Raw genomic sequence first — 144,179 nt, forward strand, 5'->3', positions numbered from 1 at the left:
CTCTGTCTCTCAGCTCTATCTCTCTCTTGTGGGCCTCCTCTTTGGCTTTTTCTTCTTTGGTAGTCATTTTCCTGTTTTCTTGTTCTGGGTCTGCAGTTGACTGAAACTGGGAAGCTCTCAGCTCTGGTTGCTGCTGAGTTAACAGACTTTCTAACTAGCTACTCCCGAGGATGTAAAAAGAAAAAAAAAACACAATTCAGCTTGTAAATACCTTTTACCAGTCATTTGCTAATTTGAACACTTCTCTTATCAAAGGACCTGTTAAAAAAACTTAACACCTCTGCCTTCAGGCAAGGAGAGATAAGATATGCATCTATCTACCTCCAGCTCGGCTTCCAAGCAGCTAGAAGGAAAAAAAATTCTCACTGGCTTTTGGGTTTAAAATGATCCCACCGCTATCCACCATGTCAGGGCTGGATCCCCACTTTGAACTTTAGGGTACAAATGTAGGGGCCTGCATGAAAACTTCTAAGTTTAACTACCAGCTTAGCTCTGGTTCGGCTGCCACCATTTCAATGGATTCCCTCCCTGGGAAGCCTTGAAAAACCTTCACCCATTCCCTGGTGAAAACAAATCCAAACCCCTTGGATTTAAAACAAGGGGAAATTAACCATTCCCCTCCTTCCTCCCACCAACTCCTGGTAAATCAGTTCCAACACCCCCTGGGATCTACAACAGGGAGAAATTAACCATCCCCCCTCCTTCCTCCCACCAACTCCTGGTGAATCAGGATCCACCCCTTGGATCTTGAACAAGGAAAAATCAATCAGGTTCTTAAAAAGAAGGCTTTTAATTAAAGAAAAAGGTAAAAATCATCTCTGTAAAATCAGTATGGAAATTAACCTTACAGGGTAATCAAACTTAAAGAGCTCAGAGGACTCCCCTCTAGTCTCAGGTTCAAAGTACAGCAAACAAAGATAAACACTCTAGTAAAAGGTACATTTACAAGTTGAGAAAACAAAGGAAAACTAACACGCCTTGCCTGGCTATTTACTTACAAGTTTGAAATAGGAGAGACTTGTTTAGAAAGATGTGGAGAACCTGGATTGATGTCTGGTCCCTCTCAGTCCCGAGAACGAACACACTCCCAAACAAAGAACACAAACAACAGCCTTCCCCCCCCCCCAAGATTTGAAAGTATCTTGTCCCCTTATTGGTCCTTTAGGTCAGATGCCAGCCAGGTTACCTGAGCTTCTTAACCCTTTACAGGGAAAAGGATTTTGGAGTCTCTGGCCAGGAGGGATTTTTATAGTACTGTACACAGGACAGCTATTACCCTTCCCTTTATAGTTATGACAGTGTGGTTTTGGTCTGTCCTGATATTTTAACCTTCGAGTGTATGTGTGACAGTTACAGTGTTGCCCACTCTCCCAAACGTGCAGGGTCAGGTGATTCTGGCCTGAATGCATCTCTTGCTGCTGTCTGATGGCACAGCGCTTCCAGCTGCTCCCCAAACCCCACCACTCTAATTCATTAATTCTGTGACCCCCACGGAGAGACTGAGGTAAACATCCAGGAACCCGTGTGCTCAGACTTCCCTGAGTGGTGCGAATCCTGCTCACGCAGGGCTGGGAGAGAAAGTCAAGGGGGGCAGGCACTGGGGTGAAGTGAATCGGGGCAGGGACTTAGATCCTTTCGTCACTCAGCTGGGGTACTGTGTACGTAGAAAAATCCCCCTACTACAGTGGGACAAATCTCCCACTTACACCAGCAAGCGGGTAAAGCAGCCAATCAGAGGGGGTTCCTCCCTTTCCACTCCCCCTGCAGGGTTGAAAATTTGGGAGAGGGTTGGAGCTTCTGGTCTCACCAGAGACTGGCTCCAGACCCAACCAAAATGGGTACTCAGGATTTTGATAGTTGGCAACTTTGCACAGTCTCCCAGGTGGGTTGCTTCTGAGTAGTGGCCTCGCAGAGTTTATACTTTTCTGCTTTTTGGGGTCACTGTGTTAGCTCCCCAAAACTATACAGTCTCTGGAGACTTGGGTTGTAGTGCCTCTTGCATGGAGGCCCTGTGCACAGGGCTTCTGAGTCCTTGTGGCAGAATAGCTCCAACATGATCAATCTTATCATAGTGTTTCCTTCTACGCTCCTGTCAGTCTGTCTTTATCCATATGTTGTCTCTTGTCTTATACTTAGATTGTAAGCTACTTGGGGCAGGGACTGTCTTTTTGTTCAGTGTTTGTACAGAACCTAGCACAATGAAGTCCATGACTGGGGCCGCTGGGCACTATAACAATGGCGATGAGCTGTCTTGTCATGGTGTGTGATGGCTGCTACCTCCCACCATCCCCATTACAGACAGGGCTGGCCTTACCATGAGGCGAACTGAGGTGGCTGCGAGCAGCGGCAGCCAACAGGGCGGCTAACAGGGGAGTTTGAGAGGGAGTTCTCATTGGAGGAGAAGGTACCTGTATTTGCATCTGTCCTGGGTGTTCCTGGGTGTTCTTGTGTGTTTGTTTGTTTTGGTTTGTAGGGGCCGGCAGGGGCTGGGTGCTGGGACGGACGCCGAGGCCTGAGCAGGGGGCGGGGCTTGGCTGATCAAGGGGCCCATAAAAGCGGCCGCCCAGCCAGGCAGCGGTACAGCTGCGAGCAGCGGCAGCCAACAGGGCGGCTAACAGGGGAGTTTGAGAGGGAGTTCTCATTGGAGGAGAAGGTACCTGTATTTGCATCTGTCCTGGGTGTTCCTGGGTGTTCTTGTGTGTTTGTTTGTTTTGGTTTGTAGGGGCCGGCAGGGGCTGGGTGCTGGGACGGACGCCGAGGCTTGATCAGGGGGCGGGGCTTGGCTGATCAAGGGGCCCATAAAAGCGGCCGCCCAGCCAGGCAGCGGTACAGCTGCGAGCAGCGGCAGCCAACAGGGGAGTTTGAGAGGGAGTTTGCAGGGGGAGGCAGGAGGGCGGGGCGTGTCGTGTCGTGTGCTCCGTGGCCCCAGGTGCTGTGGGCAGAAACTGCAGCAGCCATGAGCCAAGCAGCAGCAGCAGACAGAATGCAGATGGCTGCATGTGGAAGCTGTGGTATGTATATAGTCCTAGCAGGAGACCCGGAACAAAGGTATGTGTGTATGAAGTGTCGCCTTATAGTGTTACTGGAGGAAAAGATTAAGGGGCTGGAGATGCAGGTAGAGACCCTGGTGGAGTTTAGGCGGGGGTTTGAGCAGCTGATGGAGGATGGGCAAGGCGGGGCTGAAGAGGAAGGCTCTAGGGTGCAGGAGGAGGCAGTAGTAGATGACAGCGAGAGGGGAATGGAAGGAGGAGATCCAGGGAAGTGGAGGCATGTGACTGTGAGAAGTAGGCCAAGGAAAAGGAGGGCCAGTGAGGGGGGAATAGAACTCAGGAATAGGTTTGAGTGTTTGGAGAACGAGGTAGAGGGGCAGCAGGTGATGACTGAAGGTGGGAGGGTGAGGAAGAAGAGAAGAGCAGCTAGTCCGAGAGAGAGGGGGGAGGAGTTGATGGAGACAGCACCAATTATGGGCCACCAGAGGATACAGGAAGGCATAAGGGGGAGCATAAGGGAAGATAGGAGCAGACACAGGTCAGGACTAGAGGGATCGGAGACTAGATTACTAGATCGCACTGTTGCCAGGCGACGGCAGGTGTATGTAATTGGAGACTCTTTACTGAGGAGATTGGACAGGCCTGTGATCAGGGCGGACCCGGAGAACAGAAGGGTGTGCTGTCTACCGGGTGCAAAGATACGCGATGTGGACCTGCGGTTGAAAAGGATCCTGAAAGGAGCAGGTAAGAACCCCTTGATAATCCTTCATGTGGGAACGAATGACACGGCTAGGTTCTCGTTAGAGAGAATCAAGGGAGATTATGCCAGGCTGGGGAAGACTCTCAAGGAGATAGAGGCTCAGGTTATCTTTAGTGGGATTCTGCCTGTTCCGAGGGAAGGGCACCAAAGGGCTGATAGGATTGCGAGGATAAATAGTTGGCTAAGGGAGTGGTGCTATAAGGAGGGCTTTGGGATGTATGGCCACTGGGAGGCTTTCGGGGACAGACACCTGTTCTCGTGGGATGGGCTTCACCTGAGTAGGGAAGGAAATAGACTTCTGGGAGGGAGGCTGGCTCATCTTATCAAAAGAGCTTTAAACTAGGAAGTTTGGGGAGATGGTTGGGAGATGCACAGTTAATCTCCACGCCAGTTTCCGGTATTGAAAAGCTGAGTGTAATAAGAGGAGACATAGCCGGGGAAATGAGATTGGACATAGGAGGGACAGGGGGGACGAACACAAAGAGGAGCGCAACATACAGTGCTAGTAATGGGAGACAGGCTAAACGACATATATTAGGCTGTTTGTACACCAATGCGAGAAGCCTAGGTAATAAAATGGAGGAATTGGAGCTCTTGGTCCGAGAATTGAAACCGGATATCGTAGGAATAACTGAAACATGGTGGAATGGCAGTCACGACTGGAACACAGGTATGGAGGGGTATGCGCTGTTTAGGAAAGACCGGGATAAAGGTAAAGGGGGGGGGTGGCATTGTATGTCAATAGTGAAATAAGCTGTAAAGAAATAATAGTGGATGGAATAGATAATACAGAGTCCGTCTGGGCAATACTCAAGCTGGGTAAAAGTACTACTAGAGCCTCTCCGGGGATAGTGCTTGGGGTGTGCTATAGACCGCCGGGATCGACCCAAGATATGGATAAGGAATTGTTTAATGTATTAAGGGAGGTAAATACTAATAGAAACTGTGTAATTATGGGGGACTTTAACTTCCCGGATATAGATTGGGGAACAAACGCTAGTAGCAATAATAGGGCTCAGATGTTCCTAGATGTGCTTGCGGATCAACTCCTTTATCAAGTGGTAGCTGAGCCGACGAGGGGGGAGGCCATTTTAGATTTGATTCTGGTAAGTAGTGAGGACCTTGTTGAGGAAGTGGTAGTGGGGGACAACTTGGGCTCCAGTGATCATGAGCTAATTCGCTTTAAACTAAATGGAAAGAGTACCAGAATTAAGTCAAAGACTAGGGTTTATAATTTTAAAAAGGCCAATTTTAACAAATTAAGGGGACTGGTAAGGGAAGTGGATTGGGCAAACGTATTAAGGGACCTAAAGGCAGAAGAAGCCTGGGATTACTTTAAGTTAAAGATGCAAGAGCTGTCAGAGGCCTGTATCCCCAAAAAGGGAAAAAGATTACTAAGCAAGAGACTTAGACCGAGCTGGATGAGCGACCGGCTGAAAGGGGCGATTAGGAAAAAACAGAAAGCGTACAAAGAGTGGAAGAGGGGAGGGATCAGTAAGGAAACTTACCTTAGCGAAGTCAGAGAATGTAGAGATAGAGTGAGAAAGGCCAAAGGCCGGGAAGAGTTGGACTTAGCGAGGGGAATTAAAAGTAATAGTAAGAGGTTTTACAGCCATATAAATAGGAAGAAAGCAAAGAAAGAAGAAGTGGGACCGCTGAAGACTATAGCCGGAGAGGAGATTAAAGATAATCTAGGCATGGCGCAATATCTCAATGAATATTTTGCATCGGTGTTTAATGAGGCCAATGAAGGTATTAGGGATACTAGCACCGTTACAGAGGGGCATACGGGATGGGGGATTACCGCATCTGAGGTAGAAACAAAACTAGAACGCCTTAATGGGACTAAGTCGGGTGGACCAGACGATCTTCATCCGAGAATATTGAAGGAATTGGCGCGGGAAATAGCAGGCCCATTAGCGACTATATTTAATGAATCTGTAAACTCGGGGGTAGTCCCGTTAGACTGGAGAATAGCCAATGTGGTTCCTATTTTCAAGAAAGGGAAAAAAAGTGACCCGGGTAACTATAGGCCTGTTAGTTTAACATCAGTAGTGTGCAAGGTGCTGGAGAAGATTCTGAAAGAGAAACTAGTTGAGGACCTTGAGGTTAATGGCAAATGCGATAAATTACAGCATGGTTTTACGAAGGGCAGATCGTGCCAAACGAATCTGATCTCCTTCTTTGAGAAAGTAACGGACTTATTAGATAAGGGAAATGCGGTGGACCTAATTTACCTGGATTTCAGTAAAGCGTTTGATACAGTACCCCATGAGGAACTATTGGTTAAAATGAAAAACATGGGGATCGATATGAAAATCCAGAGGTGGATAGGGAATTGGTTAATGGGGAGAATGCAGCGGGTCGTATTAAAGGGTGAATTGTCGGGTTGGAGGGAGGTTACTAGTGGAGTGCCTCAAGGTTCGGTTTTGGGACCCATCTTATTTAATCTATTTATAACTGACCTCGGGACAGATTGCAAGAGTGGGCTGATAAAGTTTGCGGATGATACGAAGGTGGGAGGAGTTGCAAACTCGGAGGAGGATAGGGATACTCTGCAGGGAGACTTGAATGAGCTTGTGAATTGGAGTATTAGAAATAGGATGAAATTTAATAGTAAAAAGTGTAAGGTTATGCACTTGGGGACGAATAATAACAATTTTAGTTACAAGATGGGGACACATTGGTTAGAAGTAACGGAAGAGGAGAAGGACCTAGGGGTCCTTGTGGACCGCAGGATGACTATGAGTCGGCAATGTGACGTGGCGGTGAAAAAAGCCAATGCGGTCTTGGGATGTATTAGGCGAGGTATATCTAGTAGAGATAGGGAGGTCCTGCTTCCGTTGTATAAGGCACTGGTGAGACCTCATTTGGAGTACTGTGTGCAGTTCTGGTCTCCAATGTTTAAAAAAGATGAACTCAAACTGGAACGGGTGCAGAGAAGGGCGACTAAGATGATCAGAGGAATGGAAAACCTGTCGTATGAAAAGAGATTAGAGGAGCTTGGGTTGTTTAGTCTGACAAAGCGAAGGCTGAGGGGGGATATGATTGCTATCTTTAAATATATCAGAGGGGTTAATACAAGGGAGGGAGAGGAATTATTCCAGTTTAGTACTAATGTGGACACGAGAACGAATGGATACAAACTGGCCGGGGGGAAGTTTAGGCTAGAAATTAGACGAAGGTTTCTGACCGTCAGAGGGGTGAAATATTGGAACGGCCTTCCGAGGGAAACGGTGGGGGCGACGGACCTGTCTGGTTTTAAGATTAAGTTGGATAAGTTTATGGAGGGAATGGTTTAATGATAAAACATAGTAGTCAAGGAAAACCAAGCAATGGTACATGAACAACATAATGGCCAACAAGGGTCAGGCTAGAGACTCTTGCCTATATGCTCGGGGTATTACTGATCGCCATATTTGGGGTCGGGAAGGAATTTTCCTCCAGGGTAGATTGGCCGAGCCTCTGGAGGTTTTTCGCCTTCCTCCGCAGCATGGGGCAGGGATCACTAGCAGGAGGGTCTCAGCCGATTGAAGTCACTAAAACACAGGACTGGGGACTTCAACGGTAGAGTACAGGGAAGGGTCTAGCGGCCTGCGGCATGCAGGGGGTCAGACCAGATGATCATAATGGTCCCTTCTGACCTTAATGTCTATGAGTCTATGAGGTGCCAGACTGTGTGTGGGGGGGCACCACTAGGACCCAGAGTATAGAAAATTTTGTCTGCTGGTGGTGCATATGTATTCTCTCTGCTCTAGATGCACAGCGATGGTGGAGTGCAGTGCTGGAGGAAGGAGGGCACAAGAGACATAACAGGCAGGCAGGAGAAAAGGTGAGAGGGAATAACAGAAAGCAGCAGGAGCTACAGGGAGAGAGAAGAAGAGGAGCCTCTTATGTATCTCTCTAGCACCCCCAGGAGCCAGCTTCTCAGGGAGCTTCCTGTTTCCTGCTACTTCCCTGAACCCACTTGAGGAGAATAGGCAGTCAACTGAAGTAGTAGGAGCCAGTTAGGCCCTTAAGATGCTGATATCTTCCCTCACTCAGGCCCTGCTACCAGCCTGCTTATTTGTCCCCTTCAAGTGAGTGTTGAGAGCCACTATAGCTGGCACAGAACAGCAGTCATGAGTGAAAGAAGAAAACACCCCTCGGGGGCAGCATTCAGAAAAAGAAAGAAAGCAAAGGAAGCTTTTCTATCTAAACAGGAAGGAGCTCTCCTGAGACACATAGACACAAATGTTCACGGTGAGATTTCTGGTCCCAGTGAGGATGTGAGTGGTGAGGAGATGCCTGATCTTCCAGTTAGTAAGAGTGCAAGTGACCTGGCAGCTACTGCGGCATCCATATCTCCATCTCAAATGGATTTAACCATGCACATTCCTGAAGAAAAGTGTAGATCAGAAAAGAGTGTGGTGGAGGTACAAGAAACAGCTGCTGCTGAGTTTAGTCTTAAGTCTAGATGATCCAGGACTGTGGACCCACTTGAGCAGTAGCCTGAGGGACTTCCTTGTACTGCATGGGCCACAGCAAGTGAAAAACTTCATGTTCCCCAAAGACAATGAAAACAGATGTTTCCATCCAACACATTACTGGCGTGAAATCCCCAATGGTGACAAAGTGGAGAGGCCATGGCTTATGTACTCAAAAACCCAGAATGCTGAATACTGTTTTTGTTGCAAACTCTTCCAGTCTAATGTTCCAGCCACATTGGGTTCTACAGGAACAAAGGACTGGAAAAATCTGGCTAGAAATCTGGCATGCCATGAGAAGGCAGCAAATCACCAGAGAGCATTCCATAGGTGGAAAGAGTTTGAGATGAGACTAAGGTTAAAGGCCACCATAGATGATCAGCATCAAGAGAAGATCGCATCAGAGTCTCTTTACTGGCAAAATGTTCTGAAAAGGCTCATTGCCATTGTGAGAATGCTTGCTACCCCAAACCTAGCACTGCGTGGCACTTCAGCTGTATGTGTCAAACAATGGAAACTTCCTTAAAATTGTGGAGTTGATGGCTGAGTTTGATGCTGTACTCCAGAATCTTCTAAGAAGAGTCACCACCCAAGAAACATACACACACCACTATCTTGGAAAAACAATTCAAAATGAGATCATACTGGCAACAAAAGTCAAACAGAAGATTGTGGCAGATCTGAAGTCAGCAAGATATTATTCTGTTATTCTGGACTGCACACCTGACATCAGCCATATGGAACAAATGACTTTAATGGTGCATTTTGTAACAACAACAGAACCTAGTGAAAATGTCCCTGCAATGGTGACTGTCAGACAGCATTTTCTAGAATTTATTGACATTGATGATACTACAGGAGCTGGTATGACAAATGTGCTTCTTAAAAAGCTGGAAGATACGGGAATTGTGATAGCTGACATGAGAGGTCAGGGCTACGATAATGGTGCCAACATGAGAGGAAAGAACAGAGGAGTGCAGACATGGATCCGAGAGTTAAACCCTCCAGCTTTTTTTGTCCTATGCAGTTCTCACTCATTGAACTTGGAGGTCAGTGATGCAGCATCAGCTTCTAGTGAGGCTGCTGGATTTTTTAATGTAATTCAAAGCGTCTATGTATTTTGTCTGCATCAACTCATCGATCGCAAATTTTGAAGCAACATCTGGGAACATCCTCTCTGATACTGAAACCACTGAGTGCCACACAATGGGAAAGTCGAGTGGAGGCGATAAAGCCTATCAAACACCAAATTGGGAAGATAGATGATGCCATAGTTGCCATTATGGAGGATAATGCTATGACAGGAACTGTTTGTGGGAGAACAGTGGCAGAGGGAAATGGAATCACCAGAAACATACATAATTTCAAATTTCTGTGTGGCTTAGTGTTGTGGCATGACATACTGTTTGAAATAAATGTTGTAAGCAAGAGACTCCAAGGTGTTGACCTTGATATATCTGGAGCAATGGAACAACTGGACAAAGCAAAGTCATACCTACAGTCTTACCAGTCAGATGAGGGATTTCAAAATGTCCCGAAGAGTGCAAAGAAGTTGCAAGATATTGGAAATGATGGGTGTTTGATAGTAATAGATGTTGAGCTGTGATTTAACATAGGGCCTGCTTTATTCCAGTTTCACACTGATATAACTCCATTGAAAACAATGGAGTTACTGGCATGAAACTGGAGTAGTGCAATTGTAAGCCCCAAGCTAAAAGGCCTAAAGGGATGGAGCTCTCTGGAGCTGTCTGCTAGTGAGAAGGGGAAAAGGCAACTCTGTCAACTTCACTTCCATAATTATTTACCCACAATTCCATCTAACAGGTGTGGTGGTTTTGGCTGATTTTGTTTCAGTTCACAATTATCTTGACAGTACTCCAAAAATGGCAAAGAAATTGTCAATATGCCCCGAGTGAACTCTGAAACCCAACTTGGACTGACATCCTTGGTATTAATCCCCACCTGGAACTTGACTACAAACTCTTCTGCTACTTTCAGCCTCAGGTTTGACCCTACTCTGACCATTAGTACTGACTGCCCTTGTTAGGATCCTGACAATTTTCACTAAATTGTTCATTGAGATTATTCTTTACTCATGGTATAGTGATTAGTTACCTAACTCACATGATGTTTCTACTCTGCAATTGAATAACTGAAACTTTTCAAATGTAACCCCTTTGGCTTTTAGAGAGTATGGCCCCTTTAAATCTTTTTCCTGAGGGGGGAAGTGCTGATTGTTCCAGAAGGAGGAAGTTCTGCTGGTGGGAGGGAGAGAGGGAGAAACAACAGACGTGTGTCTGGATCTCCAGACAGAAGGGCTGCAGCAAGGAGGCCTTCACAGAGTGAAGCAGCCAAGAACCTGCCTAAAGCCTGGGAGGGACAGAGCAGCCGATTGGGGACACCCCAGGATAGGAGCCAGGAGGAGCCCTGTGCCAGGGAGGACTCGCCCGAGAAGGACAGGCCGGAGCTGCACCCAGTATCACGGCTGCCCAGAGGTGCATGAGGCCGTGAGTACTGGGGCTTGTGACTTTGCATTGGGAATAAGGAGGGAGGCTGTTAGCTAGTTAAGTGAGGAGGTTGTCACTTTGCGTGGCTTTGCAGAGAGCGGCAAAAGAGGGCACCGGAGCAGTTTGTTGGGAAAACCTTACTGGTGCCGAAGAAGACCAGGAGCACCCAGGACTCAGCACCAGACCTGGAACTCTGCCCAGAACTCCTGAGCTCTGTGTGCAGACACATTGCTTGGTGTCTGCCCTTTCAGACTGTGGTACCACTGGGCCTGTGGGGCCTTGAGTTGAATGCAACCCTGTTTTACCGCACCCTCTATATTTCCCCCTGTTGTTTTTCTCCTTTCATCCCTCTGTAAATAAATATTTCCCTTTCCTATATTCATTTTACTTTTCCAGTGTGTGTGTGTTCACGCTGCGGGGTTTGGAACAGGTGCCCCTGGGGTGGAAGGGACTTTCCCTGCTGCGTTCCAGTGCCTGCAGAGCAGACTCCATTTTGGCCACAAGAGCGCTAAAGTGACACAAATATTAGAATAGTGACTCTTTCACCCATGAATTCTGTTGTTTGATAGGAATATTTGTGTAAAGAACAGCCAGGTCTCAAACATTTGCATGAACAAAAGATTGTTTCCAAAAATGTTTACAAATGGATTCTGAAGTGTTGACTAGTATGTGCTGCTCGCTCTGACCAACATGTCACGAGTGGCAGTGGAGTTATTCCTTAAACTACAGAGGCAAAAGGAGTGTGACATTGATGCTGACCACAGTGGAACACCGCTTTTGGGCTTGAGAAACGAGCACTGAGTGGTGGGAGCACATTGTGATGCATGTCTGGGATGACGAGGAAAGCCACATTCATGGGACTGTGTGATGAGCTCGCCCCAACTCTGCGGCACAAGGACACGAGACTGAGAGCTGCCCTGCCATTGGAGAAGCGTGTGGCGATTGCACTGTGGAAGCTGGCTACTCCAAACTGCTACCAATTGGTCACTAATCAGTTTGCAGTGGGAAAGTCTACTGGTGGACTCATGTTGATGGAAGTGTGCAGGGCCATTAATTGCATCCTGTTCTGAAAGCCTGTGACTCTGGGCAACGTGCATGACATTGTGGATGGCTTTGTACAAATGGGCTTCCCTAACTGTGGAGGGGCGATAGATGGCACGCACATTCCAATTCTGGCACCAGACCACCTTGCCACTGAGTACATTAATTGCAAGGGGTATTTCTCAATGGTTCTCCAGGTGCTTGTGGATCACTGTGGGTGTTTCACAGACATTAACGTAGGCTGGTCCGGAAAAGTGCATGACGCATGCATCTTTTGGAACATTGGCCTGTTCAGGAAGCTGCAAGCAGGGACTTTCTTCATGGACCAGAAGATCACCGTAGGGGAAGTTAAAATGCCCATTGTGATCCTGGGAGACCCCGCCTACCCCTTAATGCCGTGGCTTATGAAGCCATACAAGGGGCAACTTGACAGAAGCAAGGAGCGGTTCAAAAACAGGGTGAGCAAGTGCAGAATGACTGTGGAGTGTGCTTTTGGCCGTTTAAAAGCCCACTGGCGAAGCTTCACTCAGGGCTGGACCGCAGAGGCTCGGCATCTGGAGGCTGAGTTCAAACAGCCAGAGACTAGGGCTATTAGAGGGGCACAGCATGTGGCCATAAGGATCAGGGATGCCTTGAGGCAGCAATTTGAAGCTGAAAGCCACTAATATTTGTTGATATGCTTGGGAGTGCAGTGCTTGTAATGCTAAGAGGTGATTGGTGCACATGATGCAATATGTGGGTTTAACATAATTGTATGTTGCTTTGCAGGGCTCTTTTTACTTTCAATTAATAGAATAAAGATTGCTTTCAAACCAACACAATTCTTTTATTAAAAGACAACGACCGGAGGAGAGAGTCAAACCAAAAAAAACATCAGCAGTGAGGAGGATGGGGGAAGGGAAGGTCCAGGAGGAGGAAAGGTCCCAGGACGGCTAAAGATTTCTGTATGTCCAGGGATCATATCCAACCTTCTCCTCTGGAGTACAATGCAGAGGGTACTGTACTTCAGCAGGGCCAAACTGCAGAGGGATGGGTGTGGAGTGCAATGGGTAGTGCGAGTCTGCAGTGCTGGACTGTGAGGGGGGAGGAGTGGAAAGCCACGGGTATAGACTGGAGCCAGAAGGTTGATAAAAGTGTGTTGGCGGTGTGTGTGGGGTGCATGGGAAAGAGTTTTGTGATAGCAGCTGCAGGAGAGGGCGGGTGCAGAGCTGCTTGGTTTGAAGACCTAGTATCACCTGGAGTGTGTCTGCTTGGAGCTCCATAACCTTTAACAGCCGCTCCATGGCTTCATTCTGGCATTCTGTGTTCTCCTTCAGTTCCTCTTCTCACTGTCCTGCCACTCCTTCAATTCCTGTTTCTCGGCAGCGGAGTGCATCATAACAGCATGCAGAAAGTCCTCCTTAGTTCTTCTTGGCCACTTTCTAATTTTACGCAACCGGTCAGCCGCTGATAACAAAGAGCGAGGCTGGGCTCCCAAGGTCATCTCTGTGAAGGTTAAATGCAACATTTTACAGAAGCAGTATTGTTTGCAACACAGACAACACTGATTCAATGATTTAAAATACAACCAGTACTCAGAGACCTGTCACTAATTGGCTGAACCCAGGCAAGCACACATGAGCCACAAGATCCCCAAAATGGTGAGTAGCTGCAGGGGCAGGGTAAATCACTCTGCCTGGACCCTGCTGTACAATGGGCACGTGGCTCTTGTGGAGAGTCAGCACTGTAGGGGGGGCCTGATAATCATTCCTGTCCCCACACTTTCCACAGGGTGTAATCATTATGGAAGATATCTCAGGGCATGTCTACACTATGATATTAGGTCGATTTTATAAAAGTCGATCTTTAGTAACCGATTTTATACAGTTGATTGTGCGTGTCCCCACTAAGCGCATTAGGTCATTGGAGTGCGTCCTCAATACCATGTCTAGCATCGACTCACGGAGTGGTGCACTGTGGGTAACTATTCCACAGTCCCTGCTGCCCATTGGAATTCTGGGTTAAGCTCCCAATGCCTGACGGAGCAAAAACATTGTCGCAGGTGGTTTTGGGTTCATGTCGTCCTTCTCCCCTCCCTCCCTCTCTCCTTGAAAGCAACGACAAACAACCATTTTGCGCCTTTTTTCCTGGGTTATCCATGCAGACGCCATAGCATGGCAAGCATGGAGCCCGCTCAGCCACACACTGCTTTTGTGAGCATTGTAAACACCTTGCGCATTATCCTGCAGTTTGTGCGGAGCCTAGCTAGGAGCTGCGAGCACAAGGAAGATTGTGAGGAGGACATGGACACAGACGTTTCTGAAAGCACGGGATATGGCAATTGGGATATCATGGTGACATTGGGGCATGTTGATACAGTAGAACACCGATTCTGGGCCCGGCAAACAAGCACAGACTGGTGGACCACATAGTGTTGCAGGTATGGGATGATTCCCAGTGGCTGTGAAACTTTCGCATGCGTAAGGCCACTTTCATGGAACTTTGTGAGTTGCTTTCCTCCGCCCTGAAGTGCAGAAATACCAAGATGAGACCTGCCCTGACAGTTGAGAAACGAATGGCGATAGCCCTTTGGAAGCCTGCAACGCCTGACTGCTACCAATCAATTCGGAGTGGGCAAATCTACTGTGAGGGCTGCTGTGATCCAAGTAGTCAGGGCAATCAATACCCTTCTGCTAAGAAGGGTAGTGACTCTGGGAAATGTGCAGGTCATAGTGGATGTCTTTGCTGCAATGGGGTTCCCTAACTGTGGTGGGGCGACAGACAGAATGCATATCCCTATCTTGGCACTGGACCACCTTGCCACAGAGTACATAAACCGCAAGGGGTACTTCTCAATAGTGTTGCAAGAACTGGTGGATCACAAGGGCCATTTCATCGACATCAACGTGGGATGGTCGGGAAAGGTTCATGACGCTCACATCTTTTGGAACTCCGGGCTGTTCGGAAAGCTGCAAGAACGAACTTTCTTCCCAGACCAGAAAATTACTGTTGGGTATGTTGAAACGCCAATAGTTATCCTTGGGGACCCAGCCTATCCGTTGCTCCCATGGCTCATGAAGCCGTACACAGGCAGCCTGGACAGCAATGGACAGTTCAACTATAGGCTGAGCAAGTGCAGAATGGTGGTAGAATGTACCTTTGGACATTTAAAGGGGCGCTGGCGCAGTTTGCTGAGTAGGTTAGACCTCAGTGAAAGGAATATTCCCAATGTTATTGCTGCTTGCTGTGTGCGCCATAATATCTGTGAGAGTAAGGGGGAGATGTTTATGGCGGGGTGGGAGGTTGAGGCAGATGCCTGGTGGCCAATTTTGAACAGCAAGACACCAGGGCAATTAGAAGAGCACACCGAGGCGCACTGTGCATCAGAGATGCTTTGAAAAACAGTTTCATGACTGACCAGGATACGGTGTGACAGTTGTGTGTGTTTGTCCTTGATTCAAACCCACCCCCTTTGGTGAATGTACTTCCCTGTAAGCCAATCCCTTTCCCCCCTTTGACTACAGCTGGCACAGGAAATAAAGTCCCTATTGTTCTGAATCCATTCATTCTTTATTTATTAAAAAATACTTGAGATCACTGACAATGCTGACTAGTAAAAGGAAGCCCGGGTGTACAAAGGGTTTGATAACAGGGTTGGGTGGCTGAGGATGGAAGGACAAGCCACATTGCTTATTGTAGCCACACTACAAATCAAAGCTGTTTGAATGACAGCCTTCTGTTGCTTGGCTCATCCCCTGGAGTTGAGTGGCAGGGTTCCTGGACCTCCCCTTCGTGTTCTTGGGCATCTGGGTGAGGAGGATATGGAACTTGGTGAGGAGGGCAGGCGGTTACACAATGTCTGCAGCAGGGGTCTGTACTCTAGTTGCCTTTCCTGCTGCTCCACCAGACTCCTCATCATGTCTGTTTGCTCCCTCATTAGCCTCAGTATCTCCTCCTGCGTGTTCCGATCACGCTCACTGTATGGTTTCCTGGCCTCTGCCATGGAATGCCTCCATGCATTCAGCTGTGCCCTATCAGTGCGGGAGGATTCCATGAGCTCGGAAAACATGTCATCGTGAGTGCATTTTTTTCGTCTTCTAATCTGTGATAACCTCAGGGATGGAGTTGATGCAGGGAGCATAGAAGCATTTGCAGCTGCAGGGGGGGAAAAAGGGAGAGTAGACTTTTAAGAAGATACGTTTCTGAGAACAAAAGGGAGACTCTTTCACAGTGAATCAAGCAATTCACAGCAGACAGCACATGTGTTTTAGGTACAAGCTCACATTTTGCCTTTTATATTGAGCACCTGCCGGTATGGTGACACATCACACATGGCTGGGCAACAGAATTCGGTTTGCAGGCAGCCATCGTAAGCCAAAGGATACGTGGGGTTGGCTTCTTCTGCGTTCATAACATGTGGGAATGGTTTCAAACTGCAGCACCCTCCTTTCCCATAGCAACCAATGCCAGTTGTGTTTGCTGTTTAAAAGGAGGTGCTGCAGTTGCCGTTTAAAAGGAGGGGCTGTGGTTTTGGGGTGGATGTGCAGCACTGCCCTCCCCCCCCCACCCCGCGCATGGCTATTCTCTGGGATGATCCTTTTAGCCAAGCACAAACAGCCCAGCATGCCGGGGATCTAATGTGTCGGGGATCACTAAACAGAGGGGATTACTGTTCCCTTACAAAACTTCCCGTTTCAACCAGGTAACCATGAATGATATCACTTTCCTGAGGCTGACACAGAAAGATAAAGACCGAATGTTGCATGAATGCGACCAAAATCCAGGACCATTCGCTGCCATGCTTTGTGCAGCAATGATTCCAGACCACTTGCTACTGGCTTGGCATGGTAAAGAGTCCTACCATGGAGAATGAAATAAGGCAGCCCTCTCCAGAAACCTTCTGAAAAGGCTTTCAGAGTACCTCCAGGAGAGCGTCAGGGAGATGTCCCTGGAGGATTCCTGCTCCATACCCAGACACATTAACAGACTTTTCCATTAGCTGTACTGGCCGGGAATGCATCCCAATTGCTCAGGGCAAATAAAACATTAAACACAATTGCTTTTAACCCCTGCAGTGTTGTTACAAATGTGCACTCAACAGAGGTGCCTTCTCCGCCTTCAGGGTCTGGGAACAATAGGCCCTGGGTGAGGAAAAGGTCATGGCTGCTGGGGAGAACAGATTCTCTGCTTGCCTGCTGCGCGTTCTCCTCCTCTTCCTCATCTACAGAATCCTTATCCATGTTGCGTGAGGCTGCCACCTTGCAGGTGTCCACGGAGAGTTTTGGGGTACTGGTAGGGTCCCTCCCTAGAATGCCATGCAGCTGATCATAGAAGCGGCATGTCTGGAGCTCTGACCCGGAGCGACCATTTGCCTCCTTTGTCCTTTGGTAGGCTTGCCTGAGCTCCTTAATTTTCATGTGGCACTGCTGTGTGTCCCTGTTGTAGCCTCTCTCCACCATCCCCCATGCAATTTTGGCATATATATCAGCATTTTTTCTGCCGGATCGGAGTTCTGCCTTCACAGATTCTTCTTCACATACTGCAATCAGATCTAGTGTATCCTGTTCGCTCCATTTCTGGAGCTCATTTGCGATTCTGGGACTGCATGGTCACCTATTCTGCTGAGCTTGCCACGCTGACCAAACAGAAAACGAAATTCAAAAGTTCCTGGTGCTCTTCCTGTGTACCTGGCTAGTGCATCAGAGTTTAAAGTGCTGTCCAGAGTGGTCACATTGGAGCACTCTGGGATAGCTCCCAGAAGCCAATACCATCGAATTGCACAGCGCTGCGTCTACACTATCCAAAATTAGACCCAGGAAGGTTGATTTTAGCGCTACTCCCCTCGTCGGGGAGGAGTACAGCAGTTGATTTTAAGAGCCCTTTAGGTCAGCAGAACGGGGTTGGTTGTGTAGACGCATTCATTATAAAATTGACCTAATGCAGCTAAATTCGACATAACCTCGTATTGTAGACCAGGCCTCACTGCTGAGGGTGAGCAGGAAATTAAGGGAGGGTCTTCTCCAAGCCTGTGGCTTCTGCCCTGGCCCTTGTGTGGCTCGCCTGTTTACAGCAATGATCCTCCGCTCCGCGTGACAGCACAATGGCGCGGGAAAGTTACTCCTAATGGGGCAAGAAACAAAGCAGCTCTGCCGAAGAACCTGCGGCAGCAGATTGCCAGTATCTCCACGAAAGTTTCCTGGAGATCTCTAAGGGAGATTTCCATGAAGTGAGGGAGTCAATCAACAGCCTGTTCCACCTCTCAGACTAGGCATGTCATGGGAGACAAGCCAGCTTTCTGCAACCCTCCTGCCCCCAACAACTCGCTTCAGCGATTCCCAAAATCAGATCCACTTACCAGGGGCCTCCTCTCCTGTTTGTGCTTCGCCAACATCCAACAGCGATGACTGGCTAGCCTCCTCTGGGGTAGAAAAGAGCTCTTGGCTGCATGCATCTCTGACCCAAGTCATCCTCTGCCTCTGGGTCCCCCTCCCCCTCCTTGTCCAAGATTTCCTCTTCTTGGCTCGGTCCACCCTTGACTGGCATGCAAGCCACCGAAGTATCCACAGTGGTCTTCAGAGTGGAGGTGGGGTCACTGCCAAGTATCGCTTCCAGCTCTTTGAAGAACCGGCACTCATGGGCGCAGCACTGGAGTAGTGGTTTGCCTCCCATGTCTTGTGGTAGGCGTTATGCAATTCCTTCACTTTGACCTTGCACTGCAATGTGTCCCAGTCATGGCCCCTTTCTGTCATGCATCATGAAATCTGTCCGTAGGTATCATAATTCCTATGGCTGGAGTTCAGCTGGGACTGGACAGCCTCCTCTCCCCAAATGCTGATGAGGTCCAGCCGCTCGGCATTGCTCCAAGCAGGGGATCATCCGGTGTGTGGAGCAGGCATGGCTACCGGGAAAGATGCGCTGAGACCACTGCACGAATCACTGAGCAAACAGGAAGGGGACTGTCAAAATTCCAAAGGAATTTACAGGGTGGGTGGGGCTGACGGTTGGTCATCTGAGGGCAGGGCAGTAGAGTTCAAACCGATGACCAGAGAGGTGAGACATCTCCCAGAGGCCAATCGCAGCGCTGTAATTGACCCCGGTGTCTACACTGGCACCGCAACGCTTTAACCCCAGCGCAGAAAGCTGTATGCCTCTGTTGGGATTTTTTTTTAAAGTGCTACAACTGCACAGTTTCTGCGCACTAAGTGTCTTGGCAGTGTGTACACCTCGGGAGTTACAGGGCAGAAAGTTGCTTTACTGCTCAGAAACTTGCCAGTGTAGACAGAGCCTAAACTTTAGGTGTGGATCATGCCTAAGTCCTAGTGTGTATTGATGAACTAAACTCCATTTTTGAACTATGCCATAATTTCATGAAATGGCTGTTGACCACACTTTATGTAACCACATGGCTAGAAGAAACTGCTAAGCTGTCTAGACTTGTAAATTCAAGTAAAAAAAATGCTGCTTGCATTGGAGAGTGACAGGGACTTTGGCTGAGAGACTCTTCAAGAAGAGGTCACTGAGAGTAAACCCGAAGAAATGTTCCATCATCCAAGCTGTAACGATACTGGTTCTGGCGGGACCCAACTGAGAGTGCCAATTCAGGACAAATTGCTTAAAACAGGGCAGTTACAGCCCAAGGCTGGGGTTTTTCCACCTCTAAGGCAAACCAAACCAGTCAGACAAAGAGGACTTTGGTCTCATCCCACTGGCTAACCACAAGTCACAGAAGCAATTCCCTTAGACACTCCAGTTTCCCAGTATCACCACCAGTGCCGCTCGTTATGGGGACAAATGGTTATGAAAACCAATACCCCAGTAAAAGGAAAAAAAATTCTCTTGATCCCAAAGAACTAAGCTCCAGACCCAGGTCAATATACAGATCAGATCTTACCCACAAATCATGCTGTTGCCAGTGCTTCAGAATCTAAAATCTAAAGGTTTATTCATAAAAGGAAAAAGATATAGATGAGAGTTAGAATTGATTAAATGGAATCAATTACATACAGTAATGGCAAAGTTCTTGGTTCAGGCTTGCAGCAGCGATAGAATAAACTGCAGGTTCAAATCAAGTCTCTGGAACATCCCCAGCTGGGATGGGTCATCAGTCCTTTGTGCAGAGCTTCAGTTTGTAGCAAAGTCCCTCCAGAGGTAAGAAGCAGGATTGAAGACAAGATGGAGATGAGGCATCAGCCTTTTATAGTCTTTTCCAGGATAAGAACACCTCTTTGTTCTTACTGTGGAAAATTACAGCAAAATGGAGTCTTGGGTCACATGGGTAAGTTCCTGCATACTTTGCTGAGTTACAAGGCCTTTCTGCCTTCTCTCAATGGGTCAGTTGTATAGCTGATGGTCCTTAATGGGCCATCAAGCAGGCTAGGCAGAGCTAACACCAACTTGTCTGGGATGTTTCCCAGAAGCATAGCATAAGTTTGAAACACAGACAGTATAGAGCCAATATACATAATTTCAACTACAAAATTGATACACACATATAGACAGCATAATCATAACCAGCAAACCATAACCTTGTCTTAGACATCTCATTTGACCCCATTTATACAAGATTTGGTGCCACTACAGGACCTTGGTTGCAATCATGTTCTATATGGTCCCAGTTCAAGTCAATAACGTGACACAAGCTAGCCAGCTAAAAGGGTTTCACTTCTATTCACCTCAACTGCATGGAGGAGGAACCTGTTACTGAGAGCTGAGGATTTTCCCAGTGTTCTGATTTTCCCAGAAGAGGGAAGGAGGATGACAAAAGCAGACAGGCTGTAAGAGTCTATTACTAGGAGGGGTTCCAGCATCTAGTCAGTGAAAAAGCCTAAAAATAATTGATATAGGTTCTCCAGCTCAATGGTGTAAGAAGTTCCTTCATTTTAATAAGTTATTGAAGTTCAGTTGAGAATCTTTTATTGAATGAGCAGTTGCTTAAGATGATCCCTGTGGGTCAACTAAAAAGTAGCCTTAGAATTATCTTTCTATCTAGCCAAGAAAAATTAAGAGAACAGTTTTGAAAGCATTCTTATATATTCTGATTACAAAGGGATGCTGTGATTTTTACCTGATTTACTCTGCTTACTATTGAAAGGCATGCTGAATCCCTCTCTCAAGGCTGAATTGTCTTGCAGTATGAAAGCTTACAGAAAAAGAGTAATGAATGATTTGCATAAGTGAATGTTGTTTGTTCAATGGTGGTTGATTGCTACACCCTTTCCCTTTGCTACAGTTTTAGTTTTTTCAGTAACCCTAGAGGTATAGACAGAAGGTGAAATCCTGGCCTCATTGTAGACAATGGAAATGTTGCCATTAACAATGGTGCTAGGGTTTCACCCAGAATTTCTAAGGCCTTATCTAAACACAGTTGTACCAGCTTAGTTAAATTGATGCAATGGCCTTTAATGGAATCTCTAAATCTCAGGGTATATCTACACTGGAAACTTCAAAGCGCTGTCGCGGGAATGCTCCGGTGGCAGCACTTTGAAGTGCGAGTGTGGTCACGCGCGAGTGCTGGGAGAGAGCTCTCCCAGCGCTCCTGGTAATCCACCTCCACGAGGGGATTAGCTCCAAGCGCTGGGAGCGCGGCTCCCAGCACTTGGAGCCAATCTACACTAGCGCTTTAAAGCGCTCAGACTTGCTGTGCTCAGGAGGGGGATTTTTCACACCCCTGACCCAGCAAGTTAGAGCGCTATAAAATGTAAGTGTAGACAAACCCTCAGTTTAAGAGTGTCTTAGGTTGATTTAGCTTAAGCTGATAACAACTTAAACTAAACTGATATAATAATAAAACCTAAATAAGGCACTCTCAAACCAATCTAAGAGTGTCCTCACACCAAAAACTAATTTAATCAATGAGTGCAAGTTTTGTGTGTAGTCACGCATATAAGTCTGTGTGACCTTACATCTGAAACCTAGCATAGTGGATACCAGTAACTAACTCTGATCCATCCAAAATAAATCTAATATTATCCATAGACATTTGATCATTAGTTCACTGAATCCCATATGTCCTCTTCAGACCCAGTGGGGGTGAAAGGATGTTGGAGAAGACATGGGTCTTGATTAATTCCTGCTGCTGTGGCGTATGCAATTTGAAGGACTGTTGTGTTCGAACAGACTTTGAAATGGTCTACATTTAAACAAGAGGCAGAGTATCAGAATTCCACCCTGCCCTGAAAATGTATAACATGAGTTGTATTGGTGGCATGTAAATCAATAAAGAAACCTTACAACAAATATCTTGCTCATGTCAAGAAAATAGCTACAGAAAGTGTTGCCCAAATATCCACAAAATACACATCACTCACAAATTATTGAATGAGATTGATTTTTCAAGAATGTAAGATGAGATGACATTGCAAATCATGCTGTATATCTGAAAGGCTGGCGGGAACAATGGTCAGTGTAACAGAGTAATATCTGTTCTTGATTATACAATGGAAGCATTATCTGTTTTTGCCATACAGATTCTGCCAGTTATGAAATTAGTAAAGCCAGTAACAATCCTGCAGCTAAATACTCAATAGAAACTTAAAATGTTCCACTGGAAGAACTACAGTCACAGTAGGAAGTTCTTTATCCTATGAGAAACAAACGTTCTGAAACATTGAACCCCAAATGAGTTATCTGATAGCCTACACGTTGAGGGATACGGAGAATAAGACTAAGCAATGACATGACAGACAACAACCAAATTTAATGAACTGGGCATCTGGACTGTGTATCAACACATCTGAAACTATGAATGCTTAGGGTATGCAAAAGTAAATCTGCTTCTCTTCCCCCTGTGGGCATATTAGACATAGAACAGTTTTTATCACTTTACAGGAAGTTTGGAGATTTTCTATACAAGTTTCAGTGATGGATGAGACCAGTTTCCTTGTAAATTTCATGAACACCCAAATCTGTCAGATCTCTAAGAGACTATTCAAATAATGGTTATGGACATCTATCACAAGTCTAGATCTGTCAGCAACCAGTAGGCTTTATTCAGCAAGTGCAACCCCATCTCCATCTTTAGAATTTGTCTGCTGTATCTTTTGCCATCAGTGGTAGTTTCTGCCCAAACCTGAAGGTGGAACTCTTGTTACTTACATGGCCTTACCATGAGTGACAGCACTTGGCATTGGACCCAGGAAAATTTGACCACCTGGAGATAGGTGACAACATTTGGAGTACTCTGAAATAATTGTTTATATCATCTCCCTTACCAATGGTAGAAAAGTTGAATGTCAGGTATGAAATTTATGTGCTCACTCTAAAATAGTTCAGGTGATCTTCAAATTTGCCCGGCAGCACTCACAAAAACCCCTTGTTGTCTTTGGTACAGTGGCTGTTGCAACTTTTCTATCATTGTTGCAAACTTTGGATCCCTCTCTCTCTTTTCCTGCTAGCTAGCTAGCCTTCTGGGTCTTTTGCCTTATGCTAGATTCATAAATTTTAAGGCCAGAAGAGACCATTATGCTAATCTAGTCTGACTTCCTGTGTAACATGGGCCACAGTAGCTTGCCCAGTCAATTCTGCATCAGGCCCATAACTTCTATTTGAGCTATAGAATGTCCTTTTAGAAACGCTTCCAATCTTGATTTAAAGACTTCAAATGAGCACCACATCCTCGGGAAAGTTATTTCCACGGTTAATTATCCTCACTGGTAAAAATTGTGCTTTATTTCTAGCCTGAATTTGTCTAGTTTCAGCTTCCAAACACTGGATTTTCTTATGCCTTTTTCTGGCATATGCATACACCATGAACAAGCCATCTCATAAACCTCTGTTGGATAAACTAAGTAATTGCAATTTCTAAGCTTCTCACTATAAGGCATGATTTTTAGACTTTAAATCATGCTTGTAGATTTTTTCTGAACTCTTTCCAATTTATCAACATCATTTTGAAGTGTGGACAACAGATTAGCACACAATATTCCAGTAACAGTTCTCATTAAATCTGTATACAGAGGTAATACCTCCTCTCTACTTGTACTTGATACTCCCCTGTTTATGCATGCAAGGAGCATGTTCACCTTCTCATCTCCACAGCATGGCTATGGGAGCCCACATCCATTTGGTTATCTACAATTATAGTCATAGAATCCTAGAAATATAGGGATGGAAGGGATCTCGAGAAGTCATCAAGTCCAGCTCCCTGCACTGTGGCAGGACCAAGTAAACCTAGACTATCCCTGATAGGTGTTTGTCCAACCTGTTCTTAAAAACCTCCAATGATGGGGATTCCACAACCTGCCTTGGAAGCCTATTCCAGAACTTAACTACCCGTAAAGTTAGAGTTTTTCCTAATATGTAACCTAAATCTCCCTTGCTACAGATTAAGCCCATTACAACTTGTCCTACCTTCAGCAGACATGGAGAAGAACTGTTTACCAGCCCTTAGCATATTTGAAGACTGTTGTCAGGTTCCCCCTCAGTCTTGTTGTTTCAAAACTAAACATGCCCAGTCTTTTTAACCCTTCCTGATAGGTCAGGTTTTCTAAATCTTTTATCAATTTTGTTGCTCTCCTTTGGACTCCCTCCAATATGTTAACATCTTTCCTAAAGTGTGGCATCCAGAATTGGACACAGTACTCCAGCTGAGGCCTCATCAGGGCCAAGTAGAGTAAGATCATTAGTATATTCTGTCAACCACATCTATAATCTTATTTTTTTTTTAAATCCCATTTTCCATAAAAACATGTTGCTCTGGTATCATTATGCTACTATTCTGTGGAGAGGTATACCAGGGCCTTTGAGGCCCCCTAGTGGAGGCCTCATGGTCCTACTACATCATACACCAGGAAAGGAGCAGTGAAGGTGGGTCCTCCAGACCTGCCTAGAAAGGCTGCAGGGAAGCAGCTAATCAGAGTGCAGCAGGCTCAGATAAAAGGAGCTGCAGGACCCTGACTAGGTCAGTTGCTGGCTGGGAGGAGAAATGTGAGGAAGGCCTGAGAAACTCTCCAGGCAAGAGAGGCCTGGGAAAGACCCTGCTCAAGCAGGGATAAGACAAAGAGAACCCAAGGTCTATAACCCTAAGGTAAAAGGTGAAGGTGATAGGACTGTGAGAAAAAGCCCAGGGAAAACCATAGCAGCTAACTGATGTGGTTAAAGGGACCAGTGTGTGACTGCTGTTCATAGGGTCCCTGGGTTGGGACCTGGAGTAGTAGGTGGGCTCAAGTCCCTCCACAAGCCACTGGGGAAGTGTCCTAAGCCCTGAGAAGGGGATAAGGCTTATTTAAAAGCCAGGGAAAGGGGTTGGAGTTTAAATAGGCTGAAGACCCTGAAAAGGCCAAACCATTTGTTGAACTTTCCCCTCATTGTTGATGGTGTTACTTAGCTGGAAGGCTGAGCCACTGAAGACCCACCTGACAAGCTCAACACCATATAGGGGGTTCCAGGAGGGAAAAAAATTGCAGCACCACACCCAGCGGACAGGAGGCACTCGAAAGTTGAGTGCACTCTTATCACATTTCTTCTAATTCTTTACTGATTGTAACCCGTATTAACCTATCATGATTTTGTCCAGGAATGATGTCAGGCTGACTAGCCTGTAGCTACCTGTGTCATCCTGATTACCCTTTTGAAATACTGGCACAAAATGAGCTTTACTTCAATCCTCTGGAACCTCCCCAGTGTTCCAAGAATTGTTTAAAAATCAATATTAATAGTTCAGAGAACTACTTGGCCATTATTTAATCCTCTTTGGTGTTTATCATCTGGTCCTACTAACTTAAATGCTTAACTCTAAGGCCTGGTCCCCACTAAGCCCCCACTTTGGACTAAGGTACGCAAATTCAGCTACGTTAATAACATAGCTGAATTCGAAGTACCTTAGTCCGAACTTACCGTGGGTCCAGACGCGGCACGGAGGCTCCCCCGTCGATGCCGCGTACTCCTCTCAGCGAGCTGGAGTACCGGTGTCGACGGCGAGCACTTCCGGGATCGATTTATCGTGTCTTAACCAGATGCGATAAATCGATCCCAGAACATTGATTGCCTGCCGCCGGACCCTCCGGTAAGTGAAGACGTACCCTAACAGTTTAACATCCTCCACAGTTTCTGTTGAAATAGAAAATATTTCATTATCACTGTAAGATATGAACCTATCCTACTTCTTTCTAAATACAGAACAAATATTTATTTAATACTTCTGCCTTTTCAGCATTATGATTGACAACTCTACTATCTGTATCTAGAAACAGACCTGTGCCATTATGACGATTTAATTTTTTTTCCTGATATATTTAAAGAATTTCTTTTTATAGTCCTTAAACTTACTAGCCATAGAATTTTGTTTTCATTTATACTTTTAGCTCCCCTTATCAATTGTCTGTATTTCCTAACTGCTCATTTGAACTCATTGCTATCAATTTACCCATTTTTTCCATTTGTTGTACATTATTTTAATTGCTATTTTCACTTCTTAACCATCTCTTCACCAAGATGGTTTTTAAATCAAAGAAGCTTTCTTGTGACTGTGGAATTGTAGGTTTTGAGGGGGCATCTAATAAAGCATTCTTGAATAAATACCAATTATCATTTACATTTTAATACTTAAAATTTTCCTCCCACTCAGCTTTGCTCATGATTTTCTCCCCCTTCTCTCCCCCCCAGCTTTGAGAGATTGGCTATTTTAAAACACCAAGTTTATACATTACAGGTCAGGACTATATTCAGTTCATGCATAACCAATTGAATTAGATAATGGTTACTTGCACCTAGGTAACCAACCATTTTTTAAAATCTTTCTCAGTCAGAATGAGGTCTAAGATAGAATTACCCCAAGATGGTTTCCATTCTTTTCTGTTGGAAAGTTATTTATGATTTTCTGAAACTTCAAAGATGTTTCCCTAGTGTCAAGATATCTCCAGTGTATGCCCTCAAGATTGAAATCTTCCATCATAACACAATTTTCTTTCTAAACATTATAGATAGATGTTTAAGAGCAGCTCATCTTGTTCTCCTGTCCCCCACTAGTTGGTGGTTTATAACTGTCCCGCACCAGTACTCCATCTTCTAATTTGTCAGTTAGACCAGCCTAACTATATTGTTCTTTGCATGAGTTAGGGGATACTTTTAAGCATAATTAATTTTGGTGCCAAGGAGTTCACTTCAGAAAACCTCTTAAGTTGATGCAGGAATTGGAATCTCTTATTTTTAGAAATGGAAGCTTTAATTTTTCTCACTTGAAGAACTCTTCTGTTTTCTTCTAGCAGAGCTTCTACTCCCAATATACTTAGTGACAGTTGTTAAACAGCTCTTCAACCACACAGAGGAAGCAGAACCAGAAATGCTCATCAGGAATGAGCGCTGCCAAGGATGATAGCACCACTGGTGGTCGATTTCTGATGTAGTTTCTCACTCCTAAGGAGTGGAACCCAATAGAGCCAGTTTACCAAATGGCTAATATAAAAATGATTGAAGGTTTCTAATCTAGCTATTAATAAATTCAAAAGTAGTTTAAACAAGAGCTCTTCTTTTTATACAGAAGCCTATTTTTTAGACCCTGCAAAAAAGTTAAAGGAGTGGTGGAGCAGTATTAGGCCAAGAAGGCCCTGCCTCTCAGCAGCTCCTGGGCATGCTCCCTATAGAGGACCTGCTTAAAAGGGAGATCTGGTAGTCAGGCATGGGGAAGAGTGAAGGAGAGACTGGCTGCAAGAAGGCATACAGGCTGTAGCCACTGAGTTAGAGCACTCTACAGGGAAAGGATTGTAACTGAGAGTAAGACTCAGCCAGGAGGCTGGGGTCTACTCCTGCCTCCCTTCCTTAGCAGCAGATAGGCCACTTGTCCAGTATTAAACTGGACAATCCTACTTTCCTAGGGTTTGTCCCTCATCCAGTACTGAGACTAAACCAGATATGGTTTAGTATCTGCATCTACTGGATGATGCCATTTTGAAGAGCATGCAAGGTCACTTCCAGCTGTTCAGCCCACATCTCCAGTGTCACCCAATCATAGAATATCAGGGTTGGAAGGGACCTCAGGAGGTCATCTAGTCCAATCCCTGCTCAAAGCAGGCCCAATCCCCAGACAGATTTTTGCTCCAGATCCCTAAATGGCCCCGTCAACGATTGAACTCACAACCCTAGGTTTAGCAGGCCAATGCTCAAACCACTGAGCTATCCCTCCCTGATAATGGCAGGCAACAGCTGTGATTGACAGGTAATAGCACAGAAACTTGCCCAGGAGAACAGTCATGGTCACCAAAGAAGACATCTGGGCCAATGGGGTCTTTCAAAGAAACAGGTGGAGAAGAAACATTGACCAATGGAACTAGGGAGGGGGCAGTGGTTAGCAACCGCTGTGGCCAATGGCTGTGAGGCAGGATGGAACTTGGGAGGATATCAGGGGTGATACCTGATGACAGCAGTGGCCAATAGGTGATGGGTGTGTGACACCTGCACAGCAGCTGGGTGTGCAGTGTGGGAGAGCCATTGGCTGGAGGCAGAGGAAGACATGAATCAAGGATACAGAGATGGGGAAAGGGTGCACTCTGAAAAATGGCATCGCTTGTGTAGCATGACCTTGCACACACCATGCATGTGAGGGCACACACCAGCAGAAGTGGGGGCAGGCCCATGCCATTCCCAGATGCTCCAGAATGTCTGGTATTCTGGGAACGCCTGAGTAGCTACCCTACATGGAGGAACAACTACACTCTGAGAGTGACCTGGGAAGCCCCCCACTATCCCTCAGCTGAGGCTCTGAACTACTGAGGTTGTGCTAGCAGAAAGATGTGGCTAGGCTCAAACTGAAGGGAACATAGGGAAGGTAGGAAGTGGTCCAGGGGAGACTGATCTGGAGTGGCAGTCAGAAGGGACTGAGCCACCCTTTCTCCCCAGGGGCCCTGGGCTAGGACTCAGTGGAGAGAGAGAAGGCCTGGGTCCGCCTACTCTTCACTCCTGCCCTGGCTGCCTGAGAGATCCTATCAGACTCCAGTTGGGACAACAAAATGTGACTTGACTGCCTGGCAGAGTCATCCCAAGACTCGGACTGTCTGGCTGCGGCCTGACCCCTAGGCCTACTGCCCCACCAAGCGAAGCTCACTACAAAGTGGGGGGAATGTGAGCAACCTAGAAAAGAATGGGAGTGACAGAAAGATGCACTTGGACAAACTATTGAAGGGGTTAGGGACCAACTTCAGCAGCAGACTGCTGCCCAGCAACAGCAGCAAGTCTTGCAGCAGTAACATTTTAGCAGGGAATTGCTTACAAATATTTCCCTTGATAATAGCAATATACAACTAGGCAAAGTAAGAAAAACACTGTTTGGGGACTTTATAGAGTGAGTTTGTTTTAAAGATGTTTACTGTGTATATTTTGACATATGTGGGGTTGACGATTTGCATTTTGAGGGTTATACAAGTAACTTTTTGAATCTCAAATCTACGGTTATTAAACCACCACTGTCTAATCCCTCCCCACATAGTTTCCCTGCAACTGTGAAAATATAGATCAATAAAAAGTTTAAACTCCATAATCTTGCACAATTGTGCACATTTTAACTAGAAAAAATGCTGACCTGTAATCCACGCTAGGAGGAGGCGAGATTATAACAATTGAATTGGGCCCAGCCTCTCCCAAGTACAGGCAGCAAAGTGACGCCTAGCAGGGAGACTAGGGGCTGGGCGCTGCAGGCCGGGGGCGGCAGCCTGGGCAGTGCCGCTCTGTGTGTGCGGGGGCCGGGGCGCGCTGCGGGAAGCAGGCCGGGCGGTCGGTGTCTGGCGGGGAGGACGTGCTGGGCGCTCCTGGTTTAGGGAAACACCCGGCACGTGGTGGGGCCGGGCCGGGGGCGGGCGCTCGTCGCTCTCTCGGTCCCGCCGCCGCTTCGTTCCTTCCCGCAGCGCCTGTTCCGGCCCCTCCCCGGGCTGCCCCCAGCTCGGGTCCCAGCGGCAGCGCCTCCTGCCCGGCTGTGAGGTGAGAGCGGCAGATCGGTGTCTCCCCTCCCAGTCCCCCCGGCCACGGTTTCGGTTTCGTTTCTGCCCCGGGCGGCCCGATCCCGCGGAGTCTGCGGGCCCGGGCTGCGTGTGAGGCTCCGGTTGGGGGCCCTGGACGCGCCCCCCAGCGCCGGGGAGCGACCGACCCCAGGAACGGCGGGGGGTGGCGCGGGGGTGAGACGGGGGGCGTGATGTGTTGGGGGGGACGAGGCGGGGGGGGGGGTGTGTGTGGGGGAGGGACATGTTTCTCCGCCTCCCCTTCCTAGTCTCAGAGCTGTGGGCTGCTGCAGTACGTGTCTGCCCCAGTGTCTCCTGTGTAGCAGGGACTTGGGGCTGGAGGCTTTTGGAGTGGTGACTTATCCCCCTGTGCAGGTAGGGCACGTCCTCGCCTGGGTCTCTACAGCTTGGCCGCACGGCACCACAACAGTGATTGTTGTGAGGAGTTAGAGGTACAGTCATCCGATTTGGGTATCAGTCAGACAGTTCAGTTTGTGTCTGCCCTGCAACATTTCCAACATCACACCCGTATCGGGATATCCGCCTCTGCCGTGCCACGTACCCATGTCTGTATCGCTGTAGTCTGGGAAAGTCCATAGGCCCTCAGCAGCGAATATTGCTTGGGGGACACACAGCAACAGCCAAGGAGCAATGTGGTCTGAGCTGTGCTGTCCCCCAGAGAGTTGAGCTGAAGGATCTCCGAATGTACTTCCAAAGAAATAGTTGGGAGTCCCGCCCAGTGCAATGAGTGGGTTACAGCAGTGCTTCCTCAAGTCTAGAAGCTGAGCCTCACTTCAGGAAAATGAAACCAATTGTGTCCCTTCAGAGCCTTGGCATGTGGTGTTAAAGGCCTTCACCTCTTCATTTATTGCCTGTGCCCCTCAGGGTAGTGCCCAGTGCCCCCACTTTTGAAATGCTGGGTTACAAGAAGATATCACTCTGTAAGGGTTGAAACACTGTTAGCTGTCACACTTACTATGTTTTAACCATGTGGTACGTGGACACAAACCGCTGGTTAGGGTGACCAGACAGTAAATGTGAAAAATCTGGATGGGGGTGGGGGGTAATAGGAGCTTATATAAGAAAAAGACCCAAAAATCAGGACTGTCCCTATAAAATCGGGGCATCTGGTCACCCTACCGCTGGTCAACTTCTTTGCTGACATAGCTGAATGGAGTTATGCCAGCAGAGAATATGACCCCCATGTTTAGAGCCCTTCATGCCACTAACTGGTTACACGCTCAGTTTGAAGTTGTAATGTGGACACCTTGTGGTTAAAATTTTTGGACCTATACCTCTCTGAGGAAGATCCCTGTTGTGTGACATGGGTTGTATTATAGCATTGCTGTATAGCAACACTATTAGTAACATGTAAACAGTATTTTAATTTGATTGTTGATGCAGATATAGAAATATAGTTTGAGGCCGCTTCAAAAATATGGCCCTATAAAACTAAATAAAAATAGTAAGTACATACATTTATACTCATTTACTTGGTGACATAATACAGTTGATAAGAGATACGTGTGAATGTACAACATGAAAACAGTACTGTATACACAGCTCTTCAAGTTTATTACACATTGTAACTTCAGTCTATGAGTGGAAAGGAGTCCTGATAGACTTCTGCAGAAGTACATGAGTATGAAACTTTGCAGGTGCATATTAATAGCAATCACCAAAATGTACATTACAGATAAACTGCCTCAATTTTTACAAAGTTTAGAATAGAATTAACAGGTACAAACATTGGCAAAATTGGAGTCCAATCCTGTAAAATTCCTAGTGCCCTCAACTTCCACCATGTGTCATAGAATATCAGGGTTAGAAGGGACCTCAGGAGGTCATCTAGTCCAACCCCCTGCTCAAAGCAAGCCCAATCACTAGACAGATTTTTGCCCCTGATCCCTAAATGGCCCCCTCAAGGATTGAATTTACAACCGTAGGTTTAGCAGGCCAATGCTCAAACCACTGAGCTATCCCTCCCTCCTAATCAATAGGAGCTGAGAGAGTTCTCTGAAGAGACTGTAGCTTAGCGGAAGATGCACTTGATTTGAAAACATACCTCTGTTTTATTTTCAGTAACAACAATAAGTTAAAATGACTTCTAAAAATGTTGTTTTTAATCTGACAGTTTCAACCTTACAAATTTGTCACCTGTGCTATGTCTTATATAGTACTACCTTAAGTCTAATCATACAGTAAACTTCAATTATCTGCTGAACAAACTTATTAATTAATAACATACTATGTTCTGTATTCTTCATATGTGAAGTTCCAGAACAATAAAGTTTCAGTAAAGGCATTACTCAAATGAATGGGAAACATTGACAGTCCACCTGTGAAGTGGAAGATGGACACAATATGTCTTGCATTTTTTTTCTAAAAGCTCTCAGATAATTGTTGCTTGATGCTAATGATAACATTTATGCCAGTGACCACTGGAAGCAATGTATATTTTATTTTAATGCAGATTAACTGGCTAATGATATTTCAGTCTTGTTTCAATTAATATTTTTCAGTGAGAGAAAATGGGCAAATGAACTCTGTTAATGTCTAGTATATATATCTAAATCATCATTTATCTCCTGTTTCAAGGCCTGAGAAAAAACATGAGAAGGAAAAATAAGGGACAAAATAAACTACTTACCTATTCATAGGTTGATCTCGAAAAAGGTTATGACCAAGTTTGACTTTACTAAGACTCTCTTTGGGAGTAACTAGCTGACCTTCCTCTTTGCAGTTCAGGCCCTCAGACCATTAAAAATATTTACATTTGTGTGGATGATATTGTATACAGGCTCTTAGTCATATAGATTCTTATATAACATTAAATATAATAAACCTATGTAGTCCAACTGACTTCTAAGAATCATTATCATAAGAAGACACATTTTCTTAGATACTCATGATCAAATCCCAATTCCGTATGCACGACAAATTTGAATATATTTTAAAAAGTATAAACCTGTGAGTTCATATGTGACTAAATCTCTGAGGCATGGAACATATTTTCCAGATTTCAGGTCAAGTTATCATCAGAGCTAGATTTCAGAAATTGGTCCCTTTCTAACTCACTAGGAACAGACAGGGTCTTCAAGTTGCATCTGATTTGACTACTCTCTCTAATACTGCTACTAACTGATCAATAAACTTTGCCTCCAAAAATAGCCTTTTTCTCTTGGAATTTAATCTGGCATTTACAGAGATTATGTAAATGTTAAAAAACAGTGGAAACCTAATATACATATTTCTGTTGTTTTTATATGTCAGTTAAACAGTACTATACTTGTAAGTATGTTTTGGTTTTTTTAATTCTGTGTTCCAAACACATCTTTAAAAATGTGAATTAAAACTGGTGCAGTTAGTAAATAGCTAGTGGGAGAGTGCATTGAGTCATGACAAAGTAGGGAAATGCAACCTAGATGGAGCTACTGTAAGGTGGGTGCAAAACTGGTTGGAAAATCAGTCCCAGAGAGTAGTTATCAGTGGATCATAATCATGCTGGAAGGACATAACAAGTGGTGTCCCACGGGGATCAGTTCTGGGTCCTGTTCTGTTCAATATCTTCATCAGTGATTTAGATAGCAGATGGCATAGAGAGTACACTTATAAAGTTTGCGGACGATACCAAACTGGGAGGGGTTGCAAGTGCTTAGGAGGATAGGATTAAAATTCAAAATGATCTGGACAAACTAGAGAAATGGTCTGAAGTAAATAGGATGACATTCAATAAGAACAAATGGAAAGTACTTCATTTAGGAAGGAACAATCAGTTGCACACATACAAAATGGGAAATGACTGCCTAGAAAGGAGTACTGCGGAAAGGGATCTGCGGCTCATAGTGGACCACAAGCTAAACATGAGTCAGCAATGTAACACGGTTGCAAAAAAAGCTAACATCATGGGATGTATTAGCAGAAGTGTTGTAAGCAAGACACGGGAAGTAATTCTTCTGCTCTACTCTGCACTGATTATGCCTCAACTGGAGTATTGTGCCCAGTTCTGGGTGACACATTTCAGGAAGGATGAGGACAAATTGGAGAGAGTCCAGAGAAGACTGACAAAAATTCTTAAAGATCTAGAAAACATGACCTGTGAGGAAAGATTGAAAAAATTGGGTTTGTTTAGTCTGGAAAAGAGGAGACCGAGGGGGGACATAACAGTTTTCAGGTACGTAAAAGGTTGTTACAAGGAGGAGGAAGAAAAATTGTTTTTCTTAACCTCTCAGGATAGGACAAGAAGCAGTGGGCTTAAATTGCAGCAAGGAAGGTTTAGGTGGGACATTAGGAAAAAGTTCCTAACTGTGAGGATGGTTAAGCACTGGAATAAATTGTTTGTGGAATCTCCATCATTGGAGATTTTTAAGAACAGGTTAGACAAACACCTGTCAGGAATGGTCTAGAATCAAATTTGGTTCACGGCTTGTTCAGGGAAAGCCCCGCAAGACACTTTGTTTACCTGATGACAGGTTTCAGAGTGGTAGCCGTGCTAATCTGTACCAGCATGAGGAGTCCTTGTGGCACCTTAGAGACTAACAAATTTATTTAAGCATATTGCCTGCATCCGATGAAGTAAGTTTTAGCCCATGAAAGCTTATGCTTAAATAAATTTGTTAGTCTCCAAGGTGCCACAAGTACTCCTCGTTTTTTTTTGTTTTGTTTACGTGAGTGTCCGCAGGTACAGCCACTAGCAGCTCTCGGTGGCCATGATTTACCGTTCCTGGCCAATGGGAGCTGTGGGAAACCTAAAAAGAATGCTGCCATGTGATATTTCTAATGATTTGAAGATATGTGGTATTAACCTTAGATATTTTTAAAAAAAGCTTTTTAAGGACAGAGTCACTGGTGAACCAGACAGAACACACAACCCGTTTTGCTGGGCTTACAATGACTTTGCATCACCAGAGCAGTCCATAGCAGCTGATGTTCATTGATTAGTCTGGTTCTTAATTTGCAATTGACTTGTTGGTTTAGAGCAGTGTTTCTCAAACTGGGGTTGCCACTTGTGTAGGGAAAGCCCCTGGTGGGTCGGGCCAGTTTGTTTACCTGCCCCGTCCGCAGGTCCAGTTGGAGCCGCGATCGGCGAGACCTGTGGATGGGGCAAGTAAACAAACTGGCGCGGCCCACCAGGAGCTTTCCCTACACAAGTGGCAACCCCAGTTTGAGAAATACTGGTTTAGAGGGCTGTGTTAGTGAGACTGATATTAAGGGGCTGATCCAAAGCCCAGAGAAGTCTAAGGAAAGGACTTCTGTTGATTTCAGTATGCTTTGGAGCAGACCCTACATGAAGGAGGGGCTAGGAGAGAGAGTATCTGCATTTTAAGGGCTCTCTTTGTACTCCTGTCTCAATTCCCCCTAACAGTACTGTCTCCGTGTGCAGTGGAGACAAGACAGCAGTGCCACGAGGGGCCTTATAACACTTATTTAAGCTAGCATGAACCCGTGGAACCTTTAAGGAGCAGTGAGTGAGAATTTGGAGAACTAATTTGCTGTTAAGAAATGATGGTGTGTCTAATCTCCCTCATACCACTCACTTACTGAAACCAATACAATTGCTGCATTCACAGTTACTCCTGAGGGCATTCTGTGCCAACAAAAAATAAAAATTCTGTCCACAATATTTTAAAATTCTGCAAATTTTATTTGTCAAATAAATGTGGAGGCTCCAGCATGGTATTGGGGAGCACAGGCCACTGATTGCACAGAGGTGGGAGATCACTGTGCAGCTCCCCCTGGGGCATGGACTCAGCGATGAGGCTGCACCCAACACTGACACAGTGCAAAGACTGGACCTGCCCCAGAAACATCCCAGGGCCCTGCCCCTCTGTGCCAGGTGTGTCAGGTGTGGGCAGGTAGGCTCAGCAAGGCAGGATCCAAATGTGAGGGGATCCCGGTATGGGTTGAGAGGGTTCTCTGTGGCGCAATCTGGGTGCGGAGTGGGGGGAGAGATCAGGATGCACAGGGGCTTGTTGGGGGGTTCTGGGTGCAACAGTAATGGGACTTTGCAGGGGATCCAGATGAAGGTGGTTGGGGCTCAGCGGGGGTGGGGAGGGTCTGGGTGTGGGGAGATAGAGCTCAGCAGGGGAGTGTGGGGGGCTCAATGGGGGGTCCAGATACAGCTGATTGGGGCTCGGTGGAGTGGGGATCTGGGTGCGGGGTGGTGAGACTTGGTGGGAGGGTCTGGGTATAAGGGGGTCTGGATGCACAGATTTTGGGTGGATGGGGTAGCAGCTCCCTGTATAAGGATCCTTCCCCCTGCAGCTGAGGCGTGATGGGCGCAGTAAGCACGGGGCGGGGGAAGCGAAGTTTGCACAGCTTCCTTCAGCCAGGAGAGAAATCTGGGGGTGGCTCTGATCCAACCCCGGATGCCATGCAAGGGAAGAGGAAGTCCTGTCCTCCTCAGCCCAGCGGAGACTAGCAGCTGAGCCCGGCGCAAGGTAGGAGCCACCAGAAGGGTCTTCCCCACTCCTGCCTCCTGTCCAACAGTGAATGAACTCTCTGCCAGCTGCCCTGGGCCCCCGAAACATACTGCTGGGAAGGGATGCATGACCGCTCTTGTGGCTTCCCTATCAGAAAGTCATTTTTCTGCAGGGAATCAATACATCTGCAGGGGATGTAAATTCTGCACATGCGCAGTGGTGCAGAATTCCCCCAGGAGTAAATTAACATAAACTGGAGAGGTAGGTTAGCTCTGCTGTCACAATGGCCCCACATAATTTACCTGAACTGTTGACCTGACCCTGAGGGTATCCTAAATAACAATAACAATTAGACACAACAGTGTTGTTAGCTTAGCTTAATTACAATCTAATTTATTCAAATACAGCCTATGCAGTAGACTTCAGTTAATTTTTACTATATGGTAAGTTTTAAGAGTCTGTTATTCTGTTATTAAGGAAAGTAAATAAAAGAAAATCATGTTTCAATAAATCGTATTAATACAGTGCTAATGCTGCATAAATAAAGGGACAGTTTGATTTTCAAACTCTCACATTAAGTTTTTCTTGTCCCTTGTGCATACACAGTCTGATGGAATTTTTTTCATTAGGGTGTATGTTTGTGCACAAGTGTGCGTTTATATGCAGCAGTATAAAATTCTACATATCTTCATCTAAGGGAAAAGAAAAAGCCCCCAAAGTACAGTTTAAACAAAGATGCAGAGTCAGGTTACTTAACCCGACATTCTGTAAAAACTTAAATAATATGCTTAGTCTTTGTAGAATTGGGGCTTTAATCATTTTTGCAAGAAGGTAGAGTCCATTTGCTGTGGGAACCTTCACTCAGGATTTCCTGATTATTATTATTATTTTTTTGTGAGAGTGAACTTTCACCCTCAATTTTGTTTGGTGTCTTTTCCAGCATATCTTAAATTTTACAAATATGTACAAAGCTTAGAGAATTTAAAATTGTAAAGTTTGGGTTCTGAGTCTGCAAAGCACTTAATCACCATTTCAACTTTAGTAGGTGCGTAAGAGCGTCCCTATTCATCAAAGTACTTAAACATATGCCTTAATTATTTAGCTGTTTTGTTGTCATATTAAAAACATTGTCCATTGAAAATATTCCCCAAGAATAAAGTTCTTAATTTGTTTTTGAGGACTGGCATTAATTTCAGCTAATGAATCATCCAGGTTTTGAATGATTAATTTGTAACAATTACGTTTTTTTGGATGAGGGGCATTATGTGAAATACTAACACCTTTTTTGTTTTTAAAAGGTTAATATAGTTAAACTGTAATCAGAGCAAGTAATATTAATAAATCTTGCTTAAATTCAAATATCTTTTTCTTTTTAGGGGTTTCTAGATGAGTAAAGTCTTATTGGTCAAGTTCTGACTTGATAGATATTTTTAGGATGTCTGAAGACGAAGAAAAAGTGAATATTCGTCGTCTTGAACCCGCCATCCAAAAATTCATTAAAGTGGCAATTCCAACGGATCTCGAAAGGTTGAGAAAGCACCAAATTAATATTAAGAAGGTTAGTTTTTCCTCTTACTATTATAGCTCTTATTAATGTACAGATGTAGTTACACTTAAAAAAATTATACTGATTTCAGCCAAATGTAGACTATAAGATGAGATGCTTTGACAAAAAATGTCGCTGTTGTTTATTTGACAGTGTAGTTTAGTGGTTCTTTTATTCATCTATTCTGCAAACACATTAGTCATAGAAGGTTTGCCTAGCAATGGATAAACCCACACATTTAGAAAAACTTCTGTTTTGTGTTAGTGTGTGTTGTCCTATTTCTGATAGAACAGGTCAAATCCTGAGGTCCTTAATTTTAACTCAATCCTTATTTAGGCAAAACTCTTCTTTGCTTCAGTGGAAGATTGTTACAAGTAAAAACTGTATAAAGAACTCGGGATTTGTCCTAATATTAGGTTATTAGTAATTAAAATGAGGTGGGAGAAATAACTAGACCTCTACCCTGATATAATGTGACCCGATATAACCCAAATTCGGATATAACGCGGTAAAGCAGTGTTCCAGAGGGGCGGGGCTGCGCACTCTGGCGGATCAAAGCAAGTTCGATATAATGTGGTTTCACCTATAACGTGGTAAGATTTTTTGGCTCCTGAGGACAGCGTTCTGTCAGGGTAGAGGTGTATTATTTAATGTTCCTTAAAGCAAATAGAAAAATCGTTAATGATTGGGTATTGAAAATTGTATCTGAATCTTAATACCTGATTGTATGTTTTCGATTGGGAATATTGGCATATGATTGTTGAACTGGAAAACCACTTGAACACAGTTGAATATTGCTCTTTTAAAGCTTTGAGAAAAATAAACCGATAGTTTAAATACCTGAGTGTATTCTGGGAACTACCATAAGAGACTCTATTTTTAAAGTAATTCTGTAGGAGAGTTACTTAAGTGATACAGTTAATATTGAAATGGGTGGAGAAAAACAGATGATGTATGAATTGTGAAGTAAGGAGTGTAAGGAACATAATATTGATGACATTCATTCAGAAACGGTGGAAAGATGGAAAAAGAGTGTATTTAATGGAAGAAATTATATCTGACACCAGATCACAAAGCAATGCAAACCAAGGCCCTCAATCCTACAAAGATTTATACACATGCTTAACTTTATGCATAATGAGTAGCCCTATTAACTTCACTATAGCTGCTCTTGGTATATAATGTTAAGTATGTTTGTAGGGTTACCATTCGTCCGGATTCCCCCGGACATGTCCGGATTTTTGAACTAAAAATAGCGTCCGGGGGGAATTTGTTAATGTCCGGACTTCCCCCCCACCCATGCAGAGCACGCGCGGCTAACAGGGCAGCCAGATGGTGCCACTTACATGGGGCTCCGACAGCGAGAGAGAGTCCCTCCTCCCCCTGCAGCAGAGCTCACTCACTCACTCCCTCCCTGCATTTGCAGATCAGCTCCAGCAGTCTGGAGCTCCTCCCCCGCTGCTGCCCAGCGGCTCAGGCAGTTCCTGAGCAAGTTCACCAAGACGTTAGGTGAAGAAAGGCGAACAACAAGAGGGCCAGGGGGTCGGAGAAGGGGCAGGGAGGTTGTGGAGGGGGCAGTCAAGAGACGGGGGGGGGGTTTCTGGGGGGGTGGATAAGGTTGTGGGCGGTCAGGGTACAGGTAGGGGGTGGGGTCCTGGGGGGGGTCTTAGGAGGGGGCAGTTAGGGGATAAGTAACAGGGAGGCTTAGGTAGGGGGTAAAGTCCTGGGGGGCAGTTAGGGGCAGGGGTCCCAGGAGGGGGCAGTCAGGGGACAAGGAGCGGGGGGGAGGGTTGGGGATTCTGAGGGGGGTGGGAAGTGGGTGGGGCAGGGGCAGGGCTAGGGCAGGACAGGGGCGGGGCTAGGGTGGGGCTCCTCCCGTCCTCTTTTTTGCTTGCTGAAATATGGTAACCCTAATGTTTGCTAACCTTTGTAGAATTGGGGCATACATTTGTTTAATCAGCTTGGGAAAGGATAAAGATTCTGGAAGAAAAATTTGTGGGCCTATGGAGCATTAACCAACATGACCCATTGAAAGACCTGGAAAATTTCAGTCTCAACAGTTAATCTGGCAAAGTTATACAGAATTGAAAATAGAGTCTTGTAATGGGAAGTTTTGGGCAACCTTAACTTATGTGGTGCTACCAGCTCCCTGTATAATAAATAAAACGGAGGAAAGGAGAAGCCCTAAAAAAGGAATATCTGGTGTCCATTGTTAATTTTGGAGGTTACAGGAGGTGCTGTAACTCTTCTAAAGCTGTTGGTGAGCTGTGTTTCAGTGATGGCATAATGGATAGTGCACTATGTGAACGAATATTGACATAACTGTTTCCGCTGGAAGGAAGTTTAGAATGGGATTTTTTTCAATAGAACAACCATCCAACACACATCAAAACAAACTAAAAAAACATTGCCTCCCATTTGAAAGAAATACATAGATACAAGAGACTATCTTGTAATAAAAGCTAAGGGTGGGCAGACCACTTAATGAATAGAGTAATGCAGAACTAAGGCTTAAGTTTCACCATGCCCTTTCTCTTGCTAATAGACTTAAGCAGAATTAAATATTTGTGGCTTACATATTAGGTCAGATGTGGGCAAATTTTTTGGCCTGAGGGCCACACAGGGAATAGAAATTGTATGGTGGGCCATGAATGCTCACAAAATTGGGGTTGGGGTGCAGGAGGTGGTGAGGGCTCTGGCTGGGGGTGTGGGCTCTGGGCTGGGCCCAAGGGGTTTGGAGGGGGATTAGGGCTGGGGCAGGGGTGTGGGAAGGGGTGCAGGTTCTGGCTGGGGGTGTGGGCTCTGGGGTGGGGCTGTGGATGAGAGATTTGGGGTGCAGGAGGGTGCTCCGTGCTGGGATCAAGGGGTTTGGAGAGCAGGAGGGGGATCAGGGCTGGGGCAGGGATTTGGGGCATGGGAGGGGCTCAGGGGTGCAGGCTGTGAGCAGTGCTTACCTTAAGTGGCCCCCAGAAGCAGTGGCATGTCCCTTCTCCGGCTCCTAGGCGTGTTGTGGCCCTGACCCAGCTCCCCATCGGGAGCTTGCGGGTCGGCTTAAAACGACTCCAGACGTAGTTTGCCCACCTCTGTATTAGGTATTAGTCTAAGGTTAAAATACAGCTTAAAAAGTTTTCACTGGTCTTTTATATGCTTTCTGTATTTTCTTAGATGCTATGAAAGTATTACTTCACAAAGCTATATAGAACAAAGTGTCAACCTATAGATATTGTCCATACCATGTCAGTGCTGGAAAAACCTGTTATAAAGATGTTTATGGTTTATAAACATCTTTATAACAGGCTTCAAACAAATGGCCAAGCACTTAGCACAAAGCTTTATATTCAGGTTTAAGCCCTACAAACTGATGAGAACCAGTATATTCACCCATGGAGTTTGCTTTCTTTAGGGATAAGAGAAAATTATCCCTACTACTACAAGGCTATATGTTTCCTAGAATCTTGAAACGCACACTGTAAATTGAGAGCCGTTCATTGTAGCATTATTAGGGAAGCCACTTGGACTTTCCACTATTTATAGACTTAATAGCCAGAACTACACACTTCCTTCGGGTGTCTCCCTTTGTTAATGATACCTCCAAAATGTGTTTGTAAAGTTCCTGAAGGAATGAGGTAGTTTAATTTATTAATATGGTTAGATTGCTTCACTACCTGGTTGATTGAGAATGATATTTCCCTGCCTATAGATTGTTCAATATATTGAACACTTAGTATTTATGCCCATTGAGTGAAATTAGACATCGATGGGCTTTTACCAATTATTTTCAGTCTCTTTCAGTTTTCCCCCCTTCCTCTTTCTCCCTATCCTGGTTCTTTCACACATGAATATTTTTAAAAGCTATTTTTCTGTGATTGGTGAAAACATTTCATCTTAGAGGATATATTTTCTATGCATGAGTCTGTAGGTCAGTGCTGATTTAACTTTTATTGTGTACGAAGCAGGCAGCTACGACCAGCATTCTGTCCAAGATCATTGTCCGGGAAACTCATGCTTAGCAACAGCTTAATTACAAACAGTACAATTGCACATTGTTTCTGTGACAGGCTTCTGTGACCACATAGTAGAAACATTCTACTTTATCTCTGGTTAGAGCGTAATTTAAGTTTTTAATTGCAAAATCTCATGCATTTTGAAAAAGTATTTTACTGTTTTTTAGATAGAGAACAGTAGTGTGCAAACTATTAAATGATGCAATTAAATGTGACTACAGAAGAGAAAATTCTTTAAACCAGTTTTTAACACAAATCTTATTTTTCAGGTATTGACTATACCTTTTATTCCAGCTATATCACCTTAGTTTCTTATACTACAAGCAAGAACTTGTAGCAATATTTGGAACAAGTTTGTCTTCCTGTTTTCAGAACATTATTGGTTGACCTGCTTCACGTACTGTACATAGACCATAGCTGAAATTTGGGAGTTTTGTTTTGTTTAGGTCTTATTAATTATCAGACCATAAAACGTAACAATCCTAGAAAGTGAACCTTCTGAAATGATTGAGTTACATAAATTCTGCTTGATAGGCCCGAGGCAAACTCCCTAGCCCAAACAAAGTCTTAGAAAACTCTCTTCCTTCTTAACATAAACAAAACAAAGCAGAGTTGTAAACACTGACTAAAAATCCCTTCCCCTCTCAGTTGCTCAGCTTTCATTCTCTAGTTTTGAGATGTCATCATTTCACTAGTTCATCAGTCACCTAAGGCTGTTTGTACACTTGGGAAGTTTTGCAAAAAATCACCACAGGTATTAGCATCTGTTAAAGCTATCTAGACAAGGATCTGGTGACTTTCCAGTGTCTTGACTGTTGAACTTGCTAAAATTCTGTAATGTAGACAAAGCCAAAAGTTTCTAATGTAAAAAAACAAGGAGAAGGTTTTTACAGTATCTTTATTCATGACATTGGGTCGTTCTCATTTACATAGATGCCAAGGATTGGCTGTCCTTAACAGTGAGATTTACAGCCCCAAAGAATGAGACTTTCGATGTGGTGCGTTAGGTCATTGCTTAAGATAGGGACTCTCACCTTTGGTCCTTGGCGACATCTGGTAGTCCAGATTTTTAATCCAACCAGCATTTAATAGTTTGTTTTAAAACGTACAGTGCTTAATATTGCACACGAAACACGTAAATGTCCTAATTCATACTTGAAGTCTAGGGCACGTGAGAATTCTATATTCTGTGCAAACTAGTGGATTTTAATAAAAACAATTATTTGCTGGTTGGAACAAAAACATGGATGATTGAAGATCCCTGAGGACATGAATTTGTCCAGTTTAATTTTAATTTTAAACTGTATTTTGCAGAACCTGCAAACTTTCGGACAAGTCCTGCTTGTTTTATGGACAAACTTTTTTTTTTTTTTTTTTGACCGTCAAGTATTCTCACCCCACCCTCCCACCCCCAGCATAGCCTTCTCTCTCGTGGGCCTGAAGTCTCCATGGTTACCACAGTATACAAGCTTGGAAGCTCTAAGCCCCATGCTTGAGGCCCCGGATGTATTGTTGTCTTCTGTAGCGCCTGAGTAAAAATATGTTAAATCTTTATATATTTACTCAAAATGAGTGTGATAAGCTTAGGAATGTGTGAGAGTGAGAGAGCATGCTGATGAGTGAGTCCCACACCCAATGAGTGAGACTTGACAAGTCTGCATTTACAGAGATCTGAACACAGCAGCTTTAACTAACAGGATATAGTACTTAATGTCAAAAGCACTGGATATTATCAAATTTGTTACTTGTTATTTTTATGCAATTGCTGATGTGATGAATTTAACAAAACTGTAAGTACAAAAAATATGTGGAAAACATCTTGGGGACTCTGAATAACACTGGAAGAATAGAAAAACTCTTGAACGTTGACAGCAATATATACAAAATTGAGGCCAACATTTAAAAAAAAAAAAAAAAAAAAAGGGTGTATGTGTGCCTAATGTTAGTCCCTAATTGGGCACCTAAATAAATTACCTGATTTTCAAAAGTGCTGAGTCATTTTTACAGTTTTGCTTTTCAATGTACAGCCACACTTGAATGTTAAACTTTGATCTTTCCATTTAAGAAAAGATTTCTAAGGCTTTGAAGAATTATAAACTTTCAGAAGGTCTTACTGTAGATGGAAGCGTTATGAGTTAATATGATTTCAATTATGGCCCTTCTGGATTTGTAATCTAATCCCATATGTTCTAGACTGGGATACTCAACCTACGGCCTGTGGTCCATACACGGTCCACTAGAACATTTCATAAGGCCTGCGGCCTGCTTCAACACAATATACTAATGGCTGATTCATTAACGTTTTGTCATGTTTATATCATTTTAGTTTACACCAAGTGTGTAAATAGACAATACTGTACATAGGTTGTTTCTATTTAAATACATATGAAACAAGCTGAACTTAAAATATAAATCAATACAGGTGACTTTAAATCATATTAAAATGTGTAGAATCTGTTTCACCCACACAAGGTTGTGCTTAGGTTTATGTGGCCCTCCTGTGTAATAAGGCTGGGCACCACTGCACTAGACAATCAGAACAATAATACATTAGCTGGAATAGCTCTTTAATCATAAAATTTGTATAGATCTCTTTATAATTTTTGACTGAAATAGATTTTAGCGCCAGCAGTCTTGCAAGCTGTCAGTACCAACAACTAAACTGTTTCCTATAAAATATTTCTTGTTGAATTACATTTTAACCATATAAACCCATCACCCCTTGGGGTAAAAAGATAACTTTGTAGAATCTCGTCTTATTTATTTTGCCAGTTACTTTTAAGCAAAAATCATTAATTATGTCAAATTGCTTAAAGCAGCAACATTATTTACTTATGATGAAGCCAATGTCGCTAACCTCATTTCATGAATATTGATTTAAACCTTAGGTTCCAGAGATAATCCAGACAATTAATCTACTAAATCACTTGTTTGAAGAAAATATAAAATCAATGTATAATGAAATTTGACTTTGAGACCACCTGTTAGAATCTTGCTTCTCAAAGATGATAAAACAATAATTTGAATTCTCCTCATAATGAGGGGTTCTGAGAATCTAAACAAATATAGGAGTTTGAGAGGGCACTCCCCAAGAAATTAGCACTCAGTCTTTCTGTTCTTTGTCAGGCTTTCTTGAAGGTCACTATTATTTTCTAAAACACACTGCTTGAATATGAAGTTCTCTTACCCCAAAACATGTTTTGAATGTAATATTTAACATGAATATTTCACACAGAACCTTTCATTATGAATATTTCATACAACACCTTTACAAATATCAAAATTTGTGATAGTCTCAGGTAGATCAGCACAGCTGCTGTGAAACCACTAGGAGAGGTTGAAGAGTATGATATGCTGTGTGTACATATAGAGCAGGGGTTCCCAAACTTGGTTCGCGGCTTGTACCGGGTAAGCCCCTGGCAGGCCACGAAACGCTTGGTTTACCTGAGCGTCCGCAGGTACGGCCACTCGCAGCTCCCAGTGGCCGCGGAACAAGCCACGAACCAAGTTTGGGAACCCCTGATATAGAGGAAGCATGTTCTTGTGGTAAGGGCACAGGATAGGGAACTGGGAGATCTGGGTTCTCTTTCAGCCATGGACTTTTTGTGTGACCTTGAGCAAGTAACTTATGGTGGAATTTTCAAAAAAAGATTAATCACAATTAATCGTATGTTTAAAGAATAATAGAATACCATTTATTTAAATATTTTTGGATGTTTTCTACATTTTCAAATATATTGATTTCGACTATAATTCAGAATACAAAGTGTACTGTGCTCACTTTATATTTATTTGATTACAAATATTTTCACTACTTAAAACAAAAGAAATAGTATTTTTCAGTTCACCTAATATAAGTACTGTAATGCAATCTCTTTTATCGAAGTTGAACTTACAAATGTAGAATTATGTACAAAAAAAAACTGCATTAAAAAATAAAACAGTGTAAAATTGGGGGGGGATAGCTCAGTGATTTGAGCATTGGCCTGCTAAACCCAGGGCTGTGAGTTCAGTCCTTGAGGGGGCCATGTAGGGATCTGGGGCAAAATCAGTACTTGGTCCTGCTAGTGAAGGCAGGGGGCTGGACTCGATGACCTTTCAAGGTCCCTTTCGGTTCTAGGAGATAGGATATCTCCATTATTTTTTTAAAATTTTTTATTATTTAAAACTTTAGAGCCTACAAGGCTACTCAGTCCTATTTGTTGTTCAGCCAGTCACTCAGATAAACAAGTTTGTTTACATTTGCAGGAGATAATGCTGCCTGTTTCTTGTTCACAATGTCACCTGAAAGTGAGAACAGGTGTTTTCATGGCACTGTTGTAGCTGGTGTTGCAAGATATTTACATGCCAGATGCACTAAAGATTCATATGTCCCTTCATACTTCAACCACCATTCCAGGGGACATGTGTCCATGCTGATGACCGGTTTGCTCAATAACAATCCAAAGCAGAGCAGACTGATGCATGTTCATCTTCATCATCATCTGAGTCAGATGCCACCAGCAGAAAGTTGATTTTCTTTTTTGGTGGTTTGGGTTCTGTAGTTTCTGCATTGGAGTGTTGCTCTTTTAAGACTTCTGAAAGCAAGCTCCACACCTCATTCCTCTCAGATTTTGGAAGGCACTTCAGATTCTTAAACCTTGGGTCAAGTGCTGTTGCTATCTTTAGAAATCTCACATTGGTACTTTCTTTGCATTTTGTCAAATCTGCAACTAAAGTGCTCTTAAAATGAACATGTGCTGAGTCATCATCTGAGACTACTATAACTTGAAATATATAGCAGAATGCGGATAAAATAGAGCCGGAGACATAGAAAACTCCTTATGGGAGAATTCTCAGTCACAAATTTAATTAATACATTATTTTTTTAACGAGCATCATCAGCATGGAAGCATGTCCTCTGGAATGGTGGCCGAAGTACGAAGGGGCATAGGAATGTTTAGCATATCTGGCATGTAAATACCTTGCAATGCTGGCTACATGCCCCATGCGAATGCCTGTTCTCACTTTCTAGTGACACTGTAAATAAGAAGTAGGCAGCATTATCTCTCGTAAATATAAGCAAACTTGTTTATCTTAGTGACTGGCTGAATGAGAAGTAGGACTGAGTGGACTTATAGGTTCTAAAGTTTTGTATTGTTTTGCTTTTGAGTGCAGTTATGTAACAAAAAAAATGAACATATTTAAGTTGCACTTTCACAATAAAGAGATTGCACTACAGTACTTGTATGAAGTGACTTGAAAAATACTGTTTCTTGTGTTCATTTTTACAGTGCAAATATTTGTCATCAAAAATAATAATATAAAGTGAGCAGTGTACACTTTGTATTCTGTGTTGTAATTGAAATCAATATATATTGGAAAATGTAGGAAAAACATCCAAAATATTTAATACATTTCAATTGGTATTTTATTGTTTAACAATACTATTAAAACTGCAATTAATCACGATCAATTTTTTTAATCATGATTAATTTTTTCAGTTAATTGCGTGAGTCAACTGCAATTAATCGACAGCCCTAAAGACTAGACTTCCTTTCTTTCAGAGAAAGAGGTGGTGACAATATTCTCTAACTAAGGTTTGTGATCTAACTTGACATTGATCTCATTGTGAATAGACTAGTATGTGAAGAGCAGAGGGGTAACTTGGAGAGGGCAACATGCAGGGACCACATCCTTTCACTCCCTGTCAGGCTCACTACTCCGGTCATATTAGCCACCTGGGTTCTTTCAAAGTACCTTTAGAGACACCACTAGCATCTTAGATAGTATAATGTACAGTATAATAGCACTCTTAATGTGTAAAGCAAAGCAAGATGTCTCCGCATTTCTTATGGGAATTATAAGGAGCAATAAATGCTTTTTGAAGAAATTCTGTGATCGTGTACATTTGGAGAACAGTTTTTTTTTCATGGTTTAATGATATTGAATTGATGTGGCAAATTACATTATGTTACAATCAGTTAAATAGTTTTTTTTTTTTAGAAAATATAGTGTAGGTCAGCTTTGTCATTATTTAATAGATGGCATAAACTGCAAAATTTAGGGTGTTGGTTCAGTCCCTTCTGTAATTTTTGTTAAAGAACAATTGCAATGATTTTATTGGCATAACGAGTTATGCAGGTGTTCCTAATACTCATTTTTTTTAAGATTGTCCTTCTGACTTAATTTAATTGACCTCAAACTATTATTCTTTTTTCTTAATACTATGCAAAATCTTAGTATGAAGGACCTTTTATCTCTAACATACTCTCTAAATTGAGAAGTAACTCCTGATTCCTTATATGATGGTTAGGAGACTCAGGACCTTGGAATATTTTAAATTGATCTGGTCTCCACAATTAAAAATAACACAAATAAAAGAGGGTAGATAAAATATGCTATCGAAAGTATGATTTATGAAGAGATTGAAAGAATTAATGTTACATAAAATGGCAACTCGTATTTTTTTATTAAAACCTATGCTGTTTTTTGCTCTGTCATTTAAATGACTAAAAATGTTCATACGTGATCCTATATTTTCTTATTTCATTTAATACATTATTTAATGTTTTAATTGTATATACCAAGAATCCCAATTTGTATTGTTTGCTGGTAAAATTATTTTTGTTAAGAGATTTGCTTTTGTGGTCTGTCTCTGTGGTAGCTTTTTGTGAACTGACAGAAAGTCAGGGATTGATTTATTTAACTGATGAAAAGCTTTGTATGATGATTTTGATATCCGAGGTATTTATCATTTGAATCATTGCTGTGGCCCCAATCCGGTAAAGAATGCTGCATGGATGGCCCCTGCTGAAGTCAGTGGGACTCCGTGCGTGTGACTGTCATTTTTGGATTGGGGCCCATGTTTATAACTCTTTTAAAGTATTAAAATTAAATGGCATGTACAGTCTCTTGAGGGGAACGTAATTCTCTTTATAAAAATAACATCTGGTAGCTTATTGTTTCATAACAGGCATGACTGGTACAGCTCTCCCCCCTATGTTCTTCACTGCTTGCTGTCATCTCTCTGCTGTCCATTAATGGAAATATACTGTAACATTACCAGAACTCTATTATGTCTATTTGTTGTTGAGAACTAATACAAGGTCTCTGGTTATGTTGGGATGAATGAAAATATAGTGAACCAAATTAATCCCTCGTGAAGATCCATTTACTTCCCTGGCTTTGCACCAGGAAGAGTTTGGCCCCTTTATTACTGTAAACTACAGAAATTTAAAATAATTATTGAGTGATAAAATTTCTTTTCTAGCAATTATATGGAGTATTTTTTCTTTATTAGTATCAGAGATGCAGTCTGTGGGACAGGTTACATGAAGAGCACATCAATGCAGGACGTACTGTTCAGGTAAGGATATTAAAGTGGCTATGTGAAATTAATGGGATTAAATGGCTTTTTATCTAGTGCTAGATGAGATGGGGAGGGATTTTGATAGGGATTAATATTTTATAGGCACCTGTTACTGCTTTACTTTAAAGTAGGGTTACCCAAAATGTGGCCTGAGGGGCAAATATAGCCATAGGTTTTCTCTACTTGTAAGTGCAGAAAGAGAACAAAGATGGTCATCTACAGTGTTTATTGCTAGCAAACTCAAATCACAAAATGTTACTATTCATCTAACAAGGTACAAATGCAAGTACATTTTGTGGTTTTGTGCCCTTATTTTTGATTTTTAAATACTGTGTGTATGCATGCAAATCTGCAGCTGTGTGTGACTCTTAGTACCTGACAAATTATTAATGCAGTCTTGTGTGTTGCAGAGTTTCAATACTGGGTTATCTTATGTTATAAATGTAATTAGAACATAGCAATTGTTATAATGGAACAGACGTGGGCTCAGCTTTCCAACATAAATAGATGTAAATAGATCATCCACATTGGATGTTCAGATCTGCTCTTAGATGCGTAAATACCCATTTTGCTTGCATAGGTGTCAAAGGGTCTAATCATGCATTGTGATTCAATAGCATGGACACCGGTGCCTATATGGAGGTCAATTAACTTCATGCCCAGTCAACCTTAACTTGGCCCTATGTGGAATATCATGAAAATTTAAAAAAACAACAATCCACATCTCCTAGATACAGAACAATACTAAGTAATATATATGCCAGAGAGTAGCATCCATCCAGCTAATAACCCATCATCCAAGGAACCTCATTGATAGAAATGTCTACTAAGAACATATTAAAGTTCACATTTCTAATACACCTCTACCCTGATATAACGCGGCCTGATATAACACGAATTCAGATATAACGTGGTAAAGCAGTGCTCCAGGTGGGTGGGGCTGTGCACTCCGGTGGATCATAGCAAGTTCGATATAACGCGGTTTCACCTATAACACAGTAAGATTTTTTGGCTCCCGAGGACAGTGTTCTATCGAGGTAGAGGTGTACTACAAACAAACCTCACCTTAAAATGGGTTATTGTCCCTTATGAAAAATAAAAGGAGATTAAAACCCAGAGTCAGAAGTAAAAGTTAATCACAAAGGAACAGTGGCCTCAAAGGGCAGAGTTAAGGTTGTGTGGGTGTCATCTTGAGTCCATGGCTCAGTAGGTTTGGTTTGCAAGTGATGGAAGGTATATGATTGTCTGTGGGCAGAGATGTGAGAGGTGATATCTGTAGAAATGTAGTTTTATTCTGTGTTTCCAGGTTCTGGGAGGTTTGAGTTTGGCATTATTATGTTTTGCATGACGTGTTTCTGATGTTTGAAGATGAAATAACAGCACGTGGTTCTTTATATACTCCAAAGTTTCTTCTGAAGGTGGCTGCAGAATCAGACCCTTAGAACAACAGTTAGAATAATATTGTAACCTAGGCTCCTGTCAAGTGGACACCTATTTAGCCACAACTGAGTTAAAATTGTGCTGTTTATAGATAGTTGAACAGTGATGGTAGATAGGGCTTTACGTGGAGTTCTAATTTCATCGATATCACTCTGTTACAGTTTTAGCAAGATGATGTCTACCAGTTGTAGACTCAGAAATGCCACCTGTATTAATAAAATGTGAAATATATTTAAAGATAAAACCTGTAATACAAAGGAGTTTTTTATACTGTATCTGCGACTATGTAATGTTGGGGCTGAGCAGAAGGGGTACTATTTTCTCTTAAAGCTAACCCAGTGTCCTTACTTTTTTATTTACTTCTTTTATGCTTTCATGTTTTGATGCTGAAAGGATAAGTTATGCATTAAACTGATATACAGTCTGATATTAACAGCCCAGAATAAGTATTTGGATCTATGCAAGCAAAGAATAGACTAGGACTTTGTTTTAATTAAATAGTTAGGAGTCTGGAGTACTTGATAATAAATTATATGACATGTAGAATGTGTTTGCTGTAAGCTGTTTAAATGTTTACCAACGGACTTGTGTTCTGTTTGTTTGCAAAGAAATCAGATTAATTATTTTGATACCAAATGTTCTCTGCAGCACACACTTTGCTCTCAGAATTAGATGTTGTAAAAATACATTAGGAATCCCTAAGTCAATATTGACCCAAGGCATCCGCCACAGGTTTTAGACAAATATATGCACAGCCACTCTACATTTAATCCATGTACGCATAATTAGCCATTTTTCTGAATTTTCAGTTTACACAGAATAATTACTTTTATTGTACTTTAAAGCTGGACAAAAGTATAATAGAAGTATAGGTAAGTATAAATGTATACCTCTTACTCCTGGTAAACCGAATGAAATATTAAAAAACAGTTTTAAAAGAAAATTTCACCAATGGGTGAAAGATTTTGGGAAATATTATTTTGCAGAAAATTATGCCATTCCTTTCAGAACATTAAGAAGGTAGCTTTTGCATACAGTGTCCTCAATTTCTGAAATAGTTTTGATAGATTTCCCCCCCCTCTCTAATATACTGTCACAGGGCATGCCTGCCCGGTAGTGCCCCCCTGTTGACTCAGTGTTGTGCTGTGTGCCCTCCCTGCCATAATTTTGCTTCATTTGAAGTGGGGCTCAGCCCTCTGGCTGGGTCATTTTGAGTTCAGTTCCCTTTCAGGGTAACAAGTACAAACAAAGGTCCCAACCAATGCAAAGTACTTTCTCTCCACTTGGTCTCCTCTTTAACCCACCCTGGACTCAGTTCCTAGTCTGTTCTGGGTTAACTGTCAGGCTCTCAGAGCCCTGACTCCCAGGCTCTTTTCCTAGAGTCCCCTCAGTCTCCTGCAGACCCTCATTCAGGGCCTTCCACAGGAGCCTACCAACTTTCTGTGGTTCACACTCTTCATACTGAGTTCTCATTCCTTTTAAAGAAATACCCAGCTGATCAAGTCCAGTTTGGGAGGTGGGGGTGGGAGGGAAGGAATAGTAGCTAATCTGGAGTAGATGTGACTGAGCCCAACTACCCCTTAAGGGTCAGCCAAACATGTGAGACACATCCTAGTCACCCTTTAGAGCTACAGGGGCAACACACATGTAATAGCTTGGTAACTTTTATTGAGGAGTTTGCCCCAGATGTGTTCAATGCAACAGATCATTAATAGTCTATCATAAGCTTTAAGAGGACTCGAAAGGAACAGTACACCAGCCCAGCAAGGTGTTATTACAACAGATAAATGAATGCTCCCAGTTGGAGGTAAAACATATTACCATTATCATAGAGTATGTAAGTTGTTGAATAAAAAGGAAAAAATGCCAAGGATGCCCTGTCTAGCTCCAGTCCATTTTTTGGCTCCAGACCAATGGGGGCAGTGGAAAGCGGCGGCCAGCACATCCCTCGGCCCGCGCCGCTTCCCGCAGCCCCCATTTGCCTGGGATGGTAAACCGCGGCCAGAGGGAGCCGCAATCGGCCGAACCTGCAGACATGGCAGGTAAACAAACCGGCCCGGCCCGCCAGGGGGCTTACCTTGGTGGGCCGTGGGCCACAGGTTGCCCATCCCTGGTGTAGGTTAAAATACACCCCTCTCATCTGGTTCTTCAACAGGTAAATTCCACCAGATTAGACTCCCTTAGACTCTGTGGGCAAAATTCCAAGGTGGTATATAAGGGCACGTCTACGCTGGCAAAGTTACAGCACCAGCAGTTACAGCTTTGCTCACAGAGCGCTGAAGGGAAACCGCTGTTGTGTGTTCACACTGACAGCTGCCTGCGCAATAGTGTGTTCACGCTTGTGGCACTTGGAGCGCTATTCGGAGTGGTGCAGTCTGTGCAGCTATCCCACAGAACACCTCTTTCTCTTCTGCCGTGGGACTTGTGGGAAGGTGGAGGTGGTGTGGGGCATCCTGGGTCCTGTCCCAATGACCCGTGATGCATTGCTTCGCATCCCAGAAATCCTTGTGCTTCCATCTGCATTTGGCGCCATCTTTCAATGGTTTATGTACCGCGCGCCCTGCCTCTTCAGGTTGAAGGAATGGATCCCGAACTACTGACCAGTATGCTGCTCACTCTGACTAACATGTCACAAGTGACAATGGAGTTATTCCTTAAACTACAAAGGCAAGAGGAGTGCGACATTGATCTTGCCATGCATAGTAGCTACGACATGAGATTGCTTGTGGCGTTCACTGAGCTGCTGACCACAGTGGAACGCCCTTTTTGGGCTTGGGAAGCAAGCACTGAGTGGTGGTATCACATCGTATGCAAGTCTGGGATGACGAGCAGTGGCTGCAGAACTTTCGGATGAGAAAAGCCACATTCATGGGACTGTGTGATGACTTCACCCCAGTCCTGCGGCGCAAGGACACGAGAATCATAGACTTTAAGGTCAGAAGGGACCATTATGATTGTCTAGTCTGATCTCCTGCACAACGCAGGCCACAGCATCTCATCCACCCACTCCTGTGTCAAACCCCTAACCTATGTCTGAGCTACTGAAGTCCTCAAATAGTGCTTTAAAGACTTCAAGGTGCAGAGAATCCTCCAGCAAGTGACCCGTGCCCCACGCTGCAGAGGAAAGCAAAATGCCAATCTGCCCTGGAGGAAAATTCCTTCTGACCCCAAATATGGCGATCAGCCAAACCCTGAGCATGTGGGCAAGACTCACCAGCCAGACACCCAGGAAAGAATTCTCTGTAGTAACTCAGATCCCACCCCATCTAACAACCCATCACAGGCCATTGGGCATATTTACCACTAATAGTCAAAGATCAATTAATTGCCATAATTAGGCTATCCCATCATATCATCCCTTCCAGAAACTTATCAAGCTTAGTCTTGAAGCCAGATATGTCTTTTGCCTCCACTGCTCCCCTTAGAAGGCTGTTCCAGAACTTCATTCCTCTGATAGTTAGAAACCTTCATCTAATTTCAAGTCTAAACTTCCTGATGGCCAGTTTATATCCATTTGTTCTTGTGTCCACATTGGTACTGAGCTTAAATAATTCCTCTCCCTCCCTGGTATTTATCCCTCTGATATATTTATAAAGAGCAATCATATCTCCCTTCAGCCTTCTTTTGGTTAAGCTAAACAAGCTAAGCTCTTTGAGTCTCCTTTCATAAGACAGGTTTCCATTCCTTGGATCATTCTAGTAGCCCTTCTCTGTACCTGTTCCAGTTTGAATTCATCTTTCTTAAACATGGGAGACCAGAACTGCACACAGTATTCCAGATGAGGTCTCACCAGTGCCTTGTGTAACAGTACTAACACTTACTTATCTCTACTGGAAATACCTCGCCTGATGCATCTTTTCCAATTTAGCTAATAATTCCCCATGTGGAATCGTATCAAATGCCTTACTGAAATCGAGGTAAATTAGATCCACTGCGTTTCCTTTGTCTAAGAAATCTGTTACCTTCTCAAAGAAGGAGATCAGCTTCGTTTGGCATGATCTACCTTTTGTAAAACCATGTTGTATTTTGTCCCAATTGCCATTGACCTCAATGTCCTTAACTACTTTCTCCTTCAAAATTTTTTTCCAAGACCTTGCATACTACAGATGTTAAACTAACAGGCCTGTAGTTATCCGGATCACTTCCCCCCCCCCCCCTTTCTTAAAAATAGGAACTATGTTAGCAATTCTCCAGTCATACGGTACAACCCATGAGTTTACAGATTCATTAAAAATTTTGCTAATGGGCTTGCAATTTCATGTGCCAGTTCCTTTAATATTCTTGGATGAAGATTATCTGGCCCCCCCGATTTAGTCCCATTAAGCTGTTTGAGTTTGGCTTCTACCTTGGATGTGGTAATATTTACCTCCATACCCTCATTCCCATTTGTCATCCTACCATTATCGCTAAGTTCCTCATTAGCCTCATTAGAGACTGAGGCAAAGTATTTGTTTAGATATTGGGCCATGCCTAGATTATCCTTAACCTCCACTCCATCCTCAGTGTTTAGCGGTCCCACTTCTTCTTTCTTTGTTTTCTTCATATTTATATGGCTATAGAACTTTTTACTATTGGTTTTAATTCCCTTTGCAAGGTCCAATTCTACATTGTTTTTGGCCTTTCTCACTTTATCCCTACATTTTCTGACCTCAATAAGGTATTTTCCTTGCTGATCCCTCCCATCTTCCACTCCTTGTAGGCTTTCTGCTTTTTCTTAATCACCACCCTGAAATGCTTGCTCATCCAGCTTGGTCTACAACTCCTGCCTATGAATTTTTCCCCCCTTTCTTGGGATGCAGGCCTCTGATAGTTTCTGCAACTTTGACTTGAAGTAATCCCAGGCCTCCTCTGCCTTTAGATCCACAAGTTCTTCAGTCCAATCCACTTCCCTAACTAATTTCCTTAATTTTTTAAAGTTATCCCTTTTGAAATTAAAAACCCTAGTCACAGATCTAGTTTTGTTTATCCTTCCATTTAGTTTGAACCGAATTAGCTCATGATCGCTCGAACCAAGGTTGTCCCCTACAACCATTTCTTTTATGAGGTCCTCACTACTCCCCCAAACCAAATCTAAAATGGCATCCCCTCTTGTTGGTTCAACAACTACTAGGTGAAGGAATCCAGCAGCTATCGCATCCAGGAAAATCTGAGCCCTATTATTATTACTAGCACTTGTCCTCCAGTCTGTATCTGGGAAGTTAAAGTCTCTCATGATCACACAATTCCCATTAGTATTTACTTCATTAAAAACGTTAAAGAGGTCTCTATCCATATCCAAATCAGATCCCGGTGGTCTATAGCACACCCCAAGCACTATCCCAGGGGAGGCTCTAGTAGCTTTCTTCCCCAATGTGATTTTTGCCCAGACAGACTCTGTCTTATCCATTCCATCACTTCTTTACGCAATTAGGTACAGACATTCTACTGCCAGTATCACCTATTAGCCTGGTATCTACACTACCCTTTCTCCTTATGTCCATTCTCCTACCCACAGCTGTATCCTTTCTTACTTTGTTTTCTTCCCTCTCATTGTTAAAATCCGGCGTGGAGATTACCTGGACATCTCCCCCAAATTCCTAGTTTAAAGCTCTCTCAATCAGTTGTGCCAGCCACCATCCTAGAAGTCTATTTCCCTCCCTACTCAGGTGAAGTCCATCCCGCGAGAACAGTCCTCTGTCCATGAATGCCTCCCAGTGGCCATACATCCCAAAGCCCTCCGTATAGCACCATTGCCTGAGCCATATGTTGATCATCATAATCTTGTCAGACCTTTGTTGCCCTTCTCTAGGAACAGGCAGAATCCCACTGAAGGTCACCTGAGCCTCAATTTCCTTAAGCGTCTTCCCCAGCCTGGCATAGTCTCCCTGGATACGTTCCAGCGAGAATCTAGCTGTATCATTTGTTCCCACATGAAGGACAATCAGTGGGTTCTTTCCTGCTCCCGTTAGGATCCTCTTCAGCCTCAGGTCCACATCCTGTATCTTAGCACCTGGCAGACAGCACACCCATCTGTTCTCTGGACCAGCTCTGGTTACAGGCCTGTCTATCCTTCACAGTAAGGAGTCTCCAGTCATGTAGACCTGCCATTTCCTAGTGATGGTGCAATTCTCCGGTCTGTCCCCTGTTCCCTCTGGCTGCAAGTCCTCTCGATTCTTATTCTCCCTTGCAATTCTCTGCAACCCATCCCATATCCTCCTGGGGCTCATATTTGGTGGTGTCATCTCCATTGACTCTTCCCCTCTTTCTATAGGACTAGCTGCTCTTCTCTTCTTCCTTGCCTCTCACCTTCAGTGACCACCTAATGTGCCCCTTCTTCATTTTCCAACTCCGCAAACCTGTTCCTGAGCTCTATTTCTCCTTCACTAGCCAGTCTTTTCCTCTGCCTGTTTCTCTTAGTCACATGCTTCCTTTGTCCACTTTCCTCACCCAGCAGACTCCCCTCAGAGTTCTTTGGTCCTGCTTCCATCTGCAAGTCTGAACTTTTCCCTTCAGCCTCCTCATGTTTTTGCTCCATCATCTGCTCGAACCCCCTTCTAAACTCAACCAGAGTTTCCACCTGCATCTCCAATCCTTGGATCTTTTCTTCCATCAGCTCTATCAGGCAGCACTTCATGCAGATGAAACTTTTTTCAGGTATCCCCTCCAGGATCATGTACATGCCGTAGCTTCCACATCCAGTCATCTTCATTGTGTCTTCCACTGTTTGGGTCACTACCACTGCTGCCTCTGTTTCTGTCATAGCCTTCCCACCTAAATCCTGTAAGTCCGGGAAACACAAACCAAACCAAAACACCACCACCCACAGCAAAACAAACCCCCAATGAGCACCAAAACACTGCCAGACCACCACACACTCCCTTCACTAGCCTGTCTGTCCTCTGCCTGCCTCTCCTAGACTTCCCCCCAAACTCCTCCAACAGCATTCCCACTCAAACTCCCCTGTTTACAGTTCTGTTTGCTGGCTCCTGTGCCACTGCAGCTGTCTGAATGAGAGCTGCCCTGTTGCTGGAGAAGCGTGTGGTAATTGCACTGTGGAAGCTGGCTACTCCAGACTGCTACCGATCAGTCGCTAACCAGTTCGGAGTGGGAAAGTCGACTGTTGGAGTCGTGTTGATGGAAGTGTGCAGGGCCATTAATCGCATCCTGCTCCGAAAGATCTGGGCAATCTGTGTGACGTTGTGGATGGCTTTGCACAAATGGGCTTCCCTAACTGCAGAGGGGAGATAGATGCCACGCATATTCCAATTCTGGCACCAGACCACCTTGCCACTGAGTACATTAATCGCAAGGAGTATTTCTCAATGGTTCTCCTGGCACTTGTGGATCACAGTGGGCATTTCACAGACATTAACTCAGGCTGGTGTGGAAAGGTGCATGATGCATGCATCTTTCGGACACTAGCCTGTTCAGAAAGCTGCAAGCTGGGACTTTCTTCCCAGACCCGAAGGTCCCCATAGGGGAAGTCAGAATGCCCATTGTGATCCTGAGAGACCCCACCTACCCCTTAATGCCGTGGCTTATGAAGCCATACAATGGGCAACTTGACAGCAGCAAGGAGCAGTTCAACAGCAGGCTGAGCAAGTGTAGAATGACTGTTGAGTGTGCTTTTGGCCGTTTAAAAGCCCGCTGGCGATGCCTGTATGGGAAGCTGGACCTGGCTGATGACAATATTCTATGCTTATAGCCGCGGTCTGTATGCTCCATGATATTTGTGACGGGAACTGTGAAAGCTTCACTCAGGGCTGGACCGCAGAGGCTCAGCGCTTGGAGGCTGAGTTCAAACAGCCAGAGACCAGGGCTATTAGAGGGGCACAGCATGTGGCCATAAGGATCAGGGATGCCTTGAGGCAGCAATTTGAAGCTGAAAGCCACTAATATTTGTTGCTATGCTCGGGATTGCAGTGCTTGTAATGCTAAGAGGTGATTGGTGCACATGATGTAATATGTGTGTTTAACATAATTGTATGTTGCTTTGCAGTGTTCTTTTTGCTTTCAATTAATAGAATAAAGATCACTTTCAAACCAACACAATTCTTTTAATAAAAGACAACAGCCAGTGGAGAGAGTCAAATGAAAAAATACATCAGCAGGGAGGGGGATGGGTGATGGGAAGGATTGGGGGAATGGAAGCTCTCAAGAGGAGGAGGGGTCCCCGGATAGCTACAGATTTGTGTATGTCCAGGGATCATATCCAACCTTCTCCTTTGGAGTACAATGCAGCGGGTGCTGTACTTCAGCAGGGCCAAACTGCAGAGGGATGTGTATTGAGTGCAATGGGTAGTGGGAGTCCGCAGTGCTGGACTGTGAGGAGGGAGGAGTGCAATGCTGCAGGTATAGGCTGGAGCCAGGAGGTTGATAAGAGTGTGCTGGCAGTGTCTGGGGGGCGCATGGGAAAGAGTTTTGCAATAGTGGCTGCAGGGGAGGGCAGGCGCAGAGCTGCTCAGTTTGCAGTACTAATATCTCCTGGAGCATGTCCACTTGGCGTTCCATAACATTTAAGAGCCGCTCCGTGGCTTCATTCTGGCGTGCTGCGTTCTCCTTTCGGTCCCTCTTCTCACTGTTTCGCCACTCCTTCAATTCCTGTTTCTTGGTGGTGGAGTGCATCATAACTTCACGCAGAAACTCCTCCTTAATTCTTCTTTGCCGCTTTCTAATTCTGCGCAGCCGTTCAGCCGGCGATAACAAAGAGGAAGGTTGGGCTCCCAAGGTCATCTCTGTGAAGTTTAAACACAACATTTTACAGAAGCAGTATTGTTTGCAACACAGACAACACTGATTCAGTGATTTAAAACACAACCAGTACTCACACATCTGTCACTAACTGGCTGACCCCAGGCAAGCACATATGAGCCACAAGACCCCCAAAATGCTGAGTAGCCTGAGGGGCAGGGTAAATCACTCTTCCCTGACCCTGCTGTACACTGGGCACATGCTCTGGGGGAGCGTCAACACTATGGGGGGCCTGATAATCATTCCTGTTCCCATACTTGCCACAGGATGGGATCATTATGGAATGTATCTGAGGGAGATTCCCATGAAGTGAGGGAGTCAGTCAACAGCCTGTTCCGCCGCTCACACTAGCCCTGCAGTGGGAGACAAGCCTGCTTTCTGCAACCCTCCTGTCCTCCTATGCCCAACAACTCACTTCAGCAATTCCCAAAATCAGATCCACTTACCAGGGGCCTCCTCTCCTCTTTGTGCTTCGCCAACATTCTACAGCTGTGACTGGCTAGCCTCCTCCAGGGTAGAAAAGAGCTCTTGGCTGCATGCATCTCTGACTTCCGAGTCATCCTCTGCCTCTGTGTCCCCCTCCATTTCCTCCTCCTGACTTGGTCCACTCTCAACTGACACGCGCGCCAATGAAGTATCCACAAGGGCCTTCGCAGTGTAGGTGGGGTCGCCGCCGAGTATCGCGTCCAGCTCCAGATGAGGTCTCAGCAGTGCCTTATATAATGGTACTCACACTTCCCCCATCTCTACTAGAAATACCTCACCTGATGCATCCTCGGGTTGCATTAGACTTTTTCATGGCTGCATCACATTGGCAGCTCATGGTCATCCTGTGATCAACCAGTACACCCAGTGTGTTTGATATTATATTTGAAGTTAAAGAATATAATAAACTGGAGAGAAGAGAAAAAAGGGAAGGGCTATGGGGAGGATCAGTGACAATTACAGGGGGCATAATGAGGCAGGGGGAAGTAGTTGATGGCATTAAGACTAGTGTAGACTATTGGCAGTAGGGTTGCTGGGTGCCCTGGGATATCTGGTGCTGTAGTGAAGGCTGTGATGCCAGACAAGCTAAGTAGGGTCTGACAGCAGTGGTGGTGCCTTATGTCTCTGGAGGCCTTTGAGGGAGCTTTGGAGCTCTACTTCTAGGATACCTGGAAGAAGCAGTTGGTGGGGGCTTTGTGGAAGCCTACACTAGAACCTGATGCCTTTGAATTGATTCCCTTTATGTCCTTCCCTTTGAGCAGTCACTAATGAATGGCTTAGCACAGGAACTGTGGATGTGACATGTTGCCAGGATGAATCCAGGGCTGTTAGCATGTAAATGGTGTTGTGCAAAGTGATATTTATGTTTGTTAATATCACTTTTCACTGCCTCCCAGCTCTAAAGGCAGCGTTGCAGCCAGCAGCAGCACAGAAGTAAGAGTGGCAATGGAGCACTAGTAAGTCTGTTGTGAAAAGTGATATAAACAAACATACAAATCTCACACCTTCTTGTCAACTGTCTGAAATGGGCCATCTTGATTATCACTACAAATTTTTTTTCTCCTGCTGATAATAGCTTATCTTAATTAATTAGCCTCTTAGAGTTGGTATGGCAACTTCCACCTTTTCATGTTCTCTGCATGTCTATATATCTTCTTACTATATGTTCCATTCTGTGCATCTGATGAAGTGGGCTGTAGCCCACAAAAGCTTATGCTCGAATAAATTTGTTAGTCTGTAAGGTGCCATAAGTACTCCTCTTCTTTTTTTTTTTAGAAGTACACCTCTACCCTGATATAACGTGACCCGATGTAATGCGGGTTCTCATACAAGGCAGTAAAGCTCTGACTCGCTGTTCTGAGCAGCATGTTAAGGGTGCTGAGTCAGGCCGGGGCCGAGGAGTTCGATAAGAGGCAGAGGGTCTCGGGGGTGGTCAGGGGCTTCCCCCCCAGGGTCTGGGGCCAGGAGCTGTGGGAAGGCACTTTTGGGGGCCCCGCAGTCCCAGAGTGGCCCGGGAGATTAGCGGGGGGCCGGGAGCAGCCCGCTCTGCTTCCCTCACCCTGGCCCCAGCCGTGTCGCTCGGAGGAGGGGGTTCGGGGGAGGGGGCTTGGGGGAGGGGATCCCCCCCGCACTCACCAGCAGTGGCAGCGGAAGCGGAGCTCCAGCCCGCTCCACTCCGCCAGCTCCCAGCCGCAGCGCTCCGCTTCCCGCCGCAGGTGAGTACAGGGGGCGTACTTTGCCCAACCTCCCCGCACTCACCTGCGGCATGAAGCAGAGCACCATGGCTGGGAGGTGACAGAGTGGAGATGGCTGGGGCCGGGCTGCTCCGCTTCCCGCCGCTGCTGGTGAGCGCCTGTCAGGGGGCGGCGGGGGTGTGTGGGGTGGATAGGGGTCAGAGCAGTCAGGAGACAGGGGGGTTGAGTAGGGGGTGGGGTCCTGAAGGTGATTAGGGACGGGGGTCTCTGGAGGGGGCGATCAGGGAACAAGGAACAGGGGGGCCAAAGCAAGTTTGATATAACGTGGTCTCACTTATAACACGGTGAGATTTTTTTGTCTCCCGAGGACCGCGTTATATTGGGGTAGAGGTGTATGTGGCAATGTCATATCATGCCTCCCTTACTTCTGTGTAACGTTTGACCTTAGCGCTGGGAAGGGGTGGCTATGGGGGGAGTGACTAAGGCAAATTTTGGGGTTGCTGTTGCCCCCACAGTCCTCCCCTAGCACTGCCCCTACCTGTGTGTCTGACTGTTAAATTATAAATTATTTTTTTTGCCAGTCTCAGTGCTCTGATTGGTCTGCCGTTTAATGGAGCTCTTCAACTGCTGAACAATCAAGCCCTCAAATGTTGTCTCAGTCCTACCTTTTTAGTCTCAAGACAACAAACCTGCATGCACGATACTACAGTCCACAGACTCCAATTTTCATGAAAGTGACGATGATACAAATATATATTTTATTTAGGAATAATGATTGCTGCATTATACGTTTACAGTACTTTTTGAACTAAACATATTACATTGTGACAAATGTGTGTGTAATTTTCTAAAATGCTAGATTTAAATTATATATTTTATAGCAATTGCTCTGTTTCATGCATGTACTCGTGACCCCCACATAAAAACCTTGTGCCCCCCCTTAGGGGTCGTGACCCCCCCAGTTTGAGAATCCTTGTGCTAGACACCATAGGACGTGTACAAGAGAGAGCCCCTCTCCTTAAACACTTAGAAGCTGCAGAGCTGGGAAGATGTATGTAAAAATGTAATATTTTTCAATATTTAACAATAGTTATCTCTCTCTGTCTTGTTCATGAAGGGTCATATCCTCTGCCCATTGTCTGCCCTGAGTAATGGGGTCAGCTGTTGGGCATGTGTGAGAAGCCATTCTGTGGAGGCTACTTCAGTAGACCAAAGTAGCCAATGTTGGACCTTTTCTCCACCCCACCACATACAGCTGTCCCATGCCCCAGCCACTCCTGCTTCTGTATGCTGCCACATATGATACTTCACCCTTACCCACTTTCTGCATCCTCCTGCAATGGAACTGCATCCGTTGTGTTGCAAAGAGTCTGTCTGTGATCAAGGAGAAATGGATTTGCCTCAGCTGCACAGAGAAGCCAGTGCTGGCTTCATCATTAAAATTGGTGTCTATTCCAGTGTTTACATAATCTTTTAACAACTCTAACAAGGTTAGTTCGTTGTTCTAAAACACTCAGGCAAGTCCTTTCCGTTCATTAATAACACACAGGAGTTTAGTAAATATGAGCCTGGCATTAATTGCAACTTTTGGTAGCCTTAGCAGAGAAAACAAGAATCGAATGGTCCTGGAGGCTGAACTATATTTTTGGCCCAAGGGGAAAACTCTTTAGGCAGGAAGTATCTTTAGTTCTGAAATTGTACAGTACCAAGCAAATACTGTAGATAACTAGAGGACTCAGTAGTTAATTAAATCTGTCAATCCAAAACACCTTTCACTAGCATTAAATACACTCATAGTTTTTTCATATGCTATATATAAAACAACATTTTTAAATTTCTGGTCTGAAACCCATGACATCTTTTCCTTTTAGTACAAGATAGGGAATTATGAACAAAAGCAGGAAATTATTTTGTACTTTAAGTTTCATGATCAGCAACTTTCCTTTGCTCAGCTGGCAAGCTTTTGTGTGTGTTCCTCTTGATTTGAACACAGGAATTTTGATAGTTCACAGCTGACATGTATCATGTGATTCTCTAGGACTATACTTTTCCCATTCATTCTTTGTCACACAAACCCCCAAAAGGGTATACCTCCTTGATAGTTGGCTGGTATCTCTCACATAATCCATTTAGATGGCTACTCCCTGTTCATCTGTGTCTTCTCTGATGACCTTCGCCCTCACCCCCCAACCAGAGTCTTTACACACATAAGAAAACATACATCACAGACAGTAAGGGCCACCTGTAAATAGTGTGAATAGAGTAAATAGTAAAGTGACAGGAAAGGTAATTCACACATAGACCAAACAAGAAAAATATAAAAAATTACCAAGAAAAAAAAGTTTAAAAATTGTGAATTTTAAAATTAAATGCGTAAGAGCAAGAAACAAGGAAATCATATAATCAGTAATATCCATATAACAGTCTGTACCAAATATTTACTTGTATTCTTGCCCATAATTGCTTTTCACAAAAAAACCCAAATCCCACCACATATTCTAGTATCTTAATTGTCCTGGATCATCTAAAGTTTTTCATTGTTGTTAGTATATCATATCTAGGTTGTATTATGTTTTCCTACAATCCAAATAGGATGTAAATATTTCTGAATTGGCGTTTGCAGTCCTTAAAAGCCTCATGAAGGGACACTCCAGAAGTAAATAGCACAGGGTATGTGTCTTTGAATGAGGAACCAGGGCCCAATTGTACAAATTCTTATCCTTGTGAATAATCCCATTTCAGTCAGTGGAACCACTTGTGATTAAAATTATGCAGGTGACAAGGTGTTTGTAGGATAGGGTTGCCAGCTTTCTAATTTCATAAAATCAAACACCCTAGCCCTGTCCCTTCCCCAAGGCCCTGACCTGCTCACCTCATTTCCCCTCCCTCAGATTGAGGCAGGAGGGTGGGGTGGGGCTGGGGATGAGGGGTATAGGAGGTGGCTCCAGGCTGGGGATTGGGGCTGAGGGATTCGGAGTGCGGGAGGGGGCTGTGGATTGAGGCAGGGAGTTGGGGTGCAGGAGGAGGTGAGGACTCTGGGGTGGGGCCGGGGATGAGGAGTTTAGGGTGTGGGAGGGGGCTCTGGGCTGGGGCAAGGAACCTGGCCAATGGGAGTGCGGAGCCGGTGCTCAGGGCAGGGGCAGCGCAGTGTCCCGTGGTCCCCCAACCTAGGAGCTGGACCTGCTGGCCACTTCCAGGGTGCGGCGCCAGGACAGGTAGGGACAAGCCTGCCTTAGTCCTGCAGCACGGTTGACCAAACTTTTAATGGCCTGGTTGGCGGTGCTGACCGGAGCCGCCAGGGTCCCTTTTTGACTGGGTGTTCCGGTTGAAAATCGGACATCTGGTCACCCTATTGCAGGATTTGGGACATAATGAGTAAGGCTATGTTTTAGTCATGGGTATTTTTAGTAAAATTAATGGACAGGTCCCGGGCAGTAAACAAAAATTCACGGCCCGTGACCTGTCCATGATTTGTACTATATACCGCTGACTAAATCGGGAACAGCGGGGGTTGCCTGGGGATGCCGTGGGTGCCTAGGTGGTTGGGGGGAGGGAGGCCTGGCACCAGTGGTGAGCTGGAGCCGGTTTGCAAGAACCGGTTGTTAAATTTAGAAGCTGGTGTAGAACCGGTTGTAAAGGGGCTGGGCAAACTCCGGGCCACATTTGGCCCGCGGGACCGTCCTGGTTTTTTTTTTGCTTCGACAGTTCGGCTGGGAGCAGGGGGTGCGTGCTCAAAAATTTTTTACTGATGGGGTGCGCGATCAAAAAAGTTTGGAGACCGCTGCAGTAGGGAACCAGTTATTAGGATTTTGGGAGCTCATCACTGCCTGGCACCCCCACTGGTGCTGGGGGAGGCGGGCAGTGGCACGTGGCCCGGGACCCCCACTCGTGTTGGGGAGGTGGTTGGCGGGGCTGGCAGGCTCCCTACCTGGCTCCTCGTGACTCCCTGGAAGTGGCAACATATCCCTCTCTCGGCTCCTAGCTCCACACGTTGCCCCTGCCCATGCCCCAAGCACCGGTTCCCCAGCTCCCATTGGCCAGGATCACGTTTCAAGAATGTTTCTACATTTTTCCTTTTACCTTGTCAGAATATTGTCAGTGTATGCCTTTTGCTATCAGAATAAAAGGAGGTTCCGACTCATATTGTAATAACATCTAGACTTGAGTATTGTAACTCCTTACTCACTGAATTCTTGCTAAATCAGCATGTGAATTAGTGTAATCATCAGGTTATATTTCCTTCTCATCAAGATCAGGACAGGTCAGTATATTAACCTATTTTACAGTTATTATATTGTCTCTGATATGTCTGGCTTTTGTGGAAAAGTCTAAATTTTATATTCTCAGCGTTTTTGCAGTTCAAGATAAAATTAATTATGCTAGCTCTAGGATGGCATCTGTTTCATTGAAAGTTGACAATTACTATCTCTTGGAGAATCCTGGATAGATTTTAAGATTTTTCTTACGATTTGTAAGATGTCCATGAGTCTTCTATGTATCTTAGCTTTGCTAAAACTATATTCTGTGTCATGCCCTTGATAACGATCAAATGGTTGCTTTTTGCATCATTTCAGTTGAAGACTTTTCGTTTTTGTGCATACTGTCTACCACTTGATAGAAATATTAGTTTTACAGTGTCTAAAAAAACCTAGAAGACTAAGGTTTTCTCTCTGCTCTTTGTTTATATGATTGTTTTCCTTTTAATAAGGTAATAGCAAATCATTGTGTTAAGATTTTTTTGTGAATAGTGTTATGCTTTAGAGTGGATTTAGCTGCAGGAACTTAAATGTTAAAAACTAATTCAAAAGATTCCAAGTTCTGATAGGGCATACTTTAAATAGTATGTCCTGAAATTTAATTACTTTGTATAGATGTTTTCCCATTCCACTGTTGATGTTTTTAAGGATATTTTTAGAGGGGGGCAGGAGAAACAATGAAACTGACTATACACAAAGTACTGTCAAATGCATAACTGAAAAAAATAGAGCAATTTATATTCTGCAAATTTCTTTTAGTTTTAGTAATCTTAGATATTACTTGTCAGCACAACATTTTAAGAGAAAAATGTGGCATTTTTCCAAATGACATGTTAACCCAATTTAAAATGTTTGGTACTCTAAAACAACAGGGAAATTCACAGACAAAAACTTTGTTAAAAGAGAGTTTAGCTGAATTCCAATGAAAAACACTTTCATCCTTATGCCCAAAACAGTATTACACTTTCTATACAAGAAACATACACCTGAAAACCACTCATTCACCCTAAATGTTAGAAGGTCTGGAAATGAACAGTGAAAGGATCCAGCCATTTCCTTTTTGACAAACAATCTCTCATCATTCACTATCATCACAGCCAGTTTATGCCCCTTACATAAGAACATAAGAAAGGCCGTACCGGGTCAGACCAAAGGTCCATTTAGCCCAGTATCCTGTCTACCGACAGTGGCCAATGCCAGGTGCCCCAGAGGGAGTGAACCCTCTGTGATCTCTCTCCTGCCATCCATCTCCACCCTCTGACAGACAGAGGCTAGGGACACCATTCCTTACCCATCCTGGCTAATAGCCATTAATGGACTTAACCACCATGAATTTATCCAGTTCTCTTTTAAACTCGGTTATAGTCCTAGCCTTCACAACCTCCTCAGGTAAGGAGTTCCACAAGTTGACTGTGCGCTGCGTGAAGAAGAACTTCCTTTTATTTGTTTTAAACCTGCTGCCTATTAATTTCATTTGATGACCCCTAGTTCTTGTATTATGGGAATAAGTAAATAACTTTTCCTTATCCACTTTCTCCACATCACTCATGATTTTATATACCTCTGTCATATCCCCCCTTAGTCTCCTCTTTTCCAAGCTGAAGAGTCCTAGCCTCTTTAATCTCGCCTCATATGGGACCCATTCCAAACCCCTAATCATTTTAGTTGCCCTTTTCTGAACCTTTTCTAGTGCCAGTATATCTTTTTTGAGATGAGGAGACCACATCTGTATGCAGTATTCGAGATGAGGGCGTACCATTGATTTATATAAGGGCAATAATATATTCTCAGTCTTATTCTCTATCCCCTTTTTAATGATTCCTAACATCCTGTTTGCTTTTTTGACCGCCTCTGCACATTGCGTGGACACTTTCAGAGAACTATCCATGATGACTCCAAGATCTTTTTCCTGACTTGTTGTAGCTAAATTAGCCCCCATCATATTGTATGTATAGTTGGGGTTATTTTTTCCAATGTGCATTACTTTACATTTATCCACATTAAATTTCATTTGCCATTTTGTTGCCCAATCACTTAGTTTTCTGAGATCTTTTTGAAGTTCTTCACAGTCTGCTTTGGACTTAAGTATCTTTAGCAGTTTAGTATCATCTGCAAACTTTGCCACCTCACTGTTTACCCCTTTCTCCAGATCATTTATGAATAAGTTGAATAGGATCGGTCCGAGGACTGACCCTTGGGGAACACCACTAGTTACCCCCTCCATTCTGAAAATTTACCATTTATTCCTACCCTTTGTTCCCTGTCTTTTAACCAGTTCTCAATCCATGAAAGGACCTTCCCTTTTATCGAATGGCAGCTTAATTTACATAAGAGCCTTTGGTGAGGGACCTTGTCAAAGGCTTTCTGGAAATCTAAGTACACTATGTCCACTGGATCCCCCTTGTCCACATGTTTGTTGACCCCTTCAAAGAATTCTAATAGATTAGTAAGACACGATTTCCCTTTACAGAAACCATGTTTGACTATTGCTCAACAGTTTGTTTTTCTATGTGTCGGACAATTTTATTCTTAACTATTGTTTCGACTAATTTGCCCGGTACAGACGTTAGACTTACCAGTCTGTAATTGCCAGGATCACCTCTAGAGCCCTTTTTAAATATTGGCGTTACATTAGCTAACTTCCAGTCATTGGGTACAGAACCCGATTTAAAGGACAGGTTACAAACCTTAGTTAACAGTTCTGCAACTTCACATTTGAGTTCTTTCAGAACTCTTGGGTGAATGCCATCTGGTCCCGGTGACTTGTTAATGTTTATCAATTAATTCCAAAACCTCCTCTCGTGACACTTCAATCCGTGACAGTTCCTGAGATTTGTCACCTACAAAAGCCAGCTCAGGTTTGGGAATCTCCCTAACATCCTCAGCCGTGAAGACTGAAGCAAAGAATCCATTTAGTTTCTCCGCAATGACTTTATTGTCTTTAAGCGCTCCTTTTGTATCTCGATCACCAAGGGGCCCCACTGGTTGTTTAGCAGGCTTCCTGCTTCTGATGTGCTTAAAAAACATTTTGTTATTACCTTTGGAGTTTTTGGCTAGCCGTTCTTCAAACTCCTCTTTAGCTTTTCTTAGTACATTCTTGCACTTAATTTGGCAGCGTTTATGCTCCTTTCTACTTGCCTCACTAGGATTTGACTTCCACTTTTTAAAGGAAGTCTTTTTATCTCTCACTGCTTCTTTTACATGGTTGTTAAGCCACGGTGGCTCTTTTTTAGTTCTTTTACTGTGTTTCTTAATTTGGGGTATACATTGAAGTTGGGCCTCTATTAGGGTGTCTTTAAAAAGCGCCCATGCAGCTTGCAGGGATTTCACTTTAGTCACTGTACCTTTTAACTTCTGTTTAACTAACCCCCTCACTTTTGCATAGTTCCCCCTTTTGAAATTAAATGCCACAGTGTTGGGCTATTGAGATGTTCTTCCCACCACAGGGATGTTGAATACTATTGTATTATGGTCACTATTTCCAAGCGGTCCTGCTATAGTTACCTCTTGGACCAGCTCCTGCGCTCCACTCAGGACTAAATCTAGAGTTGCCTCTCCCCTTGTGGGTTCCCATACCAGCTGCTCCATGAAGCAGTCATTTAAAGTATCGAGAAATTTTATCTCTGCATTTCGTCCTGAAGTGAAATGAATTTTAACTTTGCTCCCCCTTTTTTTGTTCTTTGATGGAAAAATATTGTTTATTAAATGTGTTGTAAAGATTTGGAAAGGGAGATAGTCTGTGTACATTGTTACATTTAGAGTTCTATACAATTTTCTTATTGTGATATGTTGGTGGAGTCAGTAGGAATTGCAGGTGGTCAGTACCTATGAAAATGAGGCCTTTGACATTTTAACTGTGGCACACAAAATTTGTGGATAATTCGAGAATTTAGGCTCAAACTCTGTCTCTGTGCCTCAGTTTCTGTATCTTTACAATGGGAATAATGCGTGTTATTCACCCTGGTAAAGTACTTTGAGATCTAGGGATGGAAGCACTATATAAGAGCTAAGTAATATTGCTGTTTTATTATATAGTGAGATATACGAGCACTTGAAACAAAGATTGCCTCTTACTCATTTCAGTAGTCAAATTCTTTGGGAAAACGGGCAGATCAAGATTCCAGATATTATAAAGAGACATTCCAGGTCTTACATACTAAAGCTTCGAACTTCAAAATACTTAAAGGAGCTTGGATTAAGGAGACCATGCTTCCACATCACTTGATATAGGTTGCTTAAAAAACAGAATCAAATTTGTGAGGGAAAGGGTAAAACAAAAAGGGTAAAAAGTACAGTTCCATTGTCCGCCCACAAACTAAGCTCCACTCATTTAACACCACCAAAATGAGAAACCATTTACAATAGATTTTACAAATATTCAAAATATCTTGCATGTTGTGCTGCATTTTGGTGGGCTCTTCAGGCTTGGCTTCCTTCATTGAAGTTCAGATGCCTTGTCTTGGCAGCTTGGGTTTGGCTTCTTGATTGGAGGGGGAGAAATCGTGGCACTAGGATGAAATATCATTGATGGTAGATTGTGCAGATCTTCATGTGATCGTCCATCTCCTTGTTTACAAGTTTAGATCAACAATAAAATAGTGACATTTTGAATTTATCTGTTTGAAACAGGGTGATTTGTATCTTTTGGAGCTGTTGTTTTAGCCTCTCTGCAAACTCAGGCAGATGTAATTCTATTGCTTATATTCAAGCCTTATCTGCACTGGGAATTTGCTCCAGTTATAGCTATCGGTGACTAGCCATCAATGTAGTTGTAATGCTGCAGACTCCTAGCATAGTGGTACATTTTACTCCTGTTTCAAGCGGGGTAAGATGCACCAGTTCAAATTATGGCTTACGGTAGCTTTGTCCAACTGCACTGCTGCGGCTACACTGGTGGCTGGCTGGCTGCCAATGGCTAAAATCCCTCAGGGTAGACAAGGCCTTGGTTCTTGTTTTGAATGTTTTTTTCATAGCAGTGAGAGCTGAAGACTTTTTTACAATGACAGTTTAGATCAGTGGTTCTGAACTGATTTACCATTGTGGGCCTCATATGCAGCTCTCTATATGTTATGTGGCTGGCATCCACACAATATATATACTACCTGTATGGCTCTGAGAATGTCAAATGGGCCACAGTTGTGTGCTGATTGGGCCATGGGTTGAGAACCACTGATTTAGATTTTGGAAGGCAAGTTTCGGGGAGGTAGGTGTATGCTGTGTACATGTATACTACTCCAATACAAGCCCTGAGCAAAAGTTACCTAATTTGTCAAGGATCCGAGGGGACTTCCTATTCAGGAGATTTACTAGCAGGTCAGAAATTTTTTTGGAAAAAATATTAGCCACTCCCAACATCATTTATACATATACATATATGTTCCTTCTAGGCTACTACAAAGGAGGTTTCTGTCTGGATTATGGTTTTCTGTCTCATTTGAGAATAAAGACAGGATAACGGTCTTTGTTCTGGAAACAAAGCAGTGTGATATAATTTATCCATGTAAATTTCACGCTCATTTCTGTTTATACTGTTCTTTAGATAGACTGATGTATGCTCAGAAGAAGTAATTACAGATCTGTGCCTAGATATTTCCATTTTGTTTCTTGCCAAATTCCAAAGATCTCCTAAAAAGGAGAAGTTTGTTTTCTGGATTGTGATTATGATGATCACTTTTTGGCTGCTTAAAAACAAGAATTAAGGTGAAATGCTAGGAAGCACTGTCTAACTTGTTTGATTTAAATGAAGAATTTATGGGGAATATTATTATATCAGACTTCTATTTCAACTCAGTATCTTATAACACCATACTTTGTGTCTTCCATATTTCCTTTATTGGTAATCAATGTTTATATGTGGGATTAATTTTAAATATTGCAGCCTAAGATTGGCTAGTAATACTATTAATTTAAACATACAGTATAGTATAGATTAATTTGACAATTGATTTTTATGAATCAATAGTTCTCCGCTCTCTTTGGTTGTTTAATACATCTTTTACTGTGACCTTCCCCTCAAAGTGTAGAGTGTTTATGGAGGTTGGATTCATTTCCTTTGTATGTAGTTATATTTCTAGCATGGGGCGTGGGAGGGAGAGGTTTCTTCACTTATTTAAAAAAAACACATTTAATTGTATCCAGGATGTGTAATTAAAACAAACAACCTCTACACCCTACTTTTTCCAAGCAAGTAATGTTGCCTCTTCTAACTCCCTTGCATTAATGAAGAAAACTCTCACCTTAAAAACACCCCTCCCAAACTATTTATTCCCTCATTCCACTCTAAGAATAATGTTCAAACAAATGGTAAACAGTTCAGTGAAGAATGATTTATTATACATGCTTAAAATGTCATACAATGATTATTTTTATATTGCAACATTAATTTTTTATGCTTGCATGAAAAGTCTATCCCAAATCAACAAGTAATATAATTTGTACTGTACATTTCTTATGTTAGTTTTTAGTAAAAAGCAGTCATGCATTCTTAGTTTTTAAAAGTCTAGGTGAAATTTTGTGCTAAAACCCCCAAATCAAAATGTTTGAAGCTGTTCCATTGTACATAGATAGTGAAAGAGTGTTTGGAGTAGGGGGCTGGACCCAGGGTCTCCCACCTCTCAGAGGGGTGCCCTAAACACTAGACTACACAGTCATTCCTCTTCAAGTGATTGCTCATGTGTATTCCGCAATAGGTGTGCATGCTTGCCACGTGCACCGGTGCCGGAAGTTTTTCCCCTAGCAGTACCCGTAGGGGAACGCCCAAGCGACCCCTGGAGTGGTGCCTCCATGGCACGGCCTCCATGCGTGCTCCCCCACCCCCAGTTCCTTCTTGCCGCCATTGAAAATAAAGATTCGCAGAGGCTGGTGACTCTCCAGTCTCTGGGTCTCTATGTTCTGGCTCTGGCTAAACCTAAGTTAAAGCTGCAGCAGACTCCGGCTCAGGCCACCCACCCAAAATATGAGACCGCTTATAAGAAGTCGCGGGACTATAGGAGGCGCCCGCAGAGGCAGTCTCGCCCTGCCCCCAAGCCTGGGTCCTCCAAGGGCAAGAAGGTGGGGAAAAGGTGGTTTTGATAGGACGCCCGGGGGTGCCCTGCCAGTTCTCATCAGGGATCCACCTTCAATAAAGCTTCCCTTCCCGGAGTGGTTGCAGCTGACCTTGGACCGATGGGTCCTCAACACCATCTCCCGGGGCTACACCCTCCAATTTACTTCCCCCCCCCCCCCCCAACCACCTCCCACCCCCGTCCCTCCTGGGGGACCCCTTGCTCGAGCAGGAGGTGGGGCGGCTCCTGGGCCTAGGAGTAGCAGAAGCAGTACCCGGGGAGTTCAAAGGCAAGGGGTACTACTCCCGCTATTTCCTTATCCCGAAGGCCAAAGCGAGGCTCAGGCCCATCTCAGACCTGCGAGGCCTGAACCAGTATGTGGTGAAGCTCAAGTTCCGTGTGGTTTCCCTGGTCTCCATCATCCCCACCGTGGCCATTGTTGTCCCACCTGGACCTGCTCTCCCAGGTCCAGGGCCGCCTCCTCCACTCCAACCTAGTGGCACTCCACTTCATGGTGTGGGTGCTCAATGGTTAGGTAGGGAGGAAAGGACGTGCTCGGAAGGGGTTCAGTGCGTCTTCCTAGAAAGCAGGCAGCCCTCCACCCGCCGAACCTACTTGGCAAAGTGGTCTCAGTTTTCCAGATGCGCGGACGAGCGGGGCATTTCCCTGGTCGGCCACCCTGATCCAGATTATCCTGGATTACCTCCTTCACCTTAGAGCCCAGGGCCTGACACCCTCATCAGTCAAGATGCAGCTGGTGGCCATATCGGCCTTCCATCTGCTGGTGCAGGGCCACACAGCATTCTCCTATGCTATCAGTGGCCGATTCCTTAAGGGTTTGGATTGTCTCTTCCCGTATGTTAGGCCCCCAGTCCTGCAGTGAGACCTAAACTTGGTGTTGGCCCGACTCACGGGGCCCCCGTTTGAGCCGCTAGCCACCTGCTCCTGGTCACACGTCTCGTGGAAGGTAGCCTTCCTGGTTGCGATCACGTCGGCTGGGGGGTCTTGGAGCTCAGGGCCCTGACCTCCGAGCCCCCGTATATGGTATTTCATAAGGATAAGGTCCAGCTCCACCCACATCCCTCGTTCCTCCCGAAGGTCTCCGTCTACCGTATTGGTCAGGACATTTTTCTGCCGGTCCTCTGCCCCAAGCCCCATGCGTCCAGTGAGGAGCACTGCCCTCCCCCCAACGCTGGATGTGAGATGGGCTCTGGCTTTCTACCTGGCGTGGACCAAGCCATTCAGAAAGTCCTCGCAACTGTTCGTTGCCTCGGCTAAGCACGTGAAAGGTCGGCTGATCTGGAGTCTGGTAGAGGGCAAATATACTGGTCACTGGATGAGTAGTTTTCTGTTCCCTGAGTGACCAGAGCAGGGGCTGCACTAGAGTAATCAGGAACCTGCTAGAACCAGTTAAGGCAGGTAGGCTAATTAGGACACCTGGAGCCAATTAAGAAGAAACTGCTAGAATCAATTAAGGCAGGCTAATCAGGGCACCTGGGTTTTAAAAGGAGCTCACTTCAGTTTGTGGTGCGAGTGTGAGGAGCTGGGAGCAGGAGGCGCAAGGATCTGAGAGTGAGAGGGTGTGCTGCTGGAGGACTGTGGAGTACAAGCGTTATCAGACACCAGGAGGAAGGTCCTGTGGTGAGAATAAGGAAGGTGTTTGGAGAAGGCCATGGGGAAGTAGCCCAGGGAGTGGTAGCTTTCATGCAGCTGTTACAGGAGGCACTATAGACAGCTGCAGTCCACAGGGCCCTGGGCTGGAACCCGGAGTAGAGGGCGGGCCTGGGTTCCCCCCAAATCTCCCAATTGACCTGGACTGTGGGTTCTCCCTGAGGGGAAGGTCTCTGGGCTGCTCCCCAACCCACATGGTGAATCTCTGAGGCAAGAAAATCCGCCAATAAGCGCAGGACCCACCAAGATAGAGGAGGAACTTTGTCACAGTGGGTAGGGGAATTGAACCTGGACTTTCCATATCCCAGGTGAATACTCTAAATATTGGGCTAAAAATTACAAGGCAGGTGGCACCACCACCACCTCCTCCAACTCCACGTCCTCTGGTGACCAGATTTTGGATGGGACCCAATCTGGTAGGCTGCTCTGAGAACACCTGCTGGATTGGACACTGCGATTTAGGCTGACAAACACCTGTGTTCCCCCAGTTTATGAATTGCTCTGCGGTTTAGGTGGGAGGTAGGCCTCCAGATGCCTAGAGGGAGGCAGTGATGTGCATGCTTAGAGGTGGGAACTTTTATCCCGAAAACTTAGGCACCGAGTGAATTTAGGTACCTACAGAGTTTGGTGGGAATTTGTGAATTGCAATGGAGCCTAAAACTGGGACGTAGGTGCCCAAGTGTAGGGTTTTGGCACCTCAGTATCTTTGTGGATCTGAGCCTGATGGGTGGCATCCCCACTTCTTCATTTAAATGAGTAATTCTGAAAGACTTTGTTTGGTTAAAGGAGATATACAAACAGATAATCCTTTTTCGAGGCCCTCTGCTGCATTATTCCTTTACCTCAGCGTGAACCCTCAAGGAACACAGGTGCAATAGGGCTTTCCTTAACCCTGCTGTCATGTTAGGGAAAAGGTTTCCATGAGCAGGCACCAGATTCTCCTTGCACACTTAAAAATACATATAGCTTTCCAGGTGGAATACACTGTAAGTTACTAGTATTTCCACGAGGTGCAACATGAACAGTGTATATGTACAGACAATACGTTGTGACTTCAACATCTCCTAATATGGGTTCAATTACAGCTCTTACGAGTGTAGGCTGCATTGGGGAGAAGAGGTAGGTAGGTCTTCACTCAATCAGCAGTGAGTAGTTGATAGTAGTATTATGCCTTTGTAAGGCCTAGTATTTCTGGAGGTGTATGGAAAGTGATGTCCCTTGCTATATCTGCTCAACAGATGTAGCCTGCACTCTTCCTAGCAAAGCCATCCCCTCGCCAGGTCACTTGTTCTGTGCCAATACCAGCTTTCCCCCTCTTTTCCTGTCCTCTCTTTCTTCCTCACATTATGCTTCTCCGATGCATCCCCACATGCGGTGGAATAATTTAGCCCTAATTGTCTCTGTTCTACCACCAACAAAGTTTTTGATTCTTGGGAGCAAAAATGTTTGTAGGACATGAGTGCTGATGCTAGCTGACTCAGATGTTTCCCAGAAATAGCAATGCAGCTGCACTTATGGATGTAGGGTCATTTAGCAGTTAGATCAGGATGCCTGATATTTTATTCCTAATCTGCCAATGACTCGTCATGTGACTATTGGCGAGGCATTTAATTTATTGGTACCTGTTTCCCAATCAGTAAAATGGATATAGCTCCTCTTCACACTTGGAGTTCCTTGGATGAAAATATTCTATATAAATGCAAAGTATTGTTATCTTGGATGCACCATTTTGTCTGACGATGCTCAGTTAACCAACTGAAATCAATTAAAAAAACAAAACAAACCTACACTTCCAGCTCCCTTCCATACATCAGTTTGAATATTTTGTGTGAAAGGAAGTGAGGGAGGGTAGTACTCACAACAGAAGAAAGTTCGCACAAAGAAAGCAAGATGGCACAGTACAACAGCTTAGAATTCAAATATGCTTTGATGAACATTCTCCCCCCCTCCTCTCCAAGGGAGCATCAAACAGTGGTCCATGACACTCTAAGGGCAAAATCAATAAAATGATAGGTTCTGTGATTTCTGTGATCTTGTGGTAAACCTGCAACCTTTAATTGTAATACATTAATGTCCTTAGCAAGAAATAACTGTGCACAGTAACATGGTTATTCAGATCCTGTAGAGTTCAAGTAAATCTTTAACCCGTTAAACTGGGGATGGGCAAACTTTTTGGCCCAAGGGCCACATTGGGAAATAGAAATTGTATGGCGGGCCAGGAATGCTTACAAAATTGGGGATGGGGTGCGGGCTCTGGTTGGGGGTGTGGGGTCTGGGACTGGGGATGAGGCATTTGGGGTGTAGGAGGGTGCTCTGGGCTGGGACTGAGGGCGGGAGGGGGATCAGGGCTGGGGCAGGGATGCAGGTTCTGGCTGGGGGTGCGGGCTCTGGAATGGGGCTGGGGATGAGAGGTTTGGGGTGCAGGAGAGTGCTCTGGGCTGGGATCGAGGGGTTTAGAGAGCAGGAAGGGGATCAGGGTTGGGGCCTTTGGGAGAGGCTCAGGGGGTGCAAGCTCTGAGTGGTGCTTACCTCCCCCGGAAGCAGTGTCGTGTCCCTTTTCCGGCTCCTATGCGGAGGCGCGGCAAGGTGGCTCTGCACACTGCCCCATCCACAGGCACCGCCCCTGCAGCTCCCATTGGAGCACGTAGGAGCCGGAGCGGGGCCATGCCATGGCTTCTGGGAGACACATGGTGTGGCCCAGCGACCCGGCTGGAGCGTGGGAGCGGGGCTGAGCTGCATGGTACGACTCGCGGGCCGGCTTAAAATGGATCCGGCCCGTGGGCCATAGTTTGCCCACCCCTGCATTAGACCCATATCAGGGGCTCTGATCTGTAGATCAGACTCTGATCCATAGTGTTATAGAACTCTTGACATTCCAAATAGTCTGACACATTCTCACAGACTTGTGCCCTCTGTAGACACTGACACCTATGCCAAGTGTATGTAAAATGCTATCCAGCAGTATCTGGTACAGCCATGAGATGATTCTTTCTCTGTCCAAATCTTGTGCAGGGTAGAGATGTGTTGGTTTGGAAAGCAGAGCTGGGTCTAAGCTGCAGTGGGGTCATGTCTGAGGCTGAAAGGGTTGTAATTATATAAATATTATACAACCCTGATTTTTGGCCCTTTTATCTGTGTAGGATCGTCCTAATGAGTCTATGTAAACTAAAGCAGCTCTCCACTACCTGTGAGTTCCTGTGTAAATGTAGAGTACAGTGACTGCTTTGCAAAATATGCTAAATATATCCGGTATCATAGCAGTCCAGTTTGTTACATCCACTAAGGTTGGGTTCTGAAACATATTCATAGTGTTGACCACATCTTCATGGAGAGTTTGTCTTGTGGGCAACTCCCGTTGTGATGAGAGTGGTGGTTTAGCTGTGGTTGAACTGAAGTTTGCTCTTGTAGGTCTGGTTAGCTTTTGTGACGTTTAGATCAGTCTGGTTGATGAACATGGGAAACTTTGAGATCATTTTTCCCTTTGGTAATCAGTACATTTCTCTGCTATTACTGATATGGCAGCAAGAACTGGAACCCTGCATCCCCTTTGGGCACAATGGGACAGGTGATTAAATGTACAGAGGAGGAACCATGCTTTGCCTGTCTGTGTTAAGGGTTACATTTGTGCAGCTATATTGATGGCTGTAATTGGGGAACATTCATAGTGAAGACAAGACCTTAAATATGACATCTGTAATCAGGGCTGTAGTTGGCTACTTAGGTACCAAATGTCAGTGGTTACTCCCCAGTGTACAGCCAGTTTATTAGAATGGGTGAGAGGGTACAGAATTAGCCACTGCACTGAGCTGCCGGGTATCTGGTGGATTGTGTGCGTTGTACTGGTTCCAGGGAAAGAACTTGTAAGTACCAGTTGTCACAGATATAGGATATACTGTGGGAATAGACCTGTGCACAGATAAAACAGGAAAAAACAAAATAGTGGGGAAAGAACATTTTTCTCACTGTAGGTGAGTTCTTACTACTTGTGCAAAATATGTCCATTATCTCCTTGGTGCAACAGATTTTTGTTTAGAATATTTTCATTTTAACTAGAATAAAATTAAAGCATTTGGTTGTCTGAGAACAAGACCTTTTTGGAATTTTTATTTTTCTCAACTTATACAAAATATTGAAATGTAATTTTTTTATTATTTAAAAATTAAAATAACTGTAGTTAATTTGCATCACCCCCTTGGAAGAGGTGTGTAGGAGTAGCAGCATGCCATAAAGTTACAAATAATCTTTTAAAACTATTGCAGCAACTGCGAGCCAATATCCGAGAGATGGAGAAACTGTGTTTGCGGGTCCGACTGGAAGATAAACAAATTCTCCAAAGAATGATAAATCCAGTTAAAGAGGAAGCGTCATTTGCCATAAAAGAATTTCTACAACTCCATTCAGAATCTGCAGAAGAACTTAAAAGACAGTTTAATGAACAGGAGGACACCTCTTTAAAGTCTCCTCTAATCAGATCTGCGACGGTAGGAGGAGGTAGTAGAACTTATTTTTTCTATGTACTGTATTGTGGTATTTTTATATTTGTTTTATGATAGTATATTTCCAGGGTTTTCTGACCAGATATTGTGGAAATAAATAGACAAGACTTCAGTTTAGTAAAACATTATTCTTATGACGAGGTGAATTTTAATATAACTTTCAGATACCACAGTTTTCTCACCATATGTAGAATACAGATCATTTTACTGCACAGTTTATGTAGTTAATAAATGCTTTAATCAGCTATCCAAGAAAGAGGAAAAAATTGGTAGCCTAATAAGTGTAGTTAAGTAATGAGAGCACTAAATTGTGCAGTACAAGCAATCTTGGAGTTATTGTAGTTACATTTTCTTTTTCCATTGCTCTGTAATGGTAATCACTTAGTACATTTTTACTTAATTTATTATCTATGAAATGATGAAAATTCTTATATCATCACTGAAAGCCTCAATCAGGAGAGCAAGTGGAGTATAAAATGTCTGTTTACACAGAAATATATCTTTGTAATTGGCAGTAAAACAGTAAAAGTACAGGACCATTATATGAGGTTTTGAAAACACATTATACTATCTTATAGATCATCCAAGGATGGGCCTGGTTGCTACTGCTCTTCTCTGATCCCTCTGCTTTCATGAAAACTGTATCTTTCACCTCTCACTCTTCCTTTCTTCCTTCCTTCCCCCATGAGCACCTTCTTGTCTCTTTTCACCCTCATTCTGTCCCACCTGCCCTTACACTAGAAGCCAAATCTGCAGTTAGCTGCTGCTAACATCTGAATCGCCGTTGAGAAGGACTGACTATTAGAGTTAAACCAACACATCCTCAAACAGAAAAGTTTGAAGCTTAATATTCGTTAAAATACTTCGCAAGTTTCACATTTTTTTATTTAAAAAACGTATTTTCAGTTAGTGGCCTCACAGAAAATCTTTCCTTTCAGGAAATTCTATGTAATCTGGCTGCTGTATTCATAAAGTGCTAATCTTCATAGTATCTAGTTCTGTCTCCTTGTTGTCATAGAAGTTCCTTTTATAGAGAATTGCATGGAGAATTGTGTGCAATGTCATTAGTAAGAGGGAAAGTCTTTTCACAACTAAGAAAAGAAGACAAAAATATATGTTAAACTGTAAAATGTCTCTCTTTAAAAAAACAGGATTAGTATCTTGATCTGAATGACCTTCATGTTTTTTAAAAAATGGGTCATTTTGGGTCATTGGTTAAAAACCAAGAAACCGATTAGAAATTTTGGGATGGCAGGCATAGCCATAGGAAAATATTATGGGAATGACATACACTCACAAGTCAGCTCAGGAATGGAGAAGTAGTTCACCTCACGTAAAGTGAAACATACAGGCACACAGACAACTGAGTATAATTTATATAGGATTTTTTAAAAAGTTTGCATGAATATGAAAGCAGCTTTTTGAATTCATGGGGCAGCTGTAATATCATATTGCCGGTTCTTTTGTGCTTCGAGGCTGCAGATCTGAAAGCAGATCTTAGCTGCTGATCTTACTCAATCAAAGAAACTTCCTTACACCCCAGTTCTTTTTCGCATGTTGCTTCCAATCTGGCAGAGAAATGAAGAGTTTACAAATTCAAATAGCCCATTTAGGAGGCATGTCAAAGAAATGATACAGCCCTTTCCCTTTCCACCATCCCCCATCTCAAGTCCAATAGGAGTTGAATTTAATTCCATTTTAAGCAAATGTTAACAAAAGGCGAGACTCCACTTTTAAAATTACTAAAATTCTTTTTAACCAGCATATTGAATTTTCCAGAGAACTAGATTTTTATCTTGAGTGTAATGAAGTGTGAAGGTACTTTGTAAAGTATGCAGAGGTGTTTTTTTGTTACTGCAGTTCTTATGAGATGTTGTAGTTGATGTTGAGGAAGCACTTCCATTCTAAGCCCTATCACAATTGGGTTAGAATTTCCTAAAATACGAACTTTTGAATGTAAATTTCTCATTCATAGTTTCAGCCCGCAGGTGTTTCATCCTCCTCCTCTCCCTTTTTTCTTTTGTTTTTGAAGTGGGAAAGGAAATATTGAAAAAACTTAAATGGCCAGAGTTGGTTTTATCAGAAAATTAGAATAACACAACAGTGTTACCAGCTTTGCCCGTTACTTTGGGGTATGCTCATTTATTAGGGTTACTCTTCTGGGGGGGAAGGGGGAGGTTCTGTGTTTCTGTCCATGTACTGCTTGTGTCACTTGTGTTCTTATACCGAGCTCTACTTCTCCGTGCTACATGCTCCCCATCATGCAGTGCTTCCCTGCATTTCTGGTCCCAGAGTTCCATGCGGTTCTTGCCTTGGAATCTCTGTTCTCCATTCTGTATGCTAATAGAGATGCCTCCTTGCCCCATCTTCGAATCAAATGAGACTAGGGGAGTTTCCTTAATTCTGTCATTCTTATCCCAGGGGTTTAGGTGTGTCTCCCACTGCCTTTTCGTTGCTTTTTGTAAGTCTTTCTTCTGATGCAGATTTGGTTCAAGCAGAGGCTGGCGGAGCGGGGAGGGGAAGGTCTTTCGTGAGTCAAACTGGCTGGATAATGTGTCCTGGTTCCCCAAGAACACAGAACTGCTAAGTAACAACAGAGCCTTCTTACGAGGTGTGAAATACTCTTTAATGTGGAGAAGTCATTAAAGGCTCTTTTTGTCACTGAAACTCAGTGGTAGGCAGGGGTGGCTCTATGTATTCTGCTGCCTCAAGCGCGTCAGTCAGGCGGCTTTCGGCGGCGCGCCTATGGGAGGTCCGCCGATCCCGCGGCTTTGGCGGCAATTCGGCGGCAGGTATGCCGAAGCCGCGGGATTGGCGGACCTCCCGCAGGCACGCCGCCGAAGGCTCCCTGACTGCTGCCCTCACAGTGACAGGCAGGCCGCCCCTGGTGGTAGGACATCCTAATCTGGTACAGAATAGGTCAGCATGGAGAAGGCAATTGGGGGCAGGCCATTTTACTTACAGGGTTTTTCCTCTGTCCACAGTTCTGCTTAGGAAGCTTCTTTATTCTTGAATTACTGCTAAACGGTTTTATTTAACAAGTGTAAAATATGTAATGCTGGCTAAGGCCATGTATAGATTACAAACTTTGGTCGACCAAAGTTTGTCATTGTAAAGCTGCTGCAGTTAGTATATCACACATGCATGTGCATACTTAGCTGCTTGCATCGATGCTAAGTGCGGTGCACCAGGGGTATATCCCAGTGTGCCACCTTCCAGTGCAATGCCTTTTGGGGAATTTTCACAATGTGTTGTGGGGCGCACACGACTCCTGCCGGGGGGCTGAGAGCAAAAGGTCAAGTTCCCATCATGCAACTTTCACTATCTCATAATACCATGAGATGGTTATGACTAACCCATAATTTTTGTGTCTTTTTAAAATTCCACAAACTCACACAGCACTTGTTGCTACCAGTCATCTCTATCAGAAGAATGCAGCCCACGCAGCTCTACACTGTTGTCATTGATGCTGCAAATGCAGGACAAACAATCCTCCGGCACTTGTAGAGCTGCAGGAAGTACCACAACAAAGGGGCACATGATCATTTCTTTGAGGACAGATTGCTAAGGGACATAATGTAAAACAAATCAAAGTTGGTGGCATTTACAGATCAGCTACAGGACAGCTTCTGGGCCTAAGAAATGAGCAACTGACTGGTGGGATTGCATTATGATGGAGGTTTGGGAGGATGAGAAGTGGCTGCAGTACTTTCAGGTGAGAGAAGCCACATTCCTGGATCTGTATGCCACGTTTGAGCATGGACAAGAGAATGAAAGCTGCCTTGACAGCTGAGAAGCTAGTGGCGATGGCGCTGTGGAAGCTTGTGAAGCTGGATTGCTATCAATCAGTGGGAAATCATTTTAGAGTTGGAAAATCCGTAGTGGGGGCTGTTGTCATGCAAGTGTGTGTGGGGCATTAATTGTATCCTGCTATGCAGGGCTCTTACTCTAATATGGAGGATGTTGTGGATGGATTTGCACCTATGGGGTTGCCAAACCATGGTGGGGGAATAGATGGCACACACATTCCTATTTTGGCTCCAGCTTACCTTACCGTAGAGTACATCAACGGAAAGGGCTACTTTTATGTGGTTATGCAAGTGTTGATGGATCACCAGGAATCACTTCACCAGGGAAGCCCTTTCCTACATTGGAATGCAGTCTATTGGAGTGGTGGAAGGTCAATGCACAGTGTTTTCCCAGGCTTGGAAAACTGGCAAAGAGTTACCTGTGCATTCCAGGATCGTCTGTGCCTGCACAACGTGTGTCTTCCAACACTGGCCTTACTGTTAATCTGCTGCGCACAAGACTGACACCAGAACATGTAAACAACAAAAATCAGCAGTAGAGTTGAAATTCTAATCGGACTTTTTGTGTTTTTGGATGGCTTGGGTATTATGTAAAAAGTTAAACAAAAAGGTGGGTTTTACACACAAGACTGTCTGTTTTTGTTGTTAGTAAAGGTACTTGACAACAACAGTGTGCGCGGTTGGTTCATTGTGAACTCATTAACAGTTAAACAGTTAACTGATACAATTTTAATAGTTTAAACGGTTACTTTTTTAAACACTATTTACATTTCTAATAGGGAGGGGGCCGACCCCCTGTCACTCCAGCTCCTTCTCCACTGCCTGTGGTTTGAGATGGAGCATCACGGTGTCTGTTGGCTAGCTATGCCTCTTGCTGCCTCTTGCTTAATCTTTTCTTAGTAAAAAGAACAGGAGTACTTTTTGCGGATACAGACTAACTTGGCTGCTACTCTGAAACTTTTCTTAGTCGTTTTTTTTTTAAAGCACAGTTTGTGCTTTTTGCCTGATTTGGCCCCCCCCCCCTCTTTTTTTTTTTTTTTTTGGCCTCCAGTACAGGTTATGCCCAGGATCCCAGTCTTCACACCCTGCCAGAGGTCTGTCCTCCGTAGCGATGGTACGCTGCTTCTGCTACCTGGGAGAGTCTCAAGTTCCCTGCAAATGTAAGATCTGCCCAGGTTTTAAAAGCAGATCTAAGAAATTGAGGGAAGACGGACTATACTCCTGCTAATGGAGCATTATCTCAGACCTGTAGGATCCGAGTCAACCCCATGCCTCAGATCCACAGTGAGCCCCGGTGACTGTCTCTACTATGACAATAAGCAAAGACCCTGGGGCCCCTCAGAATCGTCTAGATCCTCAAAGAAGGAAAAAACTCCTTCTCCAGAGTGGGAGAAGAGAAAGGAAAGTTACCCCTTCAGTCTGGGTTTCCGGAGACCTCCGATACTATCATCTGCAACAGTAACTTGTCCTCCGGTACCAACACAGTCACCAGCCTATCACAAACATTTTGGGTACAGAGGGAACAGTGTCAAGCCCACATAACAGAAGGCCAGACAATCGCCAGGGCATCTCTCCAGGCCTCACTTGATGCAGCCAACATAGCTCATGCTCCATGGCTACAGCAATAATCATTCATTGAGATTTTTGGCTGCAGTCCTCTGGTCTGCCCCACAAGGTACAAAACACTGTCAAGGACCTTCCCTTCAAGGGACCCAAATTGTTTAGTGATCCCACAGGTGGGTCCCTTAATTCTCTTAAAAACTCCCAGGTGACACTACGATTATTGGGCATCTATGCACCTATGGCAAAGAGAAACTACAGTCCAGCACAGATGGCTCAACAGTTTCACTCAGTCCCTATGAGTAAGGCTGCAAATTTGTCATTGAAGTCACAGATTCTGTGATTTTTTTTCGTCACCTCCATGACTTCTGCAGTAGCCAGTGCGCCTGGCTCAGGGGCAGCTCAGGCAGCCCCTGCACCAGTCCCACCGGCTGCTGCTGGGGCAGACTCAGGCCACCGCCCCAACACCCCCCCACCAGCAGAGTTTGGCTGTGGGAGGGGGCAAGGGGTTGGGGCATGGGATGGGTCACAGGTCGTGAGTTTTTGTTTGTGATCTGTCTGTGACTTTTACTAAAAATACCCCTGACTAAAACGTAGCCTTACCTATGAACCCATGAGAACAGCTGAGCACCCCAGGAAGAAGCGCACTGAAAAAGAAGACCATCCTTTTCAGTGACCTCCCAGCCGGTGACATCCTCGAAACGGCTGTTATGACCCATTTAAGGGTCATGAACTCTCTCCTGCTCCATATCTTACCCTGCACATTATCCCATTCCCACTGTTTTGAGGATCATCTTTCCCATTTCCTACCTTCCTGGGAGCTCATCACCTTGGACAGATGGATCCTGGCAGTGACTTTTACTAGTTACTCCATCCAGTTCACCTCCTTTCTGCTTCTTCCCCCATCCCCATCCCACTTTATCAACCCTTCTAATAAGGCAGAATGTACAATCCTCCTAACAGTCGGGCAATTGAACCTGTTCCCCTGCACTTTGTTGGAAAAGGGTTCCCATTCCTGGTCCTGAAGAAAAACAGGGGAGGAAGGGATGGAGACCAGTTCTGGATCTCAAGACATTGAACACTTTTGTCAACTCTCAGTGGTTCAGAATGGTAACCCTAGCAGTGACAATTCCCTCCCTGGTAGATTGGTTTGTCTCCCTTGACCTCCAGGACACTTTTGTGTCCATGTTGTCATACACCCCTCACAAGGATGTTTTCTAATCTTGTGATGGGCAGAGACCACTACCAGTATTGCGTCCTTACCCTTTGGCCCCTCCACCACCCCAAGGTTCTTTACCAAAGTCCTCTTGGCCCCCTGCCTCCACCCTTAGAGCATAAAGTGTGGAATGGCCGCAACCGTCCTTTGGTTCCTTCTTATCATCAGGTGGAAAGCAGAGTTCACCCCCTACTCCTTAGTGGAATTTTCTTCTTGTGACTTCTTCTAGTCAGTTAGCTTTGGTTAATTCCCAATAAATTCTTCCCCCCCATCCTCCTTTTTATTAATTTTTTGCAAAAAAAAAAAAAAAAAAAAAAAAATGTACTTTCTCCTCAGCGCTTTGTACCCCACCATAATCTAAAATGGTATATTCGGAACTCTCATGCTTCAAACCCAGACCATCTTATGACAGACTCATTGCGCTTATAGATAGCCATAGCTGCTGCCTTTTTTGTCTTAGTGATAGCCATGTACCAGCCTGCTGCTCAGTATGCTGCTCCTTTTTGACCCTGATAGTTGAAGTTGTACCTTCTTGAGAAATCAGTGAAGGGAGCATTAGACCCTGAAGCATGGGCATCCACTTCAAGTCCCAGACAGCCAGTGTTCCTGTTACCTGGTGCAAAAGAGCTAAGGTCAGTATTAGCAAAAAATCTGTGCCACTGTCAGTCAAGGATCTGGGACCATGGAAAACCACCTCAGTACCAGCTTCCACTTTGGCGCTGAGGATCGGTACCACCTCCTTACCAAGGCAACACAAGGTAGAAATGACTTCTAGCACCAGTCTCCCTCGTCCTGCAAGTAGAAGTTTAAAAACTCACTCTCCTCCTGGGAACAGAGCTCTAAAGCCACTCATGTATTGGGGCAGGTGACGCTGGCACAAGCTTCCAGATCAGTACTGAAGAAGTATTAGACGCCCTTCGTGCCTATACCTGTCAGTGTTGGTGCAGACTTTAACATACTGGCTGATCTAATGTTGAGGGAATAGTTATGTCTCTAGCACTGCCTTCTGTAATAGTAATGCTATGGTTGGTACCACTATGCATCTCTATCCTCATACTACTGAAATCACTGCAGATATCAGCACCAACCTTTGGAGGAAGTCTACTTGTTTTCTCCATTACTGGGACACATCTTTCCACCTTCCAATAAAGAACCTTCTCTTTTTCATTCATGCAGATCAAGTGAAGGTATCATTACAATCTAGTGACACACACTTCAGAGCCCCAACTCATCCACCTCTGGCCTAGCAATGGCCTAGTCAACCATACCAAAACCAGCCTTATCTTTACAGTGCTCCTCCTTAGCCCTATTGGATATACTGGGGAACTTCATCTCACTAAAGCATCCAGGAGCTGATCACCATCTTACCAGTCACAAAAATGCAGAATATTCGCCTTTTGTATCAATTGCCAGACTCTTGACTGCAGAGAGGGAGGAGGAAAAATAGCTTGAAGATGAGGAACAAGTAGGTCTTGAGCCTCCTGAACAACACCATTCATCTTCTCCCAGCGACCTGTCATTGTCTTCCCCTGATGATGCAGTCTAGGCTCTTGTACCAGCTCCTGATGATTTTATAGCCTTTTAGCAGCTATTCTCTTGCATAGCAGAGATCCTCAAAATAGAGACCTCAGTAATTGAAGAAAAAACTCGTAATCTATGTGACATATTGCACTCTTCTGCTTCTGTCAGAATAGCATTGCCAATTAATGAGGGGGTATGGAACAGCTTCTGTATGAGGCGAGATTAAAGAGAGTGGGACTGCTCATCTTGGAGGAGAGATGACTGAGAGGAGATATGGTAGAGGTGTGTAAAATCATGAATGGTGTGGCAAAAGTGAATAAGGAATTATTTACCCCTTCATATAACAGATGAACCAGGGATCACCCATGAAATCAATTGGCAGCAGGTTTAAAAGAAACATAAGGAAATATTCCTTCACAAAACACTGATGGAGAAATCCCATTTATAGACTTGTTTGCCAACAAAGACACGTGTCCTGTCTTTTACTCCAGAGGAAGCATGAACCCAGGATCCTTGCAAAATGCCTTTCTAACATTTGTGGGATCAAGGTATCATATATGCATTTCTGGATGATAGGGAGAATCCGACAGGATACAGCCATACTGATCCTGATAGCTCTATATTGGTTGAAACTGTTCTTTCTGGTTAATAGACCACCTCAAAATGTCTATTCTGACTCTGATAGCACTTCCAGACATATCACAGAACCAAGGTCAGATGCTTCATCCAGACCAGAAATCACTGCATTTGAGAGCCTGGTTGTTGGCTTGTTGAGTGGTTGCAGAGGCTGCTCCTTAAAAGTAAAAGAAATGTTACTGCTAAGCAGAAAAGACACTTATAAAGTACTAGTAAGAAAACTGAAAGGGAAGGATGGGGGAAAAAGAAACCCAGTAATATATTTGTTCTCTTAGCTAAAAAGAACAGTGTTTTTTTTATAAAACATCTTTGGTGTGAAACAAAAATACAACACTTCAGACCTAACCAGCAGCTTTGATTCAGTGACATAAAACCAGGGAGATTAGCCTGAAACATTGAACATGGTAAACAGATTAGTAAAAGATTATTCTTTTAGGGCTAAATTAATTTCTGTTGCAATTCCAAAGAGAGCTACATCAGGGATGAATTTGGTCATTTGATATTTTTTTTTGTTGGACTATGCCTGACGCTGGTGGCTGATGTGTATCAGTGGTGTATGCTGTTGTAGATCTCAGTCAGTACAGTACAGTAACGGGGGAGGGGAGCCTGCGCCAAGTCCTTGCTCCTGCCTCCTAAACGCCGCAAGACAGCTGATTGCCCCGGGCAGGAGGGAGGGGGGAGGAGCGAGGCCTCGGCGTGTCTACCCCCCCGTCCCCTGCCTCCTGCTAGCGGCAATCAGCTGGCTTGCAGCGTTTTGGAGGCAGGAGGGAGGGGGGAGGAGCCAGGACGAGTGCAAAATAAAGGGGGAGTAGGTGGGGGGGGAAAGAGGCGGGTCAAGGGTAGGGTCTTGGGGGAAGGGGTGAGTGGGTGGGCTGAGGGTCGAGCCCCCCCCACCCCTGGTGCTTGAAGAGTAGGGGAAGCTGCCACTGCTGCGCAACGTGTTCTCCTAGCCTACAGCACCTTCAGCCTCCTTGCCTGCTCCATCTCCAGTGCCAGTGGGCTGTGTAGGGTAAGGCAGGGGCACCTCCCAACTATAGTACTGTACAGTATGTTTGTAAACACACAGCACATGCACACTACTCACCCCCCCCCCAGCGATTTACTGTTGCTTTCTGGCCGAACGGCCCTGCTCAGGAATAGGGCTCTACACCAAGTGTTTGCGAGGCCACCAGCTGCCTGCAAAGCGGCTGCGGGTGGTGCACAGCAGAGGCCCTGCCTTGCTGTCTTGCTACAGAATAAATAATGTTTTATCTGCTGCCCCCCCTTCGCTGGAGGAAGGTAAGAACACAGGGGGTGGCAGCCCGCCCAAAGCAAATGACAGGAATAGCGTTTCAGCACCTGCTTCGCTGTAGCAAGGAGAAGCAGTGTAGAGATGCACAGAACCTGGCCCTGCTCCCATGCAAGTCTGTGAAATGCACAGGAGCTTTGCCATTCACTTTAATGCCAGCTGCATCTCTCTGCCCCGCATGCACACAGCAGAGAGGAGCACAGCCCTGCACCAAATGTTCAGAAAGTTCAGCAAGAGGAGCAGTCGGACAATCCACCCTCTTCCGCTTTCTGACTCCACCACCTCAACCAAGCTTCATACTCAGCAAAGATGAATGTAGTATTAAATTGCTTGTTTAAAATGTATATAATGCCTTTTGTCTGGCAAATTTTTTTTCCCTTGGAACCTAACCCTCCCATTTACATTAATTTTTATGGGGAAATTGGATTCGCTTAACATCGTTTCACTTAAAGTTACATTTTTTAGGAACATAACTACAATGTTAAGTGAGGAGTTACTGTATATCCGTGGCAGAAAGCAAACAACTTTGGTCTGTTGCACCAATATGAACTAAGTCAGAGACGCTTGGGCAATTGTGTTTTTTTTTTTTTTTTTTTGGTGTGTATTGCTGAGGCATTAATGTGTTATATGTGCTTTTATTTAAAGCTGGGGTACTTTCCTCATTTCCCCCAAATAGATATTTAATACTGCTGTTCCTTGAAAGGAATATTTTTTTACCAAATGTGTTTGTATGTACATGTTGTACATTTGACACTCTGCAAGGGGTGGTGATTATTGGAAGGATTAGATTTTTTTGGAGAAATATTGGTAAGCATCAATTTCATTGTACATTCAAACCGATGGAAAAAATATTTCCATGGATAATCAGAATTTACAGATAGGTAAAGTAAGAAAAATGCTGTTTGTAAATATCCTTAAACTATTTCTCATTGTATATTTTAACGTGACGTTGACAAATTGTGTTTTAACAGAGATGACTAAGGGGGGATATGATTAGGGTGACCAGATGTCCCAATTTTATAGGGACAGTCTCGATTTTTGGATCTTTTTCTTATCTAGGCTCCTATTACCCCCCACACCCTGTCCCGATTTTTCACATTTGCTGTCTGGTCACCCTAGATATGATAGAGGTCTATAAAATCTTGACTGATGTGGAGAAAGTGAAAAGGAAGTGTTATTTGCTCCTTCTCATAAGACTAGGTGTCACCCAATGCAATTAATAGGCAGTAGATTTAAAACAAACAAAAGAAAGTATTTCTTCACACAATGCACTGTCAACCTGTGGAACTCTTTGCCAGAGCATCTTAATGTTGTTAAGGCCAAGACTATAACAGGATTCGAAAAAGAACTAGATAAGTTCATGGATGATAGGTCCATCAATGGCTATTAGCCAGGATGGACAGGGATGGTGTCCCCAACGTCTTTTTGCCAGAAGCTGGGAATGGGTGACAGGGGATGGATCACTTGAAGATTACCTGTTCCGTTCATTCCCTCTGAAACACCTGGCATTGGCCACTGTCGGAAGACAGGATACTGGGCTGGATGGACCTTTGGTGTGACCCAGTATGGCCATTCTTATGTAACAGTTATAAAGCTTTAACTTTTTGAATCTCAACAACTACTGTCATTAAATAATTGTCTGTCCGCCAGCCCCATAATTTCCTGTAACTGAAAATTTAGATTGATAAAAATAGAAAGGAAGGCTTAAGAGTAACCATTGATATTATCTGTTGAAATTATATATAAAAAAATTAATTCTGCCAGGCATGGGCAAGAGACAGAGATAAGGTGGGTGAGGTAATATCTCTTATGGCACCAACTTCTGTTGGTGGAAGAAACAAGTTTTTAAGCTTCACAGAGCTCTGCCTGAGATCAAGCCTAGTATAAGCAATCGAAGTACATTTACAAAACATTAAGGTCTGAATCACAGGGAATGTAACCTTAACTGCACTGTTTGCTACTAGGCAAACATTTAAACTGTCAAGGTTGTTAGGCCCAAGATTAGCACTATTTTGAACCGTCCTTCCCCCCCAATACCGTGTATACGATGGGATATGTATATTTGTGCAGTTCGTAAAAGTTGTTTTTGAAAGATTCTTGTGATACATGAAGGGGAGCAGGGGGAGTAGCTCCCTTTGATGGTCACCTCCAGCCAGCCAGTTAGCTGTAAAATCCCCCTTGGTCTGTTTTCTGCTTGCTTTACCTGTAAAGGGTTAACAAGCAGACTGTAAAAGAAAAGGAGTGGGCACCTGGCCAAAAGAGCCAATGGGAAGGTAGAACTTTTTAAAATTGGGAAAGAAACTTTCCCTTTGTCTGTTGTTCTCTGGGATGCAGGGACTTGGAGCAGTAATGCTGTAAACAGCTTTAAGCCAGGTCTGATTATAGATTCAGTTCATATCTCGAATCTACTTATCTGGAGCTTAAGATATGTAAGTAAAATTAGGAAATGTTTAGTTAGACACTATCAGGTTTATTTCTTATTTTGGCTTGTGGATCTCCTCTGTGCTAACCCCTGATGCTTTTGTTTGCTTGTAACCTTTAAGCTCAATCCCCAAGAACAGCTATTTTGGGTGTTCAATTTTTGTAATTGTTTCTTTTAAGGTCTATCAAAAAGCCTAAGTTCCAGATATATTGTTTTCCTTTTTGTTTTTAATAAAATTTACTTTTTTTAAAAAACAGGGATTAGATTTTTGGTGTTCTAAGAGGTTTGTGCATGTTGTTGGATTAGCTGATAGAAAAAGGAAATTAGCTGTGGCTTTCTCAGCTCTTCCCCGGGCTTGAGGGCACCCCACAGGGAGGAATTCCCAAGTGCTCTTTCCTGGGTTCAAAGAGGATTTTTTGCATTTGGGTGGTGGCAGGCTTTACCAAGCCAAGGTCAGAGAAAAAGCTGTAACCTTGGGAGTTTAATACAAGCCTGGAGTGGCAAGTATTAATTTTTAACATCCTTGCAGGCCCCCACTTCCTGCACTCGGAGTGACAGAGTGGGGATTCAGCCTTGACAACTTTTATTTCAGTGACGGTTGCCTTCAGGATGGAATAATTTAAATCACCAAGCAGCAAACTTTAATTTAAATAATTGATTGTTTTGGATGTGTACATTTTAGTTATTTGCCTAATGAAGGGTTTATTCTCATTGGTTGATAACCATTTTTAAACATTCTGATTTGTAACCAAACATAGCCTTTACGCAAAATTTGGTTAATTTTTTGCACACGAGCAGGACACACCATATCTGCGCACACTAAAGCAATTCTATAGTTTTCCATACACCTAGTCAGCTTCTTAATTTTGAAATTTTTTTAATGTTAGAAAATGTTGAGAGACATGTTTCTTATATACTGGGCAATCAATTTTTATTTGGGATTCACGTCAAGCTGCATTTGGATGGAAATGTGGAATTCAATTAAAATGTACATTTTAAAATTGTTTTTGAGTTAAATAAAACCACCTTAAAAGTGTTGGATACATAAGAAAAAAAGAGTTTATTAAAACATATTTTGCATGTAAAACTATCTGATTTATCAAAGGCAGTTTGAACTGTAGTTGATGAATTGACAGATTATTTCTGGTCACCATAGGCCAGATTTTCAAATGTATTTGGGTGTCTAAATAACAGATAGGCACCTAATCTATTCACAGACTTTCAAAAATCTCTTTAGGCCCCTAACTACCATTGAAATCAGTGGGCCTTGAAAGCAATAGGAATCAGGTGCCTCACCTACCTAGGTATTTTTGAAAATCTGACTAGACCTAGCTGCATCTTTTGGTACCTAAATACCTTTGAAAATCTGGCCCCATGTCCTTCATCTCCCACCTGGTTTTTATTCATAGAATGGAAGAGGAAAACAAGCCTTCCTGCTTTTTCAACTCCCTATTCGTTTCTCAGTTTTGAATGAACTAGTCCAAAGGAAGATAATTTTCTTTGTGCACCTGCTACCAAAATTGAAACCAAAAATGATTGAGGCAAAAGCTTTTCTGCACAATAGAAACTGGAAGTACTTAGATGTTTGGAAAAAAGTAAATAACGTGCTCCATTGTAAAGAGTGAAAATAATATAGATTCTTAATGCAGCACATGCTCTCATGACATATTTATAAACCTTGAGTTGACCTCAAAAGTTGGTGGTTTCGTCCTGATTCTGTAGATAATTAAAAAAGCAGCACCCTTTAACTCATTCAAATCTGAGGAAGGCTCATTGATAGAACATACTTTTTTTTTTAATTTAAATTAGTACATGTAGGTTCTCATAATTTAAAATTAAATTTCAAATAGGTTTATTGTTTAAAATCATGTAAATAAAAAAGACAATCAGCAAAAATCTAATTAAAATAAAAGATCTGATTTCTAATTTTTTTGCAAACACCCCCTCCCCCCAGTTTTTATATTATATTATTGTAGTACCTAGTGGTCTCAGCCAAGTCAGAACTTCATTGTACTAGGTGCTCTGCAAAATATAGTAAATGGCAGTCCATGCCTGAGGAGCTATGGGAAAGGCATGTAATCAATAAGGCTGCTGTATCTAACTGTTCTTTAACGTGGGGAAGGAAGAGAGAGTGCTTTAAGACTTCCAGAGCAATATGCATGTTAATCAGAATGTAAATAAACTGCCTCCATCTTCATTTAATCGCTGATATTTCTCTTTAATCCTTCAAAAGCAAGAAAATTTAGGGTTTAAAATTGACACTTCACCCCTTCCAGTATGTCTTGATGATATTGCAGAGTTGTCTGAAGCAGATAATATGGCAGAGCTAGTCATCTTACAGATCTTGGGAGCCTGTATTTATTGTTTGACGTGTATTTGTTGGAGATTTTTATTACACCACAGAAATTCTTCTACTGTACAGTGTGCTATTTCAGACGTGCCAAACAAGTTGTATGATTAGGGAAACTGACCAAAAGGTTAAATGGCTTGATTTTTTTCAGAAGAGCTGGTCATTCACAACTCCAGCTAAAGCCAATGAGAACTTGGTGATCACAATCTTTGAAAAATTGGGCCCTAAGTGACTTTCCCATGGCCACAAAGGTATCCAGTGTTGGATCCCAGCCTGCTTCTTAGCTCCCTACCTTGTGCTCAGATCACTAGGCTATGCCTCCTTCTAAAACTAAGTATCAATTTAGTTTTATTTCCACAGTTACACTATATAAAAGACTTAATATGGAATTATTGAGAGAAGGGTAAAATCCTTAACATTAGGGGAATAAAAGAACTAGAGTTCACTATTATCATTGCTTTGAATAAAACCTGAATTTGTTATGAAGGTTTTGGAAGCATATCTTGTTCAGTCTCCGTTGTATCGCTTACAAAGTACCGTTGACGTAAAAGAAATGCACAAGGTTCTGGTCGATTACTTTACTTTATAAAGTGACCTTTCTAGCTGTTCCTTGCAATACCATCCCATGTCTCCCTCTGCCCCACATCTGTGTTCCTTTGTATGTGTGTGTGTATATGGAGAGGAAAGGCAATATCTGTATTTGAGGATCCCTCTTCCATACTTTCAACCTTTTAAAAGCCATTGTTATGATCATGGTGCTGTTATCTACCTGGTCTTAGGGTTTAGAATTGAGCAACACTCTACTACTCTCTTATTAGCACTAGCAGGGTTTTATTTCTCTTCTTCTGCAGCAGCCATCCTTTCCTAGTTCCTGCTGGCTCAGAGTGGGAAAGATGGACTAGAAATGGTGCACTTAACCATAACTATGTGAACCATCGCTCTGATTTCATGAATTATTTGTTTATATCTATCATATATAAATAAAAAGTGCTTATCCCAGGCTTTAGATTCTTTTGCTAAGTTTTAAAATACACAATCCATACAAAATTAATTAAACCTGAATTAAGCAGTATAATTTGATAATTGTTTTCAGAACAAATCTGGAGAGTGTGTCTGTTCTAAGAAATTTAATATTTTGGGGGGCGGGGGGGAGAACAATTTTTTAAATAAGATCTGTGGTGTTCAGAATAGAACTTCGCTTGTATAAACTTTTTAGGGCTATTGTCTGGCTTGAATTGGGTCAGTTGTCATGTTATCCTCAAGTAATATTAAGATCTGGGAAGACAAATTTTTTGCAGCCTGTTTTCTAATTGAATACATGCATTTATAAATATCATGTTTTCACTCAGAGCCTTTGTATAACACTGGAGCTGTGGACACTTCTCAGAGTTTTATCCAGATGTACTCCCCACTCCCTGAAATTCCTCACGATGAAAATGCTGCTGAATCATGGGAAACTTTAGAAGAGGTACATTGGAGCTCCCTTATATTACCATTTAAGTTCATTTTCTTTAAGCAAATACATAAGAAATCATTTTTTATTTGTAGGACTTGATTCAACTCAGCCAGCTGGTGACTGACTTCTCTTTACTAGTCAATGTAAGTATTAATCTAAAACTCTAGATAAAGAATTGATAAAGACAAAGGCTGGGGGACTGGGTGGCTCAAATAATTCACTGCTCTACAGCCAAAATGCTTCTGAAATAAATGTAGTCAAACTTTACTAATTCTGGGTCACTGAGAACAAAAATGATGCTTCAAATTGTTGATTGGCTCTAGTTTTCAAGATATGCTATTGGGTCAGTATATACGACCCTTGATTTGGGAATGGCGGAGGATAAGTGAGTTATAAAGGGAAGGGATCTCAATTTAAAATGACTAAAATACATCTTTGACTGGATCTATGACTAAATCTATGACTGGGTTTGGACAGTACTTGCTTTTTAGGCAAAACAATGAATGATGCAATCTGAAGCTGGTATTGCGTCATACATGATATGAATTGCATCATGTTATTCCTAGAAGTCATGGATGATGCAATCATAACGAAGCTTACATCACTCTGCTGAACAAATTGCCCTATATCAGCTCTAGAAATCATACAGTGTCATGCTCTCTTATTTGTCAGTGTTTGATTTTGCAAAGGGACACTTTTCTGTTTAGCCAAAGTGAGCAGAGATGCCTCTTACTTGTGTGAACAGTGCAGATAACTTCTGCTATGTTTGTAGTGAAGTGACTTTTGCATCTCAAAAGCGCAGTATAACCACTGTGGTTAAGAAAGCCTATCACCTTTATTTTGGCTGCAAAATTGGAGATCAGGACAAGAGGTGGGCCCCACACATATGCTGCAACACTTGTGCAACAAATCTTCGCCAGTGGTTGAACAGGAAAAGGAAATCTATGCCTTTTGCAGTGCCAATGATTTGCAGAGAGCAACAGATCATACCAGCAATTGTTACTTCTGCATGGTGCCTCCAGCTGGGAACGGTGTGTCAAAGAAGAAAAAGTGGACTGTGCATTATCCAAACATTCCATCAGCTATACGCCCAGTACCCCACAGAGAAGGGCTGCCAGTTCCTGATGCACCAGAATCATTCTCACTTGAGTCAGACGAGGAAGAGGATGAAACTTCTGGTCCTGAACCATCAATGTCACAGGACCCACATTTTCTCCCATCCTCCTCCTCTGAACCACATCTCGTAACACAAGGTGAACTGAATGACCTTGTCAGGGATTTGGAACTACCCAAGAGTAAGGCAGAGCTGTTGGGCTCCAGACTACAGCAGTGGAATCTCCTGGCAGGTGATGTTAGGGTTTCCATGATCCGTGACGGTCAAAAGGATCTTCTCCCATTCTTCTTCCTGGAAGGTGATCTTGTAGCCTGCAATAACATCGATGGTGTGATGGCAGCCCTCAACATCGTTCATGATCCAGATAAGTGGAGACTGTTCATTGATTCATCGAAGACGAGTTTTAAAGCTGTTTTACTGCATAATGGCTATGTTTTGCCATCAATTCCAGTTGGTCATGCAGTCCATATGAAGGAAACCTATGACAACATGAAACAACTTTTGAGATGTATAAACTATGACCAACATCAGTGGCAGCTTTGTGGCGATTTGAAGGTTGTTGCTCTCTTGCTTGGTCTGCAGACTGGATACACAAAGTACTGCTGTTTTCTCTGCGAATGGGATAGTCGTGCAAGAGATTCCCACTACATCAAGAAAGATTGGCCACTCCGACAATCATTGGAGCCTGGGAGGAGAAGTGTTCAGCATCCACCACTTGTTGAATCAAGGAAGATTTTGTTACCACCCTTACACATCAAGCTGGGTCTGATGAAGAACTTTGTCAAGGCCATTGACAAAACACAAGCAGCTTTCAAGTACCTCCGTGGAAAATTTTCAAGGTTAAGTGAAGCTAAGATAAAGGAAGGTGTCTTTGTTGGTCCTCAGATTCGTGAACTTCTTTGAGATGATGCATTTGACCATGCACTGCGTGGCAAGGAAAAGACGGCATGGAAAGCCTTCCAGTTAGTGGCAATAAATTTTCTTGGAAACAACAAGGCAGACAACTACAGGTTGTTGGTGGAAAACCTCCTCAAGGCATACAAAAGCCTTGGTTGCAACATGTCACTAAAGATACATTTTTTGCACTCTCATCTAGATTTTTTTCCACCGAACTGCGGAGCAGTGAACGACGAGCACGGCGAGCGATTTCACCAGGACATTGCAACAATGGAGAAATGCTGTCAGGGCAAATGGAGCCCATCAATGCTTGCAGACTATTGCTGGACAGTGACAAGAGATGCTCCATTTAATGAATATAAGAGACAAGCCAAGAAGCGCCGAGTAGACACTGAATAGGACTAAACTATGTACATAATAGTTTTTTGCCTTTTGTTTCATAATAAATTTTATTTATATAACCCTTTTGCTGATTTTTAAAGTGTTACATAAACAGGACAGGTGAAATATCATGTAAAGCAACCATAAACACATGAAAAGATCTAGGTTTACAATTTATGATTTAAACTCTATCTACACACTATACATAGACATAAAATGTAAAAACTTAAATGGCTACTGTTTCTAAGATAATCAGTTGTTTTAATTGTCATATTTGAATTCAGCACATCAAAATACATAATAAATAGCACATTTTATCTCTGAAGCAGACGACTTCTCAAAAATTGTAGGCCAGTGTAATTGGTAAAGAGGTGAAGACTTCTGTCACTGATTTGAAGTCAGACTAAGTTGCTACAATTTAACGGCTATTCAGCAGCCTAATATGAAATTGTCTCAGCCCACTTATTAGGGCACAGAAGTCGTATCACATTTTGCCCCTGTTAGTAGCTTCAGGAAAATGACAGTGACTGAATGGAGTCATAGAATGGTCCTTCCTAATCAAGTTTTCAAGGCTGTGAGGGAAGTTTGCACTGTTGATGTCTGTGCTGTATCTCATGTATGGATAAATACTGTAGAGAACTCACGTTTCCAAGTCTGTCCATCTGGCACTTACCATCACTCTTAAATAGTATGTATACATATGCGCACACATCCTTATGCATTTCACTAAAATATAGGCGTGTGGGGGAGATAACAGTACAAAAGCTAGACCCAACCTCTTGGGATTGGTCCTGCATTCCTTTTACATCTAAACTCCCACTAAAGTCAGATTCCCCCTTTTTTTGAAATCTAGATTTAAGAATAACCTTTGAAGAAAAAGAAGAAGAATAAAAATCAGTAGTGTGAGGATCAGGCCCCTGAGGTCAATAGATAAAACTTCCATTTTGTTAAGTGAGGAACAGGAACATGTGCTAATTGATTGATGCTAAATGACCTTTAATCATCTAAGCTATTAATAACAGGGGTAAGGAATTTGCTTTACTATCCACTGTCTATCTTGACAGTGACCATTTAAGAATGTTGTCATGTTACACTGCATTACTGTATTGAAAGCCCTCATGAGGTTTTCAGGATAAAGATTTACATTACATTCTCGAGGAGTGAGTTTTAAGGAGGGCCCCCTCTTTACCCTTGGTTTCCAAGCACCATGTTGCAGCAATTAGGAGCATTCAATAGCACTGGCTTAACATGCTTAATTGCCTCACCATGAGGAGGTCTGTGAAGCTTGCTGAGGAATAACAGACACTAATGCTATTCTCTCTGTGTATCAACAGCTTCCATGCTGCATGCATCTTGACCATTGAGCCCTGTTGATTCTGATCCTTTCTAGGCAATTTTTCTTTGTATCTTGAGTCCCCTTACTTCAAAGAAACTACTGCTAGCTGCTCCATAGTCTTTAATTTTTGCCAACACAGAAGCTGCTGATAGGGATAGTTTTCAATCCAAATTCCTTTGTCAGGTTCCGTTTGCATCATACTAACCATTAGAGAGTGTGAACATTAGAGCAGGAAGTACAACAGTTTTCCTACTGGGTTTCCACACATTCTCAGCATTTCAGGTTGTGATGAGAAGGACAAGAGAGACTCCACTGAACAAGATTTGTGTTTTTGCTTACTTAGTCAGAACTTCAGGAAAGGATCTGAAGTTTCACCCACATTCCACCACAACATCTCATAGAAGGGAAGAATGAAACTCTGTATGCGCACAAATGTGCCATCTATTCTGTCTTCCCCCTGCTTCATGATAGATTGTGTATGCACAGAAATTGTACTGATTTAATTTACATGGTTTTAGAAATTGCTTGGTTAAATTTGTTCAACTCCCTTATGAGGATGCTTTAAATTGGTTTGAGAGTCTTATAACAATTTAGGTTAAGTCAGTAATGCATCGTTAATGGTCAGTATCTCTTTCCATCTGGCTGTATGTGTAAAAACACGTGGGTGGAAAGCCCTCCAAACATGGCACCCTAGTCAGTTATCAGTGGTTAAAACTATTGTTATTGGGTGCACATCTCAATACACAGGGTTTTTTTTAAGTGGAAAATTATGCACTGCTCATACATAATATGGGCCTGACCTCTGTACAGTGACTTCAGTGGAGGTTAGCACACTCAGCCCCTTTGGAGGATTGATACCTATAGGATTTTCAGACATTTAGACTGTGACTTCATTATTTCTAAACCAGGACTTGAGCCATAACAGTGCATATGTGATGCTGTGATATTTTCTGGGAAAGCAGTCAAAGTAAGAGAAACAAGGTGGGAGATGGAGAGAGAGCAGGAGGAGGTGGAGACAGAACACCATCTTCTCAGAACTGTTGTTGCTCTTCTGTTAAAAGTGGCAGAGAAATATGAACCCTGAGTTTGTGTGCCTGAGATACTGCTGTAAAATGAAATACATATTGACAGTACCTTGCTGTTCTATTATGTGTTCCATCCAAGGATCTCAAAGCACTTGAAGAGAAAGTATTATCTCTATTCCTTTAAACAAGGAAACTGAGCCCTGGTCTACACTACAAATTTAGGTCGAATTTAGCAGCATTAGATCGATTTAACCCTGCACCTGTCCACACGATGAAGCCATTTTTGTCGACTTAAAGGGCTCTTAAAATTGATTTCTGTACTCTTCCCCGACGAGGGGATTAGCGCTGAAATTGACCCTGCTGGGTCGAATTTGGGGTAGCGTGGACGCAATTTGGCGGTATTGGCCTCCGGGGGCTATCCCAGAGTGCTCCATTGTGAGCGCTCTGGACAGCACTCTCAACTCAGATGCACTAGTCAGGTACACAGGAAAAGCCCCGTGAACTTTTGAATTTCATTTCCTGTTTGGCCAGCGTGGCGAGCTGATCAGCACAGGTGACCATGCAGAGCTCATCTGCACAGGTGACCATGGAGTCCCAGAATCGCAAAAGAGCTCCAGCATGGACTGAACGGGAGGTACTGCATCTGATTGCTGTATGGGGAGACCAATCCGAGCTATCCGAACTCCATTCCAAAAGACGAAATGCCGGAATATTTGAAAAAATCTCCAAGGGCATGAAGGACAGAGGTTATAACAGGGACCCGCAGCAGTGCTGCGTGAAACTTAAGGAGCTCAGGCAAGCCTACCAGAGAGGCAAATGGCCAGTCCAGGTCAGAGCCCCAGACATGTGCCGCTTCTATGATGAGCTGCATGCCATTCTAGGGGCTGCCCCTACAACTACCCCACCCCTGTGCTTCCCTCCTTCCCCACCCCTCCTGGGCTACCTTGGCAGTTATCCCCCCATTTGCAAGAGGAGATCAAAGGGGGAGGGGAGGGCGGTTGGCTTACAGGGAAGTAGAGTGAACCAAGGGGGTGGGTTTTCATCAAGGAGAAACAAAGAGAACTTTCACACCGTAGCCAGGCCAGTCATGAAATTGGTTTTCAAAGCTTCTCCAATGCACAGCGCGCCCTGCTGTGCTCTTCTAACTGCCCTGGTGTCTGTCTGCGCGTAATCAGCGGCCAGGAGATTTTCTTCAACCTCCCACTCCATCATAAACGTCTCCCCCTTACTCTCACAGATATTGTGGAGCACACAGCAAGCAGTAATAACGATGGGAATATTGCTTTTGCTGAGGTCTAACCGAGTCAGTAAACTGCGCCAGCGAGCTTTTAAATGTCCAAAGGCACATTCTACCACCATTCTGCACTTGCTCAGCCTATAGTTGAACTGCTCCTTACTACTGTCCCGGCTTCATGAGCGATGGGAGCAAGGGGTAGGCTGGGGCAGGTGCGACCGCGCGGTGCTACCGACTGGGAGAGCAGCCTGAGGCAGAAGCCTCCAGCTGGCACGATATTCCAGGCAGGACTGAATCTCCATTGGATGAAACTTAAAGAAGAGAATGACCTGGAGTCATTCCCATTTTTGTCCAGGCGCCCCCAACCAACCTCACCGAGGCCGGCCAGCAGCACCCGTGTCTGCCCAAGCACCCCCGACCAACCTAACCGAGGTTGGCCAGGAGCACACACGGGACGACGATGACGGCTAGCAGTCGTATTGCATAGTCTGCCGTCCGCAAGGCAAGGCAAGGGGATGCTGCTGTGTAGCACTGGAATACCGCGTCTGCCAGCAGCACCCAGGAGACAAACGGTGACAGTGAGCTGAGTGGGTTCCATGCTTGCCATGGTATGTTGTCTGCACAGGTAACCCAGGAAAAAAGGCGAGAAACGATTTTTTGCCTTTGCTTTCACGGAGGGAGGGGGGCCTGACGACATGTACCCAGAACCACCCGTGACAATGTTTTTGCCCCATCGGGCATTGGGAGCTCAACCCAGAATTCCAAGAGACTGCAGGAACTGTGGGATAGCTACCACAGTGCAATGCTCCGAAAGTCGACGCTAGCCTCGGTACTGTGGACGCACTCTGCCAACTTAATGCGCTTGGTGGGGACACACACAATCGACTGTATCAAATCGATTTCTAAAAAATCGACTTCTATTAGATTAATTTCGTTTTAAATCAATTAGTTTCCCAGGTCTCCAAGTCTGTGGCAGAGCTTGGACTATAAACTCAGCGCCTGATTCCCACTTAGTCACAAGACCATCAATTCCCATTATACACATGGCTTATTATGTGAATTATGTCATATGTTGTAAGAATCTACCCATTCCTGTACCTGCTGTTTAGTTAAACTGTAATTAAGAAAAATGCATTTCTGTAGTGTCTAGTACTCCGGAGGCTGGAAAGGCATGGGTGTTTGCCACAGACATTCATTACACCACGTCTGACAGAACTGGGCTCAGCCATTATGCTAGAAAGAGTGAAACAAAGCTTGTTCTGAGCAGAGATCTTAAATTCAGAACATTTTAAACTGTATGCTGGACAGCCCATTGTGCTTTGTGACGGAATGAGGCTGGGGTCCTGCTGCGGTTTACAAATGAGGGGAAGAAGTATCTCATTTCCAAATAGCAGCTGAGGGAAGCTGCTCACCGAAAGCTCAAGGGGGCTCGCAGTAAGACTGTGACTGACTGGGGAAAGTGGAGCATTTTTGCATAAGTTAAACAAACATAAAGCATAGGATGGATGTGCAATTTCAGTGTATTTTCAGCATAGTCGTGAGATTAGATCTGTAGGGTTACGTTATCGTAAGATAGTTTCATAGGTAAAACATGGCTTTTGGGATTTCTTTAATCCATCAATGAAATGTTGTGTGTCATACAATGTGTGCCTGCCTTGTATCGTCTCGTATTAGAAAAGGAATTGTTTTGAGTATGAAACTCGGCATGAAGAATAAATGCTTGTTTGGATTTATTGGATTTTTCCCTGAGATGCAAATTCATCCATTCATATAACAGTAGATTAAATAAGAATACATTTTCGTTTGCTCTTTCTTTAACCGTATCAATACTCTGTATAATAGCACTCCATTTTATTACCTAATAGTTAAATTCCTTTTTGTAAGTGGTTTTGTACTTTCAGCTTGGTTTATCAGATGCTATTAATGAACTACCATTAAGGCTGCAAGGCTACAGTGTGTAGCAGATGAAAGCTGCTGTGGGGCCCTGATTACAGGCATTAAAATAGTGTGTATTGGCTTACTGCTGCTTCCCAGCAGGTAACCTCACTCATAATTCCTTTGCATCTAGTCTCAGCAGGAGAAGATTGACAGGATTGAAGACCATGTCAACAGTGCTGCTGTGAATGTTGAAGAGGGAACCAAAAACTTGGGGAAGGTAGGGCTCTATTCCCGCTGGTGAATCAATGGTACTCTGCCTCCCAGCAATCTTCTGTATTAACCCAATTGATCTGCCGTCTTTAATGCTGAGGGAACCAGCAATTAAGGAAATAAGGAAGAAATGACACATAGGTAGTGAAAAAAAATCAATCTCTTGTAATGTTCTATTACATCCAGTCTGCCAGAAAAGAATTTCTCTGGCCTAAAGCCTCATTATAAGGTTGTTCTGCTGCTTCTTTCAATGGAATACCTGCAAAAACAGGCAGCAGAGTGTTAAATGATTGGCTCATAAGAGTCAAATGAGTGTGAAATGAAAGGATACCTGGGACACATGCTGCTGTGATACTAAACCACATTTATATCACTAATAGTTGTTGTTAACCCACAAATATAGCATCGGCATGTTACTGGAAAGTTTCTGGGCAGATTACAATTCTTACATTTGTTTTAATTATGTAGGCCAGACAGTAGAATATTATATTGCAAATATTATCAACCAATAGCAATGATCTGTTTTCCTACTACACACATGGGATAGCTCAAGTTTGAAGCAGTTATGGCACATTCTCTCTTACTGTGGAATAGTGTATTTTTAAAAAAAATGTAATTTGTAAGGTTTATTTATGAACCGAGAATTAGGGGTGTATTGCCAAGAGTAATGAGGGGAAAATGCACATCACCACAGGTGTGTTCTAAACAGATTTTTTTTTTTTTTTTTTACAGGCTGCAAAATATAAGCTGGCAGCTTTGCCTGTGGCAGGTGCACTCATCGGTGGAGTGGTGGGGGGTCCTATTGGTCTCCTCGCAGGCTTCAAAGTGGCAGGAATTGCAGCTGCACTTGGTGGTGGGGTATTGGGCTTCACAGGTGGAAAATTGATACAGAGAAGAAAACAGAAAATGATTGAGGAGCTCTCTTCCAGCTGCCCAGACCTCCCTAGCCAAAGTGACAAAAAATCCAGCTGAAGTAAGATTTCATTATGACTGGGACTGGAAGTAATAGTTCCAGTGATGACGACAGATATGCAATCTTCACTTTGAACATAAGTCTGTTGAGCGGTGAAGTGGGAGGTGAGATAAATACTGTCAGTCCTGTAATTTTGAAAGCCGTAAGAATAAGTTTTCATCATAATGAAATATGCTGCCCTACTGAATAATGGGTTGTGTGCCAGATTCACCCCTTATTTTGTATGATGATACTGAAGTGGATTTAGTTGAGAATCCAGAACACATAATGAAAGGCTTTGGAGCATTTTTACTAGAAAAACTGAGGGGGCCTAAGGTTTGGAGCACTTTTACTAAGTGATTTCAAAGCTTAGTACGCTATTAGTACTCCTCTCCGTCTTTTAAACTTCACAATTTGGTTCTGGTCAAATGTTAAAAATGACCTGGTTTTACTCTTCATTTGTTTGTATGCCCAAGCCCCCATACAGTCTGGTGTGGCTGTCTTTGCTTGCCTAAACAGATGCACAGGCTGGCAATGGGGCCTGAGGGTTAAGGTTAAATCGCATTGTTTCAGCTGTGGTGAAAGCTTAAGTAAACCCAGCATCTGCTTGCATTATCAAACTAAACCAAAGTAGTGGCGCTGCTCCCCTCCCTTTCTAGAGCACTAAATTCACTCTGCTCTTTTTAAAGAAAAGTTATTTTTTCTATCTTTCTTTTTTATCCATGTCTTCCAAATCCAGCTGGTTTTTTGTTTTTGTTTTTTTTCAAATCCAGGCCCTTCTCTCCCTCTTCAAACAGCCAAAAAACAAAAAACCCACACACTCCGGGGGATTGCTTGTGCTAGGAGAGGTAGCATTCCTTGACTGTTCTCCTCCCAGCCTGGCTTTGAAAGCTGCTTTGTGGGGTTAATCCGCCGCCGCCTGTTTAAGAAGCACCTTGCTCAGGTGCTCTTCTCCCTTTTTCCTCCATGTCTTGTTCACAGTCTGCCTCCATCAAAACAGTGGTGGGACAGGACAGAAGATCATTCAGCAAAGACATTAGCTGCTGTTTATAGCAATGTCAACTCCTCAGTCCTTTATTCCCATTCCACCTATTCAGCGAGGCTGTAGTGGGGATTTAGTGTCACTTTGTGACATACAACCATCACATCTGGAAGACAAAGGACTGTGAAGCTGGCAATCCTGATGAACTCACCAGTAACTTGTCAAGTGATGCCATCATTCGGTGATCTGATCACAGTTTCAGTAACGTTGATGTAGTTCAGATGTGGGGGGGTTCACCTAATGCTTATGTATGGACTGGTCAGGTATGCTTCTTGCTCTCTCCAGCCACAGAGCTGTTTAGTTCTTTCTTCAGTTTCCACTGGATCACTTCTGCCAGGCTCTGTTCTTTATTCTTAGTAGACTTTTAGCTCAGCATAGCATTCCTCCAGGACTCAAGGTTTGCTGGTGTTCTCCATAGCATTCTTGCTCACAGCTGCCAATATGGGTAGTTAGCTCTTTTCCTAGCCTGTGATACTGTCTTCCCCTGGAGAGCTGCTGTTCATTTATCCTGCTTGCTTGATTTTCACTAGGACCTCTCTGCACCTCCCATCTTTAAATATATGGCTTTTAACAAGTTTTTAATTTCACCCAACCCTGGATAGTCAATAGTGGTAATCTGTGTTTGCCATCCCCATTCCAGCACTGCTGTTAGAGCCTTGTGAGAAAACACAAGCTATGCCATTGCTTCTTTAAGATCTCCAGTGGTCTCATTTTCCTGAGACCCGTTTGACTGTACAAAATAAACCTCTAAAAAATGGTTACTTAAGTGGAGTTTTATTACACAGTGTGGTTCGGTGTTCCATAGCCCAGCAGGGAATTGCCACTGCATCACATTTAACAACAACAAAAATGGAGCTCCACTCAACCCAGGATTTGACACAGTCTGTGGAAATAATTGTCTTCTAATGGTGGGATTATGGGTTTTGGTGCCTAAATATTGTAAGCAACTGTTTGTTTGAGCACAAGTTTCCTGTATAGGGTATTTCTTAATTACATAATTTATTAATTACATGTAAAATAAAAATGTGAACCCAAATGTGCAGCTGTTCAGATGTCCGTTAAGTAAGACTTTGCTTCCCTGAGCCTGTGTACACAAGGATGGTTTTCACAAGTAATCACTAAAATATAAATTGACAAAACTGCATAGTAGAAGCTAAAGTGCCTACATTTATAGAACCAGACAGAGGGGAAAGGACCTCCTGAGTCATCTAGCTCATTTGCTCATGACACTTAAATACTTTCTTTAAATGCATGAACTGTGACTGTAAACACTGCTGATGGACTTGTAATAACTGTTACACTAGGCTGTTTCCTTCCTTATCTAATAGTCTTTACCTTTAAACTTTTCCTACTTTTCAATTTTTTTTTAATTAAATAGAAGCCATTGTTTGTTGTAGGACTTTCATGGGACACATTTACTTTCCTTCCGTACACTACGGAACCACTACATACTATTTTACATGGGATGAAAATTTGATGAAGGTGTGGTAGTACCGTAACAGTCTGTAGCTATAGAAATGTGGTCTTTTTGCACCACACTATTCATTGTACTGTTGCATACAAACTCAGTTTAATAGGTTCTGACTTTATGGCCAAAATTATTCATATTTTTAGAAGCCGCAAAATGCAGTAACCAAACTGTCTTTTCATTACATTTTGTATGTACGCAGAACTTAGAATACTGTTAAACCTGCAACACTATAAACAAACTTTTTTTTTCTCAAGTCAATTTGCATAGAAGTACAAATGTGGACTCCCTGAAGTAGCCAAATTAACATTTAATTTTCCATGGACACTAAGAAATATCTAGACTACAAGCCAGGCACTTTTCCCCAGACTAAATAAGGGTTTTTGCCTTCATTTTCTGAAGAGCGATATTTTTATTTAGAGTGGCATTCTGTATTTCCTTTACAGGATCTAATGGATTACTACTTTTTTCAAATAATTATTTTAATAATTCAAAACACTATTCTGTGTATTAATATTTAAAACAATCTTTTGTTGAATTAGGAAAGTATCATTTGCTATTGTCTTCACCTGAGGAAAATATCTAAACCACTGAAATGTAATGGTGGATGGACACAGTGCCTGAAGTGTTTTTCATCACATTGTGCATCTGCGTAGAGGCTCACCACGATGTGCTCTATATTTATGCTGTACATTAATGTTGAAATTCAGAAGTGTGCATAACTAGTGTCACCTATGTGGTGCCTTCCATGCATGTTACCTGAGCTCAGCCTCCTCCTTCATGTTAAAATATCCACTGAAGAGCAACATCTGCAATGTTGCTTATAGACAATGTACCTGATCTGTACAGACAGTATTGTTTCCCCGTCTCCTTAACCCCGATTGTCTGTCCTTGGGGTTAGGAGTTCTTGAAGGCAGGCTCCCTGATTCTTGTTTGGTTATGGTAGAACTCATGACGTGCGTGGCATTTTGTAGCCAAAGTGTAACAGCAGCAGCATTGACAACAGCGGTTAAAAAAATACTCAACCAGATTCATGAGGGTTTGGGCTACTCTGTTTACTGCACAGAGGATGTAGGACTACATGGTTGCTATGTACTGAAGTGACACATACATATACTTAGTGCAGGTAGCTCATGTGTCTCATATCTCAGTACAGCAGCTCCCAGCCAGTAGCACAGCACCAGAACCATTATATAGAGAAAACATACTGGAACATTGTGGAGACCATCGTGAGTGGAGGGTATACTCCCCCCAGCTAGGATCTGACCATCTGTATTATTCCTCACAAAGGAGATGGTGATACCAAAGCAGAAGCCAGGGGACAGAGGATTTAGTTAGTAGTAGTGATATCTAGGGCTGTGGCAACCAGGAGAATCATTTGGTGACTTCACTACAAGGGGGGGAAGGATCTCACAAAACTTCCAGTGGTAGGCAAGGGCTTGCACTAATGCTACATATCCGTAATAATCACCTAGAAAGGTACAGGAGGGCCTGGAAATTACATTTAGATTAGGAAAAAATTTAGGGTCAAGGCTGCTGGGGTAGCGCTTGCTGAAGTGCACTGGAGAAATACAAGGTCTGCTCAACAGATAACTTCAGAGGTTCCCAAGTTTTTTGAGAAGATGGTATAAAGAGGAGTGGTTTAAATTTATGAGGCAAGGCATCCGTGGTAAGTGAGTTTGGGGAGAAGCAGAACTTATTCCAAAGAAGCTTAACCAAAGTGGAACTAGGTGACTGGTACAGAAAATTGTAAGCTGCACAAATAAGAGAAACAAAAATATTAAAATGCCGTTCTGTAAATCAACAGGATGCTTTTTAGGTGGAATACAGTGTTCAGTTTTGGTGACTCATCTAAAATATATATATCAGACATAAAAGGGGATCAAACTGACAATGAAAATTATTAGCTGAAGAGAAAAACTTCCATTTGAGGAGGTATTGAAAAGAGTAGGGCTGTTTAGAGAAGAAACATGAGACATATAAAAGAATACTACAGAACAGGTAAATTGGCAGCTCCTATTTACCCTGACTAATACAAGACTAAAGGAACATTCAAGTAACCTGACAAGCAAATCAACTTAGAACTGATATAAGGGAACACTTTTTGCCCTCTTGCATAATTCACCTGTGGAACTGACTGCTACTGAGCCCAAGAGCTTAGTGGGGTTCAAAATAGGTACATATTTCTAAAGAAACATTCACTGTTCCATTAGGTAGGCTAAAAGTAAATCCTCATAAGTCAACTAGTAACTGCCTGGCATTAGGAAGTAAGGACTACATTCAAAGAGGGACCTTAGGCATTACACCACTTAATTCCTAGGTGCCCTGCTGCCAGGGAAAAGCACAGGCCCAAGTTAGGACCCCCCACCCCCTACACACTGTATGGGGCAAGTTAGGAACCCAAGAAAGGTGGTCACAAAAGTCCCGCTGAGGAGGGAACCACCTAAGCCAATAGGAAATTTATAGGAATACGGCAAGGACTCAGGGCCCAGATCCAGAAAGGGACTTATGCACCTATCTCTTAAGGATTCACAGCCACAAACCCTCTCCTGGAGTTAAGCACCTAAGCAAGGGCAGCCCTTTCTTGTGAAAAACCAGAGAGACACTGATCATAGCCAATGGACCTATGTTTAGGGCACCCACCTGGGAGTCATGTCTTGCTCCAAAACAGGGATTTGAACCCTAGTCTTCCACCTCCCAGAGGGATGCCCTAACCCTCAGACTATTGGCTATTCTCTCCTGGAGTGTACCACAGAGTTCCTCTGTGATGCTAGGCAAGTCACTTAGTGACCACGTGTGAAAAGTTCATTAACTGAGTGTTCTTTATTTTCTGGGTTCCTGACTTGAGATGCTGGAGTCTGATTTGCAGAAGTGCTGCACCTTCAACAGCTGCAGCCAATGGGAGTGAAGTGCTACATAATGCCAAGTCTCTCAAAAATCAGGTGCTGTGTGTCAAATTGGGCAGCCCACATTATAAGACCCTTGACCTTAACCCCTGGCTCTCAGTTCTCCATCTATATAGATGGGGATATCATCTCTTCATCCTACATGGATATTGTGAAAATAAGCTTTGGAAAGCTTTCAGATACTATAGTGATGAGTACCATAGAAAAGCCCCTCAGAAAAAAAATAATTCTGGCTTCAGAGAAGGGATTATAGAGTAGGCAGTAAGTATGGTCTCGTGCCAGATTGGACAATGGGGATTAAACAGAATACTGATTAGAGGCTCACTAATTGAACACCATCCATCCTGTGCAATGAATGAGGCAGGGTTCAGTAGAAAAAGATAGTATGTGATAATGTAATTCAAGACTATCATACTGCATGGGCAACCTTAATTCTGGCCTCTCAACTTTTGAGTGCTTGATTTTGCGATCTTAAGATGTTCCTTTAATTTAGCTTTTTATGTGCAACAGCATTAAGGGCTCAGGCTCATGAGAGAAGTACAATATAGACATATCATTAATCATCTTAAAAGTATCATGTGAGAAAATTAACAGTCATGCTTGTTTACTCATGCAAGTTTCATCTGTACAGTAAAATACCACACAAGATTCTGTAAAACTTTAATTTATTCCCCCCCAAGTATCCAGAATATGCCCTTTTGATGAGAAGAATGTGACAAAAAAAAAAAAAATGAGTACCAGCATAACTATTCACATGGAGAGGAAGAAAATAAAAGCACATACTACCCGATTACACAGAAAACAACCCAAAAGTCCTATTTAATGGGATAGTGCAAGTTAACAGCATGTCTCTGGCAATGATACCTTCATTTGGATTATAGAAGTTTTACAGAATAGAGTTAGATCAAAAGTCTAGACGGGTCTCTGATATTTTACTCTAGCATTAGGAACATAACTTTTGAAAGATGCTGTACAGAATGACCCACCAAACAAATGTATTTACAAGCCCGGGGAGAAAGGAAAAAAAAACCAACTTATTTTTTCAGTTTATCCCAAATAAAAATACACAGAATTATGAAAATATAGGGTTACTATTTCCACCACACAGAAGTCAATGCTGCTGTCTGAAAGGCTTGCAAGATTATTTCAAGTTTTTAAAGTTCATCTTTTTCTCTCAATAAGGTGTACCTATGTTCACTGGGTGCTAGTTTCTGGAACGAACTCTCTGGTGGGCTGCTTGCTAAATCTTGAATTGGCTGAAAAAGAACACAAAAGTATGTTTCATTAAGTAAAGATACTCTAAGATTATTGCTTATGAGAAATGAGACTAAGAACAAACAGAACACTAAGTTTCTTGAACTGGATGGAATGAATTTCTTTTATATACTCAGAAATAACTGGTTTAAAAAAAACACTTAAGGTTGCTTAAAGGGGAAGGCCCATCCACACAGACCCTTAACATCAAGGAAATACCCAGTTAACATTTCCTCCTTTAACACATCTTCACCACCACACATGAGCCTAGACAGATTCTGATCCTCCTAAGACCCAATCACCTCCAATGTGTACAGTAACAATACTCTCACCACATTTCTCACCAGCACACTAAATGCAAAACCTTAACTCTGACCTCAAACTTCAACATATATGTGCATTACTGAATAGTATGGTTATTTTCCTATGGGGAAGTAGGAGACAAGTACCTTAACCACAAGACCATCCTATAATGCAAACAGCATGTGATCATGTAATTACTTTGTTTCTCAGTACTCTGCAGAAGTGGTTATGGTGCAACAGTCCCATTTTACACATATATTTGTCCTCGTCTAGGAGATGGTGTGGCTAAGTGAATGAAACTTGACTCCATCACATTCATGACCCATGTTCCATTCCCAGAGGTGCCAAATACTATGCACGCTCAGATCCTCAGTTACCTTGTCTGTAAAATGGGGAGGAAGATACCTGAAGATACCTTGCTCCATAGTAAGGTCTGTGAAGCACATGATTAAGATAAGAACATTTAGATCTGGACATTGGTGTGTTGGGAAGGGAGAATTTGGTAAAGGAGATGTCAGAAGGCTGGCATCTGGAATGGGACAGAGTTAAGGATGTGTACATGTGCAGTAGTTGTAGTAATAGTGATGTGTGTTGTTCTGAGTAGGAACAGAAGGTATGTACTGGTAGGTGGCTTAATTTTTGATTTCTTAGCTGAGTCCCACACATGCAGTAACAAAAGCAAAGTTCTGAACAAAGCTGTCTGAATATTAATTTCCTAGGAATTTTTTTTTATGTTTAAGTGGGTTGAGTGAGGGGGATCCTCAGAGCAGTGTCACAGAAATGCAGAGATGATGGACAAAATTTTATCTCAAGCTGCACTTCTCTGATTGATAAAACCTTCTCCACCAGAATCTACACCTAAACCATCTGTTTAGCCACAAAAACGTGTAGTTGCTTATGGAGAAGAGTCTATATGTTGGCTACCTGCTGCTGTGTAAGTTTTCGGTTATGACAAATAACGGCAAAAATGCCCCTTATCCTAAAAAGTTGGTTAGCCATGGCTGTGCCAAATCCACTGGAGATTCTTCTGTCTGCCAATAAGTCAGACTGTCACTGACAAATTTCAAACAACTGCAAAAGGCTTTTATTAAAAATGTATACAACACAAACTATACAGACAATTCAAAGGCCACCTGTACATGGAGAAAGACAAATATATGCCTCCTAGTAAGCAGAGTTTGTCACATACACACACATAATAGCATGGTGCTGTTTGAAGGGTTATGTAATGTATACCAATTGGACACATATACATACTTATACGTGTGTTTTGATGGCCTGGAGAAGGAAGACGAGAGGGAGGCAGTGAAAATAGGCGGCTATTCTAGGCAGCAGGGCTGTCTGTGTGCAGAATTCCCTCAGGAGTATTCATGTTGCCTTTACTGGTGGTTTCCTTGGTTTTCAGTGATTGCATAGACTGGAAACACACCCAAATAACCTTTTTTCTAAATGAACTTATTTTGTGGGGGAACATATAGGAGGGACAGCATGACCTAGTTAAATTTTCACGAGAAAGTAACTTTTGAGACTCGATTTCCCAATAACAACATTGCACTGTAATAATTTATGCAAAACATATTTTCTGCACATAAGTATTTGTAGATATGTATGTCCACTCATTGATATCTACCTGTTTGTAACTAGTGGTTAATCTCTGGATAGCAGAGAGGTTCATACAAGAGTAGAGCAGGCAGGACCTGGTAAGTTGCAGAGGCGGCTGGGGAGCTGCAGAAGTAAGCCCCGTCTAGCATGCCAAACCCTCAGGCAGTTTATCCATATACTGTGCAGAGCTACACAGCAAGGCAGGTGGAACTTGCTACAATATTCTTCTCCTGCCTGGGGAGTCGGGTGTCCCAGGTGGACTGACTTGTGTATAAGCAAATACCTTAAAACCAGCTACAAATGGTTGGTTTATACACAAATATACACAGTCTGGATTTGTATTTTATGATAAAATACAGGATTGTGCCTTGAATCTGCATTCTGTACATCATCTCGTATAGCTCGATAACAGTTTTAGCACCAACCCTTTCAGCTAGATACTTACACATTTAAATTTTGAGTACAGATTCTTCCATTATAATCAAAATACTAATGGCAAGCAACTACAGGACATAGAATTGGGGAGTGAAAGAGCAATAGGTCTCATTTACTGATTACTAAACTTGCTTTAATGCTGTAATAGTCATTAATCCAAACCGGAAGTACAGACTATAATGAACAATTCATCAATCAAAATTTCCTCTCAAGAGCCCTGCCTCAGTAGTAAAAAAAATCACAGCACATTCAGAGCAAATGTGCAGCTATTAAACTATTTTTCTCTTGGAGAGCCAAATAACTTGAAACCTAGAAATGCTTGTAATCCCACTGAAAGCTGGAATTTCAGACATCAGACTATGTACTGGAACATTTCTGCAGTAGTAAAAAGATGTTTTAGATGCCTTCTCTCATAAGTCACCGTGATAAAAGACACAGATTATTTATCGGAAGTCCTTACATTTCTGCATGTGGAACTTTAAGGTCCACTGCCTTCAATAAAGTGGAAAAATAATGTGATTTGAGGATAAAAGTCGTGGTGAGCTATCAAGAATAAACTTCATATTTAATCTCAAAATAAATTCACCAGAATGGAAATGGCATTAAAAGACTTCAGATTTCCACAATGAATAAAAATGTAAGAGGCAGAAAATGACACCAGCATCTTTTAGTGAGGAGGCATATCTTTTTTCTTCTTTTTAAAACGAGTTTTGCTTTATTAACTGCAGACAGATATTATTGTGTGCAAGGAAGGTGCTCAGAGATGACAACAATAAGAGGCCAGATGTGTGTCTAAATTAGGTGGCTATAAATTCTAGTGTCAGAAGATGTCTCATACTAGATGGCTCATTGATCTAGCAGCTAAAGGCATAACAAGATCCAGTGGCTGGAATTTGAAGTCAGCAAATTTCAAACTGGAAAAAAATGCTTACTAATCTGTTCTGTAACTATTGCTCTTTGAGATGTGTTGCACACGTCAGTTCCAGTTCAGGTGACTCACAAAGCAGTTCAATCCTGAGGATGGATCGAAGTCTACCTGAATAATGATGGAAGGACTATGCATCCAAATCTGGCATCATCGCTAGACTGTTGAGAGATGGCCTAATGAGATGCAAAGGTATGTACCAATGACCAAGCTGCAGCTCTACAAATATCCAGAATAGGCACTTGAGTGAGAAAGGCTGCGTGTGATCTCGTTGAATGTGCTAGTAGCACAAACATATACAGAAGGAAATGCACAACGAGATTTGTTGACATGAGACCGGAAGGTCTATCATCCTGTCCACAACCATCATGAACAGTTGTGAGGATAACCTAAACAGTTTAGTCCTGCCCAAGTAAAACACTAATGCTCCCCTAACATCCAAATGTGTGGAGCCACTCTCTTCATTCTTATAAGCATGAGACTTTGGAAAGAAAGAAAGTTTGTAAGTAAAGTGCCTGACTGATGTGGAAGTGAGAAACCACTTTGAAATTTTGGATGAGGGTGTAAGTATACCTTGTCCTTGTAGATGTTTGTATATGGTGGGTCAGATACTCAGATTCTCAATTCTCCTACTCTCCTTGCTGAAGTAACTGCCACCAAAAAGGCAACCTTCACTGAAAAATGCAGCAACAGGTAGCCAGCGGCTCAAAGGGCTGTCGCCTTAGCTTTGCTAATACCAGGCCTAAGTTTAAGGGGGAATAGGATCCTCTATTTGGGGGTATAGATGGTTCAGACTCTTCAAAAACTGACTTTGGACTGGAGAAAAGTAAGCAATTAGCAATCAGAGGATGGAAAACAGAGAGCTGCTAGTTCCTGATGGAACTAATGCCAAGACCTTGCTGCTTCAGGAAGAACACATAGTGAAGCACATGTTGTATTGGAGCCCAGCCCAGCCCAGCACTTTTTTGCTGAGACCAGCAGGAGAATCTTTTCCACTTCAACAGGTAAGTGTATCTAGTAGAAGGTTTTCTGCTATTTAGGAGGATGTTTTGTATGTTGCTTGAACAGATATTCTTGTGTGGTGTTAGCTATAGAGCATCCAACTGAAAGATGAAGGAGGTGTCCATGGTCCTGTGAGATCAGGTCTGCTTCTGGTGGTAATGGAACCCTGGTTGAGAAGCTAACCAGAGGGGAAAACCAATGCTGGCGAGGCCATGCCAGTGCTATGGAGGATCGTGTGAGCATGGCCCTGTTTGATTTTTAACACTGCATAGGAGTGGAACTAGAGGGTAGACATAGGGCATCGGGAAGGTGTCCATTAAAGTCTCTGGATGGTGACATCTCATGAACAAAATTGGTGACACTTCCTGTTGCGCTGGGATGCAAACAGGTCTATGTGGGGGGGAATCACCCCAAGCTTGAAAAATGTATCTGACTATATCTGGACAGAGATCACTCGCAGTGACTGGTGAAAGATCTCTTCATTCAGTTTGCCAGACTGTTCTGGACACATGGCAGGTGGGAGGCTCTGAGGTGGACTGAGCTGATGATGCAAAACACTACTGCCATTTGGCATAGAAGTGTCAATCTTGCCCCTCCCTGGCTGTTCACATAGAACATCACAGTGGTGTTGACTGGAAGAACTAGCAAATTCCTTGGGAGAGGAAAGCATGACAAGCTAGATGAATGGCTCTCAACACTTACATTTATATGGAGAGCCAAATCTTGGCCAGGCCAGAGACCTGAAGCCTGTAGAGTCCACAGATGAACTCCCCAACCTAGGGTGGAAGCATCTGTAACCAGAGACAAAGTAGGATGTGGGGAAACAAAGGGGTACTCCCATAAGTATGTTGGTTGGGTCCATCCACCAGCCAAAAGAGGCTAAGACTTCTGTGGGCCAGGGCCGCCTGGGGGGGAAGTGGGGCAATTTGCCTCAGGCCCCGGGCCCTGCGAGCCCTGACTCGGTGGCAGTCCGAGTCTTCAGCGGCATTTCGGCGGCGGTCGGGCCCTTCAGTGCTGCCGAAGACGCGGAGCGACTGAAGGGCCCCCTGCCGCCGAAGACCTGGACCGCCGCCAGGTGAGTACAAGAGCCGCAGCTCCCCCACTTTGCCCCAGGCCCCCTGAATCCTCTGGGCGGCCCTGCTGTAGGCACTTAAACCAACGTGTCCAGTGAATGATGAACTGGGGAATACACCATACTCAGCCAGTTCTGCAACTTAGTGAAACACAGCCTGGTATGCCAAACCACATATGTACATGAAGCTATGAGGCCCAGAAGCCTGTGGCAATTCTGTGCTGTCGTGGTGGGATGGACCTTCAGGTGTAATGAAATGTCTGGAGGAACGCCCTGGCTTCTGTGGAATCCAAGACAGCTGCTATAGGCTCTATTCTCTGAACATGTGAGAGGATTGACTTTTCTTCCCTGATCAGCAAACCCGGTGGATTGGATCTTGGCCATGCTGGATATCATTTGGCTCTTGGAAAGGACTCTCACCAACCAGTCATCCAGCTATGGAAACACCTGATTTTCTCAGGAACACAGCCACTTGCCATGCACTTTGTAAAAACAGGAGGTCGCAGATGGCCCAAATGGCAGAACTGCAAACTGACAGTGGGATTAGCTGATCATAAATCTGAGGAATTTCCTGTGCCGTTCATGTATTGCCACATGAAAACACTCATCCTTTAGATTGAGTTCTGGATACCAGTCAGCAGGATCCATAGAGGAGATAATCAGAGTGACCATGTGAAACAATTTTCTTTATGTGCTTGTTCAGCTCTAGCAAGTCCAGAATGGGTCTGAGACATCCTTTTGCTTTTGGAATTAGGTAGTAGTGAGAATAAAATCTCTTTCCTCTGTAAAAAGGAGGAAATTCCTCTATGGCTCCCAATAGGAGGAGAGATTGCACCTCCCGAAGAACTTCCTCATTAAAGTGGTCCCAGAAAAGGGACAGGGAAAGGGGCAAGGATAGAAATAAACTCAAGGGTGTATCCCAGCTCCTTCATGCTTGAGACCCACTGGCCTTAGTGATATGGCTTCAAGCACTTAGGAAGTGGGATACTGTGTTGGAAAAAACAGGGGCAGGAGAAACTGATACTACAAACTGGTAAGTTACTCTCAACAAGAAGGTTGAACTGACTGCTTGGTGTTTCAAGGCTGTCTGGATGATGATCTCACCGTGGCTGAAAAGAAAGGAAGAGGTGGTCTCCTCCCGTAACTTTTCCCTTTCCTTCTAGATTGGTCCTGGTGCCGAGACATACCAGAATAAAAATGGTGATACTGCTGTGGATAGAACTGCTTCTTCTTTGGGAGGGGAGTGTAAATACCCAAAGACTTGAATATAGTCCTGGAGTCTTTAAGATTATGAAGCTTGTCATCGGCCTGCTATGAAAAAACCTTTGTCCCTCAAAAGGGAGATCCTGAATGGTCTGTTGGACCTCCTGAGGAGGACTCGATGACTGGAGCCACGAACATCTGTGCATTGTAATGGCCAATATCATGGCTCTGGCAGCAGAGTCAACACCATCCAATGTAGCCTGAAGCAAGGTCCTGGTTACCAACTTTCCTTTGTCCACTACTGCCAGAAGCTCTTGTCTGGCCTCCTCTGGTAACTTCTCTGCAAATATTAAAACATTGCCCGGTGGCAGAAATTATAATGTCCCAGCAATGCTTGCTGATTAGAAATCTGGAGTTGTAGTCCAGCTGTCGAATAAGCTTTCCTGCCAAAAGATCGAGCGTCTTTGCATCTTTTGATTTTGGGGTAGTTACCCACTGACCATGGTGTTCGCTCTTGTTAGCAGCTGAGACCAAAGACCCTGGGGATGGGAAGGTGTGATGAGGTATACAAACCCCACACTTTAAGGCTGCTCTGGACTCAGCCATCCCTGCCCGCCATACCTACAAGAGATGCACAGACTGGAGGAGGAGTTAAAAGGGAGCAGAACAGCTTACTTATGGCCAGGGAAGAAAAAGGACCATTACCTTGCAATGCAACTCCTAAGGGAAGGGCTGAGGGAAGGCAGGATCTCTTTCACAGCAACTGCTTGAAGTTCCCTCCCTGAGGGAAGGGAGGACCTGCTTCTGATAGACCCTGAGAGGGAGGCATTTCCCCTCTCATCTACTAATCCAGTTTGTGTGTGTTGATTCCCATGTTTTGTTTAGGGGCTGCCCCTGAAGGGGAAAGACTTAGAACCGGCCTGGCTGGAGGCCCCAGGCATGAGAGGATGCAGCTGCTGCCCTGAGAGAGAGAGAGAGCTGCCATGCCATGTCCGACCGTGAAGCGGTGCCAGGCAGTGAGCTGACCCCTTCACACTGTCTTGTTACAGACCGCGGACAACAGTGGGGTGGTAGGAAGTGGCCCAGGGAGGCACCTTTAAAGTGCACCTGGGTGTCAGGAGCTCAGGCTCAGAGGCTTGCATGCTCCCGGACTAGCATGATCAAGGACAGCTGCTGCTAAGCCTGGTGCCTGCTCCAGTGGGTGGTACAGCCATGTTGGAGGAGCTGCCTGCGCAGGGCGCTGGCTCCTGTGAGTGACGGCCCGACGTGTCACAGCTTTCGCTGCATGTCAAAGGGCTTATACGCTGACCACTAGGCAACATTCCCCTTGAGTGAAGACCATCAAACGAGGTGTAAAAATGTTCAACCCCCTCTAAGGGGACATAATACCCCACTCAGACCTTTTTGCTGTAGGAGGCAATGAAGATGGTGTTTACCACAATATTTTTTGGGGCTCCAGAATAGCCTCAAGTGGGTACTGCCTCTTGAGAAAGCTCCACAGATCTCAAGATATGAACCAATCTGTGTGTGGCCTCCTGTACCACTTCCACCTGGATATCTAGGGAGGAAGTCACCCGCTTTAAAAGGTTCTGGTGGGCCCCAGTGAGGAAACAGCAGACATAACCATCTCGTTGGGCAATGAGGAGGAGGAACCCAAGACTGCCTGAGGTGGAGCTTCCCCCAATTCCTCCAAAGGGGGAATTCACTGAGGCAGACTGCTCACGTTCGGTACCAGGCCTGGTACTGAGAGCAGCTTCTTGCAGCTTTAGCCATGCAGGATCATAACATCTACTGGAGGACATAGAGGGCAGATGGTGCACAGATGGTTTGGAGGCAGGAGGAAACCTGCCTGGGTTCCAATACCGCCATCAATATTGCACTGGAGCTCAACTTCTTCCCAACCATGGCTACTAGCCGACCAACAGGGATGCTCCACTAGATACCAGAGGTTAAAGCCTCTTGAAGGAGAGCAATGGCTTATGTGATGTGGCTGCGACACACAAGATCCGACTTCCCCCTTGGACAATGAACTTTAGTCATCCAACCAGGTAGGTGCAGTGTCTCTTGGTGCCAGGGAGCAGTGACAGGAGTCCAGAGAGGATGGCATTAGGGGAATCATAAGCTGGCTTGCCTCTCGATGGCACTGCACGAGTGGGTACCAGATTGTCTGGAGGTAGCAGTTGTACTGGGTACAGAACTCCAGTAGCCAGCAAATCCACGTGAGTGTCCATCAGTACTGGGAGAGACGTTTCTTGGTCTGCCAGTGATGCCAGCACTCAGCAGGTATATGCCTTAAGTGTTGACAGCACCAGGAGATTCTGTTGCTGCTACTGCTGAGCCAAAGACGACGCTGAACAGGATGGTGCTCCACTTAGAGGTTGATCTCAATGGCACCATTATCGGCGCTGAAGTCGACGACCTCTCTTGAGGTGGTATCTGTACCACAGAGTGCCTCAGCACTATGCGCGCTCCATTCTCCTTCCCAACATGATTGCTGGAGTTCAGTGCCAGGGACCTTGATTTCCTGGATGATGGGTCTCTGGATGCTGTCCTCTGATGCTGCTTCTTCAGTACCAGAGAAGGAGATTGCCACAGACTCAGCCTGGACAGGGGGAACACTCCTGACTAAAGCAGAGTTGTGCAGTGCCTGCCCTGAATGGGAAGCCTCTGAGGGTGGGCACAGGGCTGCCTCCATAAGAAAGTACTTCCCTGTCTTTTTTGGGCTAAGTCCCTGTAGGTTTGGCATCTTTCTCTGATGTGACCTTTTTCTAGGTACTTCAGGCACCAATAGTGCAGGCTGTTGACCAGAACTGTCTTCTTACATGCATTGTAAAGTCTGAAACCTGGGGACCAAGGCAAGCCCTGGCAATGGTACCAAAAACTGAAAGGAACGGAAATGTATGGTAGTAAAAAAGGAAACCTATTAGTAGGAAAAAAAACCCCTACACTAAGATTGTATACTATCAACTATTGACAAGTACCAACTACATACAATAAAAATACTGAGAAAGAGGAAAACACTTGCAGTAGCAAGGCAGAATGCTCTGACAACAGTCACAGGTGGTAAGATGGAACTGGAGGCAGCTCTTCCCTTTATATCATCCCACAACAGCATAAGTAAGCAGAGGGCACATGTGCTATCCTGATGGGAATTGCTGAGTGAAAAATCTCCAATGCTAGTGCACTAAGCAAGCACACACCTGAAGTGGAATGGACATGTGCAATCACTTGACGTCTTTTTTTTTTATTATTATTCCAGGGTTTGTCTACACTGAATTATTCTGGAATAACTCCATGTGGGGAAACTTATTCTTGAAAAAGAGTGCCTTGTTCAGGGTTAGCTTATTCTATTTTCAAAGCTATTGTGCTCTAAATTCACGTCCTACCTTAATATAAATTAATTATCAAGTGTAGACAAGCCCTTAAATACCGAGGGGAATAAACAATTGGAACAGCTCAGGGATGTGGTAAATTCTCTATCATTAAGAGTTGCAGGGCTTATCTACATTTGAAATGCTACAGCGACACAGCAGCATGGCTGCAGTACTTCAGTGTGTGCTGATGGAGGGGTTCTCCTATCGGAGTAGATATCATCTTCCTGAAAGGTAGTAGCTAGGCTGACAGAAGAATTCTTCCGTTGATCTAGCACTGTCTACGCTGGGGGCTAGGTTGTCTTGACTATGCTGTTCAGGGGTGTGGATTTTTCACACCTCCGAGCAATGTAGTGAAGCAAAATTAAAAGACCTCAGTCAAAAACAAGGGTCTTTCTAAAAGACATGCTCTAGTTCAACCACAAGTATGGGGCTGGATGCAGGAATCACTTCATGAAATTCCATGGCCTGTGTTATGTACGAGTTCAGTTTAGATAAGTAAGCAGCATCACAAAAATGACTCTAAAGCTGCCCTAAAGTGGCAGCTGAGGATTCTCCTGGTGTAGCAGTGTTCCTGCGCCAGTCCTCAGCATGCTCCAGGATTGCAAGTGGTGAAAAACAGTGTAACCACCACTGAGGTGTGCTGAACTCAGGTGAACTTGAGAATGGAGCTTCTACGACTACATTTGAGCCACACACATTGGCACAGTTGCATAAAAATAACCCAAGCTCAAAAAGATCAATTTGCTAAGAAGTAGAAAGAGCAGAAAGTACTAACAGATTAAAAAATACCAAGTCCAGCTAGTTAGATAGAAGGGGAATGACAGTCTCATGGCTAGAGCACAGGCCTGTGTGTCAGATTTGGGTTCTCTTCTTAAATCTACCACATACAGTACTTTCTTTCAAATGTGGGCAAGTGACTTAGCCACACTGTGTCTTAATATTTCCATACTGCACAAGAGTGTTGTGAGGGTTAATTAATTAATGCTTGTGAACTGTGTTGAAATCCTCTGATGCAAAATATTAATATGAGATTTAACAGGTATGTGGCCAAAGAATATTATGCTTGGGCCAGCTGCCAAGTGAGTTCATAAGAAGCACATTCTTGAAACTTTCCTTAGGGCAAAGACAAGTCAGTTAAGGGAGTATAAATAGAGGCTTGGAGTAGAAGCAGAGTTTGTCCCAGGTTCACCCAATGAGTGGACTGAAGAACCGAGTGCTTTGCTGAATTCAATTCACCTCATACAAGTCCACTCAGTATTCTTGTTCAGCCAATCACTCAAACACACAAGTGTGGTTACATTTGCAGGAGATAATGCTGCCCGCTTCTTGTTTACAATGTCACCTGAAAGTGAGAACAAGCATTCGCATGGCACTGTTGTAGCCAGCACTGAAAGGTATTTACATTACGCTAAACATTCGTATGCCCCTTCAGGCTTCGATTTGTAGGCTCTAAAGTTTTACATTTTTATTTTATTATTATTTTTTTTTTACATAACTGCACTCAAAAACAGAACAATCTACATTTATAAGTTGCACTTTCACAACAAAGAGATTGCACTATAGTACCTGTAAAAGGTGAATTGAAAAATACTATTTTTTAAAAATCTTTTTTACAGTGCAAATATTTGTAATAAAAATAATATAAAGTGAGCACTATGTACTTTGCATTCTGTGTTGTAATTGAAGTCAATATATTTGAAAATGTAGAAAAATATAAAAAATATTTATAATAAATTTAAATTGATATTCTATTATTGTTTAACAGTGCGATTAAAATGACGATTAATCACTACAATTTTTTAAATCTCATGATTAATCGGAATTATTTTTTTAATTGTTTGCCAACCCTAAATTATATTACTACTAATAGAAAGTACTCATGGAATTCAGACAAAGTAAAAATGGATTCCTTACAACTTCATGTAATATTGGTAAAAGAGTCCATAAACAATTGGTTTTATTTAAGCCATACTATTTTCAATCACTGAATTGTTAAAATGAACAGATCATATCACACCAGCAGAACAATGCCAGTTCCATTCAGAATGTTCCAAATCATAGAAGAGTTAGTTTAACTCAAGGTGACAAAACGAGCGATATTACAGGTATTAAAAAAAGAAGGGTTTCCATATGAAGAAATAAACATTTCAGTTTTTTTTTCTTGTTCAGTAAGAACACAAAAATGTGGGATTTTTCTCAATTTAAGTATGTTCTGAGATTTATCAGTGCTGGCTTGTAGTGTTTTAAAATATTGCTAGGTAGATATGGCTACATACTATATTTTCCATAAACAAATTTCTCACACACAATCTTACACACCAAGCTAATGTAAAAGCACTGTTTTCATGCTGAGAAAGAATAAATGGTTTGCCCAAACAGCCAGATACAAATGCATTCATTTCTGTAAATCTTACCTGACCAGGTGCTACATCAGTTGGATCTGGTCCATGATGAAATTCTCTGTGCAATTTTCCGGAGTGCAAATCTAGTACAAATTGTTTGAGTTTACCTGGAATTCTGAAACAAAATCCCCCCCCACAGTGAACATATGATAAATAAGTACACAATCTTCAACAGAAAAGTAAAGTATATTGTTTAGAGTAGCCCACATTTCTCCTGTGCATCAGATACAGTATGTTCACTTTAAGTGATTAATTTATGGTAGAAAGCTAAATGGATGTATGCTTGTGTTAAACTATTCTACCAGTTTTTTTCTTCTTCCCTGCTATGTCCTGAGGGCACAGCAAGTATTTCTTCCCTTCAATAATTCCCACAGAGTTGTCCTAGCCAATAACTTCATTGTATGCTCAATTCAGCTCCCCACTACCCAGGCTGCAGAAGAGAACAGCAGGTTCCATTATGATTTCAAACCGGACAGCAGAATTTGATGTGGCTGGATGGCCAAAGAGCACTACTATAAAGGCAAGGGTAGTTTTCCATTTTGCCCTTGGGGCAGTTCCTCTCTAAAATCAGACCCTGTCCAACAGAATAGCTGGGCTTGCAAATTACTGAGATGCTTTAAGATTTTACCTTTTATTTTAAAAACCATGAACTGTTCACAAGGTCACTTCTGACATATCTAGAGGTCTCCGAAGTTCACCTTTATCCTATGGGACTGTCCATGAACCTGCCAATTTCTCTCATTTATGTCAGACAAATGCATTACCCTCACTGCTTGTTGACACAAGCACTAGCTGTTACTAGTCAGATACAGACTATGAAACAGAGGAAAGAAAGATGTTTTTGAAAAGACAAAGAAGACCTTATAATAGTTTGAAGTGAACTACAAATCCACACGACAGCTATAACTGATAATTATGTACATAACTTATTATAGCTGTGCTTAAATTTAAACTATTACTCTATTGCAAATTGCTTGCAAAGTGTTTTGTTAAAAACCAATTGTGTGTGCCGTGAACATGCTATTCTGCATAAAATATTCATGAGAGTGCAATAGTAAATGTAACAAAAACAGTTTTAGGATTTTCCTATTAATCGAAATGTACTAAGGCTTATATTATATTATAGGCAGATTACATTTTAAGAATAAGTCTGCTGGAATTTGGATGAGAAACTGACAACGATCACCAGATTCCTGCCAAACTCCGCTGCAACATTGCATGGTGGGGCTCCAGAATAAGACACAGAGGTCAGGAAGCCTGATTGCAATGTTTACATCATTCCATGGAATCTACAGTACAAGCAACCAAGGGTTCTGCCAGATACAATGATTTCTTCTTAGCCACAGTGTCTGTGGTCAGCATTGCTAACAGATTCCATTCACATTTGGTCTTAGTAACTTCAGACTTGGGGCAATTGCCATGTTTGTAATTTTTGTGCTTTTGTTCTTTAAATTTGGGTTACATTTGTCTAGCACCAGAACTGACACACAGCATAATCTTTCCAAGAAGGCTTGCAGTGGATGTTAAAGCTTGAATAGGTACAATGGGACTCAAGCAAATGTATGAACACAGTATTACAGTGACTGCTTACTCAATTCACATCATTTGCATGCATAAATACATAATTTGCATCAACATAGCAACTGCACATCCAAATTAGCGCTGCAGCTGTATGCATGCACTTTAGTAAAATCAAACCATGACTATCCAGTCACCACACTTGGCAACATATTTCCATTTATTTTTGACATGTTACATTGAATACAACTCTCAAGAAGAGCTGGATTTTTTGGCCAGATTAAATACAAACAGAAGATAATCATATCCTCACTGTTCTTCCAGTTGTCTCTGACATTAAAGATATCAGGACAAATCCTTTGGTCTAAATTGTCATAGTTCTGCTGAAGCCAATAGAGCTATGACAATTTACATCAGCTGAGGGTCTGCCCTCTGCTGCCAAAACTCTAGGAAACCAGCTCAGAGTTGACAGTCACTTTATCATCAAACATCAGTTCCCTTTAGAAGAGTTTGTACAAGTGTCTCATTCAGAATTGCACATCTGTTAGCTGTAGAGCCCTCACATGACTTTTCATTTTGGACCTATGGAATAACAGAAACTTTGCCTGTGCAAGACAAAGGGTCCTGTGGTGAACCCTTACTTTTATTTAGATGTGTGTGGAATGGGTGTTGAATAAGTTTGGGGTGTAAATTATTTCCTATTCATTAAGCACTGACTATGAACTCTATGCTGCCCAAAACAGGATAAAAATCAGCTCCTAAGAGAACCAATAGGAAACTAAACAGGTACATGGATAAAGCTAACAGTGATTAACGAAAAAGTGCAGTTTTGTGACCGCAATTCAATGATCAAGTTACACACAGTTTGCTCACTCACTATGCAGGGTTGTTGATGGAGAGATGCCTTTCAGCGGCTTTTGCCAACATTATGTGGGAAAGCTCACAGTGATATAGAGGGCAAGGTAGATAGGTGTGGCATAACATAGGAAAAACTATTCTGCTTGAATAAATTTCATGTTGATTTATTTATTTATTGCAATTTATAACTTATAAAGAGGTACCCAAACTGGCACTCTGGACACCGTGGATGTTACTGAAAGCAACAATACAACAAGAACAAAAAGCAGCAAGTCCCCAGAAAATCTCCAGCAAAATCTTCCCCAACACAATCAGGATTTTCACCATCAAACTTCCACTCCCCATAAACAATCAGCCCCGCCAGGGCCCAATCCCTTCACCCAGTTGGCTACAAGAAAGGCTTTACAGTGGGCCCCTTAGAGATGATGCTCTAGTGCCAGTCACCTCTCTCTATTCAACTGAGGAGGATCTAGCACAAGCATCTTTGCTGACCACTGTTGTGGCAGCGTGTGAGAGAGACATGGTCTCTCAAGTAAGTCCCAAACCATCTAGTTAGAAATACTACTTTATTTAGAAAAAACTGAAGAGCAGGGATTAAATTGATAATCCATCTATTTTATACATGTTAGGCAGATATTATCCCAACAAATCAGCCATATTCCACTGACTATGAAGGCAGACTATCTGGTGGGAACCCATGTAAAAGGGGCTTCCCCACCAGTGGTCCATGACTAGCTCAGGAATGTCAAAGTTGCAGAAGAGAAAAACAGATGGTGACATATTGGAGGATTCTTATCACTGAATATTTTATACATATTAATTGGACAATATATCAGTTAAATATTTTATTCACTGCTCAAAAACTTTCCAAAGTAACTTGACGTTTCTATGTCGGCAGTAGATGTACCACGGTACTAAGAAATATGAAGGATAATTGAGGAACTGGAACTTGCAGCAGCATTTAAAACTTGGGGCCAGCTTCTCAGCTGATGTGTATCAGCGTAGATCCTACGCCCCCAACCTCAGCTAATAAAATATTTTACCTACTTCCTGTCATGTAATATTGGTTACAGCATTTAAACAAATATGCCACAAGACGATACGATTTGCAAAAGAAAGGAAGGGTTTACTTACGCTAAATCACTGAAGTCTGGAAAGACATACATGTGCCTAAAACTATCAATAGCAATAACTGGACAGTCTGCTGGAGTCTTCTGAATATGAAGGAGTGGGTGTCTGAACTTATCACAATCAGCATGCAGAAAGTTTATTGTACCTTAAAAATGAGAATATAGACCAAAATTTACATTAGATATTTGAATGTGAAAATATTACGGTGTTGGTAAATTTATGAATAAAATCTGCGGCATTATGTACATTACAGTAACAAACCCAGATGAAGGAATGAATTTAAACAAGCAAACACATTAAAACAATAAAAATTTTCTGAGAAATTGTTTTGGTTACAATATAATATAGGTTACAAAATGTAAGTTTATAGGTCATAAGAATTCAACTGTATGAATCCCATATATAAAATAAGCATTTCTGAAGTAAATGTTTATTATAAATAGTTTATATTTCTATATCAGAAGTGCCCAGAGGAGCCAATAGGTTCAGGGCCTCTTTGTGCTGAGCTCTATAGAAGTAAAGATGTCCTTTGCCCTGAAGAGCTTTAAAATTAGAGTGCTGCTCTAACTACTTATGCAATTTTTAGCATTTGGCTGAATAAAAAATGTTAGTATGCCTACAAAGTGACAGGGTAAGGCAATAATAATTAGTGACCTTTTTCACTTATTAATTGTCGTGCCACTTCCTGCTGGAATTTTTCTAAACTCTCCAAATCATCTTTCATGTGGAAAAGTATAAGAAAAGGAAGGCCTTCTTCTGTCAACTCCTGCAGAAAGAAAGATATCAAATAAGAAACAAACCTGACTTCTTCCAATACACAACATATATTTTATGCAATTCTAGTGATATTTCTAGTTAGCTAGGACTTCAAACTTTACAACCAGTTGATAGAAGAGGATAGTCAATAATGAGGCAGGAGACGTAATACAAAATAATTAATACGAGGTTTAACTAAACTGCAGTACAATTTACAACCAGGTACAAAATAAAGTAACTACTGCCTCAACCTTGCAAAACAAAAAAACCACACAACCCCGTATCTCATTGATTTTGCAACCTTACTGGCCAATACCAACCGTTCCTTTCTTCAGTATCTAAATTGACTAGTAGTCAACTTTCAGATTTATTTCAATCTATTGGTGATCTTTAAAGCCCTAAATAACATGGGATTCGCTTATCTGAAACATTACCTATACCCCATCACAACAGTTCAGACCTTTTTGGAGGCGCTTGCTCTTTATTTCCAGGGTGAATCTCTCTACAGATGGTGTTCGGGCTGTCTTAGTAGATGGCATAAACTTTCAGAATTGACTCCTTCAGTTTAGCAGAGCACAAGTTCAGCTAACTTGAGGGTATTATGCAAGACTTACCCAGTTTATCCTTCCTTTGATTTTATTCCCCCATCCCTGCATATTTTTTCCTTTTCATGGATTGCTGTTTTGTACGTGTGGGAGAGCTCATATTGTGCCTATGTGATTAAATTTTCATGTACATTTTGTAAGATTACCCTATGGTATGTTGTCCCGTGCTTTGCCCATCATTAAATGACTTAAGCAATGATGCTTCCACTGTCTCCTTTGGGTATTACACAGATTTATAGATATGACTGTTCTACAGATTTATAGATCTCCGTGTTAGGTAATATTTCCTTTGGAGGTTGCTTCTTTAAAATGGTGTGGCTGAACTCAATTAACTTTGAGATAAATCCCTTTTCTAACGTGTACTCCTACTTCATATTCTCTGCTTTCCTTAGACTTTGAGAATATTTTGTCCATTCTACCACCACATCTAACAATCTCTTGGGACATATTTTTATATGCAGAGAGATGCTATGGTAAATGCTTTACCCTACAAGTAATTGGAAAGATTTGTCTGAACATTTCTTTTTCCAAGGTGAGCTAGCTGGTTGTCATCTGAACATTCAAAAAGCTCTGTTGGAGTAAGATCAAGGTTGGTCTTTTACAGGAATTTTTAAGAACTTTCTGAAAATACCTTTGTAATTCATGTAACTCCTGTTCTAATCATCTTTACTACATGTCTACTACTTTCTCTCCCATATCAAAATAATCTCTACATTTTAACCATGTTTGCTCCTAGTCAGTTCTACTCACGTGAGACGGGTTGGGCCCTCAGTCACCCTTCATATGAGACAACAAGAAAAAGTATCTGCTTGTGCTATGATGTTTGTGGTCCCATTTCATCTCTAGCTTTTACACATTTTTCTAGAATTGAAATATGAAGTGGAGCACTTGGCTATCTAGACTGAAATGTCACCTTCCCCTCCTGGCAGGGGAAAAGCATCTTCTGCACTGTTCGCACATTCTATCTCTTTAATAATATATATTCAGTATACAACCAAGGTCATACTAGTAAAATTATTTCCCCCAAATCCCTCAAATGGCAGGTTGTCAGAGTTGGCTAGAAAGTCTGAAAACATTTGAAATATTGATGAACAGTGGGAAGTGGGAATTGCAATTCCCAACCCTCCACCGCAATTATTTTGACCATCTCTAATCATTAGCTATGTTGACTTCCTTGCTTGTCTAGAAAAAAGTGAAATCTAAGGACACCTTCATCAAAGAGATTCCTTTGGTCTTCCTGCTGACCTATCCCCAAGAATCCTGTCTTCTCTGCCAAAGGCCAGCACGTGTTGCCTAACAAATGACACATGTTACTGCAGTATTCTTCAGACTCTGAACTAAATGTCCAGTACCACTAGTGTGTACATACTGAGTTAGGCCTCCTACACACAAGTAATTTGTTCCAGTCTGGCAGCACTTTTCTGCTCCCCTATACCATTTCTGTTTCAAGGCTAACAAACACATCCAGAATTGGAGTGTTGTCTGTGGGATTTATTAAATGCAGTTCAACACAGGTATTATTTGGTTTGCCTTTCCAGTCTAATTCTCTACCGGGTCTGGATGATCAGCCAAGGGAACAGCTGCTTGTCTCACTTTTTGGACTTCTCTCCTGCAACTGCTCTTTGTTTTGCATGGAGTGCACTGAAAGATGATTTCCCCCAAGGCATAACCTCTCACAGCTTTTCTGTATGTCTTCATGGAACCATTAGCCCTTTCTAGAATAATTAGCAATCTGAACCCACGGTTCAGCATGTTATATCACATGGTTTCCTGTGACTTCTAAGTGTCTATACTTTACAAATTTAACTGCTTTCTCAACAGATTGATTAACTTGTGATCACGCTTATTTTCTTCTATTTTGAGAGATATTACTAGATTCAGTGGTATTTCTCCATTTTAAGAACAGAGAATCTCTCAGACTGGCAGAGAGCTTCAAAATGGAAGAAACTTTTTGAAGTTCAACCTCTATATGTTGTCTAATGTCACAATGAATAACCCTGCTCTGAATTCCCAATTGTGGGCCAGTATGCACACAGTATTAATCTGACATTAAAAACAATTTAAACAAAGCAAACCAGAGAAATTAATTTACCAAGACTGAGTTCAATTTAAAATTAATTTCTAATGTTTTAATGTTTAACTATCTTTTTATTTACATCATATTTTATAGCACATACTGGCAAGTCAAAGAAATACAGCTTAAAACATTGATGACAATGCTTCATACTTCTGCTCTAAAAATATTAGTCATTATATACTAAATGTCTAACTACTATACAATTACAAGCAGGCAGAAGTATCAGAATTCTGGCGGGTTTGAAATTGTTTGGCTACTGGAAGCATTGAGTTTTTAAACAAATGTTGCTAAGCAAAATGTCAATTGGGAATGACTTGGGATTGTAAGTATCTGCCCAAGTAAACAGGAGTGGAGAGTCACAAGAGCAACTAGAAAAATTGGAACAGAAACTGATACAAACTTACAATGATGAACCTTGGTTTCTAGGGATCAGAATCTGATTTCACTGTGGGAAAAGTACACTAAAAATCCATCATGCAGTTCTAAAAATGCTAAATACCTGGCATCTTTTTACATGTTGAAATGCAAATGAAGAATTAAAAATTGTGTTTAACAGAAGTTTCTGCTGAAAAGTCTAAATGCTGATTAAAAGATTACACTTAGCATGGTCTATCACACAAAATAAGTTTTTCTCTGTCTTCTCCCCCCGTTATGTAAGCTAATAGAATAATTTGAGCACAGTCAAAACTGCACAGGATACCCCACGTAGTGGAGAAAGCTAAAAAGCCCCACAAAAGAGAATATAGGATGATTCTTCAGTTTATACATCATTGTGTGGATAACACACTGCAATATGTTAGAACTGCATTGCAGTTTTTAACAGGTGCTGTAGTCTAAATGTGCTGTTTGAGTGTAGCTAATTAGCAAGTTCAATATATTTTATTTTATTTTGAATATTTACATATTTACATGTAAATTATAATTGGGGGGGGTGAATACAGAAAGGAGAGAAAACAGAAGGAGGCAGAGAATACAATGAAGGAAGGAAAAAAAGAAAACATTGAAAAGGGAACGGAGAGGAGATGAGAAATGAATACTAAGAACAATCCAGGAAAAGATACATCTTGATTTATTAAAGGAAGAAACGTGGTGGAAAACAGAAAGGGAAAGAAGGTCAAACAAAAGCAAGACAGACGTAGCAAGCAGTGTTGGTTGAATAAGGCTCAGCAAATATTAATAAATTTTACAGGTATTCATAGAATAATTTAATATTTTTGTGGCATTTAGCCAACTCTATAGCTAGTCAAATACTATTCAACAAATACATATTAGATTAATGCTTGTGGAGGCTGGCAAATATATTCAGTTAATTTTTTTCCTGCCAATCCTATTAAGTTATATTTTATATAATTTATTAAATAGAAAGATGATTGACAAAATTTTATAACTAGCTACAGGGTACAACAGTTTTATTCCTTTAAATTACTTGTGGCAACATGCCCACTGCATTTTTCACCCTGGCTAGCAGGTATATTCTTCAAGCTCACAGTATAATCATCATGAATACTATGCATACATATAATATCTTTCACATAAGGATTTTACAGCACCTCAAAATCTCTATGCAAAAGGTCTTGTATCTATTTTAAGATGGGTAAACAGTTGCACAGAAAAGTTAAGTGATACACCAAGGTCGCAGAACTATACCTACACCTATATTTCAAACAACTTTATACTCACATCCCAGATCTTATGATACTTTCAAAATGAGCCACATATCCTTATCTATAATCTCCTATACTCAACCAGTATATTAATTACCCACTAACCTCCCTCCAATTAGAGCTGAGAAACAGAGTAAACAGAAAACTGAAGTGCAACTATTTTATGCAAAAGGTAAAATAAATGCAGGGAAAGTGACTGACAGGGTGTAACTCAGTTCTAGAGAGAGACAGTTTATTTTTGAAAGAGCAGATTGATGGTTAAATGAAAAAAGCAGAAAGGTGGAAGAAAAATGCAATCCTTACCTCTCCATTCTCAAATGTAATTTCACGAACAAGAGGCACACATTTATCTTGCGTCCATGCATAAGTCAAATCAAAATTGGTCATAGAACCTAAGTATACCATATCTGGAGCATTTTCCTGTTTTTAAAAAAATGTTTTGATTATTCTTATTTGAAAATAAGTAAATACTATATTACCTAACGGGAGACCAAGTACATGACATGGAAGTTGAGGGACAGGACTGCAATGAAGAGTTGTGTTCAGACAAATGTATTACATATACAATCCCCAAACTACGGCTTTAAAGAACATTAAACAAATAGATATATACAATAGTTTATACAACCAGCTCCATTTTACAAGTTAACGTTAAAAATAAAAATCGGATACAATTTCGCATCTGTTAAAAAGGGAGGATTAGAATAAATTAATTAAGATTTATTTTAGAATTTTGTAGGGTTGTTGATAAATAATAACTTGGTCTATGAAGGATTGCAAGATTTCAGCTGTACACAGATATTCGGTTTCTTAAGAGTGGTGCTTACAAAACCACTGAAAAAATTAACAGGATGGAGAGAAACCGGAATCTCAGGGCTGATTAAACTTATATTGCTAGAGAGACATTGCTAAATTGTGGCAGGCTTTCTTTCTGTATTCTTAGTATTTGACTCTGAAGAGGACTGCATGACTTCTACTATAGTTACTTGTGGTTGGTGTCAAGTAACCAAACTGTCAAAAGCTGAGGAAGTGATAACAGGCAGAGATTCAAAAGTGACCTTCTAGACTTTTCTTGCAACGAAGTGTGTTTGGAAACCCATCTGATTTTTTTTTAAAGTTACCTTTTATTGTATTTGTCACCGTGACTGTCTGCTGTCTTAGCTTAAAATAAGGAGCCCTTGTTAAGGTTTCACTGAGATTTAAAAAAGGAAAAACTGAGCATTTCCTTTTATGGTGGATTTTTTTACAAATAAAAACTATACATACATTTCATTATTATGAATGACTGCTTGGTAACTTCTGTGATTATATAATTAACGTTAAGAGAATGTTTTCTTCAGAAAACAGAACAGCAGACACCTGTAGATAAGTCATCTAATATCAGGTGCAAGAGAAAGTGAGGAAAGGTGTGGTAAACATCACCTGCTTTGAGGAAAACAAAATCTACTAAATAAGGTATACAGGCAGAGAATTGCACACTGAACAAAAAATTCTACAGGACAAAAGAAACAGAAGAGGGACACCTGACAAATGCGTCACTTTTCTGGAAAAAAAAATCTCTCATTTCAGGAAAGTTATAAATTTGAAATAATAAATTTAGGTGTGTATGCTTACTTTTTTCATTGTTAGACTAAGACCACTTCACTTCCCAAATTCAGAACCAGTACTGCCCATGTACATATATTTCTTTTTCTAGATAAAATATTCAGCTATAAAACAATTTAAAAATTGAGAAGCAGAACCATATTAAATGATCTAAACTTCCATAAGACCACATTTAATACACATAATGAAAACAAGCAAAATAAGTAGTTAAACTTACCCCTGGTGGCTTGTAGATTATGTTGTCCCCACTAAATCTCTCTGGTTTTGAAATAGGCCTAAAAAAAGCAGTGAAGAAATATGCTTTAGTAATGATAGATAAATATAAAATGGCTTAGATAATGAAAGCAATAATCCACTTGGTTGAACTTGCTATCATATCTCATTTATTTTATAGGTACCCATTCATTACCATTTTTAAGCACCAAGAAACTGATCTTCCAATGAAGGCACTAGAGAGATCAACTAGAATTGGGTGTGAGGGGACAGGGAGAGGAGAATGTGGAATTAAGATGAACAGATTTTGGTGTACGTGGGGAGCTTCACAGTGCAAGTGATGCACATTGATGAATATAATCTAATTTTGGGTAAAGAAGTTTTTTGTTTTTGATAACAGGGGTTTGGATAAAAGAGGTTCCAATATATTGGTGCATCTTCTTCTGATTACTAAACCACATTACTTTGTATAATTTAAAGGTTATCTGCAAAGGATTTTTTTAAAAAGTGTTGGCCCTTTTTGTTTCTTCATGATGTAAAGGCAGCCTGAAAAAAGTGTGTGTGTATGTGGGGGGAAAGAGGTGTTTGCATTAATAAAGCTTTTTTTCTGCTTACTCTTTTAACTGGAGATTCAGCTCTTGTCTATCCTGGAACTCTAATAGATGACTAGAAAACTAATGAAATTATGACTTCACAAGAGGTTAAATTAAAACCTGAGCAACAAAACAAACAAAAAATTAAGTCAAGATTATTTAAAAAGAAGCTACCTTTCTTACAGTAACTGGAGTTCTTAGAGATGTGTTGTCCATATATATTACAGCCTTGGTGTGCATGTGCCTCATGCAGTTGATATTGGAATCTTTTGGCCAGCAGTGTTCGGTGGGGCCGTGCCTGCACCCTGAGTGTCCTCCTGCTCCTGTACTGAGGACATACAGGGCGGGGAGAGCCCAACAGCCACTCAGTTCCTTTATTATCACAGAATTCAGGAGTTAAAACACTCCATAGTAATGGGGAAGGAGGGTGGGTTGTGGAATATATGTGGACATCTCAAAGAACTCCAGATCTATTTACAGATGACACAGTCCTCCAAAATGTGAGGTGTAACAAAGTGCTTGATCATCCACTCTTAATCTGACAAACAATGTCTGCTCACATGGTATGCTAGGGCACTGTGCAGACTTGAGAGATGTAGTGTTATGGGAGACATTGCCAAATGCACCAGTTCCATAATCCAACCACTTCTGTATATAAAGGGGATAACTGGGCTCCCCCCTGTTTTATATAAATGTAGTTGTGTTGTTGGTCATACTTTAATCAGTCCTTGGATCACTGGTAGGAGTGCAACACAGGCTTAGTGAACCACACTGAGCTTTACTATATTTATGTGAAGTTAAGTCTATTCATGGGTCCATAGACTTTGGACCTGATGATGGTCTGGATGTGCTTCCCACTGCAGAAGGAGTGCATCTCTCACTAAGATCTTGGTTAGGAGGTTCTGAGACACAGAGAAAAATACTCCCTTTTGCACACCTTCCACCAATTACATAATGTGAGAACCTAGGGAGGGATCCGTAGAGGCCCAAGCACGTAATGTCTGTTTGACATGGACACCTGTTTTAACTAACCTTGCATGCAATATAGGTTTAGCCTGGGAGGCTGCATGATGAGTGAGCAAGAGGCCATGGGTCCAAACAGATTTTGGATATATCTACATTATGGAGACTATACTGGCCTAGCTATGTTAACATAGCTATACTGGCCTAGCCCGGTAGCATACATGCAGCCCACAATGCCAGGAGTTTTCTGGGGTAGGAATACCACCTCCTTGAATATAGTTAGCTGTGTTCACAGAAGCCCTCTTCCATTGACATACTGGGCCTACACGGGGGTTTTTGTCAGCGTAGCTATGTCAGTCAGCGGTGTGGATTTTCACACTCCTGACTGATATAGCTATGCTGGGTCAGCTCCCATGAGAGGGGGGAGGGAGTACCACCCAGCTCTGCTCCTGGCCCGGTCTGGCTGCTGGCCTCCACTCCTATGGCTCCACTCCTGGTCCCGTGCCCAGGTCTCCGGAGCTCACAGGTGCACTTCTGGACTGAGTAGAGCTAGTTCAGGGAAAGAAGGTGAAGTCTATCCTGCCCAGATCAGAGGCAGGGGGCATGGATCAGTCTAGCAAAAGAGATTAAGATGTGTTTCTTGCTTTTGGAGTCTGTTTTGAAAAGGATTTGCATACCGAGCATGTGTCAAGATTTGAACCCCCGTGACAAAAAGACATCATTAATGCTACCTTGCAAGTGGGGCAATACTTAAAGCCAGGCAATTTAGGATCAAGCGTTCCTAAGCCCTAGTATCAGGAAGATCTTCCTGTCAAAAGGTAAAAAAAGAGAACAAGGTAGGCAAAACTGCCAAAACTTGCCAATAGGAAAATGATCTAATCTATTCTTAACACTATTATATACAAATAGCCATAAAAGTCTTTGTGAAAGTGCATCGAGATGCAGATAGTGTGGAGCTCTGTCTTGCAGCCACAGTGGTGAGAAGGAACTGAGTGGTGGTTAGGCCTGTATCACCTTTTTTGCCCTTGATACAGGAGCATGAGGACACTCAAGGTGCAGGATCCTAAAAGATACTGTTGGCTAAAGAGATTCCAATCTCGAGTGCATGCACATCAAGAGTGCAATATATACGGAAAGGCCCTCCAGAATAACTGTTTTTGTGTCTGTTGTCACCTGTTTAGCTCCACTATCTAATGAACACCAGAGTTGACACACCAGAAATGGGAAAGCTGAGGGGTTGGGGGAGAAGAGGCAGAAAGGAAGGATATTCTCACCTCCCTTCCCAATTTTATTTTTGCCTTCAAAGTAACTCTCTATCCTTTCCTATAGATTTTGGCCTCCTTTAGCCCAACTGCCATAGGACATCCTGGAAATTCCTAGTTTGCATATGAAGAGTTAATGTGTCCCTGCTGTAAGTCACTGAGACAGCTATGAGACTAATATGGTACAAAGGCAGGTAGTAAAAAAAAAAAAAAATCATTTAACAAAACTGTAACAAATACTAACTCAAGAACCTGATCCAAAGTTCTTTCTTCCACTTCAATGGGCATTAGATCAGGCCCCTAATTATTAAAGCATAATTCATATCAGAACGTAGAGCCTTAATGTCTAAATTCTTCATTAATAATTAAAAGAAAGAATCTAGTGTTTATGGTTTATTAATTTCATCTGTATATTCCACAGGGAGCAAAACCAAATATTTTAATGTTTCTTTTCCTGTTACTATGTAATACAGAGTTTAGTTTTTCCAATAAAAAGCAAGTCAAGCACTGATAAACACAAGTTAACTCTATTCCATCTTTCCCAATCAATTGCTCTCTTACATCTCGTTTCTATCAATCAGTGTTGAGACAGTAGTTTCTCACCATTAGTTATATAAAATTTACTTATAGCTGACCTAAGAAAAGCCAATGGATCCCATGTAGTTCCATTTTTGCAGTTGTGATTTGATAAGACACACATCCCCAAATGTTCTCCAAAGGATAATCTCTAACAGCCACATTTTTCTTTGCTTCATTTAATCTAATCACCCTCCCTCTTGCTTCTTGTGTTTACGCCGTTCAAATACTTGCATCTGTTTCTCTCTTCCTACCTTAGTTGTCATTTTGACCATGAGATATCTACTTAATTACTTTTATTGTACTCCAGGTACGGAAGACAACTCTCCAGCAATGCATAATTATATGCATATTAATAAAAGGAGTTTTCTAACATATTTGCCTACCTCCTTATCTTTCCCATTTTCCTTTGGGCATATATAACTCAAAAAACAAAAGATACAACCACAATGTGACAGAACCCCTCTCCCCCTTAATAAAGGAACTACACTGAGGCAACTTCCCATGTACAAAATTGTCTTTCACTATATCAGACTAAAAAGTAGGTGTGGAATAGGAGTGTCTCAGCTACTATCAACTTTGTAGAATATCAGAGTTGGAAGGGACCTCAGAAGGTCATCTAGTCCAATCCCCTGCTCAAAGCAGGACCAATCCCCAACTAAATCCCCAAATGGCCCCCTCAAGGACTGAACTCACAATCCTGGATTTAGCAGGCCAATGCTCAAACCCCACTGAGCTATGAGGTCCTACACCTATAGACAAGAAAAACAAAGTTCTGGAGTACAATCTGTTGTGGGACCCATTTCTTTTGTCAAGGCCCTCTTCTGTCTCCTTCCACTTCAATCACTGGTCATCTGTATGTAACCACCACTACTGAGTTCAGCACAATTAAAATCAAACAGCAGTGGGGTGCATTACATAAAAAAACAATTAAAAAAAAGCAGCAGCTCTAACGGTAAAAGACACCCCTTTTACAAAGTGATCAACAAAGAAAAATGAAAACAAGTTTCATTTGGTGCCATGATTTTTCTCTTTCTTTTTTCTTTTCTTTTTTTTGGGTGGATAAAGGCGGTCTACAAGGTCTTGTTCTATTTTAGTGCCTCAAATTCAAGTGTCCTGTCTATTTTTTGTTTTATCTGGAACACTATGGATGACTGGATAACTGACTGGATATAAAAGACGCTATGCAAATTAAACCTGCTTGAGGGGGGAAATGGTTAAGGGCGTGTCTACACAGGACGTTAGTGCATGGCAAGCTAGGGTGTGAATCTACAGTGCACTAGCTTGTAACTTCCCACTCCTATTATTCATCATCTATCATGCAGGTAGATTCTTTTTCTCTCTTTCCTACCGATGATTAAAACACAAATCACAAGCATGGACCACATACATATAGTTTCTAAAACATTCCTCAAACTGTTAAATCAATTCTTCCACTTCCAAAATCACTAGGGGTTTTCCTTGAATTCCCTATATCAATATATTTCTAGTACTAAAAAGTGATTTCCCTCCTCCTCCTGATAGCTTCTTCTGATTCCATCTGGGTTCTGTGCAACTTTCCACACTGTGGACGATAGCACCCTACCAATCTACCTCTGCAGCTACAGACTCTCTCCCCCACTGTAGTTTCACTCCTATTAACCAACATAGACTTAGTCTCTGGTGTTTGTTCGTCCTCTTTGCAAAGACCTCTCCTATATGGTTCAGTCTACAACGCTCTTCTTTCTTATCCATCTTGTTCCTAAGCAGTGAACACTAACTTTTACACTGGTGATATTTCAACTCTGATTTTCTTTATAATTCTTTGAAATTGTGCCCATCCTGCCAATCCTCTCCATGTACCATAACAAGTAAAATTGTGGCTTTGTTTCAACTTCCTTTACCTAAATAACTCAAAGACAGCAGTGCTTTGGCAAGGCAAAAGCAGCATTGTCTTGAGGGTGGTTTGTGAGGCGGTCTGCTTTTCCTGCAAAATGAAAAGCTTTCATATTTATTTCAGCTCATTGTAAGAGAAATCTGGACATGATGGTTCATATAACCTTACAATTGTTGAGCTCTCTGTACAGACTCAGACTGGGAGAACCCTATTAAGGATTAGGAGGTACTTTATAATCTTTAGAGTTTATAGGTGGATTTTGGATCTAACTAGAACCATTTTCACTTGAACCATTTACTTCTATATACTCCAAACTAGAAACACTTGTCTGTGTAAGTTTCCAACAGGGGAGCCTAGAGAAAAAAATCCTTCCAACAAGTTTGGAACCTGAAGTCACCATAACAGTTGTGAAAAATGTATCACTCTCCAGGTTCAGTGCCTCATAGGCTCTACCTTGAAGCAGGTTATGAAAGTGGAAAAGAGCCCAGAGGATTATCTCAGGCCATCAGCTACAGATTTCAGCAAAACAAGCAGAACTGCAGATGACAAAACTCTGTATCCTTTGCTTCAGTATGGTTGCCTACTCAGGGCAGGAAAGCTCTGCCCGTGTCAGTCTGAAGTGGAATGCCACATGGGCTATGCTCTGTCAGGTTCAGAGAATTCCTGCTGAATTGTATAACTAACTTCAGAAAGCTGAGCAGCATTAGGATGTGGGAGATTAGTCTAAGGAAAAGCCTCTCAGATGGCAATCAGTTATACAAATATGGACATTCCTTGGTTCCAGAATTGGGCTGCAACTATGCTTTGTGAAAAAACGAAGCGGAAGACAGGCTATCAGGGAGAGTACAGAAATGGAAATTAAGTCTCTTAAGGAAGTGATGGTGGGGATGATGTTGATAACAGTTGGGCTGGGGAGATGGGAATGTAGAGATAGGCATATTACAAGTTTATAGAGAGATTCTCTGGGATTGAGGCTAGGAAAAACTGGGATTGACTCTGTTTTCATATACTTGGCAACTAAGTGGCTTAACCACTTGAGGTCCAAAATAAGATGGTCCCTTTGACATTATTTCAAATAAATCAAGGAACCCAAGAACTGGTGTTCTAAAAGCATGTAGATCACAGTCACTATAATTAATGAGTAACAAACCATTCAAGAACAGTTTGAATTCGACTGAAGAAGTGAGCATGGCTATCAGCTGGAAGCTCGCAGAATTTAGAAATCTAGCAGACAGAATAAATTTTAGCACACACAATAAAATTTACCTAACGCAGACAAAATATTAGACAATTCTTGGATTCTTCAACAGAGAAGAATAGCATAGTTTGATTTATTCTCTTCTAATCAAATATGCAGAACCTTGGCCTCTCCAAGTGAGAAAAGGAGAGGTTAGCCTTCAAAACTTGGTGATATTTAGAGCAAACAGAGAAGACTGTTTTGGAATAGCCTCAGAGGCAATTTCCAGGAAAATGTGGGTTATTTAAATACACATTGTCAGAATCTAGTAATAGATAGATTAGAAGTAGTGACAGTTGAAAATCCAAGACACCAGCACTTTTCTTGACTAGTTCTTGGATGTCTTACAATATCTAAATAAATATTTTCAGTAAGAATTTCAGGTCATTATTATTGCCTACTGTTCCTGAAGTGGTGGGACAGAGGAATCCTTAATATCATTTTTATACTTCTACGAGCTTTTGAAGGAGCATTTGAGAGATTTGGAAGAATGGAAAGACACTATAAAGAAACAAGGTTCTGAATCGTAGTTTAGTGCTTCTGGTCCTCAGAACAAGAATGAAAGTTGTGGTCAGAGAGCATCTGAAGGATTTTACTGCCTCAGATGCTGGTTCACTAGTTTAGAACATGAGGCAGATGCAGAGAGCTTGAGATACGCAGCCTTGCCAAAAGAAATACACTTGATTATTCTCCTCCTTGATCTTCTCTACTTTCACAGCCATATCCTTTTAATAGAAATACACCTCTTTTGTTAAGCTCTAACTCACCGGAAAATAAACCAGGAAAAAGTGAGGACCACTTGTATGGTGCTGATTTTGTTTACTTGCTTGTTTTATTGGTTTCTTGTGCATGTTTAAGAGACCTTAGCTGTGTACGGAGCTTGTTCAACTGGAAGAAACATTTTTCTACCCTCCCTATATCTCTTAATTTCTCTGCCAGTCCTCATTATTATTTAACTCAAAAGTATTTTGGCATTCCGTTTGTGTGAAAAACATTATACTAAGGTCCTGATCCTGCAACTTAAGCAGATAGACAAATTTGCAAGAGGCCCAGTCACTTTAAACAGTCATGTGCCAGCACACTAAACATTGCAAAAGCAGGACCTATAGTAGTATTTTATTACCTCTACAATTAAAAAACATTAGCCACTGCCCATTTTATTTCTCTCCCCACTGAATTACTATTATAGTTGAAATATTGCTGTTAATACATTATTATTTAATAAAATATAGATAACTGTCAACTTCTATAGTGTTTTCTATTGGAAGATTCAAATGCACTTTACCAATATTAAATTAACTAATGCTGCTGCAGCTTCACTGTTATTGATGTAGGTTAAAGCTAGCTTGGATACATCTATATGTGCTACAACAACTGCCCCCCCACACCCCAAATGACTGCTGTGTAGCCATACCCTTTGTCTTATTCTTTAACCAGTAAACTAAACTGGTATTTAACTGAGCTCATTAGTGCTTAATAAGTGATAGTTTTCGTTGTTGACTACTGATAACCAAAGTCAAAAGCTGTATGTCACATATTACCAGCACATCCACCTTAAGGGGAGGGGCAATTTTCTAAAGGCATAAATGACAGTTATGCACTTCTCTCTCATAAGACATGTAACTGCCATTGTGCCTCTGAAAGTTAAATATCTCCCCCTAAACATTTAATGTTCTTCTACAGCATTACTAGAGATATTTTGTTGGGCTTAGAATTTTTGATAGAAAAAAACCCTACTAATTTTACATGACAATACTACTGTAAAATAGGAATAAAAATAGATATACTTCACTCATTTGTTGGTTAGTTTAGGGTGTTCTGCAATAGTGGAATTTGCCGCAAGGTGTTTAACTTGCGATGAAGTTCTTTATCACTGAAAAGGAAAGCTCTTTACAAACTAAGTTGACACTTTAGCACTGCCCACACCTACAGATCTTACTAACAAAGGTGTCAGTGTGAGTTAAGAGCCACATGATGGATTCTTTAACCAACCTTAGGCCATGTCTACACTACAGAGTTAAGTTGACTTAAGTTACATCAATGATCATAAGCCGCTTTAATTACATCGGTTGTGCATATCCACACAACGCTCCTTGTGTCGGCGGAGCATGTCCACAGTTGGTGCTCTTGCATTTACAGAGAGTGTTGCATCGTGGGTAGTTATCCCACTGTGCAACTTGCCTCACACTGCCATTGGGAGCTCTGGGAATGGATCACGGTGCATCATGGGGGTGTGTTCACCATCCCATGATACAGTTCTTTCTGTCCCATCATTCCATGGGCTTCTGACTTGGTTTCATGCCGTTTTTCAACAGCCCTTATTAATTGTGTGCCCACCATCTCTGCCTCAAAATATAGATCCTGCACTGCTGACCATTCTGGTGATGAGCATTATGAACACAACATGGCTGGTCATGCAGCTGCGAATCAGAAAGTGAATTGGTGGTGCCTGCCCTGCTGTGTGCCATGGAAAGAAATAATTCAAGAATGCTGCTGGCATTCACAGAGCAGCTGCACACAGTGGACCATCAGTACTGGGCTTGGGAAACAAGCACTAAGTGGTGAGATTGCATCATGATGTATGTATGGGATGATGAGCAGTGGCTGTAGAACTTTCACATGTGCAAATCCACTGTCCTGGAACTGTGTGCTGGCTCACCTTACCACTGCGATGCAAGGACTCCAGAATGAGAGCTGACCTCACTGTGGAAAAGCGAATGGCGATTGCTGTGTGGAAGCCGTCAAATCCAGACTGCTACCGGTCAGTTGCGAATCAGTTTGGAGTTGGAAAGTTCACCATGGAAAGTCCAGTGATGCAAGTGTGCAGGGCTATTAATCATCTCCTCTACGAAGGACTATGACTCTTGACAATGTGCAGGAAATTGTTGATGGCTTTGAGGCAATGGGATTCCCTAACTGTGGCGAGGCGATAGATGGAACACATATCCCAATTTTGAACACAGGACGTCTTGCGACAGAGTACATTAACCGAAAGGGCTACTTCTCCATGGTCTTGCAGGAGCTGGTGAATCACCAGGGCCTTTTCACTGACATCAGTGCAGGGTGGTCAGGGAAGGTACATGATGTGCACATTTTTAGGAACACTGGACTGTATAGAAAGCTGCACACTGGGACTGTCTTTCCAGACCAGAAGATTCCAATACGGGATGTGGAAAAGACCCTAGTGATCCTGGGAGACCCTGCCAATCCCTGGCTCCCATGGCTCATGAAGCCTTACACCGGGAACCTAAACAGCAGGAAGGAGTGCTTCAACAACAGGCTCAGCAGGTGCTGAATGACTGCTGAATGTGCCTTTGGCTGTTTAAAAGATTGCTGGTGCTGCCTTTTTGGAAGGTTAGACCTCAGTGAGGAAAATATTCCAATGGGCACTGTGACCTGCTGTACTCTGCATATTTGTGAAGCAAAGGAGGAAAAGTTTCCCCGGGGTGGAGTGCTGAAGTAGATCAGTTAGCTGCTGATTTTGAGCAGCCCGATACCAGGGCAATTAGAGGGGCATAGCAGGGGGCTATTCGAAATAGGGGAGCTTTGAAGGAGCATTTTGACACTGATTCCCAGTAACGTGTCTTTAACTGACCCCTATAGGGCTTGCTTCCTGAGCAGTAATTGTACTGAGCAAATATTTCTGCCTATAGCTGCTGTGTTTGATGTTAGCACCAACTAATGTGTGTATGACACAAATAAAGACTCATTTTACTTCAAAGATTAAAGTTTAATAACAGGACAAAACACAAAAAAATTGTCAAACAGGGGACATGGTAATGAGGAACAGTCTCTTGGTTATGGCTCATCTCCAGCTTTCATTGTGGAGTGCACAGGATACTGCTAGGAACCAGGAAAATGTACTCCTGGGGGGATTCTGCGCCACTGCGCATATTGCATGTGCTGTGCATATTTTTTTTATTTTTTTTTGTGTGCAGAAAATAGCTTCTGCTGAACAGTTGCTGCAGTTCCGCCTTTTGCCCACCAGAGGGCACTGTGGCGCTAGAGCACAGCAGCACACCTGGCCGGCCCCAGTTACAACAGTGAAGAGAAAGAGCCTGCCTTCTTCACAGCGCCTGTTGGGCCAGATCAGGAGACAGGGGATATAG

The 144,179-nt window shown here is 42.8% G+C and overlaps 2 protein-coding genes across 3 annotated transcripts in view; one reads left to right on the top strand and one right to left on the bottom strand.

Annotated features, from left to right (window-relative positions):
- The first annotated feature begins 29,514 nt into the window (after positions 1-29,514).
- On the top strand, positions 29,515-106,244 carry STX17 (syntaxin 17). Of its 2 annotated transcripts, none has more exons than XM_034761407.1 (8): positions 29,515-29,647; positions 37,463-37,644; positions 48,919-48,984; positions 78,567-78,798; positions 94,955-95,073; positions 95,154-95,204; positions 103,117-103,203; positions 103,929-106,244. In XM_034761407.1, exons 2-8 carry the CDS (start codon positions 37,522-37,524, stop codon positions 104,166-104,168), a joined length of 918 nt encoding a protein of 305 aa, XP_034617298.1. In that variant the 5' UTR covers positions 29,515-29,647; positions 37,463-37,521; the 3' UTR covers positions 104,169-106,244. The 2 variants fall into 2 exon arrangements, with proteins under 2 accessions (XP_034617298.1, XP_034617299.1); XM_034761408.1 differs by lacking the exon at positions 29,515-29,647 and adding an exon at positions 29,693-29,841.
- Positions 106,245-110,212: 3,968 nt separating this feature from the next.
- The window catches only part of ERP44 (endoplasmic reticulum protein 44), a 116,911-nt gene continuing 82,944 nt past the window's right edge, over positions 110,213-144,179 (bottom strand). Inside the window, exons 7-12 of the mRNA XM_034761406.1 lie at positions 133,568-133,625; positions 132,049-132,165; positions 127,298-127,409; positions 126,647-126,788; positions 123,149-123,251; positions 110,213-110,820 (exon numbers count right to left, since the gene is read on the bottom strand). Coding sequence (XP_034617297.1) covers positions 110,719-110,820; positions 123,149-123,251; positions 126,647-126,788; positions 127,298-127,409; positions 132,049-132,165; positions 133,568-133,625 — 634 coding nt within the window. The 3' untranslated portion in view covers positions 110,213-110,718. The remainder of the gene's footprint in view (positions 110,821-123,148; positions 123,252-126,646; positions 126,789-127,297; positions 127,410-132,048; positions 132,166-133,567; positions 133,626-144,179) is intronic.

Source organism: Trachemys scripta, chromosome 2 (genome assembly GCF_013100865.1).
Source record: "Trachemys scripta elegans isolate TJP31775 chromosome 2, CAS_Tse_1.0, whole genome shotgun sequence".
NCBI lineage: Eukaryota > Metazoa > Chordata > Testudines > Emydidae > Trachemys > Trachemys scripta.

Coding starts and splice junctions, on each gene's coding strand:
- STX17 (XM_034761407.1), top strand. CDS start 37,522: ATGTCTGAAGACGAAGAAAAAGTGAATATTCGTCGTCTTGAACCCGCC. Junction 37,645..48,918: donor ACCAAATTAATATTAAGAAG/GTTAGTTTTTCC, acceptor TTTCTTTATTAG/TATCAGAGATGCAGTCTGTG. Junction 103,204..103,928: donor GAACCAAAAACTTGGGGAAG/GTAGGGCTCTAT, acceptor TTTTTTTTACAG/GCTGCAAAATATAAGCTGGC.